Consider the following 121,446-nt stretch of genomic DNA (forward strand, 5'->3'; position numbering starts at 1 on the left):
AGATCCATTCTACTCCAGTTGGAAATGAACGAATCACTTTAAGACTACTCTACTCATTCTTCTGAGTCACATTAAAGACTCGTTCACGAACGACCCATCACGAATTCCCGTTAAACCCAAGAACCATGAAGATGGACCTGGACTGTAATTATTGTAAAGAATCTTCTTCTAAGGTTTAGGACTCAAAACGCCATGAACAGTTTAACACTTCGGTCTCCATCAGTGAACAGATGATAACCTCAGCAATGATATAATGATATAATGAATGGACTTTTGGTGCCACCCAGATAAGGATGGGATCCCTTTTGAGTCTGGTTCCACTCAAGGTTTCTTTCTCAAACCATCTCAGTTATTTCTTTCCACTGTCACAACTTGCTTGCTCATAGGGATAAACTAAGAAAATAACTTATACATTTAATAACATTTATAATTGCAATGTATTTATCTCTGTAAAGCTGCTTTGGGACAATGTCCATTGCATACAAATAAAATTTATTTTAATTTAATTATAATGTGTAATAGATTTGTACGCATTATACATTATTTCATTGTTACATTATACATTATTACATTATTATAATATACGTACATTATAATATGTACATACTAGATGTTTTATGTGTTCTGTTGTAGACCATCTCTCTCAAGGTTGGACCTGTCTGAGATGCTTTTCTGCTCATCATGAGTTTAAACCATGTGTATTTGTGTTAATATATTGTCAGTTTGTGCTATTCTGGCCTCTTAAATTTGGCAAAAAACTTTAAATCTCATTTCACGTAATGATGTGTTTTGCACAAGTCTGTGTAAATATTGCTGTGTGTGAAAATGCTAGATGATCTACAGTTTCTGCAAAACGCAATGTCAAGGCTCAGGATTTTGTACATGCTGTAATGCTTTTCTGCTCTCTGCAGCTGTACAGAATGATTATATATGTTATTAAATTCATCATGTTCATCATATAGAGAAGAGGTGCAACGGTTAACTGCCTGGTGTGGAGCAAACAACCTGTCTCTGAACGTGGACAAAACGAAAGAGATGGTTGTGGACTGATTATCGATGGATCCTCTGTGGAGATCGTCAAGAGCACCAAATTCCTTGGTGTTCATCTGGCAGACAACCTCACCTGGTCACTTAACACCAGCTCCATCACCAAGAAAGCCCAGCAGCATCTCTACTTCCTGAGAAGGCTGAGGAAAGCCCATCTCCCTCCCCCCATCCTGTCCATGTTCTACAGAGGGACCATTGAGAGCATCCTGAGCAGCTGCATCACTGCCTGGTTTGGGAATTGCACCGTCTCGGATCGCAAGACCCTACAGAGGATAGTGAGGACAGCTGAGAAGATCATCGGAGTCTCTCTCCCCTCTATCATGGACATTTACACCACACACAGGCTTTCCACAAGCCATCAGGCTTGTGGAAAGCCTGTGTGTGGTGTAAATGTCCATGAGACTGTGTAACAAGTCTCAATACAAAGAACTGAACAGAACTCACACACACTCACTTACACACACACACACACACACTCACTCTGTGTGTTACTGAACTGTACAACCTGGACTAAACACAATCATCACTCATCTCGATCCACTCCACCACCATTTATCTATTTATTATTATTTATACCCGCACCTTGTATTCAGTATAATGTTTACATGCTGTTTTTGCACCTTTTGTATTCAGTATAATGTTTGCATGCTGTCTTTGCACCTCTCTGCTGCTGTTTTTTTGCACTACATTGCTCTGTTCTGTTTGTACTTTCTCCTGGGTATAGTTTTTACATTTCTCCTCACACAGTACTGTATATTTAAGTATACAGTAGGTTTACTAGTCGGCGCTATACTTGGTTTTTGTCTTTTGTCTTGTCTTGTGTTGTTTGTCTGCACTCTGTCTGTCTGCACGGTTCTTTTGTTTGCACTGTTTGCACCAGGTTGCACTTGATGCACTTTATGTTGTTTTGTTGTTTAGTGTAGCGCCAGGATTCCGGAGGAACGTTTTTTTCCTTTTTACTGTGTACTGTGTACCACTGTGTATAGTAAAAATGACAATAAAAGCCACTTGACTTGACTTGATGTTATTTTTCGGCTATTTTTCACTTTTGCACTGGTTTACCGACAACAAAAGACTCCATCAGTGAACAGCTGATAACATTTAAAGTGATAACATCTGGCAAATTTAAGAATGATTTTCTTGTTAAGAACATAAATTCACAACATCTAGCCAAGTCAAGAACACTTTTAAGAAGGTTGATGTATCAGTGTCAAACTTTCAATCAAAAGACACCTTCATGAATTAAAATGCACAGGATTTACCTAAACCACTAACATTCAGTAACGGAAAGGTGTACAACAATGATGTATAATGACTTACACCATTCTGAAAAATGTTATCTTGGTTACCTTGAGCATTTACACTTACTGAAGACAAAACTAAAGATAAAAAGACCCACAACATAGAGCAACTAATTTTGGCTGCAGTAAAAGCCTCATGAAGGATCTTAAAAAGGAAATTCAGCATTTTGTGATGTATTGAATGATTGTTTTGTTTTTAAATCCATTTTCAATTCAATTTAAGTTTTATGTGTTTAGCACTTTTAACAATTAATATTGTCCCAAAGCAGCTTTACAGAGATAAAGCGTTTATAAACCTGGAATGTATAAGTTTTTTCCCTATAAGTTTATCCCTAATGAGTGTGCCATGGCAACTGTGGATGCAAAAACCACAGGAAGAGTGAGGACATAATGGGGATATGAAGATATGAGGAAGAAAACCAGACTCAAAAGGAATCTTCATGGATCTTTAGGTTGTTCAAGTGGAACCATCCAGAGTTGCACATAGTGGTCTCCAATTGAAGAAAACTCCATCAAGAGGTAGGGCATTGGGATGAATCAGGCATAAAAGAAGAAAAGGACAGGAACACTGATCACACCTTATTTTCATGGTATCTAAGAGAATTGTTAAAAAAAATGCTTATGGACATTCCCTTATAGAAGATAATATATATTTTTGGGCAAAAGACTAAAATTTGGTGAACAACATTAACAGTGTCTGCCATGAACCATGAATAGTTGAGTCTCTTATTCCCCGTTTTTATTATTTTCTTACTAAGTGATTGATTTTTGCGCTGGTTATTTTTCAGTATTTTGGGATTGTGATTAAGTTACTGAATCACACACAGGCCACCACAGGGCTGGGTGTCAATCACACACAGAAGACGGGCGTTGACCCTAACCAGCAGTTTCAGCATAGTGGCTCGTGCAGAACGCGGGAGGTCGCTAGGCAACGGCTTTGGTGGGAACCGTACCGTGAGAATGTTGAGTAGGTGGCAGTACCACGGGCTGTAGTAGGTGGCAGCACCATGGGCTGTAGTAGGTGGCAGTACCACGGGCTGTAGTAGGTGGCAGCACCACGGGCTGTAGTAGGTGCCAGCACCATGGGCTGTAGTAGGTGGCAGCACCACAGGCTGTTTCAGTGTTGGTTGTTTATAATGTACTGTTGTATGTTGTCAATGCTGTACTTTAACAGATATTACCCACTGTTTTTTCTACATGGAGTGTATAAATCATGGAGGGGTCTGAAATTGTCATCGTAGGTGCATGTCCACTGTGAGAGACATAATCTAAAAAAAAAAAACAGAAATCACAATGTATGATTTTTTAACTATTTCTTTGTATGATACAGCTGCAAATAAGTCTTTGAACACCTGAGAAAGTCAATGTTAATATTTGGTACATATTTGCAATTACAGAGGTCAAATGTTTCCTGTAGTTTTTCACCAGGTTTGCGTACACTGCATGAGGGATTTTGGCCCACTTCTCCACACAGATCTTCTCTAGATCAGTCAGGTTTCTGGCCTGTCGCTGAGAAACATGGAGTTTGAGCTCCCTCCAAAGATTCTCTATTGGGTTTAGGTCTGGAGACTGGCTAGGCCACGCCAGAACCTTGATATGCTTCTTACAGAGCCACTCCTTGGTTATCCTGGCTGTGTGCTTTGTGTCATTGTCATGTTGGAAGACCCAGCCTCGACCCATCTTCAATGCTCTAACTGAGGGAAGGAGGTTGTTATACCAATACATGGCCCCGGCCATCCTCTCCTTAATACAGTGCAGTCACCCTGCTTCACAGTAGGGATGGTGTTCTTGGGATGGTACTCATCATTCTTCTTCCTCCAAACACGTTTAGTGGAATTATGACCCAAAAGTTCTATTTTGGTCTCATCTGACCACATGACTTCCTCCCATGACTCCTCTGGATCATCCAAATGGTCATTGGCAAACTTAAGACGTGCCTGGACATGTGCTGGTTTAAGCAGGGAAACCTTCCGTGCCATGCATGATTTCAAACCATGATGTCTTAGTGTATTACCAACAGTAACCTTGGAAACGGTGGTCCCAGCTCTTTTCAGGTCATTGACCAGCTCCTCCCGTGTAGTTCTGGGCTGATTTCTCACCTTCCTTAGGATCATTGAGACCCCACTAGGTGAGATCTTGCATGGAGCCCCAGTCCGAGGGAGATTGACAGTCATGTTTAGCTTCTTCTATTTTCTAATGATTGTCCAACAGTGGACCTTTTTTCACCAAGCTGCTTGGCAATTTCCCCGTAGCCCTTTCCAGCCTTGCGGAGGTGTACAATTTTGTCTCTAGTGTCTTTGGACAGCTCTTTGATCTTGGCCATGTTAGTAGTTGGATTCTTACTGATTGTATGAGGTGGACAGGTGTCTTTATGCAGCTAACGACCTCAAACAGGTGCATCTAATTTAGGATAATAAATGTAGTGGAGGTGGACATTTTAAAGGCAGACTAACAGGTCTTTGAGGGTCAGAATTCTAGCTGATAGACAGGTGTTCAAATACTTATTTGCAGCTGTATCATACGAATATAAATAGTTAAAAAATCATATATTGTGATTTCTGGATATTTTTTTTTAGATTATGTCTCTCACAGTGAACATGCACCTACGATGACAATTTCAGACCCCTCCATGATTTTTAAGTGGGAGAACTTGCAAAATAGTAGGGTGTTCAAATACTTATTTTCCTCACTGTATATATATATATATATATATATATATATATATATATATATATATATATATATATATATATATATATATATATATATATAAATAAATATAATTTTTTTCTTTCTTTTTTTGCATGTATTGCATTTGTAAAATGTGAAAAAATAGCAACTCAATGTTGTACAATGTTGTTTGTTAATAATTATCGATTGTTTTTTAATAATATTTGGGAAGTGGTTGAAAGTGTGAAAGAAGAAAACATACAAGTTTGGAAAGACTCATGCATGTTTCTTTTGTTTAATATGCAACAAACTATGTAATTAAAAAACAAGGGTGGAAAGTAAGGAATTACATTAGCTCGTGTTACTGTAATTGAAATAATATTTTTTTTTGTACTTATACTTTTTATAGCTGATTTTTTTAATCTGTAATTTTACTTTCATACTTAAGTACAAGCATACTTAAGTATGCTTTGTTCGAAGTATTTTACTTCGCTATATTTTAAATCATATCCCATAAAAATGCATAAAATAGTTGCGCCCCGGAAACTACTGCGTGTCTGCAGAAGTTCTGTCTTCACAGACTATTGAGTTTACATCTGAATACTTTCATAAAAGCAAATAACATTATAGACTATTATAGTCCATGTTTACATTAAACAATATTATATATATAATGATATATAATGTATACAGGGAGTGCAGAATTATTAGGCAAATTAGTATTTTGACCACATCATCCTCGTTATGCATGTTGTCTTACTCCAAGCTGTATAGGCTGGAAAGCCTACTACCAATTAAGCATATTAGGTGATGTGCATCTCTGTAATGAGAAGGGGTGTGGTCTAATGACATCAACACCCTATATCAGGTGTGCATAATTATTAGGCAACTTCCTTTCCTTTGGCAAAATGGGTCAAAAGAAGGACTTGACAGGCTCAGAAAAGCCAAAAATAGTGAGATATATTGCAGAGGGATGCAGCAGTCTTAAAATAGCCAAGCTTCTGAAGCGTGATCATCGAACAATCAAGCGTTTCATTCAAAATAGTCGACAGGGTCGCAAGAAGCGTGTGGAAAAACCAAGGCGCAAAATAACTGCCCGTGAACTGAGAAAAGTCAAGCGTGCAGCTGCCAAGATGCCACTTGCCACCAGTTTGGCCATATTTCAGAGCTGCAACATCACTGAGTGCCCAAAAGCACAAGGTGTGCAATACTCAGAGACATGGCCAAGGTAAGAAAGGCAGAAAGTCGACCACCACTGAACAAGACACACAAGCTGAAACGTCAAGACTGGGCCAAGAAATATCTCAAGACTGATTTTCTAAGGTTTTATGGACTGATGAAATGAGAGTGAGTCTTGATGGGCCAGATGGATGGGCCCGTGGCTGGATTGGTAAAGGGCAGAGAGCTCCAGTCCGACTCAGACGCCAGCAAGGTGGAGGTGGAGTACTGGTTTGGGCTGGTATCATCAAAGATGAGCTTGTGGGGCCTTTTCGGGTTGAGGATGGAGTCAAGCTGAACTCCCAGTCCTACTGCCAGTTTCTGGAAGACACCTTCTTCAAGCAGTGGTACAGGAAGAAGTCTGCATCCTTCAAGAAAAACATGATTTTCATGCAGGACAATGCTCCATCACACACGTCCAAGTACTCCACAGCGTGGCTGGCAAGAAAGGGTATAAAAGAAGAAAATCTAATGATATGGCCTCCTTGTTCACCTGATCTGAACCCCATTGAGAACCTGTGGTCCATCATCAAATGTGCGATTTACAAGGAGGAAAACAGTACACCTCTCTGAACAGTGTCTGGGAGGCTGTGGTTGCTGCTGCACGCAATGTTGATGGTGAACAGATCAAAACACTGACAGAATCCATGGATGGCAGGCTTTTGAGTGTCCTTGCAAAGAAAGGTGGCTATATTGGTCACTGATTTGTTTTGTTTGGTTTTGAATGTCAGAAATGTATATTTGTGAATGTTGAGATGTTATATTGGTTTCACTGGTAAAAATAAATAATTGAAATGGGTATGAATTTGTTTTTGTTGTTGCCTAATAATTATGCACAGTAATAGTCACCTGCACACACAGATATCCCCTAAAATAGCTAAAACTAAAAACTACTTCCAAAAATATTCAGCTTTGATATTAATGAGTTTTTTGTGTTCATTGAGAACATGGTTGTTGTTCAAATTAAATCCTCAAATAAAATTAATCCTCAAAAATACAACTTGCCTAATAATTCTGCACTCCCTGTATATGTATATACTTTTTTCTTACATTTACACTTTTTTTTCTCTCGGTCGAGTTAAACATGCTCCTGAGGCTCCAGTGACCACTGTTCCTGCCCCTCTCCCCTCTGTGGATCTTCACACTTCTGTGCAGCTTGGGACGGTCTCTCATCAACACCTTGGGTGGTTCCATATAATTCCGGAGTAGAACGGGTGCTTTTGAGGACGGATTGGACTGTAGTTGGTGTCGGCGGTCTGCTGCACTGACTCGGGAGTGCAGTTAGCTTCTGATCATCATCACTGTACCCCGCAACTTTGTATATATGCTTGAAATGGACATTTGGTGCAACCCAGATGAGGATGGGTTCCCTCTTGAGTCTGGTTCCTCTCAAGGTTTCTTCCTTATGCCATCTTGGGGAGTTTTTCCTTGCCACAGTTGCTCATCAGGGACAAAGAACATATTTACATTTAATCACCACATTTTCTGTGTAAAGCTGCTTTGAGACAATGTTCATTGTTAAAAGCGCTATACAAATAAAAATGAATTGAATTGAATTGAATTGAATTTTGTAATTTTGTCACTGCTGTAATTTTCTAAATGTGTTATTTTGTTTGTTACTTATTTCCTTTATAATTTAGTGAATGGAAAAGTACATACACTTGCACAATTGAATTACAATTGTAACACACATTGCACTGTCATGCCTATGCTAACCCTACTTTGTCAATCACCACTGGTACCCTTAAAACACAAACTTGTATTTACCACTTTTTTCCTTTCTCCCTCTGCTTTGACCAACTCTTTCCTTTAAATCAAGTTTATTTTCTTCCTACTTTCCTCTGAATATACTTTAAAGCTGAAGGCCTGCAATGAGTTACAGGAATTTCATAATCTTTTAATGCCATTATCACCTGTAGGTAAAGTGGAAACTGTTAGTGTCACACTTTGTGTCTCCTGGCAGTTTTTCCAGGTCATCTGCGAGTTGATTTAGTAGTAAATTTTGCTTTTGCTTATCAGTCCATTTGTGTGGCATATTGCTTCTTCTCATGTACTATTGGGATGCTGCTCACTACCAAGTTCTTGTTCTGCTTGTTTATCTTCAGCAATATGAGACATTGTGCAAACTTGTGTATTTCATCCTGGCCTTGGGCTCCACTTTTCTAACCTGCTGCATTGCAAGTTTCCCATGGTCTTTTCTGCTACTTCATAGTTTTCCCTGGTGGATTCATAGCAGTCAAACTGTAGTTACTTTCTCTCTTCTGTGTTTTAGACATTATTCATATGTTTGCCATCGTTTCTTAGTGGTATGTCCATTTGGGCCTATATGTCATCACACCTTTTCTGTCTCCTATTGTTTGTAGTTGTATTGCTTATTTGTACTTAAATGTACAGATGTATGTTGCTACCTGCTGTACCTTTATTAGTGATTTATTAGCTATGGCCATAATCCAAGGGAACACTTTGGCATTTTACTTCCAACTGGTATGTCTTATGGTGGTGAAGCTGTGGAAAGAATGTCAATTGGGCTTTAAGAAAGATTGAACAGTTGGTTGGAAATTGTGATATTATTTCTATGCAGGGCATGCACTGGCTATACGCAAATTGCCTTGGGCCTTGGGCTTGGATAGGGGCCTCTATACTCTAACAAACCTCTACACTAGTTTGCCAATCAAGACAAGCAGCATAAGAAAAGGCTCTCTATCCATTTAAATAACTGTTACTCACCTGAAGTGAAACCAGTTAATATCACCGTTTTAATGTGAGTTCCCACCATGAATGCATTTCGGTGGTGCCATAACAAATGAATGTTTCGTTGGTTGCTAAGCAAGAAGCTAAACAGGCATGCTTGTGAAGCAGCTATGTGAGCTGTCATGAAGTATATTTGATTATAAAGTATTACTTAATTAAACTGAGCCTTATTTTGCACTATTTAAAAATGGATTATTATTTGTTCAAAACAGCATGAGCGCAGAGACGACTTTAAAAATGCTAAAGGAAAAGGAAAAGTTTGTAAATAAAATCAGCATTTACAGATGCTAGAAAAATCTACATTTTACCACATTTTACTGTACAGGGTAGACAAAAATGTTTATTATTTGAAATAGTGTAAAAGTGTGTTAATGTTAATAAATTACTAAACAAATTATTGGATGATTTAATCAGTGTGTCTATGTGAGTTATTTATAATAAAATTATAATCTTAAGTTTTAAATGTTCATACCTTTTTTCTTTTTTAGTGTTGATCTTAGTTAAAATGTAATTAATATACACATTTAAATGAATATATAAAAGTACTGATAACAGGTTTTGTATAAATAAAACCTTTAGAGATTTAATTTCTTTCAAGTGCTTTTCATATATTCTGAAATGTGGAAGCAAGGAGGCCTGGTCCTATTTCTATGTAACAAAAACAAATTAAATAATCCTATAACGCAAGGCTATGATTAAATTCAATCATGGTTTTCACTGACCAGATGTTTTTAATGTCATGTTTAGGACATAATTCCAATTCCCTGTGATTGTTTTGTTTTTGGTGAATGGAATATGCTTATAAAATAACCACAATCAACACAAACACAAATTGGAGAAATAGCTTATCAATATATTTATAGCATTTGGCAGACACACCTATCCAGAGCAACTTCATTTGAGCAATTGAGGTTCAAGGACTTTGCTCAAGGACCCACAAGTGGCAGCTTGACGTTGCTGGGATTTTAACTTGAAACATTTAGAGCTCCAAGATTTTAACGACAGAGCTACCATCTCCCTAAATGCATATAGATGCTTCTCTCTCCAGTACGCTCCTTCCGGAAACTTTGCCATTGTATTAAGGCTGTTAGAGTTGTCTGATGGTGGTCTAACCCCATAATCAAACACTATGTTGCTTTTTTAATGTATGTAACATTTTCACACATGATAAAGAAGTGAGTTCTCAAAACCTATCATAAAGTTTTATAGCTTTTCTAGTTTCTTCCGCAATCAAAACACATAAAACTGTCTTAGCTTTAAATTATGCCCATTATATTCTTGCTACATCCTTATGCAAACACATTTTTCATGTTGTAAGTACATCAGAAAGGAGGAGTTACTGATATGTGTTGTAAGATACCGAAGGGCTATAAACTATAAAAAGGCTCATTCTCTATGCATTACTATTACGGTAATAGTAATCTTGTTTGGCTTTTGTAGCAAACAAGCAAAGCAAGATGCAAATCTTAAAGATATTGGCCCTTTTATATTCTCTTTCAGGGGTGGCTATGGGTGCAGGTATGTCATTTCAATTCAATTCATTTAGATTTCATTTTGTTTTTTTAAATGCATAGAGTGTGTATAGGTATTAACTGTATTTTACTGTGAAGCTTCGAGTTTTTATTGGTGTCTTTATAGGTGATGTGTATGTGATCTATAAGTTGATATGTTAGATCCACCGATTATGAGTTTAAACCCTTATTCAAAGGCATTGTGTACTTTGAAATATGCTATCAAACTTTAATACAGACTCACATAAAGATCACATAAAATGGCATTCATACATTATTTATAAAAATTATCATACTGTAAAAAATTATTTTAATTAAAATTTATATATATATATATATATATATATATATATATATATATATATATATATATATATATATATATATAGCCTGATTTTAAACAGTGTTAAGAGAGGTACAGTGGTGATTCTGGTTAGGGCCACATCTTAGTAAATTTCACAAAAAAGTCAAACTACCCAACTTTGGGGAACTGTCAAACGGTTTTTAACCACTGGCTAACAAACTTGCTGCAGGTTAAGAAATACATTGCAACATGCACCACTAAAGTGTGGTTCATATTCAAATGTGCCAAATGAAGCATTCAGGTTTATCATTTTCATCATTAATATGTAAGTTAGTATTTTTATTTATTAAGCTTCTATCTCCTTTAAATATAAAATGTCCTAATTGATTTGTGAGGTGTTGTATTTGAAATGCACTTTTGATGATTTAGGTTTATTGTCTGAGAACTGATGCATATGGTTATAGAGCATTTCAGCATTAGTCTATTGTGCAAACAGAATATTCAAAGTAGTGTAAATGAATAGGCCCTATTTTAGCCGCAACAATAAGTCTGACATGTCATAAAGTTAAATTGCTCTTTCAGAGTGGTGCTATAAATCCCAGGTCTCTTGTGACAACTCATGCAAAGGTGAGTTCTAATAATTATTTTACAAAACAATTTTTACATTTAAAATTTGGTAAAATAGTTTTCTCAACAAAATAATTGATCATACCCTATTGTTTCTTTGTAGGACCAGATGAATGGAAGGACGTAGCATCAACTTGTGGCGGCAAAAAACAGTCACCTATTAACATTGTAACACGAAAGGTGACTATTAACCACCTGCCCCCCTTCAAATTTGATGGTTACCAACATGCTTTTGAAAGCATTATCACAAATAATGGTCACACAGGTAAGTAATTATTCAGAATAATTATACAGAAAGTATACAAAAGACCCTGTTACATTTCAATTCAATTTCGTTTCTGTAGTGCTTCTAACAATGGACTGTCTCAAATCAGCTTTACATAATGTAAGAATTATAGGAATAAATAAAAAAATTTCAAACTCCCTTAGATGGTATGTGGAAGAAACAAACCAGACTCAAAAGGGGAACCCATCCTCATTTGGGTGAAACCAAGTGTGTGATTATAAATCATTTAAGCATTACATACACCGGAGAGTGAGAAACATCATGAGCCCCAGAGTGTGTGATTATGAGTAAAGTCGCTTCTACTGTCTTATACAGTATGTTTTAGTTGTGTAACCAGGAGCTCCTGAACAATTTGTAAATAGCAACATACTGTATGAAATCATTATTGAGTGAACACTAACTTCTTCATGCCAGAGACATTTAAAAAAATAAAAATAAATGCATATTTAATTAGTGTTTATTGTGCCTGGATGTCCGATGGATTGGAGCTAATCACTGTTTTTCTTATCCAGTTAAGTTAAACTTGTCAGGTGAGGCTGTGATCAGTAATGCCGGGCTCACAGGTGAATACAAAGCAGTGGAAGTTCATTTTCATTGGGGCAAGAATGGTGGACCAGGATCAGAGCACACTATTGATGGAGAGCAGTACCCTATGGAGGTATTTCTTACTCTCTCTCTCTCTCTCTCTCTCTCTCTCTCTCTCTCTCTCTCTCTCTCTCTCTCTCTCATTTTATAGATAGATGTGAATAGAGAAATGACAAGTGTATTTTTTCTCCTCAGATGCATATTGTTCACATAAAAAAAAGTTACAGTTCGGTTTCAGAAGCTACTAAAGACCCACTTGGACTAGCAGTTCTTGGAATGTTGTACCAGGTCTGGGTTTTTTTTGTTTTGTTTTAAATAATACAATAAACAAAATTAAAATATAGTTATACTATAGAAGAAACTGCACATCGTAACTTATCTTAACTACTGTAACATCCATAGCACATATGATCACTTATACAAATGCTTTCATAATGATACATTAAGTCATGCAAAATCTTTATCACATCAGGAAATAACATATAGTCATATATCAATAGCCATTATAATAACTACTAAACTTAAATAATAACAGCTTGTTAGCTTATTATCTTAATCTTTGTAACATACATAGATAGATAGAGATAATCATGTATATTGTCTCAGAATTAACCAAATATATATTAGAACACCATTCCTGTAAAAGTACAAATGCTCTGCAAAAGTACAAATGCTCTGCAAACAAAGATTTTCTCAGTTGCTTTGGAGCATTTCTCGAATCATAATTAATATTTGCAAATCAGCAAATGCATTCTCAACACAATTTGTACAAACAGCACAACACATTGGATTTCTTACAAAAGTCTGTACAAAATTCTTAGTTCATCTCTCAAAAGTAAGTATTTGTTTTCATGAACATATCATTGCCATCAGAATAACACGTCCTTTTTTTCGATGTTCACTTACAAGAGTAGTCAAAATGTCCAGTCATTATGTCAGAATCATTCAGAATCATTCAGAATCAGAAAAGAAATAAAATGGAAATAATGTAAGTTATGTATTTTTTCTGTGTGGCCCAGTATCAATTGACCCACAGACCGGTGCTGGTCCGCGGCCCGTGGGCTGGGGACCACTGTTTAAGAGAACTATTTGATTACTGGTTGATCTGATGCCATTCACTCACCATCATTAGTTATATTGAAAGTTCATCTGCACAAATTATCAATTAAAGTCACATTTACAAAAAAGTTTTTTATAGAAGTTTAAGCTCGACAGATTCTGACAACTGGTTTAACTATTTTGCATTCTATGGCTTATTTAATAAACTGATGCCTAGATGTTTTGGAGGTTAAAACTATTCAGTATAATATGTTTTGATCAACATGACATAAACAACTGATAATGTAGGAAACAGCAGATAATTGTACACAATCAATGAAATGAATGTACTAAAGCATGCGCAATTTGATCAAAACAACAAGAAATGTTTTTATGATGTGCACAAGTGGCTAAATGACGTAGAGGTTGAATTACATTTCTGATCTGAGAAACGCTCCAAAGCAACTAAGAAAAAATGTAAGTACAATATAAAAAGGAAAAGTACTGATCTATGAGAACTATGTGTATATTTTAATAATTCATGCATTCTCAATTTTTTGAGGGATTTTCTTTGTCATTTAAAAACACATACTAAGCTTAGTCCACACAAAAGACATGTTTTTATGAAATGTAATAGGGTTAAAAAAGAAAGGAAGGATTGTATTTGCGGATTAATAGGTAGTAAAGTAAAAGTTCCTGAGAATATTCTGACACATTATGAATATTTAAAATAAACATACTTAAGTACAGTAATGCAATTAATTAATTAATCCTATGACTTGCAGCATTAATAAAGAATTAGTAGGTTTTTGTTCATGACTTGTAGTTTTGTTTCATTCATACATACATGACATGGATGGCTCTTACAGTAAATGGTTTATTTTTCTGTGATGCGCTAATAAAATATTCATCATTATGCAAGCGTTAATTAAACATCAAATATATGCTTATTGAAGACCATTTTGTAAATCTTTTTTGTTGCTTGTAAATGATCAATCCTAAATAACTTTGTAATGGAATATATTTTTATGTCAAAGCATTTGTTGCTCATTCTTATCTTACAGGAATCGCCCAACAGAAACATGAAATATGATTCCATCATAAACGCACTGTCTAGCATCAAATACCCTGGTAAATCTCACAAGTTTTACTGGCTTCATCCATTATCATGTTCCTATTGTTGTTTCTGAGGATTTAATTTATGGCAGAGAGAACTGAATCAAAGTTCAAAGCTATGATTTAAGTGCCAAGTCAGTTAATCATATACGAAGGCTGACTGTTAATTTTTATTGATTGCATTCATTTTCAGGCAACAAAACCACAGTAGGACCTGTGAGTTTGGACAGTCTTCTTCCTCCCCACTGTGAATTGATGAAGTACTTCCGCTATAATGGCTCTCTGACTACACCCAACTGTTCAGAGTCAGTCATTTGGACTGTATTTGAAAACACCACCAAACTTAGCAAGCAGCAAGTAAGTTATGGTCAACATTTTTACTCAGTCTTATACAAAACTAAGAAGTGGTTACAAGTGTGTGTAGCTAACATGTTTACCTCTATCATTCAGACATATTAACTTATAAAATGGTATGCCACTGATCATAATCTTAGCCAATCTCGGGTCATGCAAGTCTTTGGGCTTGTGAAACCTTATTGCCCAACCTGCTTGAAATCATTAGTTGCAAGCAAACAAACAAAAAACAATCATGCTATCCACTGAGAATCTAGTCCACTAGTTTTTAATATGCTCAGGGTTTCATTTTTCCACTATTGCATCTTTGTGACTAGAATTGATTACCACTGATTACTGCTGTGTGCACTCTCTTTTTCCACAGCTCTCTGCATTCTCGGATCTGTGGTTTGATAACAGGACTGCCATGACTGAAAACTTTCGCCCTGTGCAGCCACTCAATGGTCGAAATGTTTTTTATTCTGGAAGCAGTATTGCATCTGTCAGTACAGTACTGGTTGTTAGTATTTCAATCATTACCTTTTTGAATCTTTAGGAAAAAGGTTATAAACCCTATCAGTAATCAGTCAGACTGATAGAAGAATTTGTATGCTAAACGCTTATTTTTGTGCAAGTGTTTATGACAGATTTTGTAGTGTTTTATGATGATAGATAGATAGATAGATAGATAGATAGATAGATAGATAGATAGATAGATAGATAGATAGATAGATAGATAGATAGATAGATAGATAGACAACTAAAAGAATGCATATTCAAAGAGAAACTTCAACTAGAATACATTGGTTCTACAGCTAAATGCTTAAATGTTGGAAAGGGTTTTGCATAACCAATTGCAGACCCTATACATGTGTACTGTACCTTTTTACCTGCATACAATAAATATTATATCAGTAGTCTCTTACTATCTTAAAATATCAGCAAAAAAATATTGATGTGAAAATCACAGATACAGATCACAGATATACTGTAAATTACAAGACAGTGAAATTCTTTCTTTGCATACTGAGCACAGCCTTGGTCATGATATAGCAACCATGAAGCAAAGAGGGTTAAGGGCCTTGCTCAAGGGTCCAAGAGTATCAGCTTGGCAATTCCCTGGATTCCAATCAGTAACCCAGTGGCTTAAACACTTCAAAAATTCATGCACCGTACAGTACATATAAAACTGTGCACATGCTGCATTTTTGCATGGCATCTGGACTATACACTGTATTTATACCTCTGTTCACTTTTAATCTATAAAACAATGTTATTCATTTTTTATATGTATTTTTTTTTTATTATTTATCAGTACATTCTAATACAGAAGTATTAGATAACAGTGGCAGGCCATGTATTTCAAGCCTAGGATTTCAGTGATGTCCTACCTGAATCTCTTAAGACATCTAATGGCTCACACTACAGAAACCATCAATATTATGCAAGAACTAGGTATAACAGAGTGCTGCATCACAGACAGGTATCCCAATACAGTGAGAATGATTTTCTAAATCAAGAAACCCAGTTAACATGCATACATATCTGGATTATTAGTAGCTCACTGGGAAAAACATTCAAACCCTGGGTTTTTATTTCATTAAAGTTTATAATTTTAGGTTTCAGTTTAAATTTTGTCATTTAAAATTAAGGCAAATTGTGTGACTTTGTGCAAATTCCCCAGGTAAGATAATGTAAAAGTATAAATGGTTCATGAAAAAGCTTAAAAACATTTTGCCTGACCTTTCCTAATGTCCATCTTTTATTCTACTCTGTCAGCCATTGTGGAATTAAACAGGAATTAAACAGCTATTAAATCCACATGAATATATTTGAGCTTGTGCACTTTGATACAGATGCAGTGTGTGTGCTCTGACTAGTGCGCTCTCTGACCATCCAATCAAACGACGTGAAAATGGCGACATTATTGGACCCCTTTCACTGTGGATAGCTCTGGCCACAACAAATTCTTTTTCTTTCAGCTGCTTCCATTAGCCACAGCATTTCATCCGTTTCGATCACCCCTGTCCTCTACATCTGCCTCTTTTAAACCAACTACCTGCATGTCTTCCCTCAAAAAATCTATAAACCTACTCCTTGGGCTTCCTCATTTCTTTCTTCATGGCAGCTCCAACCTCAGCATTCTACAAACTATATACCCCATGTCCCTCCTCTGCACATGTCCAAACCATCTCAATCAGGCTTCTCTCACTTAGTCTCCAAAACGCCCTACATTCACAGCCCTTCTAATAGTCATTTTAAACCTCACATATTTCTCTGCCACACCAGACTTCCTCATACAGTACCACAACTGTCTCTTGGCACCCTGTTGTGAGCTTTCTCAAGATTCACAAACACACAATGCAACTTCTTCTCACCTTCTTTATACTTCTCTATCAACATTCTCAAAACAAATATTGTGTCTGTGGTCATCCACTTTCTGCTTCACCATCTCCACACCATCCAACCTTCTCTCTCTTTTATTTTTCTCATTCATCAGCTTCTAAAAGTACTCCCTCCATTTCCTCAACACGCTCTCCTCACTAGTCAACACATTTTCATCTACATCATTTATTGCTCTAATTTGCAGCACATCCTTTCCAGTTCGGTCCTCTGCCTGGCCAATGGGTACAAATCCTTTTCTCCTTCCTTGTGTCTAACTTTTCATACAGATCCTCATATGCTTTTTCCTTGGTTTTCGCCACATCCCTCTTCACCTGCTGCCACATCTCCTTGTACTCCTGCCTACTTTTCTCATCCTTCTGCTGAGCCCAATTCTGTTTCGCCAACCTCTTTCTTCTTATGCTTTCCTGCACTTCCTTATTCCACCACCATGTCTCTTTGTCTTCCTTACTATTTCCAGATATCACACCAAGAACCTTCCTAGCTGTCTCCATTATCACTTCTGCAGTAGTTGCCCAAACATCCAGCACCTCTTCACCACCACAGAGCCCCTGACTGACCTCTTCCCTGAATCTCACACTACAGTCTTCCTCCTTCAGTTTCCACCATCTTATTCTTCTTTCAGTCTTCACTCTCCTTCTTTTCTTTTTCACCTCCAAAGCCATCCTACAGACCACCATCCGATGCTGTCTACATACACTGTCCCCTGCCAACACCTTACTCTACTCCTACTCTACTCAGTTTTTTTGTAGAGCACGTTTAACAATGGATATTGTCCCAAAGCAGCTTTACAGAGATAAAGGAAGGATCCTTGTGAGGAACCAGACTCAAAAGGGAAAACATCCTTATCATTGTGGCACAGAATGTCCATTCGCCATATTCTTCTACTTTGGGCTGCTCCTGTTCAGGGTCTCCACAGCGGATCATCCATCTCCTTACCCCCCGTCCACTACATCTGCCTCTTTCAAATCAACTACCTGCATGTCTTCCCTCACCAAATCTATAAACCTACTCCTTGGGCTTCCTCATTTCTTTCTTAATGGCAGCTCCAACCTCAGCATTCTCCAAACTAAATACCCCATGTCCCTCCTCTGCACATGTCCAAACCATCTCAATCAGGCTTCTCTCACTTAGTCTTCAAACACCCTACATTCACGGCCCTCCTAATAGTCATTTTAAACCTCACATATTTCTCTGCCACACCAGACTTCCTCATACAGTACCACAACTGTCTCTTGGCACCCTGTTGTGAGCTTTCTCAAGATTCACAAACACACAATGCAACTTCTTCTCACCTTCTTTATACTTCTCTATCAACATTCTCAAAGCAAATATTTTGTCTGTGGTCACCTCTTCTTTTAGCCTGGTTTTCACTACTATTTCCCATAACTTCATGGTGTGACTGATCAACTTTATTCCCCTGTAGTTACTGCAGGTCTGCACATCTCCCTTATTCTTAAAGATCGGTACCAACACATTCCTTCTCCATTCCTCAGGCATCCTCTCACCTTTCAAAATTTTGTTAAATAAGCTGGTTAAAAACTCCACTGCCATCTCTCCTTAACATAGCCATGCTTCTACATGTGTGTCATCTGGTCCAACTGACTTTCCTCATAATCTTAATCGCTGCTCTCACTTCTTCGTTACTAATCCTATCCACTTTCTGCTTCACCATCTCCACACCTTCCAACCTTCTCTCTCTTTTATTTTTCTCATTCATCAGCTTCTCAAAGTACTCCCTCCATTTTCTCAACACGCTCTCCTCACTAGTCAACACATTTTCATCTACATCCTTTATTGCTCTAATTTGCAGCACATCCTTTCCAGCTCAGTCAATCTGCCTGGCCAATAGGTACACATCCTTTTCTCCTTCCTTGTGTCCAACTTCTCATACAGCTCCTCATATGCTTTTTCCTTGGCTTTCGCCACATCCCTCTTCACCTGCTGCCGCATTTCCTTGTACTCCTGCCTACTTTTCTGATCCTTTTGCTGAGCCCAATTCTGTTTCGCCAACCTCTTGCTCCCTATGCTTTCCTGCACTTCCTTATTCCACCACCATGTCTCTTTGTCTTCCTTACTATTTCCAGATGTCACACCAAGAACCTTCCTAGCTGTCTCCATTATCACTTCTGCAGTAGTTGCCCAATCATTGAGCACCTCTTCACCACCACAGAGCCCCTGACTGACCTCTTCCCTGAATCTCACACTACAGTCTCCCTCCTTCAGTTTCCACCATCTTATTCTTCTTTCAGTCTTCACACTCCTTCTTTTCTTTTTCACCGTCAAAGCCATCCTACAGACCACCATCCGATGCTGTCTACATACACTGTCCCCTGCCAACACCTTACTCTACTCCTACTCTACTCTACTCTACTCAGTTTTTTTGTAGAGCACGTTTAACAATGGATATTGTCCCAAAGCAGCTTTACAGAGAAAAGGAAGGATCCTTGTGAGGAACCAGACTCAAAAGGGAAAACATCCTTATCATTGTGGCACAGAATGTCCATTCGCCATATTCTTCTTCTTTGGGCTGCTCCTGTTCAGGGTCTCCACAGCGGATCATCCGTCTCCTTACCCCCCGTCCTCTACATCTGCCTCTTTCAAATCAACTACCTGCATGTCTTCCCTCACCAAATCTATAAACCTACACCTTGGGCTTCCTCATTTCTTTCTTAATGGCAGCTCCAACCTCAGCATTCTACAAACTATATACCCCATGTCCCTCCTCTGCACATGTCCAAACCATCTCAATCAGGCTTCTCTCACTTAGTCTCCAAAACGCATTACATTCACGGCCCTCCTAATAGTCATTTTAAACCTCACATATTTCTCTGCCACACCAGACTTCCTCATACAGTACCACAACTGTCTCTTGGCACCCTGTTGTGAGCTTTCTCAAGATTCACAAACACACAATGCAACTTCTTCTCACCTTCTTTATACTTCTCTATCAACATTCTCAAAGCAAATATTGTGTCTGTGGTCACCTCTTCTTTCAGCCTGGCATCCACTACTCTTTCCCATAACTTAATGGTGTGACTGATCAACTTTATTCCACTGTAGTTACTGCAGGTCTACACATCTCCCTTATTCTTAAAAACTGGTACTAGCACATTCCTTCTCCATTCCTCAGGCATCCTCTCACCTTTCAATATCTTGTTGAACAATCTTGTTAAAAACTCCACTGCCATCTCTCCTAAACATCTCCATGCTTCTACATGTATGTCATCCAGTCCAACTGACTTTCCAACTGACTTTTTCATCTTCTTAATCGCTGCTCTGACTTCTTCGTTACTAATCCTATCCACTTTCTGCTTCACCATCTCCACACCTTCCAACCTTCGCACTCTCTTTTATTTTTCTCATTCATCAGCTTTTCAAAGTACTCCCTCCATTTTCTCAACACGCTCTCCTCACTAGTCAACACATTTTCATCTACATCATTTATTGCTCTAATTTGCAGCACATCCTTTCCAGCTCAGTCAATCTGCCTGGCCAATAGGTACACATCCTTTTCTCCTTCCTTGTGTCCAACTTCTCATACAGCTCCTCATATGCTTTTTCCTTGGCTTTCGCCACATCCCTCTTCACCTGCTGCCGCATCTCCTTGTACTCCTGCCTACTTTTCTCATCCTTCTGCTGAGCCCAATTCTGTTTCGCCAACCTCTTTCTCCTTATGCTTTCCTGCACTTCCTTATTCCACCACCATGTCTCTTTGTCTTCCTTTCTATTTCCAGATGTCACACCAAGAACCTTCCTAGCTGTCTCCATTATCACTTCTGCAGTAGTTGCCCAATCATTGAGCACCTCTTCACCACCACAGAGCCCCTGGCTGACCTCTTCCCTGAATCTCACACTACAGTCTTCCTCCTTCAGTTTCCACCATCTTATTCTTCTTTCAGTCTTCACACTCCTTCTTTTCTTTTTCACCTCTAAAGACATCCTACAGACCACCATCTGATGCTGTCTACATACACTGTCCCCTGCCAACACCTTACTCTACTCCTACTATACTCTACTCATTTTTTTTGTAGAGCACGATTAACAATGGATATTGTCTCAAAGCAGCTTATTACAGCCATTATTACAGCCATTATTACAGCCATTATTACAGCAGCTTACGGCCATCAGTAAACAACAGACTGTTCACCCGGAAGCTGCACATTGATAAACCTTTGTCTTGGCCTTCCTCTTTTCCTCCTTCCTCAGCATTTTTTTTACTGATATACCCTGTGTTCCTCCTCTGCACATGACCAAACCATCTTAATCACCTCGTCTCCAAAACGTCCTACCTGAGTCGTCCTGCTAATAAAACATTTAACCATTCGCCATTATATCTATTCATATCTTATTCAACATCTCTAATGACAAAAACAAACACGGTTTGTACATAACACCTGATCACAATATCGCTATTACATAGTCACATTTCACCAGAACACTGTCTGTCTGAAGAATCTGATTTCCTCATTGTTTGAAGTTCCTGGGCTCTGAAGCAGAAGCAGGTCTTTTTTCAGGTACCGTAATTTCCGGACTATAAGCGCACCCATATATAAGACGCACCCACTGAATTTTACAAAGATTTTTATTTTGAACATAAATAAGCTGCACCTGTCTATAAGCCTACATTGAAACTAATGAACTTTACACAGGCTTTAATTAAAGGCAATGTCTGTTACACGGCTTGTATCTAAACAGTAGCCTACCAATAAAGTTCACTGTCTTCCTCCTTCCTTTCACAACAATTTCTCTCTAGAGTTAATCTTTTGGCATCGTTGCACGTTTAAAAATCACAGAAGCTTTTCTCCCGATGCCGTGCAGCTCAGAACACAGGTGAAGTTAGTTTTTTCATGCCCGGTTGTTTTCAGCGTGACGAATGATTCGCTTTTCCTGTAGACAGTGCGAGTGAGCGGCAGGTCAACCTTCAGATGTACATCATCCATATTTAGGATTCACCTGAACCCGTTCGGCAAATTCATTGGTCTAATGTTATGAGGTTCAGTTTTTTGGCTTGAAGTTTGTGAAACCAGGAAAAACCCGGAAAAATTAATAGATTAGCTGCTTCGTTGTTTAAGCCGCGGGATTCAAAGTGTGTGAAAAAAGTAGCGGCTTATAGTCAGGAAAATACGGTATCTTTTTTTTTTTTTATAATAATATGAAGAATCAAACGAGACCAAATCTCGTCTCAGCTGAATGACAAGATTAAGAATTTAAGAATACTTCATTAATCCAACTAGGAAATTATTATATATTTGCATATCCCAGTAATGTTAGGAAGCTGGAGTCAGAGCACAGAGGTTTAAGGGCCTTGCTCAAGGGCACCAATAGTGGCAGCTTGGCAATACTGGGTCTTGAACCCCAACCTGCTGAGCAGTAAACCAGAGCCTTAACTATTGAGTTCCCACCTCCCCCACACTGATCTCTAGGGTGCTTTTAGTGCTTTCTATTCCTAAATTTATCAGGATTTTAAAACTAATTAAAACACTTCAACTTCCAGCTTCACAATCATCATTTAGAAATCAGAAACTCACCTTCACCTCCACTACACTCTTACTGTACTCTTCCTTCAGAATCACCCCTACAACATTTCTCTTTCCATCCACACCTTCATAGTACAGTTTAAACCCACCTCCAATGTTCCTGGCTTTACTCCCTTTCCACTTGGTCTCCTGTACACACAACATATCTACCATTCTCCTCTCCATCATATCAGCTACCTTTCTTCCCCTTTACCAGTCATAGTGCCAACATTTAAAGTGCCAACTCTAACCTCCACTCTCCTCCACTTCTCCTTTTCCTGCTGTCTCTGAAGACGTCTTCCTCCTCTCCTTCTCCTCCTTCAGCCAACAGTAGCCCAATTTCCACCGGTAGCCTGTTGGCTAACAATACCTATGGTGGTCGTTGGTAACTTGGGCCTCAACCGATCCGGTATAAAATTCAGGTTTGTGATTCGCATGTTTGATTTGGCACGTTTTTACGCTGGATGCCCTTCCTAACACAACCCTCCACATTCATCCGAGCTAGGTAAATATTTGAAGGTCTGCTATGACTTTCAGTCATTTTGAGAGAGACAATGATAATGTTGTTGATTTTGTGACAGACTGCCCTGTCCTTATTTAATTGGTTGCACAGACACACCATTAGCACAGATAGAGGTTGCTGCCATTTTAAGTTTTTTTACATTCATATTTTAAGGTTACGTTTTTGTTGTTTTAATTCAGCGGCAAGATGCTAGATAAGGTAGTTAGCACTGGTTGTAGCCGATCTTCTGGGTTGCAGTCTTGGGTCGGCACCAGCATGGCATATGAGCAGAGCAACCAGAAGTCGACATGTCCATTGTTTTCCTGTAAAGGGAAAAATGGAAAATGTGTGTTATTAATATTATGTTATACATTATGTATCGTAAGATTTTGAAACTATATAATGAATGTGATATATAGTTTTATTTATATATATATATATATATATATATATATATATATATATATATATATATATATTATACATAAATTAATGATACCTGCTAATGTGTCTAAGACCATGTGTTTCTTCCCCAAACTGTTGCCACATAGTTGGAAGTACACGATTAAATATATATGTTAAGGGTCCATAATCTAGTGGAAAACCTTTTTAGAAAAGTGGAGGTTTAAAGGCAAACAAATTTGGAATTGAATATGTTCAAAAGTCACATATGAATCGCCAGGTGTTCACCTATTTGGCCAAATAGTGTAGAATGAATGCAATTCAATATCAGTAGAACTGAGAGAGAATCCTTTGTGGTCAAAATGTGTAAAAGGTAATTAAAAAAAATACTTTCAGAAGAAAAAGGCTGTAGAAGAAAAAGTACCAATTACCCACTCATTTATGGCACTCACCTCTTGTAGATTGCATGCAAGATGTGAGTGTTATACATGTCTGGTTAAATGGTTGCTCACTGGAAAAGACATTGGACTTCTGATCGGAAGGCTGTGAGATAAAACTGCTGGGTTCTTGTTTTTTTTTTCATTCGTTTTAACTAATTGCTCAGTTGTATACATGAGAATTATGACATCATATATAAATGAGTATGTAAGCTGCTTCTCAATTAGTATGTATTCTACATTTTATATCTTTTTCTCAGTTGCAGTGATTCCAGTAATGTATGATTGTTCGATTTTATCCACTTATATTTTAGCCATCATGTGTTGCCAGGGTGAGAAATCTGCCATAAGGCCTTCAGAATCAACAGTATGAGCACTTTTGGCTTCAAGTCTATGGCAATAAATCTATTGCTTTAACCAATCAGATTTCAAATTGATGACACCAGGGTCATTTAGCAGAAAAACAGTAACATCTGAATTTACACAACCTTTGATTGGATGGTCAGAGCTCACAAACCACATCTGTTGAAAAATGCACAAGCTGTTATTCATGTGGAATTTGCTAATTCCACAATGGCTGACAGAGAAGAAGAAATGGATTTGGTTGCAGATAGACTTACAGGGCCATTTTCAAGAATTAAAAATAAAGCTGAACATTGTGAGGGAGGGTCATACAAAACTGTTCAAAAGAGTTGTTGAGATTTTTAAAAACCATTTATACTTTTGCATGTTCTTTCTTTAATGTGCACAAAACACACATTTTGCCTTAATTCCAAATCCCCAGGAAAAAATCATTAGGGTTTCCGTGGTCAGAGAACCATAATTTTATGAGGTTAATATTGAAGCTTCTGCTGGAGATGATGTATGTGGGTGGTGTAGCTGTGGCTGCAATGAAACATTTTTAATCGTGTCATTGGGTTTCTTGCTTTAATAATGGCATTCATTCTCACTGTATCATATGCTTGCCTGTGATGCAGTGCTCTGTTATACTGTGTTTCTGTATAATATTGATGGTTTCTATAGCCGTGGAATCATAAGGATGGTATCAAGAGGTGGACTGATTCAAGTAGGACACCACTAGAGCCTAGGTGTGAAAGGCATGGCCTGGTACTGGTTACTACTGATGAGATCTGGATTTGCAAAGATATTTGGTGTAATTAAAAAAATATCTGATTAAAATGAAATTATCAATGCAATTTTTTTATTTCCGTTTTTATTCCATGTTATAATTATTACAAATAAAGGCTTCTTTTCCTTGTTTGCAGTTTTCATTGAAAAGAGAATAAAAAGGCTCCAAAATGCTCCGATGCCATCTGGTGGACACTTTGTACATTAGAACATGGTTTATGAACACATTTTTCACTCCTCTCATCTTTTTGACATGATGATGTAAAGCCTAATGTGTCATCATGCTAATCAAACCATTTCACATCCCCTTAACTTGGGGTAGTTCACAAGGTATATTCAGAAACAGGTCAGTAAAATATATGATTTAAAAGATTAAGGAACTACCAGGTTACTAGAACAAAATCCAGAATAGAACAAATACTTGATTATTATGATAAATGCTAAATAAAGCCTATGGTATTATTTGTTTTTCAGTTATCAAAATATATAAATATTACTGCATATAAATGGAAGAATATAACCCATAGTACTCATGTACTGTAAATTTTACGGTCAACTGAAAACTTTGCTGTAAATAACTACAGCACGAGTGAACATGACCAGTAACAGAACTGGATTTTCACACCAGTGTAGAGTTTACACAGAATAGTAAACATTGAGTGAGCTTACTCTCTAGGGTTTACACAGAATGTAATCACTCATTCCACATTTCTGGTGAAGGTCATAGCTTTGTGGTGGTTAACAAACAGAAACATTGCTCCCAGGCTAATGCTTACAGACAGACATAACTAAACATGGAGCTTAAATATGTATGAAAGATGACTGAGGGATAACAAAACGAGAGCTTCAAAACGTTCCACAAATGTGGTCCATGCTATAATAACTGTTTGTGACCCATCTAAAAAACAATGTCCTTCTAAAAAGAATTCAGTGCATGAAATAGATAGTTTAAAAAGTATGAAAATGACTGAAAATATGCCTTCTAACCATTTTAGAATCACTTATTCCTCAATCACATAAAATAATGCATTAGACCATTATTCAATTTGATGGCACTAAAAGATGTTGTTTTAAATCATGTGTGTGTGTGTGTGTGTGTGTGTGTGTGTGTGTGTGTGTGTGTGTGTGTGTGTGTGTGTGTACGTGTGCATATGTATGTCTGTGTGTGTGTACTATTAATGTGTGAGAGCAAAGGGAGGAAAATGAAATGCTCATTGTTTCAGCTGCATGCCAGATGGAAGCATGGAGGTCAAAAAAGGCCACAAAATCCTACAAAGATCTTGCTTTGTATCTTCCTGATCCACAAGCATGTGAAACTGTATTTGCCTGTTTTTATTCTCTCATTACATTTGTTTATTTTATAGGAGGATGTCATTCTCTCTTGTCAGATAATGTTTAGTCTATGGTTTTCTCTTTCTGTCTTTAAAGCAACATAGTTTTGATAATATGAAAGAGAAGCTCAAGAACATGCTTAATGTACCATCACACCTGCAGGGTCTTTAGATTTCCATTTAGTCCCACCTTTTTCCAACTGAACCAATTTTGTTCTATATAAAAGACAGCATGTTTGTAGTACAAACCATTGCAATATGCTATTATGCTTTTTTTGTTCCATCTGAATAAAGGTGTACATTGTTTCACAGTTCCCATTCTGAAAGCGAAAACTACCAAAGGGCTTTAAGGGAGGAGCCTTTAGTGGGAATGGGTGTAGTTTTCACATCACACCATAATTTGAATAATCATATGACTGGTATTGCCTACTTCTTAACCGTCTGTCTGTGCAAAGGAAAGTGTATTAATATGGATTTAAGAGGATGCATAGCCCTTTTTTGTTCAATCTTGCTTTGGATCTCTTACAAATAAAAATATATCTACATATGGATTTGAATCTTTTTTTGTAACCAACAGTGTGGTCGTAATTTTATGTGTGATTTTCCCCTTAATATGTCTAGTCATATTCAGTGAACATGTGAGGGTCAGCTGATGGGAGACGGGATTTGCTGTGCTGGCTATTCAGATAGTCAGTGGGTTGGAGGGCTGCTAAAACTCAAGATTATCATTTAACAAAGAATGTAACCTTTTCCCACTTAATCCTTTTACTCTCCTGGCAACAAATAACTCGACATTGAGTTTTTCGAACTTTATTTAATGACAGCGTTGAATATAGGCTTTAGCCATCACTGAGTTTTACAAAAGTGTATGCTTTGAATCCTTCTTATTGTACCAACAAATTTGATAATGAAGACACAGGCTAACTAATAAGAAACCATCCCACTGATTTTGTTCCAGGTATTTAAACCAAGGTTTTTGTGCCTTTGTTTTTTCTTCTATTTTTGTCATCCATCTCCTTTGATCTTCTTCTCTTGGATGTTCGGGTTTTGAGAGGTGGCATAGATGGAGTGATAGTCTGTAGTGTAGAAGATAAAAGCTGCACAGTGCTTCTCCCAGCATCCTTTGTCAGACCAGCCAGATCAGTAAAAGCTGAACCCGTTGAGGAATTGGTAACAAGGATTGCTATGGTTTCATGCCTAGCCTTATTGGCATCCTCCAGAATGGATGACATGGGTTTTGGTTGTCTAGCTCTCTTTCTGATCCTAATGCCCTTTAATGTTTTAAGTTGATTTTCACCAGACAAACCTGCTGTAGGTTTTTCTGTAATGTCTTTTGGTTCATTAGTCTGTAGCCTCTGTGATGCCGGTTCTGGGAATAGATCAACAGTCAGCTCCTGAGTTGTGTCATTTGGGAGAACTTTTGGATCTTCTGTTTTTAAGTCTGTGGGGGAGGAAGGGCTATACAGCTTCCGACTTTTCCTCCTCCCCCCTTTTTGCCTCAACCTCAGCTTTTTGGTTCCAACAATGGGTGTATTCTGTGTGGTGGCATTAAACGCAGATCCTTTTTCATGCTGGGACTCAACATTGTGTGGTGCCTCCTCCCCTGGTAGACTGATGTTAGTGTGTGTTGTCAGACCAGCTAAGCTAGTGCTTTTAGTTGTACTTACTTTGGTGTTATCTGCAATCATATTGTGTATTGTGCCTTTTACAGAGAGCAAAGTTGGAGTTGGATGTTTTGCCACTCTTTGTCTTGGTATAGCAGTTGTAGGTTTGCTGGTGATAGTCGATGATTCTGTTGAGAACAGTTGAACAAATTCCATATGTTTGATTTGCTTTTGTGGTTCTAGCATTTTGGCCTCTTGCTTTGCATCTGGTGCAATCATGGTGTCCACTTGTCTTTCAACAGGTGTCCTCTGATGCTCATCTCTCATCATCTTATTGGAGTGCTCAATGTCTCCCACAGAACCGAATTGACTGTTCATTAGGTTGTCATTCTTGTTAGCCGAGTCAAAAATCCCAGTGTCTTCGACAAAATTATTCTTCTTGATCACATCCTCTGCTCTATTAACAGATGGAGCCCCAGTGACACTCCCATTAGCTTTTGATACTATGTCTGTAATCTGTTTCCTCCTTTTCCCCTTCCCCTTTCCTTGTCTCTTTTTTGAGTCTTTTTTCTTTTTGTCTGCATTCTTCTTCTTCTTCTTCTTGTCTGAGACTTGTGTGTCACCTGTGTTTCCACCATCAGTAGATGAGCTCTGTGAAGTAGAAACTGTAGCAAGTATTTTAATAAAGTCCTCCGCTGTTGTGACAACATTTGTAAGTGAAGGCTCTTCTGGGGCAGAGTTTTTGGATCCTGAGGCACTTGACTGTGTGGTGCTTTCTGAGCTGTTTATTTCTTCTTTCTTACCTTTGTCTGTTTCAGATAATTTTATTTTAGAAGGTGCTCTGGTCAGCACATCGATAACTTCAATGCCGCCAAAATCATAGGCGACTGACTCTCTAATTACTGCAACAGGCACTTTGTCATACCTCTTACACCTTAAAAAAAACAGAAAGCAAGAATTACATTATATAGTATCTGTGGACATCTGATTTATGTTTGAAGTGAAACCTACAGGATGTTTTACTTACAATCCATACCAGTGCCGCTCAACACACTGCTCCTCAAGGGAAAATTCAAAACAAGGAACTTCAATCACGTTAAAAAAAGCCTGGCCAACCACCCGTGAGGAAGTGTCATTAACAGTCCTTAGACACTGCTTCATTCTGCAGGAGCACAAGAATATTTTTTTAATATGTCATATTTTCACACTTAATAAACCGATGTGACTTGGTTTGAGTAACAAACAAGGCTAAATGTAATTGTCTGATATTAAGCATGGAAGAATAATAATTGTAAAATGTTGGATGTGAACTTGATATCTATTTCAAAGTTTATCCTTAGGTCTAATGTGGCATATTTATTTTTTTAATGGATTAATTTTTTCCCTACTCTTAAACATAATTTAAATTATCAAATTATCTGATTCCTTCATGCATGTTCAAGCATACACAGCATGAAACATTGAAAGGCAATTTCCTTAGATTATACTTGGTGAACACTGGGTTACTCACGCATTGTCGCAGTCACAATGTGAAATAGAATGCCACTTGAAGTTGGTGAAGCCATATTTCGAAGAAAAGGCATGGATGACATGGGGACATTGGTCATGTGTACGGCAGCATTCGTCTGTCTCAGCAAACTCCCCTGGGGAGGAGGAAAGAACAAGTCAAATGAGGTTAAAAAAATCCAAGTGATGACAGAATAAAACAAACAAATTAAGTTTTTACAAATGTAATAAACAAAATAGGATTTAAGAAATATAACAGGATTTTACTGAATGAATATATTTCATACAGTTAATTTAAGAGCAATTAAATGCTCTTAAATACAATTACATTTAAGAGCTATAACTTGTATAATTTCTATGCAAACTGTATCATGACTCATGTGTAATTGTAGTAGAATAATAGTAGCAGTGGAATAAAGAAGCCTAAATCTAGGATAAGTTCTCAGAATAAAACCTTAACAAAAAAATTATCGTAATGCTCCTTACCTAATTGATCGTAGTTATCGGCGATGTTTCCTGCTCCACACCACAAAGTTCCAGGATAAGTAAAGCCCCGTTTGGATCTCTGCAAAGTGTGAATGTCACTTGCAGGGTGCATTTTGTCCCCAGTCGCTTGTCCTACAGTCTTTGACTTCGCATCGCTGGCTTTCTGAGAACTCAGTCCTACAGGACACGCCGAAGAGCCCGCACATGAGGTCGTATTGAGCAGAAAATATGAAACATTGCTCTCTTTTTCCGAGTCTAAAGCGGAAAGTTCGGCTTTGGCAAAGTTTCCGTCTAAGTAAAACAGGAACAAGAACAAAACCGACCACATGACAGCAGCGCACTTTCAGCACCACGGCTCCTGAGACAGCACCAGCGGCCGCGCATCAGGCGCCTGTGTGAGCTGCTTTTAATAGACTCCTTATCATGGGAGGGGTCTCACACTTAATGAACATCTTCCCATCATCAGACGAAACTCTGTAGCCTGAGCAGGTCCAAACAGAGACAAACATGCAGTATAGTTCATGTTCGTGTCCAAAAACGCAAAATTATTTAATATGCATTATATATACTTTAAAACTATATATATATATATATATATATATATATATATATATATATATATATATATATATATAGAGAGAGAGAGAGAGAGAGAGAGAGAGAGAGAGAGAGAGAGAGAGAAATAACGTTTAAAGAAAGCAAATATTGTCACCTGTTATTGTGAGTTGCATACAATAGCGTATTGTTTTATAAACCAGTGTCATATTTTCATTGAATTATTTATGGATGAATGTGCGTCCTGTTTCTTGGGACTATGGGAGAACACACACGCGGAGAATGAACTGAGAAATAGTACGTTGACCGAGAGTAACCCTTCATTCTTTACAAGCGCGAGATTTACTCCGTTGACGCGTCGAGGGGCGGGGACTGTCAACGTCACCACGGCAACAAGAGATGGGGTGATTCCTAGGACCCAACGAGATTGAGCTTCACACGCCACAAAGCAGGAGAGACCTGATCTGGCCTGGAGCCACACTGCCTTTTTCCTTTACTCTGGGGACTAAACATGGGAACAGACTAATCACAAGAGTCAACTTTAGTATCTATTCACCTACATAACCTACATCACAAAGTTCTGCTTATATCATTAACTACTAACAAATATTTATTTAGTTCTTTGCATTTATAAAGGGCTATTGATTTAAGCATATGTACTGTAAGGCTCCATACCACTGTTTCCTGTCCTGATACACTACTAGGGGTGTTGAAAAACCATACACTACACAACCATATTACACTCATCTTTTGGAAATAGAAAACAAAACTAGCCTAGCTGGCTTGCTATGCTTAAGTGGATTTGATTCATAAGGTCTATGGAAATATGTATATTCAAGCATCACGTGACATAAATGTGATTACTTTTTGAAGTGATGCAGACTGCCACACCCTCTAACAGTTCATGTGATATATAAGAGGCTTCTCTGTTTTATAACCATCAAGGAAATCTTTGGTGTTTGTGTTTCTATCACTTGAACAACTTGTGTTTCTATTACTTTAAACACAATTTTAAACATTAAGATTTGAATTCAATGGGGAATAAGATGAGACGTCAGAAAGGACACTGAAAGAATGAAGGTACATTTGCTTATATGCAAATAGTCTGTAAAGAGCATTTAAATTGTTATGTCTAGGAAGTAGCAAGGGTATGTACTAAAGAAGTTAGTCATGTAGGTTATATTCAGGTCTAGAGACACTCCAGACCCATAATGTGATGTAACAGAAATCCAGAGAAAGCTACATCTATGTTGTGAAATGTGTTATTAAAAGTGATGCCTTATGAGAAACTTTTACTAGGCTAAAGATCTTCCATGAATTTTACTTGGTTGCCCGGCAACTACCAAAGATGGTTTATATGATTAAGATTTAATGAATTCAAAACCTCAAACTTGAATCTAGGTTTTTAATTTATGTTCCTCAAACTGGTCCTGAACAATATTTTGCAGTGTGTAAGGGAGCATTCTACTTCTAAATGTGGCCTCTGCAATTAGGCCATTGCCATGAATGGGTGTACTTGGTCTGCAACAATGTTTTGGGTAGATAGTACCTTAACATGTCAAATCACCATCCATATGAATGACAGGCCATGTTTTTTTATTGCTCCATTGTCCAGTTCTAATGTTCTAATGTAAGATGTTGTGGTTTGTGTATTCTGGTCAACTTTTCCAGCAAATTGTGTTACAGTAGCTCCTTTTCTTTAGCTACAGACAGGTGAGCCTTCTTTTCCCACATCTTTTCCCATATGTATCAGTGAAACTTAGGCAACACCCAAAGAAGTGTTTTACAATATATATTACAAATATATTGATTATCCCCTCCCTTGCAATAAATTCTTATGTTCTTGACTCATAGACCCTTAGATGTCAATTTCCAAGTTGTAACACTGCATAATGTAGAAAAATGGTAAGGGGGTGAGGATTTTTGTTCGACATGGTCTATGACAAGTACTATAAATTAAGTAAACATAGGATTTAATAGTATGACACAATTCAACCCAATTCAAAGTTGTTAGTGTTTAGCAGCATGTCATGGAAACTTTTAAACTTAAATGCAAATGAATCACATATCATTTGTTTGAAAAATAATATTGATTAAAAATGAGGACAAAAGAAAATAAAGGGCTTAGCCTCTGCAGTATAATTCCCTCATGCTAGGCTTTTAACCCCCAACTGCTCAGCCATGCCTGAACTGAATTATGGCTCAGTTGGAATTTTCTTCAAGAAAAAGTACAAAATGAAAAAATGTGATGTTATATTACGCAATATGAAAAGATTAATTTTGTGTGGATGTTTGAAAACTGATTGAAACATATAATGCTTTAGTGCTTCAGAAAACTTCTCTGCCTACAGTATCACAGTTAACAAAAGACAACTATGTTGTGTCATCAGCTAGTATCAGATTATATGGATTAGAATAATTGAGTAGTCTTGTGACATATAAGGTGACATTTAGCAGTCAAGCATGTTAAATTGTGCAGGAATACTGTGTTCCAAAGGAATCTTGCAGCTTCCACAACAAGAATCTATATAACGCTCCAGACCATCACGCAAGATCTCCTGCCCTTCATCTCCACAATCATCAATGGGTCATTAACATCTGGCTATGTACCAACTACCTTCAAGCAAGCAAGGGTCATTCCTATCTTGAAGAAACCGGCTCTGGATCCATCAGACATCAACAACTACAGACCGGTATCACTCCTTTCCTTTCTTTCTAAATCTCTGGAACGCACTGTTTTTAACCAACTGTCTGTCTATCTCTCACAGAACAACCTCCACGATCCGAACCAGTCTGGGTTCAAAGCGGCACATTCCACAGAGACGGCCCTATTGGCTGTTTCTGAGAAACTACATGCTGCTCGGTCAGCCAAGCTGTCATCTGTACTTATCTTTCTGGACCTTTCAGCAGCATTTGACACAGTCAACCACAAGACACTTTTGTCAACCCTCAAGAGCCTTGGTATCTGCGGAACAGCATGGGAATGGTTTGCTTCCTACCTGGAAGGTCGCTCATACCAGGTAACATGGAGGATCCACATCTGCCCCATGCAGACTCACCACTGGTGTCCCACAAGGCTCGGTACTTGGTCCCCTCCTTTTCTCCCTCTATACCCACTCCATTGGTGAAGTCATATCCTCACATGGGTTTTCTTATCACTGCTATGCAGATGACACTCAACTCATCTTTTCTTTCCCTCCATCAGATACCACAGCTTCCGCTCGGATCTCAGCATGCTTGTCAGACATATCTTTATGGATGAGGGCTCACCAACTTAAACTCAACCCCAGCAAAACAGAACTGCTGGTCATCCCAGGTGATTCATCTCCAGGTCAAGATCTACAAATAACACTTCATGACTCTCTGCTCTCCCTTCAGCCACTGCTCGTAACCTTGGGGTAACTATGGACAATGAACTGTCTTTTTCCCACATGTCGCTAATGTTGCTCGTTCTTGTCGATTTCTTCTATAACATCCGAAGGATTCGACCATTTCTGTCCATACAGGCTGCCCAGTTGCTTGTTCAGTCTCTTGTCATTTCAAGACTGGACTACTGCAACTCTCTGCTGGCAGGTCTTCCCCTGAACGCTATTCGTCCACTGCAAATGATCCAAAACGCAGCTGCACGACTTGTGTTCAATCAGCCCAAGTTTTCCCACACCACCCCACTGCTGCGCTCCCTTCACTGGCTTCCAGTAGCTGCACGTATCAGATTCAAAACACTGATGCTTGCCTACAAGGCCAAAAATGGACCAGCACCATCTTACCTCAGTGACCTCATCACATCTCGCACTGCACCACGCTGTCTGAGATCCTCCAGCACTGCTCGACTGGTACCACCTTCTCTCAGAATGAGAGGTAAGTACAATTCAAGGCTCTTCTCTGTTCTGGCACCGAGGTGGTGGAATGAACTTCCCCTAGATGTCCGTACAGCAGAGTCCCTGATTATCTTTAAGCGACGACTGAAGACCTACCTCTTCCTGAAATACCTAAATTAGCACTTTCCAAGTTTGTAGAATTCGAGTTATATTTATATTGAGTTTGTATTCTTGCATACCAGTGTAGATTTATTCACTACTAGAGATTTAAAGCACGTTTGTACGTCGCTCTGGATAAGGGCGTCTGCTAAATGCCGCAAATGTAAATGTAAATGTATTAAAGTGGATAAATATGCTTCGCCATATGTTAGCTGTTATTTGGGTAATGCATGTAGAACATCAAAAAAACCAACACCTAAGAAATTCTAACCATGTTGTGTCTCCCTTCTTAACTCATTATTACATAAAAAAAACTCAGTTTAGTTTTCTAAAACATTTTGAACATATGTATTTTTAACAATGTACCTCTTTATAAAAACTAAAACGTAGTAACATTTAATAATGCATGAAGAGACCATTCAATACTTTATAAATTGTTAATAATATTTTAGACAGTTACTGTTAGATAGAGCCAATAGTGCATGGATTAAATTTAGGTTTTGTTTGGTTATGGCTGGTTTAAGTTTTAGTAAGAAATTACTAAATGCATTCTGGACTAGCTGGCATTTATTTATATATATATATATATATATATATATATATATATATATATATATATATATATATATATATACAGTACAGACCAAAAGTTTGGACACACCTGCTCATTCAAAGAGTTTTCTTTATTTTTATGACTATGAAAATTGTAGAGTCACACTGAAGGCATCAAAACTATGAATTAACACATGTGGAATTATATACATAACAAAAAAGTAAACTGAAAATATGTCATATTGTAGGTTCTTCACAGTAGGCATCAAGAGAATGCCAAGAGTGTGCAAAGCAGTAATCTAAGCAAAAGGTGGCTACTTTGAAGAACCTACAATATGACATTTTCAGTTGTTTCACACTTTTTTGTTATGTATATAATTCCACATGTGTTAATTCATAGTTTTGATGCCTTCAGTGTGACTCTACAATTTTCATAGTCATGAAAATAAAGAAAACTCTTTGAATGAGAAGGTGTGTCCAAACTTTTGGTCTGTACTGTATATATATACTGTATGTAGTCTTGTGACATATAAGGTGACATTTAGCAGTCAAGCATGTTAAATTGTGCAGGAATACTGTGGTCCAATGGAATCTTGCAGCTTCCACAACAAGAATCTTATTAAAGTGGATAAATAAGCCTGTCTGACAGACTCAGTGTTTTGCTCTGCCTTCTAAGTACTTGTGTAATGCGCCTGGTGGGCAACAGGCTTGTTCACAATGGAATTATGAAGGCAGAAATAAATGATGAAATATCAGGCCACACTCTTGGCAAACCCACCAAATTAACATAGGCTTATTTCATGACTGCTATTATATTTATATGAATCTGTTGGACATGCTACCCAAGCAAGTAAACCTAGTTGTGTGCCAATAATAAAGCTTTTTAATTACCTAAGACCACACTGGGCATTGTAAAGCTTAAAATTGCATAACACATTGATAGAAAATTTTGGAAAAACTAAGAACCCTCTTCTTAAGGCAATGCATGTTTGTTTGCTTTTTTTCTTTCTTTTCTTGTTTGTTTATTTTAATATCTCTTTTTTTCTGTATTCCAGTGGTCCATTAATCATAGCCAATGAAAAAAATAGTCATAGTTGTGGAAAACACACACCATTATTATTATTAGTAGTAATAGTTGTATAAGACTAAATGTATTATAATGGTATTATCCTATTTAACTGGTCCAGTAAAGACTATTGCCCACAGTAACCCATATTTATTTAGGATAAGTGTATGTATTAGGGATGGTAAGATTCACTAATTCATATTGGTGCATCAGTTTAAAAAAGGTTGCATACTGGTTCTCATTTGTATCGAGATGCATCAATTTTAACATATTTGCAGCAGTAAAAAACTATTTATTTACATCTATATTTCCAAAAGTATTGGGTCACCTGACATTTCCTGCAATATGTGGTTATTTTTCAAACTGTTACCACAAAGCTGTAGGCACTCAATTGTATGGGACGTCTTTAGATGTGCAATAACAAAATTTTGCATTCACTCGAACTTGGACACAAACTGTTCCAGCATGGCAATGCCCCTGTGCACAAAGTGAGCTCTTCGACAATATGGTTTACATGCTTTGGAGAGGAAGATCTTGAGTGGTCTGCTATAGAGCTCTGATCTCATCCCTACTGAACACTTTTTAAAGAATTGGAATGCTGACTGCACCCCAGACCTCCTCACCTACAGCAGTGCCTGCTTTTCATAATACCCTTAAAGCTGATGAACACAAATATCCATAAGCACACAATAAAATCTAGTGGAACATCTTCCCAGAGAAATGGAGGGAATTATAAGAGCGAATTGGGACTAGATGTGGAATGCAATGCTCAAAAATCACATACCGTACTTAAATTTAAAATAAATACTTAAGACCAGGTGACCCAATACTTTGGGTTTATAATATGTATATTTATAATATATATTTATAATATGTAATAAATGGAAATATAGTGTATATGTAAGGAGTGTAATTCAAGGTTATTACAGATGTTCTACAACATTAAATAAAATCTGGAGGACAGTGCGATTTGTTATCGTGAGAAAGAACACTGTGTGCAGGGGTTGTGATAGCGTAGAAAGAGAGAGAGAGAGAGATGAGATGCACTGTTTAATCCGCTGTGACTAATGTATGAGTTTCGCCAAAGTTCAATAAATCAAAAGTTTTGATTTTTAGAGCTCCTTGTCTCTGTCCTAACTTTAGTGGTGATAAACTGATCAGCAGAACAAAGCCAAGAACCCACAAATGCACGCAGGGTAAGAACAGTGAAGTAAGTAAATAACACCATGTGTGTTACAGTATAGACGCTGTATGGACAAAACTTTGTGGACACTTAAACATATTCGTTTGTGGGTTGTTTTTTTTTTTTTTTATCCCAGAAGAATTAAGGTTTAGAACAGCAAATAGGTGCAATTATGGTTAAATGTCCACAAACTTGTGTCTATATAATGCACCTTAGCTTGGACATAAAGCATGCAGGAAACTGGGTGGGTGATGAGAATACCCCTTGGATGGAAGACCACTCTATCATAGACCACCATTTATATGATCAGGCACACATTTATTTACACTTATAAACAGTCTTTGGACAGATCTGGTGAGAGCTGTGAAAAAGGGGAAATGTGGCTTACGTTATTACCTAGCTTCACCCAGAGACAGAGCATGCGGCACCTAGAATGTATGCATATGACAGATCTGTCCCTGATTGTTGTCGTGGTGGTGATGCTAGTGGACACAAACGTCATTAGCATGCCACTTTTTTCTCCCCACCGATAGCATCTCACAGTACTCAGAACAAAACACCCACACACACAGATTTGCGGCGGGTTTGTATTTGTTTATTTTGTATTTATTCAGTTATATATTTTGGTTTGGTTTAATGTTATTACTTAGCGGCGAGATGCTAGCGAAGCTAGTTAGCGCTGGTTGTCGTCGTTCTTCCGGGTTACGATCTTAGGTCGGTGTTCTGGCTGAAAAGACGCCGGCACTGCACAGCGCATGCGCAAAGCAACCGAAAGTCGGCAATTACATGTTTTCCTGTAGGGGGGGAATGGAATATGTGTGTTATTAATGTTGTTCATACTTTATCTATCGCCAGTTTTGTTTTATTATTATTGTTGTGATTATTATTTATATGGGATTACTGTAAGATATATTTACATTCAAGTGCATATAAACATATAAGAATGTATAAAAAAAACGTATACTTACCTGCTGATGGGAGGGGCTTAGTCTTTAAAAGAGAGCCCCAACTCAGTTGCCATGGCAACAAAGGAGCAAGTGTATCATAAAATATATCGTTTGTGTTAATATGTATATTTGATATATACATATATCTTTGTTGCTCTTATGCAGTTCTCTTTCTTTATCTTTCAGTTTTAGTTTACTTTTATGTATCTTTGGAGCATTTTCTTTCCTTCACACTCTAGCACTGTAAATAAACATTGCTTTACAACCCACCATCTCACAGCAAAGTAACACCAACTTTTGTGTGTGAACCTAGAACTTGCCTTATAGTCAGCCAGGGAGACACACTATATCACATTTGGTGTCATAAGTGCAATGGCTAATCGCAAGTCTGTGACAAGAAGCAGTGTACCCACCAAGATAATGTCCTTGCCCCGGACCAAAGTGGTCATCAAGGATAATGTTGCTCACGACTCTATGGAGGAGAAGAGAGAGGAGGATCTGACATTGACTCGACCTAAGTCTCCATCATCTCATGCTAGACCTGTCTCTTTTGCTACAGCCTCTGGAGAGGAGATTGTTGCTATGTTGCATGAGTTCCTGGACACACAAAAGCAGCAAGAAGAACGTTATCTGTTAGCACTAGAGGGTCTGCGAGATGCTATGCTGGAAGCTGTCCGCCCAGCTAAGGCAGTAACGGACATTGACAGTCCAGCAATGGCGCTTCAAACGCCAACTAAGCACAGAAGAAAGGCTTACCACCCAAACCAAGAGGCTTCCACCTCCATTGGGTCCAAGAGTCAGCCAATGCCACAAATGAAGCCAAAGTTGCCAATTTTTCAGCAGGGGGAAGACATTCAGAAATTCCTGCATCGATTTGAGCATTTTGCCAGAACCTGGAAGTGGCCAGAGAATGAGTGGAGCTGTAGACTTGTACCTCTGTTAACAGGGCAAGCACTGGATGCCTACCTGGCCATGGAGGAGGACAGGGCAGAGGTATACGATGACCTCAAGGAGGCTCTGTTGGAAAAGTTAAATATTACCACAGAGAACTACCGCCAGCAGTTCCGTGCAACCACTACCCCAATTGGAGAGTCCCCAACAGAAACATATAACCGGCTGAGGGATTTATACCAGTGTTGGGTGAGACCTGAGCTGCACACCAAGAAGGAAATCGGTGAGACTCTAGTCCTGGAGCAGTTACTATGTGTGCTTCCTCACAAGATCCAGGTATGGGTGAAGGAACTGGAGCCGAAAACTGGACTAGCTGCTGCCAAACTTGCCCAGCAGTACATGGAACTCCATGGAAGTCAGTTCTCTCAACCAGGTAACTTTATATTGAACTTACTAAATGTTCTTCTAATGACTATGGTTCTGGGAAAGCTCACATTAACATTAACCCGTGGGTGTGAAGAAAGTAACCAGGCAAAAGAAACGTATTTGCTTTTACTCGCAATAGCCAGGGCACAAATAAACTGTGTGCCTGGTAAGAAAATCTAAACTGACTGTTTTTTGTTATGTCCCAAAGAATAGGAAAACTCAGCACATTTAAGTAACTGTAAATGGACACACTGTTATCCCATTCAAAGTTACCTGCTTAATGTGGCTATTGTAGATTACATGATTTCAGGGAGGGATTTTCCAGTTCTTACTGAACTAGTAACGAAAGACTGTATATCTGCAAATGCTAATCCGATGTTTCATGTCCTATAGTCACTGGGCCAGTGTCGGATATTAATCAAGCTGAATTGTGTGGGTATTTTATGTTTTTATTAATTATATATTGTATATGCAAACTCCTGATTCTACCTCTTTGGTGGTTCCTGCAAGTTGTCACCCTTATGTGTTACACTGAGTGTTAACATGAAAACACAGTGTTTCTGGCCCTCCATGCACACTGATGTACAAATATACTGTACCACATGACACACATGTCAAAAACCAGTGCTGTGCAACAATGGGACAGGGCACCTTTACACCAACTACTGTAATTGTTGTCCCCTTTCAACACATCACCATAGACATTGTGGGGAAAAGATGTTCCATCACCCTATGATTCACCCTATGACCCTATCATTTCCCTATGTTCCATCACCACACCTAAGATCCTCAGTACTCTGGTCTAGTGGCCGTCCCCGCTCCAGAATGGGGATAGAAATTATCTGATTAAAATTCTCACAGACCAAGGGATCAGTTTCAAATCAGTCCAATGGCTGATGGGACTGTTACCCCGGACGTTGGGCAATAACATGATTAAGCCCATCCCAGACCACCCACAGACAGATGGACTGGTGGAGCATTTTTAACCAGATGCTCTAAAACATGTTTGCAAATTTGTGTCAGACACTGGAAGGGACTAGGACAGTCGCTACCATTTTTGCTGTTTGCTTACAGTGAGGTGCCACATTCATCAACTGACTTCTCTCCATTTAAACTTTTATATTGATGGCAGTTCCATGAGCCAGTGGATCTCCTGTGAAAAAAAAATGGAATGGCCTGTTGTCAGAGAAGACAACAAGAGTAGAGAAAGGCATCATCCAGTATGTTTTGGAAAGACTGCATAGAGAGTAACAGAAAGATGGCCCAGGAGAACCTCCAGCAAGCACAAAAAGTCCAAAAGACCTGGTGCAGTCAATGTGCAGTCCTGAGAACTTTAACCAAGACAGAAGGTGCTCTTGCTGCTCCTGGCATTCACTAAAAAGCTTCTCATGGAGCAGCAGTTTTCCTACAAGTGGCAGAATGCTCCAAGAGTGAATGGAGCAGCTGATTAGTAATTGTAAAATGATCAAATTATGTGACAAATGATCAAAGGAGATGCTGGTGCAGAGAGATACTCTCATTCCTGAGCAGAAAACTGCTACCAAGTGAAACCCAGTACTCCACAGTGGTACTGTTCCCTGCAGCCATTAAACTTCATGGTAAAGCATCAAACCAGAACCTAATAACTGCCCACCTGGTCAGTTTGCTGCCTGGAAAAGGGTGAGGTGATGTGACAGAATGACTTGTCCCTATTTGCAATCGAGGCACTGGCATACACAGACATACACAGCCAATCTGACCTTTTTCCCTCTGTTTGCCGCTGTGGTAATGTGGGTGCTCATGTATGCCATTAGCACGCAGGATTTTAGACTTGCATACATTTTACTCACATTACTTAGAACAAAACACACAAACAGGTTGCTGCTATTTTAAAGTTTTATTTATTTATTTATTTTTGTTATTTGCGGCAGGAGGCTAGTTAGAGCTGGTTATGGCTGGTCTGGCTAAAAAGCGCTGGTGGTAGCACAAGCGTATTGTTGTGGTCAGGCTAAAAAGGTGCCAGTGCGGCACAGCCCCTATGCAGAGCAACCAGAATTTTCTGTAGGGGGAAAATGGAAAATGTGTTATTAAAATGTTTGTACATTATGTATAGTTAGATTTGTTTTATTCTTATTATTGGCATTATTAATTCTATAAAACAAATGTGATATATTTATATAGAAGTATATAAATATTTATGAATTATATTTACTTGCTGATCGGACAAGAGGAGGGGCGTAGTCTTTTAAACAGCCCCAAACCAGCTGTCAGGAGGACTGTGCATTTGTAGTGCTGTGAGCAGTTTAATCAGAATTGTAGTTTGTGTGTATAAGTGCATTTAAATGCATGTGTGTATTTGCTTTTGTTGTTTTGTGCAGTTTTTTTTTTCCTTTAAGTTTTGGCTTTGGATTCTTGTATATATATTTCAGACCATTTTTTCCTTCACCTTTCCAGCACCATAAATAAACATCATGTTACACCCCACCATCTCAGCAAGTAATGCCATCTTTGGTGTGGTGTGAACCCAAAATTCACCTGATAGCATGCTAGGAAGACCCACTATATCACAATGCATAATAATGAATATATTTAGTATATCTTTGGCTGAAGTTTTAAGGTTTAGTTTTATTCTTTATTTTCTCTACACAACCTAGCCATTAGATGGAGACCTGTCATTGTGAACATTGTGATTAATGTTCATATACTATATAAGCTTATCGACTGCCTTTATTTAAAAAAAAAACAAATTATCTCCCTGTCTCTGTTTTACATTAGGCCATTTTGAGCTCAGTTAATAATACAGTAAAACCCTGTTGTACGAGCAACTTATAGTACGAGCAAACGGCGATACGAGCAATCTTGCTCGCAAACTTTTACCCTGTTTCACAAGCAAATTTCGAAGGCACGAGCAAACCCACGCTGCCGGTTCCCATTTTTCGGCGGAGGGTCGCATCAGTCGCTTAGTTGATGGTGTATCACTCGGTCGCTCTCGTTGTTCAGTGCAGCAAAAACATAACTTTTTTTAGTTTTATATTTTTATTTCACTAGAAATCTTGAAGAATTTCTCCCAATAAAATCAGTGATGATGCTGTGAAAACGAAAGTAAGTAGAATTACCGTGGAAACCGAGGAGGTTATGAGCGTGGTGCGTCTCACATTCGCAATCAACCACTACCACATGAGTAAGTGTTACATTATGTTTACATTACGGTAATTTGCGGTGTTTTTGTTTGTTAAAACAGGCTACAAGTACTTTATAAGTGCAGAAATAAGCGATTGAATGAGATCTCGGAACGGATTAAATCACTTTTTCATTCATTCTAATGGGGAAAATCAGTTCGAACGTACGAGCAAATGGACACACAAGCAATTTTCAAGAATGAATTATGCTCGTACAACGGGATTCCACTATACTGCCTTTTGGGTTTTTTTCCGTAAACAGTAACAAGTGTTGCCAGATTTGTAGTTATCATTCATTAACTGTTGGATGTAAGATTTGAGTAATCTTAGGCAAATGTTCAAAACCCGCCCTCGCTTTTTATTAATTAAAATGTATTTATTTGTTATTAATAGTTTTATGACCCAACTAGTCAAAACACTGAGCAACAATCTTGTTAAAATAGAAATGAACCTTTGACTGTGTTGTTATATACATTCCTGGGAGAAATAGAAAAAAGAACAAGTCCAATATATCCAAATATAATGCTTTAAAGCATCTTAACAATAAATAATTAGTCAGAAAATGAGTAAGAGGTTTTCTGTGCCACAGTTTGCTAGCTTCCCTTGGTGCAGGGTGTTTTAAGGAAAGCATTCTTGCACACACATGAGAAATCACAATAATAATGATTAAATTGCTAAATGTAAAATCCACACATGCCTGGGTTTTTCTACCAAAGAACCTACCAGCATGTTTTTTTAATCGTTTAACTTACTATTGACCTGATAACAAGCTTACAAATAAAACCAGGATTGAGGGAAAGATCTACAGCATTTGTTTTATTTTGGCAATTTTTCTGACCAGTGATCATTTGTTTGTTAAACCATTAAAAGCGCTTTGAGGCTTGGCCTTGTTTTTTCCAGGAGTGTTTAGTATTTGAGATTTTTTTACACCATTAAAATGACCTGGCAACCCTGTAGTCCTACACTGCCCTCTTGTGACAGTGGATAAAGGGGAGGTCGAACAATTAAGTCTCATGGTGCAAACTTTCTGCTGTTCTGAAGTTTCCGAGATTACAGAAGAAGAGCTGCTTTGTGTCAGTATGAATGACTTGGCTGTTCCTCAGAAGAGAGATGAAGGCTGGTATCTGTCCTTAATGGCACCTAACACAAAGGGCCCAGAGTATGCATGGCTTGATCCTTCTAGACTTTACTGCAACTCCCAGGTATGACATATACTAATGTTTATCTTAGAGTATATCATGTGCTTGATTGCAAGATTTCCTTATTATAATTTTACCTCAGCACCTGTTAATTCTTTTTAATCTGTTCCCAAACCAGGCCTTATCAGACTGTGTGAAAGATCTTCTCAAACCATTCCAAAATGACATAATTGACCTGGTGGTTGGAATAGACGCAATGGGCTTTATCCTCGGTACACACTGCATTTTGTCATGTTGCTCCCAGTCTCCTGTTTAATTTTTTAGCTTATTCAACAAGTTGGCAGGGCTGTAAATATAAACTAGGCTACACACCAAGAACACAACTGCATGTATAGGGTCTTGTGTGTAGCCTGTATGCTTCTTTGAATTTAAATTAGTTATTTCTATTATTGAGTTGCAAGTACAAGCTTCTGCAAAATATTACACCTTCTTTCAAAGTAATATTTTGCAGTAATTTAATTTTCATATAGATAGCTATCAAAATACTATTTCTAGATACAGAAATGGATTTGCATAATACAGGGTGTTCAGAAGTCTATACATTGGGGGAAATGCAATTTCAGCAAAATGTAATTTTTAAGATCCTATACAGCATATATTATACTTCTACATATATTGTAGTTGTGTTCCTTTAGCTGTCCTAAGTTTAAAAAAAAAAAGATCTCAAAAATCATATAGCTGCTCTTGAAAAGGGGACAAATATGCAGAAGAAAAAAAACCAGTAATGTGCATTAATTAATTTTTCTGATGAAAATAGGTTTAACTGTTCAGGACAAACTGGGCACCCACAAATAACTGTCACAAAACACATCATATCCCCGTATTTAAAAAAAAAAAAAGTTTGTGTCATGTCTGTGTAAGTCTGTTATAGATAAATAAATACAAATAATAGTACTTGAATACTGTATTTTCAGGTTCAGCAGTGGCCATCGTTCTAGGAAAAGGCTTTCTGGCCTTCCGAAAAGCAGGACATCTGTGTGTAGAAACTCAAACACAGGATTATTGTGACTACACTGGCAAAGAAAAGCTAATGGAAGTTCGAGTTGATGTGTTAAAACCAGGTATTGAAATCCAGCTCACAAATGATCGTTAAACCAACAGGTTTTAAACAAGTATATCACCAACAAAAATGCTAGGGATATCTAAAACCTTGTATTTAACTTTGTGTGGCTTGATAGAGACCCTCAGCTTAACCTCCGAACCTCTCTTGGCAAATTACCAATAATAAACCCTGTCTGTGTTTTGCATTAGAACATCTTGTTTTCCTAAACTGTAAAGTTTAACAGGAAGCAGATGCACTGATATAATTACTCAAGTATGAAAGTATAAAAAATGGCAGGTTTTTGTTAAGCTTAATAAATAAAACTACAGTACATACAACCAAAAACTACCATATTGGTGTAACATTGACATTAAATTAAATTGAATTGGAATTAGTATGAAAAAGTTGCATGTATTATTGGATACATTAGTGGATTAAGTGGACATTTTTTGTCTGTAATTTAAATACATTGATCTATTATTTTTTTATGTTTGTCATTACTGATTGCTGCTAAGAAGTTCCTCCCTCATTCACCTCATTTCTGCTTAAATAATCTCGTTAATACCTTTCCAAAGTCTTGCAAGGGTTTTTTTCCCATTACCTCTCCCTAGATTGGATCACTTGCTAATTCCCACCTGTTAGCCAGATACCCCAATTTTGTGAGAGCTTTCAACTGGTTAGAACGAAGGCTAACAGGTGCTTTCAAACAGCCAAATCATTCTTGCTGTGAATTTTGTAGAGTAACACACATTCAAAAGAAAAAAGTTTTTGTTCCTGGCCATACACACTCACAGATGCCCATGACTGGCTAGTGTCACTGTGACACTAAGGGAGGGAGTGTATACCTTCCCTCTTTCCCTCCAATCCAGACTGCATGGTGATTTTTGTTAATGGCTTCCATGTCTCCCAATCATCTAGGGCTGTAGCATCTGTGGATCTCCTGACAATTGGGCAAACAATCTTCGGTTATATGTTTTAAGATTAACCCCGTAAAGTAGTTTGTCTACACTCTCCTTGATTAGCTTCACTGTAAATAAAAAATAATTCATAGTTATATAATATGCTACAAGCTGACAATCTGAATAATAGACTGTAACTTTAAGAGGTCAATGTCATATCCGCATGTTTTCTATGATAGGGGTTGGATTTGTGTATCAAGGTGATGATGTTTTCTATGATAGGGATTAGATTTGTGTATCAAGGTGATAATGTTTTCTATGATAGGGATTAGATTTGTGTATCAAGGTGATAATGTTTTCTATGATCGGGATTAGATTTGTGTAAAGATCAGTGTTGCTGCCTCACAGGGTTCAATCTTTAGCTCAGGCAATAATGGGGGTAAACTATGGGTCCACTGGTTTCCTCCAACCACCCCAGAACTTGCCAATAAGTTTAATAATATATGTAAATGTGCATGCATGTGTACAGTGGAATATTGTCTCGGCTGCTGTGCCGAGTGTTTCCCAGGATAAGATTTAGAGATGTTGTGATCATGACCAGGTCACTTACTAGCGATAATGGATCGGTTAATTTTTGTAGATCAATGTATTCTTTTCTGCATTCATCCAAGATGATGTTAACAATAATACAGATACAGTATCTCACAAAAGTGAGTACACCACTCACACTTCAGCAACTATTTCATTATATCTTCTCAAGTGACAATACTATAGAAATTAAACTCGGATATATTTTAAAGTAGTCAATGTGCAGCTTGTAAAGCAGTATAGATTTACTGTCCTCTAAAAATAACTCAGCATACATCAATTATTTTCTAAATAGCTGGCAACATAAGTGAGTAAACCCTAAGTGATAACAGTTGTATGTGATTCAACCATGCAAAGCCACAAGTCCTATTTATCATGTTCATGTTTTTGTCTGCTTGTCAGGACCATACAAATTTGTGTATCTTGTATTAGAGTAGTTACAGTTTGGTGCTTTGAGTAAAATTCTCTCATTTGGCACCTCATGCCAAAGAACTCTCTGAGGATTTGAGAATTAGAATTGTTATTCTCCACAAAGATGCCCAGGGTCCATCAAAGAACCGGAAGGTGGAAAAGTGCCATGTACAGTGAGGAAAATAAGTATTTGAACACCCTGCTATTTTGCAAGTTCTCCCACTTATAAATCATAGAGGGGTCTGAAATTGTCATCATAGGTGCATGTCCACTGTGAGAGACATAATCTAAAAAAAAAAAAAAAAATCCAGAAATCACAATATATGATTTTTAAACTATTTATTTGTATGATACAGCTGCAAATAAGTATTTGAACACCTGTCTATCAGCTAGAATTCTGACCCTCAAAGACCTGTTAGTCTGCCTTTAAAATATCCACCTCCACTACATTTATTATCCTAAATTAGATGCACCTGTTTGAGGTCGTTAGCTGCATAAAGACACCTGTCCACCCCATACAATCAGTAAGAATCCAACTACTAGCATGGCCAAGACCAAAGAGCTGTCCAAAGACACTAGAGACAAAATTGTACACCTCCACAAGGCTGGAAAGGGCTACGGGGAAATTGCCAAGCAGCTTGGTGAAAAAAGGTCCACTGTTGGAGCAATCATTAGAAAATGGAAGAAGCTAAACATGACTGTCAATCTCCTCGGACTGGGGCTCCATGCAAGATCTCACCGTGGGGTCTCAATGATCCTAAGGAAGGTGAGAAATCAGCCCAGAACTACACGGGAGGAGCTGGTCTATGACCTGAAAAGAGCTTAGACCACAGTTTCCAAGGTTACTGTTGGTAATACACTAAGACATCATAGTTTGAAATCATGCATGGCACGGAAGGTTCCCCTGCTTAAACCAGCACATGTCCAGGCACGTCTTAAGTTTGCCAATGACCATTTGGATGATCCAGAGGAGTTATGGGAGAAAATCATGTGGTCAGATGAGACCAAAATAGAACTTTTGGGTCATAATTCCACTAAACGTGTTTGAGGAAGAAGAAGGATGAGTACCATCCCAAGAACACCATCCCTACTGTGAAGCATGGGGTGGTAGCATCATGCTTTGGGGTGTTTTTCTGCACATGGGACAGGGCGACTGCACTGTATTAAGGAGAGGATGACCGGGGCCATGTATTGCGAGATTTTGGGGAACAACCTCCTTCCCTCAGTTAGAGCATTGAAAATGGGTCGAGCCTGGGTCTTCCAACATAAAAAATGACCCGAAGCACACAGCCAGGATAACCAAGGTGTGGCTCTGTAAGAAGCATATCAAGGTTCTGGCATGGCCTAGCCAGTCTCCAGACCTAAACCCAATAGAGAATCTTTGGAGGGAGCTCAAACTCCGTGTTTCTCAGCGACAGGCCAGAAACCTGACTGATCTAGAGAAGATCTGTGGAGGAGGGCCAAAATCCTCCTGCAGTGTGTGCAAACCTGGTGAAAAACTACAGGAAACGTTTGACCTCTGTAATTGCAAACAAAGGCTACTGTACCAAATATTAACATTGACTTTCTCAGGTGTTCAAATACTTATTTGCAGCTGTCTTATACAAATAAATAGTTAAAAAATCATACATTGTGATTTCTGTTTTTTCAGATTATGTCTCTCACAGTGGACATGCACCTACGATGACAATTTTAGACACCTCCATGATTTCTAAGTATAAGAACTTGCAAAATAGCAGGGCGTTCAAAGACTTATTTTACTCACTGTATCTTACATCCAGCAGCTTCTTGAGGTCATTATAATGGAGTGGAAGAGGATCCCAGCAGCAACCTGTGCAGCTCTGATAAATTCCATGCCCAGGAGGATTAAGGCAGTTTTGGATAACAGTGGTGTTCACACTAAATATATTACACTTTGCACAAAGTTTTGACATGCTCACTTAGGGTGTACTCACTTTCGTTGCCAGTTTTTATGACTAATAGGTGTATGTTGAGCTATTTTTAGAGGACAGTAAATCTGTACTACTATACAAGCTGCACATTGACTACTCTAAAATATACCCAAGTTTAATTTCTATAGTAATGTCCCTTGAGAAGATAATACAGTGGTTGCTGAAAGGTGAGGGGTGTACTCACTTTTGTGTTATAGGTGGGAAAATATTTGTCCATCCAGTATGGTGTTTTAAATTATGGTGTTTCTTTCAGGCCTACGTGTTCTTATAGTGGACCAATGGATTGAGACTGGAGGCACAATGAAAGCTGCCATCAAGCTGGTAGAAAGACAGGGAGCATCTGTTGTAGGTAAGTAATAAACGAAAAACATCAATGTGCTGAAATACTGTTGTACATGTAAGTCTATAGACGATGGCCAGAGAGGTCAAATTCTCAGGACCATCAGATTTTTTTAGGCTGTTATCCTGTTTTGACCATTTTCATTACATCGTCATTATAAATCAATAAAGGTTATTTAAATTGATCACATTTACCCCATAATGACACAGTTCGATCCACCATTCACAGAACATAAGAGTCACCAGATGGTTTAAAAAATATTCTAAATGTTCTAAATCATATATTATGGGCTTCACCATCATAGCTTAGTTACACTAGCTTACTAAAACACTTTCGGTTCTCCTATAAATTGCTTGACATTTCGCCCTTTGCAGGTGTTGCTGCCGTGGCCATTGAGAACAGCAAGGGTGGAAAGTGGATAAAGGAAAACTACAAGTACTCGCATTGCATCCCTAAAAAACTTCAGCCTCAAATAGATAACCATTATCTGGAATCTTTCAAGAACTTCAACAGTTAAACACTTCACAGGGTCACTATAAGGATATTAATAATAGAAGAAAACAGATCTGTGCATTGATCTGACATATCACATGTATGCTCTGTTTTGGGGTTTTCTAGTATACCTTAACATGAGTGCACCCTTAATAGACTGAAAGAGAAAATAATGTCAAATAAAATGAATTTAAAATAATTCTTCTTACTCAAAAGTTTACTTGCAACAAAGTTTTTTCTTCAACTAAGAACATGGAAAATTTTATATTATAGGAATATTAAAATAGTATAATGTAGTAGTGTAATAGTAATAGTAGTGCTCTATAGCTTAAAAAAATCTTCAACAGTCCAGAGAAAAAGTTACAGGACATTTTAATTGAACTGATTTAAGAACATTGTACACTAAATTGTAATCTAAATTTCCCCTTTGGGATTAATGAAGTATATTAAATATACAATATTTAAACACAAACCTGTAAAATATAATGTTGCACAAAAAAGCAAACTATAGATTGTTTGCACATTACTGTGTAAAACACTTATAAAACTCCTGTTTAAATGTGTAGAAATGTGTATTAATTTTCTTAGTGTAATTACTTTTTTTTTTATTCCAAATGCTTTCATTTTAAAATACGACTATTACTTTATTGTACAATTCAGTATGATGTTAATACACTGTTTAATGTAAACTTAATAAATAAATTGACACTGTTTTATTTTCGTCCTTGTACCAAGATTATGCATAAACATCTCACACAGAAAGGAAGGCAGAACAATTTTTGTGCATAGATTTGTAAAATGTCTAAAAAGAGGAAAAAATACTTACAAGGAATGTATAATTCACTGTCTGTTAATTTGTTAAATAAAAGTTCATTCTGAGTACACATTAAACAGTGGCTTCTTTACTTTTTCACTTAAGTAATGATTACCTATTAATAAGACATGTTTTCCCTTCAGCCAGGTCTCCCACCACAATAACCTTGGAGATTTTAAGAGAGAGAGGATACAGCATTCTGTTAAAACAAAAATGTACTCGTCATTTAGTAGTATGTAATTATGTGATTGTGATTGATGTAAATAAATACAATATTGCAGATGATGCTGCATAGAAAAACAAACTGGATTGCAAACTGGCAATTCAAAAGAAAGGAAAGGAAAAGGAAGAAAATGTGTGTAAAGTGACAGTGAATAATGGGATTTTATATATATAAGTTACAATTATCATCTTTTACATAGAGGTAAGTCATTGTACAGTGCAATTGCCAATGGTAGGAATGATTTCCTGAACCGTTCTTTGTCAGAATCAGTCTGTTGAAGAATGAACTCCGCTGCCTCATGTAGTGGGTGAGATGAATTTTCCATGATAGACAGGAGTTTGTTCAGTGACCTGTTGTCCCTCACTGTCTTCAATCTGTCCAGACTCACCCCACAGTGCCAGTTCTCTGCTCCTGGCAGGCTGTCTTCACTTTGGCATGAAATCCATCTTGGTGTAAAGCAGCCCCTTAACTGAAGCACTAGAGAGGATGAAATATAGATACTTGGAATATTATTCAATTCAATTCAATTCATTTTTATTTGTATAGCGCTTTTAACAATGAACATTGTCTCAAAGCAGCTTTACACAGAAAATGTGGTAAATAAAAGTGAATATGTTCTTTATAAGTAAGTTTGTCCCTGATGAGCGAGCCGGTGGCGACTGTGGCAAGGAAAAACTCCCCGAGATGGCATAAGGAAGAAACCTTGAGAGGAACCAGACTCAAGATGGAACCCATCCTCATCTGGATATTATATGATATTATATGAGAGCATTTACAGCAATAACAATTACACTAAAATAACACAATCACTACCAGGGTGTTTTACAGAGCCTCCATTAAATGCAAACGGAAACTTCTTAAAAGTTTACCGAACCGTAACAGTTTAAAATTGTACACAGATGATGCAACTTATTCACTTTGTTGGCACGGCTGAAGTACCTCTGTAAGAAAATTGCCTGCTTTTCCAGAAATAAGTAATTCTTTGCTATTTTTATAAGCTATTTATATTTCTTGAGATTTTCTATGTAGATTTGGATATGCACTGAAACCTTACAAACTAAAATAAACCACCACTAAAGATCAGTACTCTGTTTTTATAATTAGTGTGTGTGCGGCATGTTGTTTTCTGCGAAAAACTTACGTGTGAGGAGAGCTTGGTGAAAGGGTGCATAGCTCCACATGTACACAGGTCGATGTCTTAAGGCACACTGATTTACCTTCAGCTTCCTCAGCAAGGCAGCTGTCATCTTGGCTGTGTGTTTGGCGTCGTTATTTTGCTGGAAAAAAACTGGCTCAGTTTAAATTTTCTTTAAGAATAAGAAAGCAATATAAATAAGAATATTGTTGTGTGGATGTTTAAAGACTGATAGAAATATATAATGCTTTATTTGCTAAGTGCTTTAGAAAACTTCTCTTACACACTTGTTTCTCTGTTAACAGGGCAAGCACTGGTGGCCTACCTGACCATGATGAAGGACAGGGCAGAGGTATATTATAACCTCAAAGAGGCTCTGCTGGAAAAGTTTGATATTTCCCCAGAGACCTACCGCCAGCTGTTCCGTGCAACCACTACCCCAATCAGAGAATTTCCAACAGAAACATATAAACATTGATGAGCACGAAGAGCACCTTTAAAAGTGATCAATAGGCTGAGAGATGAGGATCTCCTCCTGAATGCTTACAACATTTTATTCTCATTCAGGGATAGGCATTAAGCTGGTTTAAATCCTACCTGTCCGATCGTTACCATTTTGTAGACTTAAATGGGGAGCTATCCAGGTTAATGCTAGTAAATTATGGCATGCCTCAAGGTTCAGTTCCAGGACCCCTGCTTTTCACAATATACATGCTTCCCTTAGAAAATATTATTAGAAAGTATAGGATTAACTTCCACTGTTATGCTGATGATACCCAGCTATATATCTCATCAAAACCAGACAATACAGCTCAATTAGCTCGGATAACTGAGTGTATTAATGAATTAAAAGACTGGATGACTCCATGGGCGTAAATTTCATTTAAGAGTAGGGGGGACAATACATATACAATTTCTCATGAGCAATTTTTGAAGGGGGACACAAATAATACAGTCAAATTGTACTTACAGTATAAAGACGCAGTGTCCCCACAGTGAAAAACGTTGTTTCTATCATTATTATTGTAGCACAGAGACTGCGTCAATTACAATGGTAATTCAAAGTGCTTTACGTAAAGTAAAACTATCATAAAAAAATAATCACAACAATAAAAACAAGGAATTAAAAAAAAGGTTTAACATTTTTTTTACAAATTAATTAAGACACTTAAGAACAGAATAGAAATTGATTATACAAAAAAATACAGTGGGGTCAGTTCAGATGTAGCACAGTGCTCATTTAGTAAATGCACAGATAAACAATATGCTAATTGTGTGTTAATGTTAAGTTAACATTATACCAAGTCGTCCCAAATAAAACACTGCATGGGAAACGGCTTTGGTGTGTTAGTGTCAGTGCACTATGCTACAAGCTATTGTAAACAAGCTAACGGTCACTAGATAAGTCATATTTTAATCACTAATAGAGCAGATTTATGGAAAATTACATCGGTAATCAGCATTTTTGACGCAACTAATTTATGAATGAGTCTGCATCAACTACATTAAAGAGAATCGCTTTATTTAAAGTGAATAAAATACCCTAGTTAATGGAGTTGAACATTAATTGAGGCGCAGTCACACACCTGACTCGTGTGTGTAGAGTAGGTGAGATGAACTGAGAAAACAGGCAGTGGGTCAAACCACTGTGAGGAAGGGGAGGGGGGACTCAACTGTTTCTAAATGCAGTTTTTGCATTTGTTTTTTTTTCTACTTACAGAAATATTTTAGGTATACATACATATATTTTTCATATAATAGAGAATACATATAATGGAGAGTGCGAATTTTGTAAATAATTTTTTTTTTTTTCGGGGGGGGGGGGGGGGACCCTCGGATTTACGCCCATGGATGACTCATAACTTTCTACAATTAAATTCTGATAAGATGGAGATTTTGCTCATTGGCCCAAAAACCAGTAGACAGAAGCTCCAGCATTTCAACCTGCATTTAGACCAGTTCAACGGTAAAAGACCTGGGAGTTATTTTAGAGCAACTTGTCTTTCAAAATCATATCAATCAAGTTACAAAAACAACCTTCTTTCACCTTAGAAATACTTCTAAGCTAAAAAACGTTATCTATACCTGATGCAGAGAAGCTCGTCCATGCATTCATGACCTCCAGAATAGACTATTGTAATGCATTACTAGGTGGATGTCCTGCATCAATAATAAACAAGCTTCAGTTAGTTCAGAATGCGCCAGCCAGAGTTCTCACAAGGTCAAGGAAATATGATCATATAACCCCAATCTTATCATCTCTACACTGGCTACCTGTTAAGTTTCAAATCGACTACAAACTACTGCTTCTTACTTATAAAACACTAAATGGTTTAGCTCCCATGTATCTCTCCAGTCTTTTAACACGCTACAATCTGTCATGCTCCCTGAGATTTGAAAACTCTGGACTTCTAGTAGTTCCTAGAATAGCAAAGTCCACTAAAGGCAGGAATCATTCTCACATTTAGCTCCTATACTTTGGAATAGTCTTCCTGACAGTGTTCGGGGCTCAGACACACTCTTCCAGTTTAAGTGTAAATTAAAAACTTATCTTTTTAGCAAAGGCTACACATAACACACGTCACATATCATAAACTTGTGCTCCAGAACATCTGATCACATGCACATTATCAACTTGTGCTGTTAATATCATGAACAGCAGCTACGCTAATTTCTCTCCACTGCTTCTCTTTCTCTCCCTATCCCGAGGAATCCTGTGGTTTGGCAAGCTCCAGTCACGTCCCACCTCATGAAGATTATGGACCCTTAAAAAAAATAGATGTGCAACTCGCAAATTTCCCGTATCTCCCAGAGACGTACCAGTGCCAGCTGAATCCCACTTAATGTGTGGAGTTTTGACATTGGACCTCCTTGAGTGTTTAAAGGCTCTGGCATGGAGAAGCTGGTGTTGGATTTGTGATGATCACAATGTTGAGCTATTTTATGAGTTGCTCAGTAGCTCCTTATTTTTTATAACCACAAATAACTGTATAATACTGTAGAAAGAACAGTACTTATAATCCTCATGTTAGTTCTCACTCTCCAGTGTTCTGTATTGTTGAAAGATTTATGATCACACTCTTGATGTCACCCAAATGAGGATGGGTTCCCCTTTTGAGTCTGGTTCCTCTCAAGGTTTCTTCCTTATGACATATTTTTCCTTGCCACATTAGCCACGGCTGCTTATCAGGGATAAATGCACACCATTCACCTTGACTGTTGATTTCTGTAAAGCTGCTTTGAGACAATGTCTGTTGTGAAAAGCACTATAGAAATAAACTTTACTTCACTTCACTTGATCTGACCTGAAGATCTTCCTTGACAAGTGTCAGTTTGGTGGGACTTCGGTGAACTACGTAGGGCACATTGTGTTACACAATGGAATATCCACTGAACCTTCTAAAATCGATGCTGTTGTATCCTGGCCTCAGCCCCAGACTGTGACAGAGCTCACATCTTTTCTAGCGTACTGTGGGTATTATAAGCATTTCGTGAAGGATTTCTTGAAGTTGTGTCGAATTGTTCCTCTGCAGGTACTGCAAATAATATAAACAAAAATCCACCTGCCAAGGGGCGTAAGGGCTCTTTGTCAGACTTTGTCTGCAAAAAGGAGAATGGGGAATGTCTCTTACCCTTGTGTGATACAACAGGCCAGGGCACATACGTATGTCGGCTGTTCCTAAAGCGTACTCTCATGCTAATGAAGTAGCTGCAAATCACTTATCTGTGCTTAGTCGAAGTGAACTTCAAACGGCCCAGAGGAATAATGGAGTGTGGAAGGCTATTTGTGATAAGAAACCTTAGAGTAACATCCAGAAGAAACACATGAAGTGTGATGTAGATGTAAGATATGCGAACGCTGCATCAAGAGGAAGACTTTGCCCCAAAGAGCTGCTCTATTGTCTCACATGCATAGTTCAGGACCTATGGACCTGGTATGTATTGATTTTCTCTCCATCGAAGCCGATTCTCAGAATGTGTGTAATGTATTGATGGTTACTGACCATTACACACGTTACGCGCAAGCTTTTCCCCCGAGAAACCAGAAAGCTTCTACAGTGGCAAAGACTTTGTGGGAATAGTATTTAATAAATTAATTAATCTGACATGCTGACTATGCTAGGCGGGATGAAATCTAGAACCTCACCTTATTACCCACAAGGTGATTCCAGCCTGAACGATTTAACAGGACCTTGTTGAACATGCTGGGTACCCTTAAGCCTAGTCAGAAAATAAAATGGAGTCAGCACATAGCGCATCTGGTACATGCGTATAACTGTACTTCGAACAAAGCTACTGGTTACTCTCTTTATTTTTTGATGTTCAGCAGAGAGGCTAGATTACTTGTTGATATTTGTTTTGGTATCTCTGCTGATAATACATCACCTGTGTCGTACTTGAAGTATGTGTCCAAGATGAAGCAGGAATTACAGACAGCTCATCAGCTAGCTCAGGCTGAGAAGCTAAATCAGATTAATAAAGCAAGGTATGATCAGAAAATTCACTACCATAGTTTGAATGTGGGTTAACGGCTTACTGTGAGGCTGTAATTCTTCAGATTCAGAGTGTGTGTAGGGGCTAAATCTTTACTTGAAGCCCGCAGTGATTGCTAGACTGGGCACTTTATTGACGCGCATTTGTTGTCCATACATACGAAGAGAAGTTCGGATTTATTCACGATTGATTCTTTATTCTCACCATATTGTTGCAATAATCCATAAAGATACACATATATCCACAAATAAGGTACAAAACACACAATAGGTGCCAAGGTTACCCAATGTAACACACATTCAGTGATCTCTTCAAAGCGGTCAAAAATCTATGTGTGCTCCCCCTCCGTCAAGCAACACCTGATGCCCACATAAGCGTTCCTACACTGTAAACCCTAGTTCTGTCATTACTTAAATAATCAAGTAATCTTGAGTTGACACTACTTGAAATTTTGTATTTTCTAACCCTAACTCAAAAATATAAGTTAGATTAACTTACTTAGCTCCAAAATACTTCAACTTAAAATTTTGACTGTTATGAACTCAAAATCCTGATTCATAAAAATAGCCACTCTGGTCTCCTTTCATGGTGATTGGTTATTTAAGGACTTCTGCCTGGCAACAAGAGAACTAATGCAGTGATTGGTAGAATAATCCTATAGGCGGTCCTTAATGCCTGTTGCTGAGGCCGGAAAATTCTGGAATTGTTCTTCTCGTCTTTCGCCATTTTAAACTCGGTAAGTAAAGTTATTATGCAGAAATTAACTTGAATATATTATTTTAATTGTCAAATATGTTTAAAACTTAATTTTACATTTTACAAAGAACCGCCCAGTCATCCTTACAAATCTTTCAGACACGTTGTGTTTCCCATTTGCTAACTTTGCTAACATCGCTATCAATTTTGTGAACATTATTTTAGAAATCATATTGAGAAACTGAATTTGACTTGAAAGATGTAAATTCTTTATACATTAGTTAATCGTGTGTTTTTAGGAAGAAAAAAGTGTCCTTTAGCAGTCCATCTTCACATTTATCATCAATAATTAATTGTCTAGCTAACCTATCCGTTTTTGCTGGTTTAGGCTGGTTTAAATGAAACAGTAATTTTGAATATTACTAATTATAATAAAATATAATTTTCTTTATGATGTTTTGTACAGCAACTTGAGGTAAGTGATTATTAGTCTCATTTACTATAAGACAACTTGAAAGCCTTTCATGTTTTCAACATTCATTTCAAATTAATTGTGAATGGTTGTGGCATTAATGGAATTGTATGTTTTCTTGTAAAGTCAGCCCAGCCAACTGAGGTCCGAACCCTTGTGCTGCGAGGACTGCCTGTCCTGCTCGGGGATGATGAGTCTGCTTTTTTTAAGTCATGTTTGGTAAGTTCATCTGATTATAACCTGTTTACATTTTAAGAGCTACCTGTGCTCACAGCAGTCTCAGTATTTCAGGATCATGTTGATTTTAAAGCAATAGTTCACCCTAAATGAAAATTTGCTTAAGATGTACTCATCTTACAACACTCTCAGGAAACAAAGGAACAGAATTGTCAATGCCCTGACAAAGGCATTGTCAGTGCCTTTTCAAAAGAAAAGAGTAAATAAGGTACAAGAGTAAATAAGGTACAAAAATTGGCTGCCCTGGTCACATGTATGTATGTATGTATATATACATTATTACACATGTATATTTGTTGCAAAACATTTATGAATAATAAAAATACATTTATATATGTAAACAATTTGCTTTGTGCTTACTTGTGTGTGGCTAATGTGGTAGTATGTGGCTGATAACAATGTCAATATAAGTGATGTGCATATATTTAGTGTGAAATCTGCTAAATATGCATTGATGTTCTACAATAAATGCATGACCACAATATAGATTTATTCTTGTCTTCACTAGGTGTCTGATCATCGCAATTCTATCCTTGATGTGCCAGTGGGGATCTTATTTGAGCACACCGATCTTCAGCCCCCCAACTCCTTGCATTTCAATTCCTCGATTAGCATAATTCTTGAAGGTCAAATGGTGATGGACAAGATGCTGGACCTCACACAAGCAATGTGTGTCCTCTTTGGGCTAATTTATGCGTTAGACCTGAATTACCCCAAATCCCTTGCAAACACTTTTGATTTTATAGCCCAAAGTACAGTCTTTGGCAAACCAGCTTTACTGTTAAAAATGTTTAGTTGTTTATGTGCACAAAGTTGCAGCAGTGATGTTGTGCAGAAGTTAAGGTGATGTTAATTCTGATGGTTTTTTTTATTTACACTGAAATTTAATTCATTTATCTGTACATTTTTGTAGAGTGTGGCTGTGACCAGTTGTGTTTTATTTATTGAAATTTAAATGTTTTAACGTATAAACAATACATGTTCAATGTTCAATATGATGTTCAATGTGTTTTTTGGACTGAATAAAGATTTAACAGTCAAAAGAACAATAATATTAGTCAATTCAATTTATAATCATTTGCAATTTCAGTTTAATTGTTAAGTTGACTTGAATATGTAAGTAAGTGAACTTAATAGTTTAAGAGCAAATTATAAAACACCAAGTTAGATGAACTTAACAATTTAAGTACAGTCTACATGAGCACCAAGTTAAGTGAACTTAACAATTTAAGTACAGTCTACATGAGCACCAAGTTAAGTGAACTTAAATAAACAAGTTAAAGAAAATCCATTACTCAATTCAATTGAGTAAACGAGTTTACTCAATAGGTTGAGTTCATTGAACTTATTAGGGTTTTCAGTGTACCTATATTACGTGAACCCAGGTAGGTTAGCGTGACACCTATTGTCCCAATTAAAAACAAACAATAAAAAACATGAAACCAGATGGCTCCCACAGTGTGAGTTTGGGTTTCATGCTGATGATGTTGCAAACATTTCTTCTCAAGTGAATGAGGAGATACAGAACAAAACCCCTGTAGAATGCTGTAGAGTCTGGTGATGCTCGCAGTGTTTTAGAAATACCAGTAATTCCATGTCAGAGTGAAGTTCTCGATGTTCAGCTAGAAGCTGAAGATAGAAATACTGAGGTAGATGTTACTCTGTATGTGCCGACAGCTAGAGGCATTTACATTAGCAAAAAGTGACTGCATTGATGAAGTTCATCGTGGACTCATGGTGCTGAGTTTGTTCTTGACTGGACACATCTGGTTTCATCGTTGGACTTTGATCGATGAGTTTACGACGTGTGCCAGGGACTGATCGAGACCGAAAGCTGTGCATTTATGCCATGAGTGTTTTCAATGTTGGCTCGTTATCATCGGATGGCTGTAAGTTAATACATTTTCATGACTCGTCAGCTGTGAATGTGCACCAACGAACTGGGCCCCAACGAGTTACATTGCAAACATTTGCATAAAGGACTGGCAGAGACATTATAAAGTGTGGATCACGGGTTTCTTTCTAAAAATTCATGTCAGGCTTTTGATATTTCCTTCTGGTTTCTAAAGTGTGTTTCTAAACTATGGCAAGGTTGTGAATTCTCAGCTCATTTGTTGAAATATAAATAGGATCTGTTTCACATAACTCAGTTTTATAGTGATTGTTAAGTGATATATTTGTATAAGGGAAAAAGAAAGTAATTTACAACTGTTTGAAATTTAAAACACCGCAAATTCACCATTTAACTGCCGGGAACCTAGGTTTTTTGCTTTAGACAGCATTTAAATAAACCCCTAAGAAGTGGGTTATATATTGATTGCAGTTCCAAGAGCCAGTGGATCACCTGTGAAAAAATTTTATGTCAGAGAAGACAACAAGAGCAGAGATAGGCATCATCCAGTATGTTTTGGAAATGAGAGACTGCATAGAGAGAAACAGAAAGATGGCCCAGAAGAACCTCCAGCAGGCACAAAAAAGTCTAAAAGACCTGGTGCAGTCAATAGACCAGTCCTGAGAACTTTAACCAAGACAGAAGGTACTCTTGCTGCTCCTGGCATCCACTAACAATCTTCTCATTTCCCTTCTTCTCGTAACCCTTTATCACACTTGAGAAAAGCATCCAGACCATATACAGCATTTCGGATCTGGCTGTGACTTTTCCAGTTCATGGTCCTACCGTTTGGCCTACATAGGGTGCTTGCAGTCATTCAAAGGCTAATGGACCAAGTCTTTAGAGCAGGGGTGGTCAGAGACAGAGAGACACATTTTTTTACTGTGTTACCGCAAAGAGCCACATCATACACATGGGCACACATGAACATCACCCATCCCTTCCTCTTACACACACACACACACACACACACACACACACACACACACACACACCTCTGTTCAGCCAGATTTATAGTAAATGTCACACACCAACATAATGACAGAAATTGACTCCTACAGTTTTAAGACCACAGGCCAGTCATTTTCAACAATGAACATTGTGTGCACTGTCTCACACACACACACTTAGTTTAAACAAGTCCACGAACAGAAATATAATAATTTACAATAGCGTTTTTCTTTTACTATGCATGTTACTTAGTGGGACTTTTTCAGTTCCGCTGGCCAACCTACTAAGCAAAACCACAAGCAACCTGATACAGTGGACTGAGGAATGTGAAGTGGCTGTCAAACATTAATGAAGAAGATGTATTCTAGCCCTATTTCAAAGAGTCCAGATTTTAGGAGAAGATTCATTGTCCAAGTGGATGCTTTTGCAGTAGAAATTGGCCAAGGAGATGCTGTCCTGGCCCAAGGAGATGCTGGTGCAGAGAGACAATCTCATTCCTGAGCTACCAAGTGAAACCCAGTACTCCACAGAGGTACTGTTCCCTGCAGCCATCAGATTTTGTGGTAAAGCACAACCAGAATCTAAAAGCCGTCTACCTGGTCAGTTCCCTGCCTGGAAAAGGGGGAGGTGATGTGACAGAATGACTTGTCTAATTAGTGTGCTTGTGGTAGCATTAGCGTAATATTGTGGTCAGGCTAAAAAGGTGCCAGTGTTGCACAGCCCCTGTGCAGAGCAACCAGAATCCAACGACTCCATTGTTTTCCTGTAGGGGGAAAATGGAAAATGTGTTATTAAATTATGATTAAGGTGGTCACATGACCCTTAAAAAATGGCAGCTTAAGAGTTTTGCTACGCTTTAGAACTCTGTATTTTTTTTTTTAGCCCCATTTTCTGTATAATTTGTGCTATTTCAATAGTGTGAAGGGAGCTGGAAAGTGGTGGGGATAAGGATTTTCCTATTTTTTCGTCAACAAGATTACAGAAAAGTAAAGAGAAAAAGAAAAACCCAGTGACGTTGAAGGGGAAGAGGCTAGTGCTAGCCTACAATCGGACACTTAACTTATTTTGAGTGATATAAGGGCTGTGGGTACCTGGCTGGACGGTATTGAGGGACAGTTAGGAAAAATTTAGCTTTTCTGTTGCAGTCCTCGAGAATGCATTCGCTGCTCTCACTGTACGAGTCACTGAATTCGAGTATGAGTCACTCAATTAACACTGAACGCACAGCCAAGGAGTGTTATTGTGCGGTTCCTCCGCTTCCCAGTAAGAGAGGCGGTTTTGGGAGCTGCCAGGAAAACACCGGTAAACCATAGTGGTGCCACGTTACGCTTTTTCACAGACTTCCCAGAACGGTGAGCGTTTGGAGGCGTATGTAAAAGAATGGTGGATCGAGGGGTATACTGTTGCTTTTGCTTATCCAGCTAGACTCTGCTGTTAAACAATGGAAAGATAATTTTATTTGACACTGTGGAGGCAGCTACTACGTTTCTGGACGCAGCCGAGTGATCTCTTGCTTTTCCGTAGACAATAAGATTATTCCCTTTTTTTCCCATTCCTTTAATCACTTCGAGTAATCACTTACTAACCTTGAACACAGTTATATGGCTTTCTCAAGGTGTTGCAGGACCACTCGTTGGAATTTTGTTTGTTGGGACGAACTTCGGTTCTCTATTTAGGACTGTTATGCCGGTTCTGCACTAAAGTTTTTTATTTTTTATTTTTAAAAAGCCATTTAAATACATGTCCACATTTTTTTTTCTTCTCTTTCTTTATAGGTTGTATTGAATTAATATTTTTTTTTATTATGGTTATTAGGGTGGACTTTATTTGTTTATTTCTAGGAGTTTTTAGGGGGTTCTTCTGTCTGTCGTGTTTCTGGGTGGTCAATGGAGGTGTTGGTGGATGGTGTGTGTGACGAGTTGATATGTGAGCCCTATCATTTGGGGATAGGGCGGGGGGTTGGCAGGGATTATTGTTTATGTTTAGGAGAGCCGGTTATGTTGTCTTAGTCTTACTTCTGTCAGTCCACAGCATTCGAATACATTACACAGCACTGATGTCAGGTTTATTTCTATATTGCTTTTCACAACAGACATTGTCTCAAAGCAGCTTTACAGAAATTAATAGTCAAGGTGAATGGTGTGCATTTATCCATGATGAACAAGCCGTGGTGACTGTGGCAAGGGAAAACTCCCTTAGATGTCATTAAGAAGAAACCTTGAGAGAAACCAGACTCAAAAGGGGAACACATCCTCATTTGGGTGACATCAAGAGTGTGATCATAAATCTTTAAACAATACAGAACACTGGAGAGTGAGAACTAACATGAGCACTGGAATGTAAGATTATAAGTAATGTTCTTTCTACAGTCTTATACAGTCATTGTGGTTATAAAACTAGGAGCTACTGAGCAACTTATAAAATAGCTCAACATTTTCAATCATCACAAATCCAACACCAGCTTCTACATGCCAGAGCCTTTAAATACTCCAGGAGGTCCAATGTCAAAACTCCACACATGTAGTGGGATCCAATTGGCACTGGTACGTCTCTGGGTGGTACGTGTAGTTTGCGAGTTCCGCATCTATTTATTTAAAGGTCCATAATCTTCATGAGGTGGGACGTGACTGGAGCTGGCTAAACCTCAGGATGCCTCGGGATGGGGAGAGAAAGAGAAGCAGTGGAGATAAATTAGCGTAGCTGCTGTTCATTATATTAACAGCACAAGTTGATAGTGTGCATGTGATCAGATGTTCTGGAGCACAAGTTTATGATATGTGACATATGTTAAGTGTAGGCTTTGCTAAAAAGATAAGTTTTTAATCTGCACTTAAACTGGGTGAGTGTGTCTGAGCCACGAACGCTGTCAGGAAGACTATTCCAAAGTATAGGAGCTAAATGTGAGAATGATCTACCACCTTCAGTGGACTTTGCTATTCTAGGAACTACTAGAAATCCAGAGTTTTGAGATTTCAGGGAGCGTGACGGATTGTAGCGTGTTAAAAGACTGGAGAGATACATGGGAGCTAAACCATTTAGTGTTTCATAAGAAAGAAGCAGTAGTTTGTAGTCGATTCGAAACTTAACAGGTAGCCAGTGTAGGGACGATAAGATTGGGGTTATTATTTCCTTAAGAACTCTGGCTGCCACATTCTAAACTAACTAAAGCTTGTTTATTAATAATACAGGACAACTACCTAGTAATGCATTACAATATTCTATTCTGGAGGTCATGAACGCATGGACGAGCTTCTCTGCATCAGATATAGATAACATGTTTCTTAGCTTAGAAATATTTCTAAGGTGAAAGAAGCCTGTTTTTGTAACTAAAATAACTCCCAGGTCTTTTACCGTTGAACTAGTAGTTACTAGAAGTAGAGAACAGGAAAACATTAGAGAAAGAGGTTAAAAGTTTGGAATTGATTCATAAACTTTCACCCCTGCAAAACAAGTGGAATCTTCTATTTGCAGCCAGATCTAAACTAAACTTAAACTATTCAAAACATGTAAATAGTAAGTGATGTTCAGCAGGCAAAGGTTTTATCAGTATGGGATTGAAGCTAGTCATCTCTTGGCATTTCGACTCAAATATGAACAGGCTGAAGGTTCATTATGGCCATTGAAACCGCTGAGGGAGTACTTTCACATGATCCAGCTGAAATAAACTCTAGTTTTAAAGATTTTTATGAGAATCTGTACACTTCCTCTTGTGCACCCCAAGACCCTGCCACTTTTATTGGATAGGATACCCCTACCCTCAATCTCGGACGAGGACCAGGCCTTTCTCAATACCCCTCTGACAAAAGGTTAAATCTTTGCCGCTCTTCAGTCTATGCCTAGTGGGAGGGCTCCAGGGTTGGATGGCTTCCCTCTGGAATTTTACAAATGGCATGTGCTGTCCCCTATTTTCATGCCAGTAGTTGATAACCTGATAGTCTGGCAAGACTGCTTCAATTAGCTTGATCCTCAAAAAAGGAAAGAACCCATTAGACTGTGCCACATATCACCCAATCAGTTTACTTAATGTAGACTTCAAAATTGTGGCAAAGCCTTAGCTCGTCACCTGAAGAAGATTTTACCTAAGATCATTAAACCAAACAAAACTGGATTTATTAAATCCTGTTATGGTTCAGACAACGTTCGTCGTCTGTTGAACATAATACAGCATCTGACTGTAGATGGTGACCTGGCTGCTATAATATCTCTGGATGCAGAGAAAGCATTCAACAGGGTTGAGTGGAGGTTTTTATTTCAAGTGTTGGACAAATTCAATTTGGGCTCTAACTTCATCAAACTAGTGAGACTTCTTTACTCTAGCCCGTCAGCTGTGGTTAATACTAACGGTTTACTATCAAGTAGTCTTTCGATCCAAAGAGGCTGCCATCAGGGCTGTCCCCTGTCGCCACTCTTGTTTGCCTTATATATTAAACCTTTGGCAGAAAGTATTAAATTAAACACTCTTTTGGCTTGGGACGATTGTATACAAATCCCTCATGATTTCTTTAGCTGCAACTGTCCCAGAGCTAAGACACACAATGCCATCTTGGTGTGTGTCAAATGGATTCAGCATGCAATCTAGGGTGGAAATTATTCTGGTCACAGCCTTTTCATCAGCATGAATTTGTGTGCTGTCAATGTCTTTACGTTTCCTTATATTGGGAGTTTTACCATTTGCCATTGCCTCACATTGTCTTGCTATGGCAGCCCTTTCATGTTGAGACAATATCCAGCGTCAACATTTTCATCAAATTTTTCATTTGCGCACAGAACATCCATGGTTCTGTCCTGGAATGCACATTTGATCTCATGAATGACATCCATACACTTATTTCTCTCCTCTGGTGGCAAAGAGTCTAAGAAGGTGAGAAATCCAATGTGTTGCAGACTCTCATATAGAAGTTTGTGTGCCCTCATGCTGCGACTGCAGTGATGACCACTGATCACTCCACTGATAGATCCTGGGGCAACAACTTCAGACTCAATGAGTATGTCTTGCAGTCCTGCATCTCCAAACCGTTTTCCTAGAATGCTCAGGTAGGACATGCATGTGTGAAATTCACCTAGTCTAATCACTATACGCTGAGTAAAGTCATTGTCTTTCCAGCGGATCTGCTGAGCTTTGGCATATATAGCTTGGTCAAAAACTAACACTATATGGTCCAATTCTAGCTGATCAGCAATTTGGACACTTCATCAATTGTGTTTACTGTTGACATCTCTGTTGGTAAAGCCTCAATGACTGGAAGACAATATAGTGCTGACTTTTGCAGAGTGCCATCACCTTGAAGCAATGTATGGAAACCTGTCCAGCTTGGGATTGTGCATCTTTCAGCATCTATGGACCTTAAAAAAAAACATATGCCAGTTCAGTTTGTGCAGCAGACATTGTGTTCAACTTGTATGTGTCTACCTGTAATGGAACACTTTCATGATGAAAATTTCTTTGGTCCTTGCTTTGTAGACTGGTGATACTGTTTGATAGGGAGGCAAGGGGGTGCTTTGAATGAGGAAACTCCCTTTTTGCAAGATACACAATGTCTTGACAAATAGATATCACTTTTAGGCTCAAATCATCTGTAATATCAACCTAATGGGCCAGTGTTGGTTCCTCAGTTGCACCAATAATCCAGGAAATTAGATTGTACAGTTCGAGTGGCACAACAGATTTTGCTTCACTCGCATTTAAATCATCTGATGTGGGTGGCAATGGACATGTCATACTGGAAGAGTCACATAGGAGCATCTTTAATATTAATGCTGCACTATATTGTGTCCTTGTGTCCTCTGTAGTATTGATAGAGCCCACTGAAGTTTGTCTTTGAGGACCGGCTGTTTTACTTGACGTGTTTTCACCGTCACTTTGGCTAGTTACCTCAGTTGACTCTTGTTTCTGTACCTGATGGATGAGGGAGCCTGTTGATCAGCTTATCTGCAGACAGTGTCTCAACAAAAACCAGCTCACTGATGTTGCGCTTGTACAGAAGATCTTGTAGCCGACATCGAAGGTTGGCTCATTTCTAAAAAGAAAACACACAAAAGATTATATAAGATATTACTTTGTTTCATAACTTTTTCACACTGGCTTCCATTTTAAATATACAATATTATAATTGGTAATAAAACATTACTTGTTCATTCACCCCCTCACAAACCACTACACATTTGATCATATTGAATAACTGAGTTGTGCAGTCAAAACTGTGTTTACAGACAAATATACAGACTATGCAGATAGATGTTAATTAATTTTTAATTATTATTTGATAATGCAATATATTAACTCACTGTTCTTCTGAGGTCCCAGTTACTGTTCCAGTAGACTTCGTCAAGAACCTGGTGTACTGTCTGCAACAGGACTTGTGGTATCGCACCTCCAGAGAAACGCAGTCTTTGTGTTGAATATGCACAGGAATGCTAGTGTCTTCCTTCATTTCAGCAGCTTTCAGCTACTGGCCTGTAAATAAATATCATATCATACATTACAAAACGAGATTGTAAATAAAAAACATTATATAAAAACGAGTAACCGTTAAACAATATTGAGTATTTTGGTTGTAGCTGTATGCAAAACAATAAATAATTTGTAAACATTACATAAATTATGTAATTGTAATTAAAATGTAGCCATAATATCCAGCATATAGCATAAAACTTTAAAGTTAAAACTTGTGTGTGTGTGTGTGTGGGTGCCCACCTGCACACCACGTTTCTGCCTGTGAAAGATGGTCCTTCTTTCGTTTTCCTGCCACAGTAATGTACTTGTCCGTTTTCTTATAAATGATGCACAAGGCAGAAAGCACAGGACCTGCACAAGCTACTGGCCCGTCATGGACCTACGTTTCTTTTTAGGACATTCAGTTGTTGAGGTACTACTACTCGATGACAGACTGGTCTTTGTGAGCATCTTGAATTTCAGGATGCTGTATGACTCGTTTCTCTGCCGCATCCAGGCGCTTTTTGTCAATGAAACCCCTGTAGCAAGTGGAATGAAATCCAGCGTCTTCGGGAACATTTCCCGAACAAATTCAATTTCTAGACAATGTTTGTATGTTTCGGCTATTCTCTGATTCTCACCATGCAAACCAAGCCACCGTTTGACGCTATTTCTGTATGCATCCCATCGTGTGTGTGTAAAATCCTTCGTCTCTTCTTTCTTTATGGACGCGAGATGCATGTAGCATTGTTTATAATCCTTTTTACGGAGTTTAGAATGAGGTCTGACAGTAATTTCCTCTTCTTCGCTACTCGATGTTGACATCAAGGGCGCAGACATCTTGGATTCGTCGTTCCAAAAAGCGGCCACCTTATTGGTTGTGCTTCCCACACGTGACGCGAAGCCGAATCACTCATAAACAAAACATGATTACGCGATGAAGGAACTATTGGCGACTTTAAACACTAATAAAAAATAAACTGCAGGATTATACATGGAGAACTTTTATTTTCTGGCTCAAAACCAATAGCTCTTTTTATTGGAATGAAAAGAATTTAGTGCCCCATATATGTGAACGGGATGAAACGAAAAACGGCTTCACCTATCGGCCCTTTAGTGGCAGTGGATGAAGGGGAGGTCCAACACTTAAGTCTAACTGTGCAAACTTTCTGCTGTTCTGAAGTTTCCGAGATTACAGAAGAAGAGCTGCTTTGTGTCAGTATGAATGACTTGGCTGTTCCTCAGAATAGAGATGAAGGCTGGTATCTGTCCCTAATGGCATCTAACACAAAGGGCCCAGAGTATGCATGGCTTGATCCTTCTAGACTTTACTGCAACTCCCAGGTATGACATATACTAATGTTTATCTTAGAGTATATCATGTGCTTAATTGCAAGATTTCCTTATTATAATTTTTTCTCAGCACCTGTTAATTCTTTTTAATCTGTTCCCAAACCAGGCCTTATCAGACTGTGTGAAAGATCTTCTCAAACCATTCCAAAATGACATAATTGACCTGGTGGCTGGAATAGATGCAATGGGCTTTATCCTCGGTACACACTGCATTTTGTCATGTTGCTCCAGGCAGTGTGCCTAAAAGACAGAAATGACTCCCGTTTTATTTTTAGCTTATTCCCAATTTTGGCAGGGCTGTAAAATAAACTAGGCTACACACCAAGTACACAACTGCATGTATAGGGTCTTGTATGTAGCCTGTATGCTCCTTTGAATTTAAATTAGTTATTTCTATTATTGAGTTGCAAGTACAAGCTTCTGCAAAATATTACACCTTCTTCCAAAGTAATATTTTGCAGTAATTTAATTTTCATATAGATAGCTATCAAAATACTATTTCTAGATACAGAAATGGATTTGCAAAATACAGGGTGTTCCAGAAGTCTCTATACATAGAGGGAAATTAACACTTTTCAGCTAAATGTAATTTTTAAGATCCTATACAGCATATATTATACTTCTACATATATTGTAGTTGTGTTCCTTTAGCTTTCCTAAGTATGAAAAAAAATCTCAAAAATCATATAGCTGCTCTTGGAAAGGGAGCAAATACGCAGAGAAAAATAGAAAAACCGGTAATGTGCAATTCCTGAATAATTTTCCTTTTGAAAATAGGTTTAACTGGGCACCCATGAACAACTGTCTCAAAACACACCATATCCCAGTATTTAAAAAGTCTGTGTAAGTCTGTTATAGATAAATAAATAAAAATAATAGTACTTGAATACTGTATTTTCAGGTTCAGCAGTGGCCAACATTCTAGGAAAAGGCTTTCTTGCCTTCCAAAAAGCAGGACGTCTGTGTGTAGAAACTCAAACACAGGAATATTGTGACTACTCTGGCAAAGAAAAGCTAATGGAAGTTCGAGTTGATGTGTTAAAACCAGGTATTGAAATCCAGCTCACAACTGAGCGTAAAACCAACACGTTTTAAACAAGTAGATCACCAACAAAAATGTACTGATTTACTGTCCTCTGAAAAATAACTCAACATACAGCCATTATTGTCTCAATAGCTGGTAACAAATGTGAGTACATCCTAAGTAATAACAGTTTTATGTCATTCAACCATGCAAAGTCATAAGTCCTATTTATCATGTTCATGTGTTTGTCTGCTTGTCAGGACCATACAAATTTGTCCATCTTGTATTAGAGCAGTTAAAATGTGCTTTTTTTGTACAATTCTCTCATACTGACCACTGGATGTTCAACATGCACCTCATAGCAAAGACTCTCTGAGGATTTGAGAATGAGAATTGTTGCTCTCCACAAAGATGCCCAGGATATAAGATCAGTAACACCCTCAAACTGAGTTACAGTACATTGACCAGGTCATACTGAGGTTTTCCATAACAGGTTTCACTCGGAACAGATCTCACAATGGTCCATCAAAGATGTTGAGTCCTCGTGCTGTGCGCAGGTGCAGAAACTGCTTCAAAAAGCAGACGGATGAGTGCTGCAGCATTGCTTTAGAGGTTGGAGAAGCAGAAGGTCCGCTTATCACTGCTTAGATCATATGCTGCACATTGCAACAAGTTGGTTTGCATGGCCGCTATCCCAGAAGGAGCCTCTTCTGAAGCTGGCTCACAAGAAAGTCCGCAAACAGTCTGCTGAAAATGACCTGTCCAAGAGCATGAATTACTGAAACCATGTCTTGTGGTCTGATGAGACTAAGATAAACTTGTTTGGCTCAGATTTTGTACAGCATGTGTGGAGACTCCCTGGTTAAGAGTATCAATGAAATTTTGTCTTGCCTAGAGTCAAGCATGGTGGTGAAAGCATCATGGTCTGAGGCTTCATGAGTGCTGGTTCCATGAGGGAAACAAATTTCAACACGTATTGTAATTCTGAAGCAGAACTTGATGCCCTTTTTTCAGAAACTGCAGTTTTTCAAAATAATAACAACCTAACACTCAACGCCAAGATGACAACTGCCTTGGTGAGGAAGCTGAAGGTGTGTGCCAAGTGGCCAAGTATGTCTCTATACCTGAACGCTATTTAGCACCTGTAGGGCATAATCAAGCAGAAGGTGGAGAAGCGCCATGTGTCTAATATCCAGCAGTTCCGTGAGGTTATTATAAAGGAGTGGAAGAGGATCCCAGCAGCAACCTGTGCAGCTCTGGTGAATTCCATACCCAGGAGGATTAAGGCAATGCTGAATAAGAGTGGTGTTCACACTAAATATATTACACTTTGCACACAGTTTTGACATGCTCACTTAGAGTGTACTCACTTTCGTTGCCAGTTATTATGACTAATGGCTGTATGTTGAGTTATTTTTAATAGGACAGTAAATCTGTACTGATATATATACACATACACACACACATACGTAATTAGGCTGGAGATGGCGCCGGTGAGGTCGGCTGCCGTCACGACTGCTCCGGCTATGGTTTTTCTTTTTTTGTTTATTTTATACTTTTATTTAACTAGTTTTATTTCCATCTACACAAGATGGACATCATTAGATATGACAGAGACACTCTTATATCTATTGGTGTACAATGCACTCACCTTTCACCGCTTTTAAACCCGGACCCATGCTGGCCGAGAGAGCTCCTGAGGGAGAACAAAGGACGCGACCCGTACCGGCGTCCACGAGGGAAAAGAGCCGGCGTCAGGAACAGGCTGAGGGCACACGCACACCGCGCTCCCTTACCTAGTATCCTGTTAGCCAACGTCCAGTCACTGGAGAACAAGCTCGACGACCTCAGGGCAAGGGTCAAGTTCCAGAGAGACATTCGGGACTGCAACCTTCTCTGCTTCACCGAGACATGGCTGAACCCAGCGGTACCGGACCACGCTATCAAGCCGGCCGAGTTTTTCTCGGTTTACCGCATGGACAGAACACTGGAGTCGGGGAAGTCAAGAGGAGGTGGAGTGTGTCTGATGGTGAACAACCACTGGTGCGACAGCGCAAGCATTGTTCCTCTTTCACGCTCCTGCACACCAAACCTGGAACTACTGATCATCAAATGTCGGCCCTTCTATCTACCTCGAATTCAGCTCGGTCATAGTCAGTGCCGTTTATATTCCACCTCAAGCGGACACGGACACTGCAGTATGGGACTTACATGAGTCACTAACGCAACACCAAACACAGCATCAGGACGCTGCGCTCATTGTGGTCGGAGATTTCAACAGTGCCAACCTCAAGCGCGCACTCCCGAACTTTCATCAGCACATCACCTGCCCCACCAGGGGCGAAAGAACACTGGACCACTGCTACACAACATTTAAGAACAGCTACAAGGCACAATCACGTCCACCGTTTGGGAAATCGGACCATGCTGCCATCTTCCTCATGCCTGTTTACAAACAAAGGCTGAAACAGGAAGCTCTGGTTCAGAGGGAGGTCGCGCGCTGGACTGACCAATCGGTGGCCGCTCTGCAGGATGCTTTGGATGACGCAGAATGGGACATGTTTCGGCGCAGCTCTGATGACGTCAACATGTTTACGGAAGCGGTTGTGGGATTCATCGGGAAACTAACGGATGATACGGTGCAAAAAACCACTATCAAAACGTTTCCCAACGAGAAGCCGTGGGTGGATAAAACCATCCGCGACGCTCTGAGATCCCGCTCCGCTGCCTACAACACGGGCTCGCCACGGGGACATGGATGAATACAAGGCTGCATCTTACAGTGTTCGCAGAGCGGTGAAGGATGCAAAGCGGCGCTACGGGAGGAAACTAGAGTCACAGTTCCAACAAGGTGGCTCCAGGAGCCTGTGGCAGGGACTAAGGACAGTAACGGACTATAAAACACCATCTTCCAGAATGGTGAATGCGGACGCTTCTCTGGCGGACGAGCTAAACACCTTTACGCTCGTTTGAGGCTGCAGCTAACCACGCTAGCGGCGCTAGTTGCACAACCAGCATGCACGCTGAGAGAGCCAGAGAGGTGAACACATTCACCATCTCGGAGCATGACGTGAGGAGGGCATTCAAGAGAGTGAATACCAGGAAGGCAGCAGGACCAGATGGAATCACAGGTCGGGTTCTGAAAGCCTGCGCTGACCAGCTAGCACCGGTGTTCACTGAGATATTCAACCTCTCTGGAACAGTCTGTTGTCCCCTCATGCTTCAAACAGTCCACCATTGTCCCTGTCCCGAAGAAACCCCAGCCCGCCTGCCTCAATGACTACCGCCCTGTAGCTCTGACCTCAGTAGTGATAAAGTGCTTTGAGAGACTGGTCAGAGACTTCATCACTGCCTCACTACCGGACACACTGGACCCACTACAGTTTGCGTACCGTCAGAACCGTTCTACTGAGGACGCAATTGCACATCTTCTCCACACTACAATCAGCCACCTGGACCAAAGAAACGGGAATTACACAAAGATGTTGTTCGTGGACTACAGTTCAGCGTTTAACACCATAATTCCCTCCACACTCACCTCTAAGTTGGAGGTCCTGGGACTCAGCCTGCCGCTGTGTCAATGAATCTCTAACTTCCTGACGGACAGACCACAAGCTGTACGGGTGGGAAAACACACCTCATCCACCCTCACCCTCAGCACTGGAGCTCCCCAGGGTTGTGTTCTGAGCCCCCTGCTGTACTCACTGTACACATATGACTGTGTGGCCACTTCCAACTCCACAACCATCATCAAGTTTACTGACGACACCGTTGTGGTGGGCCGGATCTCCAACAACGATGAGACAGCCTACCTACAGGAGGTTAAAAACCTGGAGAGATGGTGCCAGGAGAACAACCTTCTCCTGAACGTCAGCAAGACTAAGGAGTTGATAGTGGACTTCAGCACGAAGCAGGAGCAGTCATACCAACCGCTAAACATCTGCGGGACTCCAGTGGAGAGAGTGGACAGTTTCCGGTACTTGGGTGTTCACATCACACAGGACCTGTCTTGGTCCTGTCACACTAACACCCTGGTGAAGAAGGCCCGGCAGCGTCTGTACCATCTGAGACGCTTAAGGGACTTTAAACTACCCTCTCAGGTGCTTAAGACTTTTTACACTTGCACCATTGAGAGTGTGCTGACGGGTAGCATCACTTTCTGGTTTGGGAACAGCACCATGCAGGACAGGCGAGCCCTCCAGAGGGTGGTGCGTTCAGCTGAACGTACCATCCACACCGAGCTCCCTGACCTGCAGGACATCTACGCACGCGGTGCAGGACCAGAGCCAGGAAGATTGTGAAGGACGTCAGCCATCCCAACAATGGACTCTTTTCTCTGTTGCGTTCGGGGAAACGATTCCGCAGAGAGAATGAGGAGGAGCTTCTTCCCGCAGGCCATTCGGTGTCTAAACCAGGAAACACCCAGGATCTAAAAACTGGCCCACTCTCTCCATCATCACCCTTTTTCCCCTGCACAAATCACACTTTTCGTGCTACGGCACATTATACACTGGACTTGCACAGCACAGTGCACTTTACATTTCATATTTTCTTTTATGTGCACAGCACAGTGCACTTTACATTTCATATTTTCTTTTTCATATTTATTTCATATTTTTAAATTCTTATTTTTATACCACACCATTCCGCACAAGGACACTTTACACCACACCTTACTGCACAATCAAAAATCATGCCTAACTTGTTTACTGTTGTTTACTGTTTAACTGCACACTGCCATAAACATTTTTTGTGTATGTGTATATATATGTATATATGTATATGTATGTATATATACATATATATTTATATATCTTTATATCTTTATTTATCTGCCTTCTTTTTCTTATTATATTTTTCTTTTAAATTTTGTTATTATATTTATAATTTTTATTCTCCTTTTTACCCCATTTTATTCCCTCATGCCGGACCGTCGTTAAAAGCATTTCACTGCATGTCCTACCCTGTATGTATGTGTATGTGACAAATAAAATTTGATTTGATTTGACATACATACACACACACACACACAAACACACACAGTGGGGCAAAAAAGTATTTAGTCAGCCACCAATTGTGCAAGTTCCCCCACTTAAAAAGATCAGAGAGGCCTGTAATTTTCATCATAGGTACACTTCAACTACTCAACTTGAGTTTTTTTACCAAAAAGTTCTGTTTTGGTTTCATCTGACCATATGACATTCTCCCAGTCCTCTTCTGGATCATCCAAATACTCTCTAGCAAACTTCAGATGGGCCTGGACGTGTACTGGCTTAAGCAGGGGGACACGTCTAGCACTGGAGGATTTGAGTCCCTGGCAGCGTAGTGTGTTACTGATGGTAGCCTTTGTTACTTTGGTCCCAGCTCTCTGCAGGTCATTCACTAGGTCCCCCGTGTGGTTCTGGAATTTTTGCTCACCGTTCTTGTGATCATTTTGACTCCACAGGGTAAGGTATTGCGTGTAGCCCCAGATTGAGGGAGATTATCAGTGGTCTTGTATGTCTTCCATTTTCTAATAATTGCTCCCACAGTTGAATTCTTCACACCAAGCTGCTTATCTATTGCAGATTCAGTCTTCCCAGCCTGGTGCAGGTCTAAAATTTTGTTTCTGGTGTTCTTTGACAGCTCTTTGGTCTTGGCCATAGTAGAGTTTGGAGTCTGACTGTTTGAGGTTGTGGACAGGTGTCTTCTATACTAATAACGAGTTCAAACAGGTGCCATTATTACAGGTAACAAGTGGAGTACAGAGGAGCCCCTTAAAGAAGTTACAGGTCTGTGAGAGCCAGAAATCTTGCTTTATTTGTAGGTGACCAAATACTTATTTTCCACCATAATTTACAAATAAATTATTTAAAAATCAGACAATGTGACTTTCTGGATTTTTTTTCATTTTGTCTCTCATAGTTGAAGTGTACCTATGATGAAAATTACAGGCCTCTCTCATCTTTTTAAGTGGGAAAACTTACACAATTGGTGGCTGACTAAATAATTTTTGCCCCACTCATATTCATATTCATATATATATATATATATATATATATATATATATATATATATATATATATATATATAATATACACATACATACACACGCACAGTAAGGCAAAAAAGTATTTAGTCAGCCACCAATTGTGCATAAATTGTGTGTGTATATTTTATATATATATATATATATATATATATATATATATATATATATATATATATATATATATATATATATAATATATGCTGTACACATTGATTAAAATATACCCAAGTTTAATTTCTATAGTATTGTCCCTTGAGAAGATAATACAGTGGTTGCTGAAAAGTGAGGGGTGTACTCACCTTTGTGAGATCATTTAAATATAGGTGGGAAAATATCTGTCCATCCAGTATGGTGTTTTAAATTATGGTGTTTCTTTCAGGCCTACGTGTTCTTATAGTGGACCAATGGATTGAGACTGGAGGCACAATGAAGGCTGCCATCAAGCTGGCAGAAAGACAAGGAGCATCTGTTGTAGGTGAGCATACATATGTCTTTAAATAAATGAAACACTTGTAAAATTGAAATGTAAGTAATAAACGAAAAACATTAATGTGCTGAAATACCGTTGTACATGTAAGTCTATAGACGATGGCCAGAGAGGTCAAATTCTCAGAACCATTAGATTTTTTTTAGGCTGTTCCCTGTTTGACCATTTTCTGACATCGTCATTATAAATCAATAAAGGTTATTTAAATTGATCACATTTACCCCATAATGACACAGTTCGATCCACCATTCACAGAACATAAGAGTCACCAGATGGTTTAAAAAATATAAATATGCTCTAAATCATATATTATGGGCTTCACCATTATAGCTTAGCTACACTAGCTTACTAAAACACTTTCGGTTCTCCTATAAATTGCTTGACATTTCACCTTTGCAGGTGTTGCTGCCGTGGCCATTGAGAACAGCAAGGGTGGAAAGTGGATAAAGGAAAACTACAAGTACTCGCATTGCATCCCTGAAAGACTTCAGCCTCAAATAGATAACCATTATCTGGAATCTTTCAAGAACTTCAACAGTTAAACACTTCACAGGGTCACTATAAGGATATTAATTATAGAAGAAAACAGATCTGTGCATTGATCTGACATATCACATGTATGCTCTGTTTTGGGGTTTTCTAGTATATCTTAACATGAGTGCACCCTTAATAGACTGAAAGAGAAAATAATTTTTAATAAAATTAAATTAAAATATTTAAGTTTTTTCTTAAGAACATGGAAAAGTTTATATTATAGGATTAATGAAATAGTATGTGCCCTATAGCATGCTTAAAAAAAATCTTCAACAGTCCAGAGAAAAAGTTACAGGACATTTTAATTGAACCGATTTAAGAACATTGTACACTAAATTGTAATCTAAATTTCCCCTTTTGGATCAATTAAGTATATTAAATATACAATATTTAAACACAAACCTGTAAAATATAATGTTGCACAAAAAAAAAAAAAAAAAATTGTTTGCACATTACTGTGTAAAACACTTATAAAACTCTTGTTTAATTGTGTAGAAATGTGTATAAATTTTCTTAGTGTAATTACTATTTTTTTTATTGCAAATACATTTCATTTTAAAAAACGACTATTACTTTATTGTACAATTCAGTATGATGTTAATACACTGTTTAATGTAAACTTAAGAATTTATAAATAAATTGACACTGTTTTATTTTCGTCCTTGCACCAAGATTATTCCTAAACATCTCACACAGAAAGGAAGGCAGAACAATTTTTGTGCATAGTTTTGTAAAATGTCTAAAAAGAGGAAAAAATACTTACAAGGAATGTATAATTCACCCTCTCCTAACAAAAAATCCGTAATAAACATTTGTAACACTTGATTGTCTCCCTTGTACCTATAGTTTCTGCTTTGGTACTATCTTTTATTTTAGTGCAAAATTCTCAGGTTTTAACTCCCATTTACTGACAGCAGTTCGGCTGTTTCTTTTTAGAAGTTGCATACAGGTTACTTGTGGTGTTGCTGATTTCTGTAAGGAAAAGAAAGCAGAATAATTAGATGTTTTGTCTTTTGCAAAAGTACAACACATACACACACTTGTCACACTCATCCCAGACAAAACAAAACACTAATATTTTGCTTGATCACATTTTTAGTGTCCTTTTTATAATCTCATGCAATGTCACAACATTTATTTCTACTTAGAGAAGTTCAAGCAGATCCCAAAGATTCTCAATGCGGTCGAGTTCTGAATTCTGTGTTGTGGGAAAATAATATTGTATGTTCCCTAAACCCCTCTTTTATATTTTGAGTACAGTGGAACCCGGTTATGTCGATGTTGTAGGGGGTCGCCAAAAAGCATCGAGGTAACCGATGATCGAGATAAACGAAAACAAAATGGCGGCAAAACATTAACGTGCTTGAAATTTCTTTATGTACATGATGTGCGTTAATAAATGAGAATGTGCATGCACGTGTTTTTGGAGGGTTTTTTTACACAACAGCGTTGCCGCGATTTGTTTGATGAAGGCATGCTATTAAAATGTACATACGTTTGTTAACAACAAAAGGCATAAGTGCACCTACTAACAGCAGAGATTTACCAGTATACAATACAAACCACCGTCCATTCTCCATACAAACCTTTATTATATTCTCCAACATTATAAACACACAGATCGCTCAAAAAAAAAAAAAACAGCGGCTGCACAGTGCCGTCTCACATTTAGTCCACATGTGGAAAAAAATAAAAATAAACAGTAACTAAGTTTCTGAAAACTTATGACCATCAGGCTGAAGTAATCCGCACAAACACACAAAGCAAAGTGTCCGAAAAAACTTACGTCCGCGATGCCGAGGGGGAGATAAGCCGAGAGAGAGAGAGAGAGAGAGAGAGAGAGAGAGAGAGAGAGAGAGAGAGAGAGAGAGAGGGAGTTTGTAAATGGAAAAATAGGGAAATTAAAAAATACCGCGACCGGCGGCACGGCGCGAAGCCGATAAAAAAAACCGGAAGATCCAAAACCAAACCCGAAACCAAAAACGACAGAAAAGTCTCAAACATGAACGGCCGAAGGGGGCGTAGCTGGTGCTTTCTCGGCCGCTTTCTCTGAAGCTCACGGTTTCAACTCCTTACCGAGAGAGCCGTGCTCCTTACTCGGTAAGGAGCACGGCTCTCGGTGGAGCGCGCCGGTAAGGAGTTGAAGCCGGGAGCGCCGCGCTCCCGTTCATCGCATAACATTTAACAAAAAAATGCATATGTGCACTTACTAACAGCAGAGATTCACCAGTATACAATACAAACACCTGTAGTATCTGTAAGGTTTGATTTTTCCGCCACTTTCGCGAGTTCTTCTGCGGCTGCACAGCGCCGATCGACATAACTGACGTTAAAATTTCTAATTTTTCCCCCCTTGTGCTCGAGATATTAGGGTTCCGCGACATAAAAAAAGTCGACATAACCGATAAAAAATGCGTAGAAAAAGCGAGAATTTGGCGGTTCCACTTCAAAAACGTCGACTTAATAGGGTTGTCGAGTTAACCGAGGGCGAGATAACCTGGTTCCACTGTATAATGAATCCTAGATGATCTTGGGATATGCCTCTGCCATCAGGGATGAAAAAAAAATCTATTGAGGAAAAAACCTGGTCATTTAGTATATTTAGGTAATCAGTGACCTCATTTTTTGGGCACATAACATTGTTGAACCTAGACCTGGCTAACTGAAGCATCCCAAGATCATTAGATTTCCCCCACAGACTTGCACAGTAGACACTAGACATGATGGTGCATCACTTTATCCACCACTGTTCTTACACTGATCTGTCAATCACTCTGGAACAGGGTAAATCTGGATAAATCAATCCACATGACCTTTTTCCACTGCTCAGATTGGACAGATTCAGCAATCCCCTTGTTGTTTTCTTTTCTTAATACAGACTAATAATTTAATCCTTCTAAAACAAAGTAACATCTTTTCCACAACCACACAATATGTCTTCTGGCTTGGCCGTTTAAAAAATGAGAAGCTACACACTGCCTCAGTTATGGTTATATAGCTTGTTGCTAGCTGAAATATATTAATCACTGCAGTAATGTAAATGTATTTCCTATTAGCTATTAAATATTTGCTTAGTCAAATCCAGATGGTGATTTTTGTGTTTATATACAATATATTTTGGCAGTGGTGCTCAGAACTGTCATCAAGAAATGGCAGGGTACTCTGTTTAAAATGTATGAAGAAAGTTATTATGCCACTGACGTTGCAGGACACTACACACCGACACTTCAACTGTATAGGTGTTTTGTTTTAAAACAAAGCAATCATATATGTAGAAGTTATATATATATACAGTCATTCATTCTGTACTTACTAACAACATCCCCAATGCGCCTGGAGTTGCTCTTTTCCAGCTCTGCCAACACATTGGCCTCGAATGTTAGTGATGCCACGCGGAAGAAAAACTCCTTCACGTTTTCTCCTGTAAGCAGCACAATAACTGATTAATACGGTATAAATCACTGTTTAGAAAACACTCAAAACAGAAACAGTCTTCAGGGTGATTCTGAACAGTGGGATTATGGGAAGTATGCAATTTGGACAGTATGGAATAAATATGTATTTTTGTTTACTATACATATAAATAGTGGTATACAAATATATACAAAGATAAATCAGGTCTCCCCCTAAAATGATTAGTGATAATTCAAGCAAAAAAAAGTGACGATCATATAACTGTCCTCAATAAAGTGATTCTCATGAAATCTATGTAAAGCGCAACTGATTTTGTATTTCATGGTCCACAAAGAGCTTATAATGCACAAATCTCCTTATCGAAAGTTATGAAATCAGGAGCAGGATACAAAACCATTTCAAAAACATTACAATGAAACAATGTGAAGGCCATCTACAAGAAGTGAAGAAAATGGGGCACTACAGTGACATTACTAAGAATCCTACAAAATGGATAAAGGAAAAGAAAACCTGGGAGGCTGCAAAGAGACCTACAGGAGCTGGAGGATTATGGTCATTTTCTGAATGACACCAATCTCATATTTTTTACATGTATGGAAACTATACTTTCTTAAAATAAACAATCACCAAAGTCCACCAAAGATGCCATGATTTCCCAAACAAGGAAGTTGTAATTGAGCAGTTGTGAATGGCTCCTTTTCTGTCATACTTATCCTTGTTCTGATCCTCATTTGGCATGTTGTCAAAGAAGAGGTTGTAAAACTAAATTCTAATCTTTTGAGTAATCAGATTATTATTAAAATCTGCACCATTAAAGAGAGTAAAATGAGGTACCCAATAAGTGAATGCAATTTTATTGTTGATTATTACTCATTTCTAATGACAAAACATGTCTGATTGTGCTATAAGTCCATAGAATTATACTTTTTTGTGATCTGTTGAACTTTCCAACCATCTGTGTCGTTAGTGATTATTGCAGTGTAACTCGGAGGCATGAAAATACTTTTGTCTATGCATCACCTTCTTCTGGTACTGCGCAGCTGCAGCGTGAAATGAACCCTAAAGCAGATACAGAACACACTGCATATCTTGCTGTGGTGCAGCTATACAAATAAAAGTGGACAGGAGAATCTGCTGAGCAGTCCCAAGGAAAAGAAGAGCTGGCATTTACTGTGAGTAATGAGCTGACAGAGGGCATGATCCAAATGTGAGTGAAGTTTAGAGCTCAAAGATCCACTACAGGAAAGAGTTCAGGTTGCTCAAGACATTGCAGAAGAGTGGTAACAAACAAGTATACGCAGCAGCAGCACAGACTCTGATATAGGCTGATGTCATAGCAGTCTCTGTAAAAATTATCACTGGATCCACTAACACCAAAAGCATTTAAGACCAATTCCCCCAGTAGACTCGTTTACCTCATTAGTAATATGGATATATTTTTAATACATTAAGCAATCTATTTATTTATTTCATGCATATCACAGGATAAAACAAGGAATAATTGAACAAAACTTAACCTCATAATTTTAACTGGTTATGTTTTAACCAATCTGAATATTATGTTTTCAATAATGTAGGATGTGCATGTATATGAGGTTTTTAATGTATGCAGATCTTTTCTAAACCACTGTATACAAAATTAGCAAGGTCTTACCAGACAAAGAAGACACAGCCCAATACTCCGCTTTCATTTCTTGGGCCACATTAATGGCGTCCTGTACATTAGCAGAATACTGTGCTGGGGACTACAGGAACACACAACAGTGGGGTGACCAATGTGTTTAGCAGTTTAAAGACATTAAATTAAATTGTACACTTTATAGTACATAAACTCACAATCAGATCTTTCTTTGTGCCCACTAAGAACAGTAGCACATTGGTGGGATCGTTCTCTTTCATAGCATCTTCCAGCCATTGCCTTTGAGAGAAGACACTTCTAAGCACTTTTCCTCTACTTTATGCAGCCAAAAGAATGAGGACACCCGAAAAATCACGCTCATATTTCCCAAGATTTATACTATTGATCTTCACGCTTCTGGAAAGACTTTCCTAGATTTTGGGGAATGGCTGTGGGAATGTGTTTCTTCAGCCACAAGAGCATGAGTGAGTTTAGGTACCGGTGTTCTGGTAAGGAGGAATTTCTGCAATTGATTTAGCTTGCTTTGTGCAGAGGGGCATTGCTGTGCTAGAACAGGTTTTAGACCTCTCAGCTGCAGTAAAGTATAAGTGTAATGTTACAAAGACATCATAGAGAATTCTGCATTTCCAGCATTGCAGCAAACATTTGGGGAAAACAACGAGAGGTGATAATCAGATGTCCACAATCTTTTGGCCAGATTGTATTTTGTGTATTTTTTTACTTCTGTAAAAGTAAGCTTTGTTTAGAATGTTAGAAGTGATATATGTTACCTGGTATGGTGTAGCGAGGCCACGTCAGTCAAATCAAAAACAATTATTATGGCTGAAAGGGATTAGGTGAATTAATCATCAATATGCATGACAGAAGTAGAATAGACTTTAACTCACATATATCATCATATATGTTGGTATGTTTGCATCAGTAAATTCAACAATAATACAGCAGATAGGCCTTCATTAAACACCACATATGCTATGAAGTGTAATAAACATTTAGATCTAATCAATCCAATCTATTAATCCCACTACTAAGTTTCACTGTCAGGATGGTGTTGTTTTGTTAATGGGCTATGTTAGTATTCATGCCAAAATGTTCTACTTTGGCTTCATCTGACCACAAACCATTCTGAACTTTGAATTAATCATGGCTATCTTTAATGAAATAACTTTTTTTGCCACTCTAGGCCAAAGACAATTACTTGGCATGTGTCAGATCAACATCCATATGAATGCTCAGATTTGTAGTTTTCCTGCAGAACACTGACAATGAGCATAAAATGGTGTACACATACACAGTAATGTAAAAGAAATGGGATTTAATCAGACAAGGTGGCCTTCTTCCATTATTCACATGCACTGTCTATGTAGTCCCAGACACAGCAGAGTACTATGCATTAGATTTTGTGACACTTTTCTCTATATCCATTTATCAGATGGGGTAGCCTATGCTGTCATTGTGCATCAAGCTTTGGGTACCAAACTGCATATAGACAAATGTTCGTGGACACCTGAACATATTGTATGCATCTTTTGAAGTTATAAAAACCTCCAGTCTTCTGGAAAGATCACATACTAGATTTTGTAGTGGGGTTGTGGAGATTTGTTCTTATTCAGCTAAAAGGGCATTAGTAAAGTCAAGTACTGATGTAGGTTTAGGAGGCCGGGTGTGCAGTCTGCATTCATCTCAAAATTGTTCAAGAGGGTTGAGGTCAGAGGTCTATAGCAGGCCACTCACAGATCTTCCAATTCAAACCAAGTAAATCCTATCTCATGGAGCTCGCTTTGTGCACAGGGGCACTACCATGCTGCAACAGGGTTGGCTCTTAAAGTGAAGGGAAACTTTAATGCTACCACATCCTTTAATTATGTGTCTCCAACTTTGTGGTAAAAGTTTGGTATCCAAAAGCTTTTGTCTATATAGAGTATATACAAATGTACTAACCCTGAGCTCCTCTGTAGTATGTAGAAGCAATGCACTTGAACCTTTCCTGACCTGCAGTGTCCCACCTTCAGGAAAGAACAGAGTGGTAACTATTGAGTGGTTTGTAAGACTGAGGGACATGTGAGAAACTATATTCAACACTTACAGCTGAAGGCTGAATGGAACTCCAAGCACCTCAAACCGCTCCATCTCAAAGTCCACGCCAATAGTAGCTTTGTAATTTTTGTCAAAGACATCTTTGCAAAATCTATAAAGACGATGCAGAAAAGATAAAACCATAGATTTACAAGTTAACGCCGTCTGTTAATTTGTTAAATAAAAGTTAATTTGAGTACACTTTAAACAGTGGCTTCTTTACTTTTTCACTTAAGTAATGATTACCTATTAATAAGACATGTTTTCCCTACAGCCAGGTCTCCCACCACAATAACCTTGGAGATTTTAAATCTGTGGAACAGAGAGAGAGAGAGAGAGAGAGAGAGAGAGAGAGAGAGAGAGAGAGAGAGAGAGAGAGAGAGAGAGAGAGAGAGAGAGAGAGAGAGAGATTGATGTAAATAAATACAATATTTCAGATGATGCTACATAGAAATAAAAGAGTACAAACTGGCAATTCAAAAGAAAGAAAAGGAAAAGAAAGAAAATGCGAATTGTCAGTGTATTTGTGTGTGCGTAAAGTGACAGTAAATAATGGGATTTTGTTTATATAAGTTACAATTATCATCTTTTACATAGAGGTAAGTCATTGTACAGTGCAATTGCAAATGTTAGGAATGATTTCCTGAACCGTTCTTGGTCAGAATCAGTCTGTTGGAGAATGAACTTTGCTGCGTTATGTAGGGAGAGATGAATTTTCCATAATAGACAGGAGTTTGTTCAGTGACCCGTTGTCCCACACTGTCTACAATCTGTCCAGACTCACCCCACAGTGCCAGTTCTCTGCTCCTGGCAGGCTGTCTTCACTTTGGCATGAAATCCATCTTCAGTGTGTAAAGCAGCCCCTTTACTGAAGCACTAGAGAGGATTAAATATAGATACTTGGGATGTTGTGAGAGCATTTACAGCAATAACAATTACACTAAAATAACACAATCACTACCAGGGTGTTTTACAGAGCCACACTTCCATTAAAAGCAAACAGAAACTTTACTGTTTACTGAACCGTAACAGCTTAAAACTGTGCACAGATGATGCAACTTCACTTTGTTGGCACGGCTGATGAAGTACCTCTGTAAAAAAAATGGCCTTTTCCAGAAATAAGAAATTCCCTGCTATTTTTTAATAGATATTGAGAGCATGTTGTTTACTGCAAAAAACTCATGCGTGAGAAGAGCTCTGTGAAAGGGTGCATAGCTCCCCATATACACAATTCAATTACATTTTTACACACATACACACACACACACACACACACACACACTAATTCCTTATGCCATCTCGGGGAGTTTTTCCTTGCCACAGTCGCCACCGGCTCACTAATCAGGGACAAACTTACACTTATGAAGAACATCTTATTCATTTTTTATCACAACATTATCTGTGTAAAGCTGCTTTGAGATAATGTTCATTGTTAAAAGCGCTAAACAAATAAAAATTATTTCAATATGAATTTAATTAATAATATAGATTTTAAATAAATGAATCTCCTTCACAACACTTAAATAAATCCCCAGGAGATCTTTGCCCAATCCCTTACTTTCAAAACTAAAGCTGTAATTACTGAGCCATAATATGAAGTGAATAAACAGATGAATGATTCAGACATGTGAAATCAGGGTTAGGGTTAGGAGTCGGTTACGATGAGTGATGTATTACCTTTGGCAGCTGGCTGATGATGCGGTCCTTGCGAACAGGAGGCAGGACACTCATGATGAAAGCACTGGTTGGAGAAACAGCAGAGTATGAATCACACTTCACAATGTGAAAACAAGAAACACACCTCAGATCAACCAGATTACTGGTGCTGTTACTGTTGCTTCAATACAAATCTCTCTGTTTCTGGTCTGTTTAGTGCATATTGTAGAATCAGATTAAAGCTTGGTTAAAAATGAGAAAAATCTGCTTGCTTCTAGGAATTTATCCAAATTCCTAACAAATCATGTGTACATATAATACTTTATATAGTATATACACCTTTTATTTATCATGGACTGTATTGTGACAGCTAGCTTTTAGCATTCAGATTGTCCACATGGTCAGTTATATCATGCAAGCTAACATGTGAGATTAGCAATGAAGCTATTGTTAACCCTTGTGTTTCTGTGCACAAACTGTTGGGCATGAACAATAAGAATACATGCATAGAGATCTTTATATATATATATATATATATATATATATATATATATATATATATATATATATATATATATATATATATATATATATATATATATATATACACACACACACACACACACACACACACACACACACACACACACACACACATATATTTCTCCTGAACAGCTTCTGCACATTCTCACTGCCTGTACCATGTATATTTATTTGCTGAACATATATTTATCTGCACTTGTCAGTTCGCACATTGCTACTACTTACACTTCTGGAGATGCAGTGACAAGTTCCATCCACCCATCCATCGCGAAGATAGCTATCTAAGCTAGCTAGCGAGTGAGTACACCCCTCACATTTCAGCACTGCATTATATCTTCTCAAGGGACAATACTTTACAAATTATACTTGGATAGGTTTTAGAGTAGTCCATGTGCAGCTTGTACAGCAGCACAAACATATAGCCATTACTGTCAGAAAAGCTGGCAACAAAAGTAAGTACACCCTAAGTGATTACAGTTGTACGTAATTTATGCAAAGCCATAAAAAACCATGCAAAGCCTTATGTTCAGCATGTTTATGTTTGCTTGTCAGGACCATACAAATCTGTGTATCTTGTATTAGAGCAGTTCAAATTTGGTGCTTTGAGTACACTTCTCTCATACTGACCACTGGATGATCATCATGGCACTTCACGGCAAAGAACGAAGAAAATTGTTGCTTTCCACAAAGATGGACCAAAGCTATAAGAAGATGAAACCCTCAAACTGAGTTACAGTGCAGTGGCCAGGGTCATACAGAGGTTTTCCAAGACGGATTACACTCGGAACAGTCCATCAAAAAAGTCGAGTCCTCATGCTGCATGTCAGGTGCAAAAGCTGCTTCATTCTAAAATACAGATGCATGAGTCCTGCCAGCATTGCTTTAGAGGTTGCAGAAGGTCTATTTGTCAGTGCTCAGACCATACGCTGCACACTGCAACAAGTCAGTTTGCATGGCCCTCGTTCCAGAAGGAGGCCTCTTCTGAAGCTGGCTCACAAACAGTTTGCTGAAGACAACCTGTCCAAGAGCATGAATTACTGGAACCATGTCCTGTGGTCTGATGAGACTAAGATAAACCTGTTTTTCAGCATATGTGGTGACGCCCTGGTGAGGAGAATTGTGTCTTGCCTACATGGTGGTGGCATCATGGTCGGGGGCTGCGTGAGTACTGCTGGTACTGGGGAGCTGCGGTTCATTGAGGATAACATGGACTTCAACATGTATTATGACAGAACACGATGCCCTCTCTTCAGAAACTGGGCTGAACAGCAGTTTTCCAACATACAACCCAAAACGATGGGTTACTTAACAATGTCTTTGAGTTCTTTGATAACAGAGTGAGGTGTTTTACTATGGGAATCGCTACGGAAGCTCCTATAACACCATGTCTGTCTTCACAGACAACATCAGTGTACAACATCATTGTAGCGAAATTTCTTCCCGTTCCTGTGCAAGAAGGGAAGTGTTGGTGAGATACCTCACTCTGTTATCAAAGAACCTGGGATTCATCATTTTTTTTTGCTTGGTGTTTCACTCTGGGAGATATAGATCACTCCCAGATTGCACATGATCCGGCTATACCTAAATTACATGGGCTCTGACCTTCTGGCTCCTAGAACTGTATGTGCAAAGGATTACCTAGGACACATTCAGTCTATAAAATCGTAGGGTCCATAATGTCGCCATTCCCCTAGTATAGTGGGCTTTTAGACCTTCAGGCACCTGAGAACCTCGGCATTCATATGCTAGAGATATAGCCTCAACAATCCAGTGGGACAGCCTCTGTCTTGACAACGGCTTCCTCTTGTGAGGAGCAGCCCAAGACACAAACTGCTGGTCACTCTTCCTGAAGCCTGTTGTTCTCTTGATATATGTATGGAGAGCCCGCACTGGACATAAGGAATTCAACCTCTCCTCCTCCCAAGAAAAAAATAGAGGAGGGTGGAAAGCCGAAAGCTCTGCAATGGGACATCTATAAGAAGAATCCACTACTGTAGGTACAAACGCCAGGTTAGGGCTAAAGGAAACGTTTGTAAACCCTGGGACAATCTGTAAACAGGATGGACTGACAGACAGGGCTTGCAGCTCGCTCACACGCTTTCAACACTGTCAACAGAGCTACAAGCAGGGCTGTCTTAAGAGAGACATTTCAACCCTATGCCATTTAATATTGTACCACAGTAGAACCACAGTGGAACCATCTGCCTGGACACCGGCATCTTACGGCACGCTCCTTTGAGAAAACGACTTACTAAAGGGTGCCGAACTGCAGGCTCGTTACCAAACCCGACATGACATGCAGAAATAGCTGCTAGAAGCTTTCTGTTTATCCAGCAAATCCTGGAGAAAACACAGGTCTCCCACTGAACACTGGAAACTTCCTTGGAATTCTCGCAAACTATCGCCCTTAGCTGTCTGCCTGGATGCGAAAGTGCCACATTTATTGTTTTTTGAGCTTGTGGTGCATGTCGCCCTCAGGCCGTAGCTTGGATGCGATCCTGCAGTTTTTATTGAACAGACATCCAAATCTGAGATGCGTCTGAACACTCAAAAACCTTACGGAACTCATACCCGGGCTGTTTTCCCTCTTCCTTCTCTTTGCAGGCAGAGAGAGGAGGACAGGGGAACATACGTGTGTCAGGCTGCACGCTTTTAGCCGCCATGGCCACAAATTTAAGCCTCCCCCATGGTCCCGAGCCAGCCGATCTTGCCAGCTTGCTGCCCACTAAGAGCAGGTCTCGCACAGCCGCGGCTACAGCAAAGGCCTGTCACACTGGCTGAGAGGGTGGTCTCTGTGTCTGCTTGCGTGGCAAATGAAGGTTAAAAGCTTCAAGAACTGGTTTCTCTTATCTTCTTGAGAGCTAGACCAAACAGACCTTTAGCGGGGTCGTAAGCACCATCCATCACCTCCGCTTTCTGCGTGTAGCCTAAGCCTGACAGGTTTAGCCATAACATGCTCATCTGACACAGCCAAGCCAATCACGTGGCCACAGCCTTAAACTGCGCCTCGTGAAAAACACAGAATTAAATAATTTACCACACATATCTCATACCAAAGTGCCGGATTAGGCACTCCTGTGTCGAGCTGTCGCCCCATCTCCTCCAAAATCTGACTGATATGCAGACAGTAAAGTCACAGCGTTCAACCCTGTGTTTTCTGTGATTATTGTTGTATGTAGCACCAGGGTTCAGAAGGAATGTTGTTTCATTTTACTGTGTAGTGCGTCAGCTGTATATGGGTGAAATGACAATAAAAGCTTCTTAACTTGATTTGACCACTCTCAGCCTTCTTTCTAAAATGTTCACCCACATTGACGCACAGTGAACGCATGCTCGTGGGTCCGCGAGTGACGTTTATTCATGCTTTGAGCCCAATGCACGCGATGCACATCGGGAAAGGGTCCCTGCCCGAGATTGTTGCTCCACATGATGATGGACACAGGTGGGATGCAACCTCCCTGCTATTTGACTCATTCCCCTCTGGCGGGGGGGATGACAGTCAAAATGGCTGAGTGCAGAGTAATCAAGGCTCGTCACAACACGTTAGTTGAAGAAAAAATACAAATAAAAAATTTTTGTAGGGTAGTTAGCCCTTCGAAGGCTCGCCTTGTAAAGCCCTTAGATGGCTTGATGCCACCAGTTCCCTACCATAGTAATTTAATACACTATAGGTCAAGAAGGAATAGTGTGCCTTGACGCAGACACTATGCCGAATTTCGCGATGTCACTCAGCATGATCCAGTATGACTGGTTTCACGTTCGGTTGCGAATCCAATGATGGCCCGCTTGTTGAACAGTTTAGAGAAAACCAGCAAGAAACTGGATGTAGCCCCTCACAGGAAGAAAGCGTGAATGACGTTGTAAGGGGTGGAGCCTGGTCTCAGGTCAACCTGTCTGTCAAGACAGACGTGGTGTCATAGGAGCTTCCGTAGTTGGTCACGCCCAAAGTGATTCCCATAGTGAAACATAGTGAAGCTAGACATAGAACACACTGTCAAGATGACAACTGCCTTGCTGAGGAAGCTGAAGGTGATAGAGTGGCAAAGTATGCCTCCAGACCTGAACCCTATTGAGCGCCAGTGGTGCAGAAGGGGGAGAAACGCCATGTGTCTAATATCCAGAAGCTCCGTGAGGTCATTATAAAGGAGTGGAAGAGGATGTTTTTACACAAACATTTTTATCCTGCTTAATTGTTAAAAGAAAATGAACAGAAATATGTGCATCATTAACCTGATACTGAAGTAGGAATGCTTATTTTAGAAAAGCACCTAAATATATTTCTTAATTAATGCAAACTAATGAATAAATAAAGCTTTCTGTTCTAGATTTACTGATTAAACAAATCACAGAAAATATGTATGTAATACTAAATGTAATAGCAAAATTGCATTTATTTTTAATACATCATGAACTGAAATCAGTGTGTGATCTGAGAAGCAATTTAAAATACCCCGTTATTAATTTATTATAATTGTGATAGTTTCCACTTTAACTTTAGTCTAGAATTAAAGCTGCTTCAACCACAACGTTTATTTTACATTCCACACAAACACACTCTCTCACACACACACACTCTCACTGTCTCTCACACACAAACACACACTCACTCTCTCTCTCTGTCTGTCTCTCTCACACACTCACTTTCTCTCACACAAACACACTCACTCTCTCCCTCTGTCTGTCTCTCTCACACACTCACTTTCTCTCACACAAACACACTCACTCTCTCCCTCTGTCTGTCTCTTACACACACACTGTCTCACACACACAAACACACTCACTCTCTGTCTCTCACACACACACACACACACACACACACACACACTCACTGTCTCTCACACACAAATACACACAATCTGAGCATTGTGTTTTCTATTTTTCTACGTAGTGTTTAGTGACTGTTCCGTAGTGATTTTAATTTTAATTGACTCAGGGCACGATTTGACAACATAGTTCAGTTTTGAGCACAGATTGAACTGTTTTGAGGTGAAAGTTTGGTTTTGCAAGAAGAGTCTGAGGTTTTGTGAATGTAGCTTGAGAATTGGGTTTTGTGTTCACAGTTTAGAGAAAAGAAGAGCAGCTTTCAAGAAATGTGTCTTAGCAATCGAGAAAAACTGTAATCCTACAAGGGTGTAGACATAAGTGAAGGCTGAGGTTCCTCCAAACTGCCTCCATCTGTTTCCTACTGAAAGCCCACCATAACACTGCATGCTAATCGCAACACACCAGTAGGGTTTTGTTAGTAAAAATAAAAAAAATGAGGCTTGGCACAACGTAAAAGTCTAAACGTGGATTTTCAAGCAAGGCCTAACTTTCCATCTCGGTCATAAAGAGTAAAATAAAACTATTTTCCAAGAAATCAGAGCCTCGCCTCCACCATCCAAACCGTTCAGCTGGAACATTCCAACCCACACACTCGTGCACTAGAGAGAGAGAGAGAGAGAGAGAGAGAGAGAGAGAGAGAGAGGTACACTACTTAGTGCGCTAGTAGGCTCTTGCGGTTGGGTCGCAGTCTTCTGCTCTTACCTCGGCTCAGATGAGATTCCGCTTGCTTTCTTTTAAATAGTCAGTATCACAAACCAGTTGTGTTTTAAGCTCACTTTAGTCCCTATATTTGGTTGCAGCATTAACGGGAAAACTTCTTGTAAGCTCCAAGCTGCGGAAGTGCCCGATCCCAGCATGCAAGGTTCATTCCAAGCGTCTTTCCCCGAACATCCTCCTGTCCTCCCCCCAAACACAAAGCAGCAGCAGCGGCGGCATAGGGGTGATGCTCTCTGCTGCCCTCTGGTGCTCGATGTTCTAGAACAAAAACCTTCATTTTTCCAGATACATTTCTCTTAACAGGATAAATGAACAGAAATAAGTGTATAATTATCCCAGTGGCGTGCATTTCACACCTGAACCTTCAGTGGTGTTCTACCTGACTCAATCCACCTCTTATTACAATCTTTCTCATGCCACTGCTTTAGAAACCATCTATATTTCTTTTTTCCAGAAACGCACTATAACACGATATTAAATATAATAATACACGTTAATAAATACACGATAATAAATATAATAATAATAATAATAATAATAATAATAATAATAATAATAATCTTCTTCTTCTTCTTCTTCTTTCAGCTGCTCCCATTAGTGGTCGGCCCAGCGGATCATCCGTCTCCATACCACCCTGTCCTCTACATCTGCCTCTTTTACACCAACTACCTGCATGTCTTCCCTCACCACATCCATGAACCTCCTTCTTGGCCTTCCTCTTTTCCTCCTACCTGGTGGCTCCATCCTCAGCATTCTTCTACCAATATAATTCATGTCCCTCCTCTGCACATGTCCAAACCATCTCAATCTCGCCTCCCTCACCTTGTCACCAAAACATCCTACATGCGCTGTCCCTCTAATAAACTCATTTCTAATCTTATCCATCCTCGTCACTCCCAACGAAAACCTCAACATCTTCAGCTCTGCTACCTCCAGCTCCACCTCCTGTCTTTTACTCAATGCCACTGTCTCTAATCCATACAACATCGCAGGTCTCACCACAGTCCTATAAACTTTCCCTTTCATTTTGCAGATACCCTACTATCACAAATCACTCCTGTCACTCTTCTCCACCCACTCCACCCTGCCTGCACTCTTTTCTTCACTTCTAACACACTCTCCATTACTTTGCACTGTTGACCCCAGGTACCTGAATTCCTCCACCTTCTGAAGCTCTTCTCCTGCAACCGCACCACTCCACTGCCCTCCCTCTCATTCACACACATGTATTCTGTCTTACTCCTACTGAGTTTCATTCCCCTTCTCTCCAGCGCATATCTCCACCTCTCCAGGCTCTTCTCAACCTGCTCCCTACTCTCACAACAAATCACAATATCATCCGCAAACATCATAGTCCAGGGAGACTCCTGTCTGACCTCGTCCGTCAACCTGTCCATCACCACTGCAAACAGAAAGGGCTCAGGGCCGATCCTTGATGCAGTCCAACCTTCACCCTAAACCAGTCTGTCGTACCTACTGCACACTTCACTGCTGTCACACTGTCCTCATACATGTCCTGCACCACCCTCACATACTTCTCTGACACACCTGACTTCCTCATACAATACCACAACTCCTCTCTTGGCACTCTGTCGACGCTTTCTCTAAATCCACAAATACACAATGCAATTCCTTCTGTCCTTCTCTATACTTCTCCATCAACATTCTCAAAGCAAATAAGGCATCTGTGGTGCTCTTCCTCGGCATGAAACCATACTGTTGCTCACAGATGGTCACCTCTTCTCTCAGCCTGGCTTCCACTACTCTTTCCCATAACTTCATGGTGTGACTGATCAACTTAATTCCCCTGTAGTTACTGCAGGTCTGCACATCTCCTTTATGCTTAAAGATCGGTACCAGCACACTCCTTCTCCATTCCTCAGGCATCTTCTCACCTTCCAAAATCCTGTTAAACAATCTGGTCAAAACCCACTGCCATCTCTCCTAAACATCTCCACGCTTCTACCGGTATGTCATCTGGTCCAACCGACTTTCCACTCTTCATCCTCTTAATCGCTGCTCTCACTTCCTCCTTACTAATCCTATCTACATCCTGCTTCACCAACTCCACATCATCCAACCTTCTCTCTCTGATTTTCCTCATTCATCAGCTGCTCAAAATACTCCTCCACCTTCTCAACACACTCTCCTCACTAGTCAACACATTTCCTCTCCATCCTTTACTGCTCTAACTTGCAGTACATCCTTTCCAGCTCGGTCCCTCTGCCTGGCCAATCGGTATAAATCCTTTTCTCCTTCCTTAGTGTCCAACCTCTCATACAGCTCCTCATATGCCTTTTCCTTGGCTTTCGCCACATCCTCTTAACCTGCTGCCGCATCTCCTTGTACTCCTGCCTACTTTTCTCATCACTCTGTCTATCCCACTTCTGTTTTGCCAACCTCTTTCTCCTTATGCTCTCCTGCACTTCCTCATTCCACCACCACGTCTCCTTGTCTTCCTTTCTATTTCCAGATGTCACACCAAGTACTTTTCTAGCTGCCTCCCTCATCACTCCTGCAGTAGTTGCCCAATCATCCAACACCTCCTTAACACCACTGAGCCTCTCTCTGACCTCTTCCCTGAACCTCACACTACACTCTTCCTCCTTCAGTTTCCACCATCTTATTCTTCTTTCAGTCCTCACTCTCCTCCTCTTCTTCTTCACCTCCAAAACCATCCTACAGACCACCATCCGATGCTGTCTAGCTACACTGTCCCCTGCCAACACCTTACAGTCTCCAATCTCCTTCAGGTTGCATCTCCTGCATAGCACATAGTCCACCTGTGTGCACCTTCCTCCACTTTTATACGCCACCCTATGATCCTCCTTCTTCTTAAAATAAGTGTTCACCACTGCCATTTCCATCCTTTTAGCAAAATCTACCACCATCTGCCCTTCCACATTCCTCTCCTTAAAACCATACCTACCCATCACCTCCTCATCACCTCTGTTCCCTTCACCTACATGCCCATTAAAATCTGCCCCAATCACCAACCGTTCTTTCCTAGGTACACCATCTACCACTTCATCTAATTCACTCCAGAATCTTTCCTTCTCCTCCATCTCACAGCCAACTTGTGGAGCATAGGCACTGATGACATTTATCATCATCCCTTCAACTTCCACCTTCACGATCATCACCCTATCAGAAACTCTCTTCACCTCCACTACACTCTTACTGTACTCTTCCTTCAGAATCACCCCTACACCATTTCTCTTTCCATCCACACCATGATAAAACAGTTTAAATCCACCTCCAATGTTCCTGGCCTTACTCCCTTTCCACTTGGTCTCCTGAACACACAGCATATCTACCTTTCTCCTCTCCATCATATCAGCTATCTCTCTCCCTTTCCCCGTCATAGTACCGACATTTAAAGTACCAATTTAAAGTAACAACTTCCTCCTCTCCTTCTCCTCCTTCGGCCAACAGTAGCCCAATTTCCACCGGTACCCTGTCGGCTAACGATACCTGTGGCGGTCGTTGTTAACCCGGGCCTCAACCGATCCGGTATGAAATTCTCATTTGTGATCCGCATATTTGATTTGGCACATGTTTTACGCTGGATGCCCTTCCTAACGCAACCCTCCCCATTTACCCGGGCTTGGGACGGGCACTAAGAATGCACTGGCTTGTGCCTTCCTAATGGCTGGGTTAATAATAATAATAATAATAATAATAATAATAATCACTTTAGTCCCTATATTTGGTTGCAGCATTAACGGGAAAACTTCTTGTAAGCTCCAAGCTGCGGAAGTGCCCGATCCCAGCATGCAAGGTTCATTCCAAGCGTCTTTCCCCGAACATCCTCCTGTCCTCCCCCCAAACACAAAGCAGCAGCAGCGGCGGCATAGGGGTGATGCTCTCTGCTGCCCTCTGGTGCTCGATGTTCTAGAACAAAAACCTTCATTTTTCCAGATACATTTCTCTTAACAGGATAAATGAACAGAAATAAGTGTATAATTATCCCAGTGGCGTGCATTTCACACCTGAACCTTCAGTGGTGTTCTACCTGACTCAATCCACCTCTTATTACAATCTTTCTCATGCCACTGCTTTAGAAACCATCTATATTTCTTTTTTCCAGAAACGCACTATAACACGATATTAAATATAATAATACACGATAATACACGTTAATAAATACACGATAATAAATATAATAATAATAATAATAATAATAATAATAATAATAATAATCTTCTTCTTCTTCTTCTTCTTTCAGCTGCTCCCATTAGTGGTCGGCCCAGCGGATCATCCGTCTCCATACCACCCTGTCCTCTACATCTGCCTCTTTTACACCAACTACCTGCATGTCTTCCTCACCACATCCATGAACCTCCTTCTTGGCCTTCCTCTTTCCTCCTACCTGGTGGCTCCATCCTCAGCATTCTTCTACCAATATAATTCATGTCCCTCCTCTGCACATGTCCAAACCATCTCAATCTCGCCTCCCTCACCTTGTCACCAAAACATCCTACATGCGCTGTCCCTCTAATAAACTCATTTCTAATCTTATCCATCCTCGTCACTCCCAACGAAAACCTCAACATCTTCAGCTCTGCTACCTCCAGCTCCACCTCCTGTCTTTTACTCAATGCCACTGTCTCTAATCCATACAACATCGCAGGTCTCACCACAGTCCTATAAACTTTCCTTTCATTTTGCAGATACCCTACTATCACAAATCACTCCTGTCACTCTTCTCCACCCACTCCACCCTGCCTGCACTCTTTTCTTCACTTCTAACACACTCTCCATTACTTTGCACTGTTGACCCCAGGTACCTGAATTCCTCCACCTTCTGAAGCTCTTCTCCTGCAACCGCACCACTCCACTGCCCTCCCTCTCATTCACACACATGTACTCTGTCTTACTCCTACTGAGTTTCATTCCCCTTCTCTCCAGCGCATATCTCCACCTCTCCAGGCTCTTCTCAACCTGCTCCCTACTCTCACAACAAATCACAATATCATCCGCAAACATCATAGTCCAGGGAGACTCCTGTCTGACCTCGTCCGTCAACCTGTCCATCACCACTGCAAACAGGAAAGGGCTCAGGGCCGATCCTTGATGCAGTCCAACCTTCACCCTAAACCAGTCTGTCGTACCTACTGCACACTTCACTGCTGTCACACTGTCCTCATACATGTCCTGCACCACCCTCACATACTTCTCTGACACACCTGACTTCCTCATACAATACCACAACTCCTCTCTTGGCACTCTGTCGACGCTTTCTCTAAATCCACAAATACACAATGCAATTCCTTCTGTCCTTCTCTATACTTCTCCATCAACATTCTCAAAGCAAATAAGGCATCTGTGGTGCTCTTCCTCGGCATGAAACCATACTGTTGCTCACAGATGGTCACCTCTTCTCTCAGCCTGGCTTCCACTACTCTTTCCCATAACTTCATGGTGTGACTGATCAACTTAATTCCCCTGTAGTTACTGCAGGTCTGCACATCTCCTTTATGCTTAAAGATCGGTACCAGCACACTCTTCTCCATTCCTCAGGCATCTTCTCACCTTCCAAAATCCTGTTAAACAATCTGGTCAAAAACTCCACTGCCATCTCTCCTAAACATCTCCACGCTTCTACCGGTATGTCATCTGGTCCAACCGACTTTCCACTCTTCATCCTCTTAATCGCTGCTCTCACTTCCTCCTTACTAATCCTATCTACATCCTGCTTCACCAACTCCACATCATCCAACCTTCTCTCTCTGATTTTCCTCATTCATCAGCTGCTCAAAATACTCCTCCACCTTCTCAACACACTCTCCTCACTAGTCAACACATTTCCTCTCCATCCTTTACTGCTCTAACTTGCAGTACATCCTTTCCAGCTCGGTCCCTCTGCCTGGCCAATCGGTATAAATCCTTTTCTCCTTCCTTAGTGTCCAACCTCTCATACAGCTCCTCATATGCCTTTTCCTTGGCTTTCGCCACATCCTCTTAACCTGCTGCCGCATCTCCTTGTACTCCTGCCTACTTTTCTCATCACTCTGTCTATCCCACTTCTGTTTTGCCAACCTCTTTCTCCTTATGCTCTCCTGCACTTCCTCATTCCACCACCACGTCTCCTTGTCTTCCTTTCTATTTCCAGATGTCACACCAAGTACTTTTCTAGCTGCCTCCTCATCACTCCTGCAGTAGTTGCCCAATCATCCAACACCTCCTTAACACCACTGAGCCTCTCTCTGACCTCTTCCCTGAACCTCACACTACACTCTTCCTCCTTCAGTTTCCACCATCTTATTCTTCTTTCAGTCCTCACTCTCCTCCTCTTCTTCTTCACCTCCAAAACCATCCTACAGACCACCATCCGATGCTGTCTAGCTACACTGTCCCCTGCCAACACCTTACAGTCTCCAATCTCCTTCAGGTTGCATCTCCTGCATAGCACATAGTCCACCTGTGTGCACCTTCCTCCACTTTTATACGTCACCCTATGATCCTCCTTCTTCTTAAAATAAGTGTTCACCACTGCCATTTCCATCCTTTTAGCAAAATCTACCACCATCTGCCCTTCCACATTCCTCTCCTTAAAACCATACCTACCCATCACTTCCTCGTCACCTCTGTTCCCTTCACCTACATGCCCATTAAAATCTGCCCCAATCACCAACCGTTCTTTCCTAGGTACACCATCTACCACTTCATCTAATTCACTCCAGAATCTTTCCTTCTCCTCCATCTCACAGCCAACTTGTGGAGCATAGGCACTGATGACATTTATCATCATCCCTTCAACTTCCACCTTCACGATCATCACCCTATCAGAAACTCTCTTCACCTCCACTACACTCTTACTGTACTCTTCCTTCAGAATCACCCCTACACCATTTCTCTTTCCATCCACACCATGATAAAACAGTTTAAATCCACCTCCAATGTTCCTAGCCTTACTCCCTTTCCACTTGGTCTCCTGAACACACAGCATATCTACCTTTCTCCTCTCCATCATATCAGCTATCTCTCCCTTTCCCGTCATAGTACCGACATTTAAAGTACCAATTTAAAGTAACAACTTCCTCCTCTCCTTCTCCTCCTTCGGCCAACAGTAGCCCAATTTCCACCGGTACCCTGTTGGCTAACGATACCTGTGGCGGTCGTTGTTAACCCGGGCCTCAACCGATCCGGTATGAAATTCTCATTTGTGATCCGCATATTTGATTTGGCACATGTTTTACGCTGGATGCCCTTCCTAACGCAACCCTCCCCATTTACCCGGCTTGGGACCGCACTAAGAATGCACTGGCTTGTGCCTTCCTAATGGCTGGGTTAATAATAATAATAATAATAATAATAATAATAATAATAATAATAATAATACATTTTATTTAAAGGCACCTTTCTAAACACTCAAGGACAACCTTCAATTGAGTGATAATCATAAAGTCAAGAAGAACAACAAACAACTCAATTCAACAACTCAACTCATTTTCAATTCATTTTTATTTGTATAGCGCTTTTAACAATAAACATTGTCTCAAAGCAGATTTACACAGATAATGTGGTGATAAAGAATGAATAATATGTTCTTTCTTTCTAAGTTTGTCCCTGATGAGTGAGCCGGTGGCGAATGTGGCAAGAAAAAACTCCCTGATGGCATAATTAAGAAACCTTGAGAGGAACCAGACTCAAGAGGGAACCCATCCTCATCTGGGTTGCACCGAATGTCCATTTGTTGCAGATACAACAGCTGTTAAAATTGATCAGAAAAAGCTAATCTGAACAGATAAGTATTAAGGCATGATTTAAAAGTGGTCAGAGAGTCACTTTATTAAGGAAGAGAATTTCAAAGATGAGGAGCAGCCCAGCTAAATGCCCTAGATCCCATAGTGACTAAACAAACAGAAGGTACAACAGATGAAGAAGATCTAAGAACACGCTTTGGAATTTAAGTATGAAGCCAGTCAGAGAGATATGAGGGTGCAAGATTATGAAGAGCTTTAAAAGTGAAAAGCATACAGTAATCATACTTGTATCCTATTCGATATTTGACAGGAAGTCAGTGTAGATGATAGAGAACAGGAGATATATGCACGATGGAGAACGTTCCAATAATTATATGGACAGCTAAATTCTGGACCGATTGAAGATTATGAAGAAGTTTGTGATGTATTTGGCTTTTTATGCCAACCAGAAGAATCTCTGTTTTGTCAATTTCCAGTTTGAGAAAATTGCACGAAAACCAAGATTTAGTCTTTTTTAAACAATTCAAAAAAGAGGAGGAAAGAAGAGTACAATTTAGCTTGGAGGACAAATAGAGCTGGGTGTCGTCTATGTAGCAATGAAAATTAATGCCATATTTCCTAAAAATATAACCAAGATTTAATAAATAAATTATAAATAAAAGTGGGCTCAATACAGAGCCTTAAGGAACACCAGTGGTAACAGATGAAAAATATTATGTGAATTTTTTTAATTGGACAATTTGAGTGCGCCTAGAGAGATAGGATTTAAACCAGCTAAGAGGGAACACAGCAATAACTATAGAGAGTAATCGATCTAATCGAACATTAAAAACTTTTACCATGGCAGTCTGTGTAGAGTGCAATGCACGGAAACTGGATTGGAATTTTTCAAACAGGCTTTTTTTAAGGTGGGAATGAAACTAAGAAGCAACAACCTTTTTTAAAATCTGTTTTTTTTTTTTTTTTTTTAAAGAGCTAAGAAAACATTACAGTGTGTAGGATAAGGTTGGAAATCTGTGGCGCAGGGTATGGGGTTAAAAACGTGTACTTTCATATTTTCCAATATTATTTAGCCCATTTCAAGTTTTATGTGCATGTAAAAAATGATAAGACATTTAATTTAGCACGTTTATTCACAATAATTTTATGCAAATACAATAAATAATGTCGGGTTCAATCTCTGTGTTCCAAAGGCCTGTTCAAAGTTTTCACTCATCATAAGGCATATTTTACACTGACCCTTCATGTTTAGGTCACAGTTCCAACCTGCAGTATGTAAGAAAAAAAAAGAACAATGGCTCAATGCAAATCTAAATAGACCTCCATAGCCTTGAAGAAATACGCTGCAATAAATAATATTAGGAATGAGTCGGGTATATGTACAGTACAGGAGTTGATTTATGGTATATTCTTGCAGAATCATCTTTTTGTGCTTTTTTTTACATGCAACAAAAAAGCACCACTGCACCATTCCTCGGGTGTGTAATAGCCCTCCTGGCTATGCAGCTTATGTGCTTTTAATACTTAAAAATAAGCAAAACACTGTTTGGATGGGCCTTTGTTTACTGAGAATGTTCGGAAAGCTATTAAAAAATGGTAGCATTCACAAAAGGCTCATGAACATCTAGTGATGTTAGTTGTTTTGTCCAGTTGCTATCTGGTCAATTACATCAATAAAACCACAGCTTCCTGCTGGCATAAAAAAATTCCTCCACCACTTTTTTACACTACCCACACTACCTTTATAAATGATTTTGCTTTATGAGATTGTGTCTGATGATCAAAATCTTTCAGACCATAATTTGTCAAAAACCTAGAACAAAACAAATCACCTTTTCTATGTGAAGTGCATTTTAAAAGCACAACCAATGTAATCAGTTGACTTGTATTATAGACATTTTGATTTGTATTGTTATCACTGTTACAGTTGTTTTGACTGTGAATATGAATTACAATTTTCCATCTGAAAAACAGGAACATTATCTATTGTATAAGAAGTTTCGGTAAGTGTTTGCCATTTAGTGCTACATTATTGCTTGATTTGTTTACAACCATGACATTGATCCACAAGGCCTGACAGTGTTGCCATACTGTTTACCCACATCCTATTAGACATTAATTACAATTGCACAAACACAGGAGGCAGTGAGATACTCGAGGACCTCTAGAGAGAAGGCAGAGAGAGGCAGTTATAGATTTACAGGGTAAAAACATATCCCAGTGAACTGGGCTACACAAACCCATTACATTGAAACTTTTATTACATTTGGTTGTTTCGATAATCTTAAATCAAAAGATTATATCTAGATAGCGGTTTTCCCACATAAAATTCCATGTGTAATTGCAGCTATTTGAAATAGATATAAATAGAATGCCCTAAACCCCTTCAGAAGGATGTATGAAACACAACTTAGCTGGTTGTTACTGTATATAAGTGTAAATAAATCCATCTCCCCCAAAGACAACCCCTCGTTTGCATTAAAAAAAAGAAAATAAAGAATCCCACAAGAAGTAGAATTTAATGAGGCGATTAATTCACAGTATATTAATGTATAATACTGAAATCAGACATTGACACAAGTTTACTACAAGTATAAATTAATGTGTTTCTTATCAAGATAAAACCCAGGCACAAGACACTGAATTGACCAGGTGAAAACACAGTTTTCTACTCAGGGTTGATGAAGCAGACAGTCAAGTTTTTATTCCTCCTCCAAGGTCTGATCAGTCATCGAAAAGCTGTGAGGAGCTACTGCGGAGAGCACCATTCTGTGTGACATGGCCCTTCCCTCTCGGGCAAAAGTCAGCCCTGAGTAATCTGAAGAAGTAGATGAGAATCATGGTGTCCATGACTAGCACAGTTATCAGGAAGTAGCTACCATGTTGCAGCAAAGAGAAATTGATGACAATGTAATAGGTGATGTAAAACTGGGCCCCCAAGCGGAAGGTGACGTAGGTGAAGAGGTTGAAGAATTTGTTGACATAGTAGAGACGTGAACCCTGTGCTCCTGCCAGTTTCAGCAGCAGCCGTGCATGGAGGGTCATGCTGTTGACCTCCACCAGGAGGGCAACCGCTGCTCCAGCCACATAGCGCTGGTTGTACAGATTGTACAGGAAACACCACAACACCTGTGGGTTAAAGATCCAGAGATTAAAACATGAATGTCATGACAGGGGTAATGATATTGCATTTTTTTGGGGGGGGGTGTAGCTAAAGGAGTTTTTAAAATGGTTTTGATTTTGTGTTCATATTTTTTTAGTTCATTCTGTTGGTGTTTTCAGTTATTTACTGGGTTTTGTGTATTTGTGAGTGCGAGTGCTTGTACATGTGTTGGACTTTTTTCTCAATTTCTGCCAACTCAGCAGTCTTTATTAAGGCTACTTTAAGTGCAGGTTCCCATTGATTAATAAAGAGCTCCAGTTCCATTAGTGCACCGTTGTCTAGTCATCACAATGTTAACTTTAAGCTATGGGTTATTTATCAGTTATACATTTTTAATCATATTATTTAAGTATTGAAGTTTGGCAGTGAAAGCAATAGATAGATAGATAGATAGATAGATAGATAGATAGATAGATAGATAGATAGATAGATAGATAGATAGATAGATAGACAGACAGACAGACAGACAGACAGACAGACAGACAGACAGACAGACAGATAGATTGATAGCAGAGGAATGTTTAAATGTCCACAGTAATTCATAGCTCTTTGTTCTTACTTGTTTATTTAATATAAACTAGATCAACAAAATATATGTAAAAATGCAATCTTGTCTGATTGTGATTGTTACTTCCTGTTTGACGCTTTGCACATTTGCATCATACAACTCTTTTTTTTTTTTTATAATTTATCCACAAATATAACCATACATCACTCACAATAATAAGTAACTGTAGGTTTATAGAACTCAACAGTGTTTCCTCCTCAGGCAGAGGTACACCATTAGCATATCTATAACATAATATAATACTAAATTTACTACTGCTTTACTTACAGTGTTTACATAAACACCTAAATGTGTCTATAGATTATACACTGCACCCAAAATGGGATCTTTTACGCTAGTCAATGGAAACAGAACAGGGGAAATTGGCATTATTGTCATTTTTTTGTTTTTCATTGTTCTGTGTTGCGCTAATGCAACTCACCAAGAAGTGATGGAGAAGAAACTCCCATGATCCAATGGCATGTCCTGAAAATATGATGTCACCAGCATCTTGCACAAAATAACCTGCAACAGCAAAGACATTAGATTAGTTTGGATTCATCATTAACCTTTCATCCTCAATTTGTACAAAATACCTACATTCGTTCCTCAGTATTTGCTCAAATAGTTAGTTCTTGTATGTATAATTATACGGGAGAAATGCACTTTTAATGAAAACAAAGATTGTTAGGAGCATATGATTGTCTTATCAACCAAGCTGAACAGGATATGGGGTTTTTACTGACCTGCTGAAACACTCACTAGCAGGTAGCAGACTGGGGTGGAGAAAGAATGCATGTTGCCGAGCATCTCTGGCCATAAGCACACACTGCACAGGAATAAAATAACCACAGATCAATTTCTTTGAAGTGAACACTTTAATTGATTTCTTCCCTTAAACTACACATAACTGAAGTTTACAAAAAAAGCAAATGACAATATTTCTATTAACTTCAATATTGATACTACAGTGCAAATGAATTATTGCATATAATCTGGTCATAGATGTGGAATAATCTTCTTTTGCAGCAGCTATAAAGCAAATAACTGATTTATAGTAATGCACTCTTCTTATGTTATTATTTTTATAGTGACTGCTTGTAGAGTTTTGTATAACAAAAACTCCACATAAACACTTGAGACATTTATTTAACATTTAACATTTATTTAACATTTATGGATTTATGGATTTTCCAGTGTCAGCACTTTGTAACAGTCCATTAAGTTTTACTTTACTCTTTAGGACTTTAGGAAAAATTTGCATCACACTAAAACAGCATTCATTATTTTCCATGTCTCATGGTCATTATGTTAATACGTTATGGAAAATTAGATCCTGAACTCATGTTAATGTTTCTATGGAGTTTTAAATGTTTTCCCCATGTCCTCCTGGGTTTCCAGTAATTTTCCTATTTTTACCAAGACACACGCCTGTAGGCAAGTATGTATCTCTGATGTGCTCGCATCGTACCATTTGTTCTACTGACCTATGTCAACACTGAATTTTGCGCACCAAGTACATCTTTTAACATCGTTTTTATTTACTATTTAATTCCTACAACGGTTTCAGGAATATCAGTGTAGATGCTCTTTAAATCATGTACCCAACCATATGGCATTTGGCAGAGATGCCAATCTAGAAGCCTTATCTAGAGCAACTTAGGCAGCTTGGTAGCGCTTGATTTGAACTCACAACCTTCCAATCAGATGTCCAACATCTTAAAACCTGAGCTAGCAATTTCCAAAAAATACCACTTGAACTAAACCAGGAACCCATTCTCCCCAAAAAATATGTACGCTGCTCTTGAATTTAGATCAAGAAATAAACTGTGCAACTTCAATCAGCACTTGCTCTTTCTCTGACCCAGATTTATTAACCAGTCTCACATGTCACTGACTATGGTACATCCAGGCATTCACAAAGCCAATGCCTTTATAACAAACAAATACATGATCGACATTCAACCGTTCAAGACCAAGAGCATTGGGTCAGATTACTCCTATGGGCTGAGTATGCTCAAATTTCCTTGAAGCATTCACTTTCTACTGCATCCTAATTTGCCAACCTCCCCTAATTTCATGGAATGTCAACCCCATGGACACTGCAGCAGTCCACAAATGATTCAAGCAGAGTGAGCAAATATTGAAGGCAACATATCAGAACAAGTAATACCAAATAAATTAGTGGAAGTAAAACACGCATCGATACCGCCTGAACCCCTTAAAATGGAGAATCTGCAAATTCTAGAGAACCGTAATCAAAACCATATTCGACCAACACTGCAGAGAACCCAGTTTATAATTAACAGGGAGGACTATGGTTCAAGGTAAATGTTCTGGATCCCAGCTCACAAAATCCTCAACTTCTCCTTGTTCATGACTTTCATGCAGGGCATGCAGAAAAAATCATCCCAACCAATCTGACTCATTTCCCATGTTGCACCTCCAATCACAAACATGCTCAAGTTCACCCAATGACTGATAAAACACCTACACACCGCTATACATAAGCTTACTCACAACACAGACATTTTGTAAAGTATTCATTCTGTTTTTGTGTTTCCCTGCAATGTTCTTCTGCTTCTGTGTATTCAGTTCTCAAAGAGTTTCTTTCAAACATCTTAAAATCTAGGTCACATAAAGATCTGATGTAGGACAGAGTATTTCTTTATAATAAAAGGTTTCAAGTTAGAACCCATTTATGAGTATAAGCACCTTACATTTCAAACTAACTCTTCTAAGTGAGCATACATGCAAATGGCTCTCTGTAGCTTTTTAACACCATCATTCAAATAAAGCATCACTGTATGCTGTAAGGTATCACTGTCACTTACCAGGTGATGGCCCATGGGCCGGTAAGCATTGAATGGACCAGAGACACACTGAGGTTTCTCCACTTCCAGGATCGAAGCTTATCATGTTCTACTACTTTAGGCAGGGGCAGCTTTCGCAGGAAGTGATGGACCACCCTGAACACAAGAGAGAACAACAACACAGAGAAAACAGGGTACTGGTCCACCATCAACAATATGCTATCCATCTTCTCCCGCCTTCCTTTGTAACGTCCCCAGTGGTGTGCTCTGGGCTTCCTAGCCTATCCCTTCAATATTTGGTCTTTCTTGCCCCTTTTTGTATTCCTTATTAGCCGTCACACATTGTCTCGCATTTCTTTGCTCCCTGAGGCTTGAGAGGGAGTCTGAATTCTGTGCATTATTCCCCTCCCTTGTGCCGAAAAGACTTCTGCTGCTGCAGCTCCTACAGGCTGAATGCTATGAGAGGGGTGATGGAAAAAGAGGGGGAGTGTAGAAGAGAGAAGAGAAGACAAGAGTGGAGAAAAGGGAGGGGTGTGAGTCCAAAAAAAAATGGCCAGGAACCAAGGAGGAGCTATGTTGAATTATTTCATGAAATCATAACAGGGATGTCTGAGCCAGAAGCCATCACATTTTTCAAAGGGCTGAAACAGCAAGACAAAATGGCTGATTGTTTTCACCCAACAATGTGTGTGTTTGTTGTGGACAAATTGCAGGCATTGTCACGAGACATACAGTTCACCATTTATTTGCTGTTGTCAGTAGTGAATTCCAATGAAGTGCTGTAGAAATGACCTTAAACATGCACTGTATGCAGTCTGTCATTGACATTAAACACCCAGTTATTAAAGAGAGATGCAAGACAGCAAGTGGGTCTAGTGTGTTTTTATATGAGTGTGGGATGTGTGTGAAAGAGAAGCCTGTATTTCCCCCCAGTCCCCACTCCCTGTCAGTGGGGGAAGGGTGGTGAGGATAGTCATACGTCATGCATGATGAACGAGCAGTATCTAAACACTGATCACTGGTCATAATTATCATAATGAATATTAACATGAAAATATAATAAAAGAAAAATAACCTTCTGTAGAGCACTTTGCATATGTTAATCATCTGGATCTATCAAGCAGTTCTCAAATCCAGACAATCCCATTTGGGTAATGGCACAGGCTCACCACAGGAGACCACAACCACTTGACTAGTGTGCTCTCTCTCAGTATTTTAATTAGATTAGATTTTAAAAATGTCTTAACATGTCTCAGAAAAAGCATATGCCAGCCAATAATCTCTGGATTTTTCCTGCTTCTTTAATTATATTACGAGCATAAACCAGAATAAAGCAGAGAAGGCTAAAAACAGGAAGTTATTTTAGTTTCTAGTACAAATTTGAATTGAAATTGTCACAAGAGGGCAGTAAAAACACATATGCGCATACATGGCTCTCTTAGTAATCAGGTTATTAATGATTAATTGGTATCTATACAAAGTGTGTTGGATCTATAACACATATCATAAACTTGTGCTCCAGCACATCTGATCAAATGCACATTATCATCTTGTGCTTGTTACAAAAGCAGCTACGATAGTTTCCTTTCCGCTGTTTCTCTTTTTCTATTCATCTTGAGGCATCTAGAGATTGGGCCAGCTCCAGTTGTATGACACCTCTTGAATATTTCTGACCTTTAAATAGAATATGCAGACCCAGCAAGTATTCCAAGCCATCTAGAGATGTACCAGCTCTAGTTGAATCCCACTTCATGAAGGATGAACATCATTTTAATCAATACTTAAAATATCATTCTATATTTACTGTATCTCCATCATTGAACTTTTAAAGGCATGGAGAAGTTGGTGTTGAATCTATAATGATCTCAGATGTTAAGGTAATTTATGAGTTGCTCACTAGCAGTGGTCGATAGTCTGCTATATATCTGCTATCAATGGACATTCGGTGCAATGAGGATGGGTTCCCTCTTGAGTCTGGTTCCTCTCAAGGTTTCTTCCTTGTGCCATCTCGGGGAGTTTTTCCTTACCACATTCGCCATCGGCTCACTCATCAGGGTCAAACTTACTTATAAAGAACATCTTATTCATTCTTTATCACCACATTATCTGTGTAAAGCTGCTTTGAGACAATGTTCATTGTTAAAAGCACTATACAAATAAAAATGAATTGATTTGATAGTAATAAACTAAATGTAATTCATTACTGTACATAAGTAGCTTTTTTTGCATTTCCATTTGCGGAGTCATCACCTACTTCTCCTACTATAGTGCAGATATTTTGTGATATCAGATATTCCTGTGATGGATTCGATCTTGTTAAACCTAACAAATCTGGGTCTGTCAAATCTACTGTGTGTAGGCTGTGGTGTGGGAAAGCACAAATCAATGTTTTCAGACCAGACTCCTTGCAATAACCTACAGTTTACTTTATAATTAAAACCCAATAAAATCTGTGATAAATACAAGAATTCCCTCTTTTAATTTTGCTTGTTTAAAGCATTGTAATTAACTATTACACCCTGGACTGTCTGGTTACATATTTCCACTGTGTGTTGACTGTATGGCTCAGTCACTGGCAAGGAATGCACAGAGCTGTTGTTGTTAGTGAAACTAAGAACTCCAGGACACTAAAGCATGCAGCAGAGCAGTATCACTGAAAGCATGTATAAAAGACATTCTGCCTGAATCGTCATCTGTTTCATTCCTTACTGTTTACGTGTTTAAAGTGTTTTCTAAGTAATGCCACATGCTTTGACTGCAGTGAACAACTTGTAAGGTTATTCCCTGGATTGATGCTGAACACTGGTTAGTCTTCTCAAAGAGCTAAAATGGCTACAGTAAACTGCACTAGGTATGAATGAATGCATGTTGCTGATTTCAGACTTTTTATGTCTAGTCTTTCCAGAAAGGTTCTGGATCTAAATAAAACTAATCAGCATATTTTAGGATAATTACTTATTGAAAGTAAATGACTAATGCATTTGGGATAAATTACTAGTTTAGTAGAAGATAGATGATTAGACCAGCTAGACTTTTTAATAGAGATGGTATTGGATGCCCAAAATTTGAATGCTTGTATGAAGAAGGTGTTGGGTTTTTAATCACACACAAATATTACACTTGATAATACACTTTGGATTTTGCATTTCTCAAAAAACACCAGATTTGAAAATTAATCCCAAATAAGAGAAAAAGACACTGTGGGTCTCTGGATGGGATTCTCTCCAATTGGAAACCACTCTGTGCATCTGGGGATGGTTCCACACAAACTGTCTAAAGATCCATGAAGTTACTAAGAGACTCAATGAATATCATATCAATAACATATCAATTAACTGCACACCTCAACATTGATGGAACTGTACTGAATGGACATTCGGTGTAACCCGGATGAGGATGGGTTCCCATTTGTGTCTGGTTACTCTCAAGGTTTCTTCCTCATGTAATCTCAGGTTTTTCCATGTTGCCAAAGTTGCCACTGGCTTTTTTAGGCATAAACTTCAAATTATAAGGAGCAAACTTATAGGCACCAAACTTATACATTCATTTATACAACTTTATAACCTCTTTATCTCTGTAAATCTCTGAATCTTTAAGTGCAGATTAAAAACATATATTTTTAGCAAAGCCTACACATAACATACGTCTCATATCATAACCTTGTGCTCCAGAACATCTGATCACATGCACATTATCAACTTGTGCTGTTAATATCATGAACAGCAGCTACGCTAATTCTCTCCACTGCTTCTCTTTCTCTCCCATCCTGAGGCATCCTGAGGTTTGGAAAGCTCCAGTTACGTCCCACCTCATGAAGATTATGGACCTTTGAAGAAGTAGATACCGAACTCGCAAACATTCTGTACCATCTAGAGACGTACCAGTGCCAATTGGATCCCGCTACATGTGTGGAGTTTTGACATTGGACCTCCTGGAGTGTTTAAAGGCTCTGGCATGGAGAAGCTGATTCTGGATCTGTGATGATCACAAATGTTGAGCTATTTTATTAGTTGCTCAGTAGCTCCTAGTTTTATAACCATAATGACTGTATAAGACTGTAAAAGAACATTACTTATAATCTTATACTCCAGTGTTCATGTTCTCACTCTCCAGTGAGATTTATGACACTCTTGACGTCACCCAAATGAGGTTCCCCTTTTGAGTCTGGTTCCTCTCAAGGTTTCTTCCTCATAACATCTAAGGGAGTTTTTCCTTGCCACAGTCGCCACGGCTGCTCATCAGGGATAAATGCACACCATTCACCTTAACTGTTGATTTCTGTAAAGCTGCTTTGAGACAATGTCTGTTGTGAAAAGCGCTATAGAAATAAACTTGACTTGACTTGAATAGAATCATTAGGATATGTAATCACTTTTATTGATTAAAATGGGAATGGTTCTTGTTTTTGATGGACTCTTCAATGGTCCTCATGGGTCTCTACTGGTAATTTATTGCTGTCTGATCACTTTTTGGTATATACTGGACACCAATAGGGACCATAAGGACTTCATTAAGCATTCCGTTTCCAAAATGTTTTTATGATCCCTTAATGATGTACAAACACACAATTTTTTTTTCTCCTAAGTCCTAAGAGGCCATGCATTATAATATTATTTGTTTGTTTGTTTTCTTGTGCTTTCTGCTCAATTTTCTTGTGATCTCGACATAACAAGTTGTTTCCTTGTCATGACAACATCATTTTTGTTAAATAACAAAAGTTACTTTCTCATGATCTCAACATATTAAAAGTTGTTTTCTCATTATCACGACATTTCTCGTGATCTCAACGTAATAGTTTTCCCCTGACGTGATTGTATTGCAAGAAAATATCGTGCCTTCTGAATGACAGCTTCATTCTCAATTGTCTGACATTTATATATAAGTTGTCACTTGCTGACAGGCCGAGTTTTTTTAGTTTGAGTCCCTGAACGAAGTCAAAGCGAATGTGATCATCCATGTTGCTGCAATGATGCTGCCTCTAGAACATGCTCTCTTGCAAAATACGCTGAAAAATTAAGTACTGATCATGAGGAAACAATGCTTGTTATGTCGAGATCACGAGAAAATGAAGTCGTAATAATGTAAACAAGAACGAAAAAAATATATATAATGCATGGTCTTTTAGGACTTCCATAGAATGACATTAAATTCAAAACTTTTACAAGGATGTGTTGCCTTTTTATTTAGCATGACTATGCTATGATTTTATGATTTCTTTGTCAATCCATTTGTGCCATTTTCCTCCCACGCGGTGGATTTTCCATGTACGCCGTTAAATTGTCCTTTCCGGCGTTCCGTGCGGATACAGGAAGCGTTGCTTAGAGACGGGAGACGTTGCAGACTTTGGCAGAATCCATCCAAGATGGAGAAGTACGAGAAAATTAAAGTGGTCGGCAGAGGAGCGTTTGGGTACTGCAGAGATCATCGCGTTAAAACTCGCTTTTAAAAATGTTGCATTTTCTAAATTAGTCGGATCGATTGCATGCAAATGTTTTTTTTTATTAAATCTGAATTGATTCATTTGAAACAGAAAGTTTTGCTGTACTTTTTGTGCGCGTGCCCGTGTCTTATGTAGTTTACTGATCTGCGGAAAAGCAACAGACACTGAAAATAGAATAGTAACTTTTTAGATAATCATATTTATTTATTTAATCATAATATTACAGTATAATACAGTGTGTTTATCACATGCATGCTTGAGAATTTTTTTGACATCACTTCTTTAGGGGGAAGTAAAAAGCGTTATGACCTGATTGCAGTGAGAAAACAGACCGGACTCAAAGTCTTCATCTTGAACACCAGCTTTTCTTTTTATGGGACAGGATTGTGCATCTTTGCCGTCGCCGATCTGATGGTGCTTTGGTGATTCTGAAGGAAATCCCAGTGGAGCAGATGACCAGGGATGAGCGTCTTGCCGCACAGAATGAGTGCCAGGTTCTGAAGTTACTCAACCACCCGAACATCATCGAGTATTATGAAAATTTCCTGGAGGATAAGGCGCTCATGATCGCGATGGAATATGCACCAGGTAACACATTACCTAGTGTTTATTATGACACCTTACCATATTACAATTCATTCAAATGAAAGGAAACTTAGACTTTTGGAGCAAATGACTAGTCAGTGAGTCGAATAAATGATGTTCCTCCAGATCAGATCAGTTCATCAGTCTGAATAAAAAGCATTCTGAATCTTAGGGCATCAAACCAAAACGTACATGTGGTTCATTTATTAAAATGTCAGTAATATTTTAAACTTTACTGACAAACAATACCTGTAAATGCATTTATTCTTTGCTGTTGAAAGTAAAAATAAAGTTTTGTGATCTAATCTTTATATCTTGATATTCTAGGAGGAACTCTTGCTGATTACATCCAGAAGCGATGCAATTCCCTGCTGGATGAAGACACCATACTGCATTTCTTTGTGCAGATCTTACTGGCCCTTTACCACGTGCACAACAAACTTATCCTTCATCGAGATCTTAAAACTCAGAACATTCTTCTCGACAAGCACCAGATGATAGTCAAGATAGGAGACTTTGGGATCTCCAAGATTCTAGTTAGCAAGAGCAAAGCTTACACTGTAAGTGCCGTGATTCTATCACAGTTTTACTTGTAACCATTGAGCATATTAGTGCTGTAATTATATACTTGTGCTTGTAATGGCAGGTGGTTGGTACACCTTGTTACATCTCGCCTGAACTGTGCGAAGGAAAACCGTACAACCAGAAGAGTGATATTTGGGCTTTAGGCTGTGTGCTCTATGAACTCGCAAGCCTCAAAAGGGCCTTTGAGGCAGCTGTAAGAAACATTTTCAATTGATTTGTCTCAAAGTAAACCTCCTGAACTTCCTGAACCTTCCTGAACTTCCTGAAAGTGTATGGTGATAATCTAAAACGAGTTGTTTTCTGTTTTTTAGAACCTCCCAGCATTAGTCCTAAAAATCATGAGTGGTACTTTCGCCCCGATTTCAGACCGCTACAGCCCCGAGCTGCGACAGCTCATCCTCAACATGCTTAACCTGGACCCGTCCAAAAGACCCCAGCTCAATGAGATCATGGCCAATCCTATCTGCATCCGGCCTCTGCTTAACCTCTACACTGACATCGGCAATGTCCGAATGCGCAGGTTGGACAGTTTAACATCATCTGTACAACAATGACTCACAATAACACACTCAAATCTGACTTCTGATAAATACGTTTACTCAGTAACCTGTTTCCAATAGAATTGAAAAGCCACTGCCCAGCATGCAGACAGGTGCTCATGGCAGACCAGGAAGCCATGTGACTGGAACCAGAACAAGGGGTTAGATTTCCTCTCTCAACACCATGTATTGTTTTGGAGTCATTGCATAATTTTATATGGGATATATTTATGAAATAGCCCAATTATATCTATAATTATAATATATAATAAAATTATAATATAATAAATAGTTCCTTTTTACAGACATATCAGCATTACATGTTTATCCAGTGTTAGGGGTGTAACGGTACACATATTCGTACCGATATTTTCCGTTACAGGGCTTTCGCAATCCTTTGTGGTAAAATCTGAGTTCCCTCAGGAACATATTAAGTGGCGCCCTCACACTTTGAATGCATTTTTTTATTAATATTATTAAACTTGAAAACATACACAACAATGGCAGGTATAAAAGAAACTAGAGTTAGCACAGTGGCTGCTCACTCCGTACCGGAAATAAGATTTGTTATGCACATGCATGAAAACGCTAAAGAATCCATAGCGCTAGCTTTAGCTGCTAACCAGGAAATGGCTAACGCTAGTTATTTTATATATTATTTATATATATATATATATATATATATATATATATATATATATATATATATATAAAATAACTAATGTTATAAATATAATATATAACGCTAGAATTTTGTGTTCTGTTACACCCCTATTAAGTGTATTAATTGATTCAACCGGTATTAAGCAATTTTTGTTTTTATTAATATTAATGTTACTGCTTATATTAGTACTATTACTACTTTTTCTACTGTCAACAATAATAAGGATGATATACTCAAAGTGTATTTTTTTTTTTCAGGTGGGTTGTCAAGCTTAATTTCAACCAAAATGATGCACTCTCTGCCCTTATCATCTGTGTATACATGGGGGAGTGGAATCTCCACGCCTCTCCGCTTGCCCATGCTCAACACTGAGGTTCTGCAGGTTTCCCTGGGACGCACACAAAAGATGGGGGTCACCAAATCAGGACGCCTCATTACCTGGGAGGTTAGTTGGTTGAAACAGAATAGATAGACCTCTAGAGTTATTATGATCTAGATTATTAGAATTCAGGTTAAAAGTGCTAACGTTTCTTACTTCTATTTCACAACGTTTTCTTTGTGTGTTCTAAGTGTGTTGTCTGTATTGTCTGTGTGTGTTGTGTTTTCATTAAGCCTCTTTAACACCCACATGCTCACTAACCATATACAATGTATAGACAAAAGTATCGGGACATCTGACTTTTCCAGCCATATGTAGTTTTGAACAATTACTAACAGTTCCAAAACTGTTGGAGTTAAAGGCACATAACTGTATAGGATGCTTCAGCATAACATGGGCTCTAACCTGAACCCTATTGAACACCTTTGGGATGAATTGGAACACTGACTGCACCCCAGGGCTCCTATGAGCACAAATATCCATAAGTACACTTCAAAATCTAGTGGAGCATTATTATGGAGATTATTATAACAGCAAATGGGGACTGAATATGGAATGGGATTCTCAGAAATCACTACGAATCTTATGGTCAGGTGACAAACTTTTGTCTATACAGGGTCCCCAAGAGACCGGGAAAATCAGGCAAACAAATTAGTTATGTGGCAAATACAATTCCTCGATAAACCGGGGCTCAGATTCGAACCGCAGTAAAATTACTGCAATTCCCCAAAAATTATACGGAATTTTACAGAACAAAACGAACTCTTTTGAAGATGAAAGCTTTGAAACTTCTTTTGTTGAAATATTTTATTTCACTGAATGAGCTATTTATCTTTGATCTGTTGTGCCAGGCTCCCACTGTGGGCTGTGGCGAGGCTTCTCTACCTGGTGCTCTGGAGCAGATGCAGCCCCAGTTCATCTCCCGGTTCCTAGAGGGGCAGTCTGGCGTCACCATCAAATCTGTCTCCTGTGGAGACCTTTTTACAACCTGTTTGACGGGTACACATAAACATAGCAAAATGCAAGTTTTGTGTAAAAATGCTAAAGGAAATGTCCTCTCTTTGCATGTCCTATTTAGGTTTTAAATACTAGAACACAAGTCCAGTCACATTGACCTACTATTCCTAGAAGATGCACTGTTTTCTCTCTATAAAACATTGTTGCTAAACCTTTAAAGAGTAATTCAAAGAGTGAAACACCATTAAACCATTAATCCAGTAGCTCAACACAGCTTTTACATTATCTGCTTTTACCGTGCTATTGCTTTTCCCTTTACAGTTTATTACAGATGGCAGATTAATATATAATGCTTCTTTTAGGATTATACTGTTTTTGGTTAATCCTAATTCCAGTTCACTCTTTGTTCTGAGCTGTTAATTCTCCAGTCTTCTCTCTTTGCTTACAGACAGAGGCATAATTATGACTTTCGGAAGTGGAAGCAATGGGTGTCTTGGACATGGAAATTGCAACGACATAACACAAGTAAATGTTTCCTATAGCTTCTTGATATTCAGTGCTAAATGGTGGGGAGGTTCAGCATTAGCATTTAAGAAGAGTGAGAGTTTTAATCTTAGTGCTTTACCCTGGGGCAAGACCACTGGCCCTCAAATGCTGAAATTTATGTTGAATTATTGTATTTTTTTATCTGCTTTGGATTAAAGTGTGTCTCTAAAGAATTTGAGAAAATCTGATATTGGTAGTCGAATCAGGCCCCTCCTATCGGGGTCACCCCTATCTACACTTCCACCATCTTTTTTATTTTGTTTACAAATTTGGGATGAGTGTTGTGTGTTTGTGCATGTTTCTTTTTAAATTCCATTGCAACCTTGTGACAGCTTCCTGATTCAGTCATGAGAATGATATCAATAAGGTCTTCTTTTCCGTAATGCATTCCGTAATAAAAATCCGTAATACATAATACAAACTATGTAAGAAAAGTATTAAAAATACATTTTGCTAAAGAAAATTCCCTAATATATAGAGACTTTTCATACAGACAGTGGTTAATATTAGTTGGATAAGGCAACACTTTTTTTTCTATCTGCAAAAAACATAAGTAGATATTAAGGTAAATAGAATGTACTTTTTTTTCCATACATGTATAAAACAGATCAAAACTTGCTGCTTTTTCTTCTTTTGTTTTTGTGTCTGTGTAGCCAAAATAGTGGAGGCTCTCCTGGGCTATGAGCTGGTTCAGGTGTCCTGTGGTGCCTCCCATGTGCTGGCTGTGACCAGTGAGAGGGAGGTTTTCTCCTGGGGTCGAGGAGACAATGGTGCAATAATGCGATCAGTGACTTTGTCAAATAAATTTTTGTGTCTAGTGATTCTGCCTTTGTGCTTTCATCTCCTATTTTAACACACGAAACACACCTCTCCCCTTTTTGTCTCTTTGGCAGGACGTCTTGGACTGGACACCCAGGATACCCACAATGCCCCACAGCAGGTGAATATCCCCGTAGATTTTGAGGCGCAGCGAGTTTTGTGTGGGGTTGACTGCTCCATGATCATAAGCACTCAACACCAGATCCTGGCATGTGGAAGCAACAGGTAACTTCAACAGCATCAAACACCTTCATTAATATGGTTAGTGATTAGTGTGTGTCACATTGGGCAAATCACTGGCAATTAGTATTTTATTAATAGAGGTCGGTGTATGATAAAAAAACAAAACAAAACAAAAAAAACAACAAATAGAAGCACAGACATTTGAACACTTCAGACACTAAATAGGATGCTGGATTATACAGGATACTGTGTGTAGTGGAAGGTGTGACCACCAGAGGGTGCTATAATTTATATTTTGCTGGAAAGCTTTGCTTAGTTTTTAATAACAGACATTGGCAGAAAACAGCTTTACTGAAATCAGATTTGATCTCTAATGAACAAGCCAGAGTGCTAAGTCTGTGTGTCTGGTGTGGTACCATTCACAGTAAACCCACGTGCAGGGCCCCCTTCGGAAGTGATTTTCAGGTGAGCAAGTTTCCAAGCGTAAGTGGGCCCATCAGGATGGACCAGGAAGGTCTAGGGGGCAGAAGGAGTCATGATCAGTGAAATCACAGGAGTAACTTGATAGAGGGAAGGATGAAGTATATAAAACAGATAATGCTTTTGTACTGTAATGGTTTAAAAAGATGATAAATGTATGCAGAGTACGTGTGTTCATATGTCGCTATGACATTATGACTGAAAGATTACACAGACAGGAAGATGCCATGGAACATAAAGCAGTCAGCCATTTTATTAAAATACCTTTATACTGCAAGTGACCCTCCTGTAGAAGGCGGTTTTAGTGCTATTCAGTGACATTTGCTACTCCACAGTAGCGAGTAACCAATTGATCGATTTACGATGCGATTGCTAATCATAACTTAGGTAATAACATTTTAATTATACAGTATGTGTTGGTTAGAATAGCATTTAATACACATGTTTTAGATTAGACTTTATTTCCATTTGGAAACTTCAGCTTAATTGTACTAACAAAGTATCTTGGTCATCCTGACCATTCACACATTGGCAACATCATACAACAAAAAACCCTTTGGCAATTCATTTAAAATGCGCTTAAACACCTGATGCGTCGACGTGCTTAAACAACTGAGGGAGGACACACTATCAATTCCTGCAGTATTTCCCTGACCAACTAGTTCTGTTTGTTGATTCCTGCAATGTCACTGAAAAGCATTGAAAGAAGCCTTTGCTTAGGAAATGACACCTGCCCTACACGGCCACATTTAGCCACTGACTAACACATGAAGGATAACGAATATAAAGAAGTAAGGATGGCTGTTCATGTGTTTATTTGACATAAACACATGAATAGCCATCCTTACTTCTAACTAGTATGAGCAGAACAAGTAAATTCAAAAGAGATTTTATTCCACACAGGTTTAACAAGCTGGGCCTGGATACAATCAGTGGGACAGAGGAACCCCCCTTATGTTGTCAGGTAGAAGAGGTCCATACGTTCCAGCCTGTTTGCTCGTCCCCAATGAACCTTGATAAAATTCTGCATATTGACATTGGAACGGCCCACTCTGCCTCAGTCACAGGTGAGACAAGGATCCTCCTGCTTTTTTTTATCTGTTTAACTTATTGCTATGAGAGGTTTTAACCAGCTTTCTTTTGAAAATATGCCCTAAAACCCAGAGAAAGGTCAGTGTTTCACATTTGGTAGTAACCAGCATGGGCAGCTTGGCTGCAGCTCTCGCCGCCACAGCAGAGTGCCCTTCCAGGTGCCAGGGCTGCACGGCATCACCACGGTAGCGTGTGGAGACGCGTTCACTCTGGCTATAGGTGCAGGTACGAAAAGCAAACTATCATAATCTCTTAGCTGTTGTTTCAGGCTTTAAGTATCTGAAAAACATAATTTTGTCTTTTGGGTCTCATAAATCATTACAAAGCATCATTTCAGAGTGATTATATTACATATGTCGCTGTCGCCTAGTTGTATTAAATATTTTGGAGCATTTACGAATTCTAGTTTTAGCATTAGAACCATTTTCTGAATGCTTAATGATGTAGTCAGGTCCATTAAGAAGCTTAGCGTCTTCTTAAAGGCAGAAGAAAATAATGCTTTACACAGTATAAGTCTCCAACCTGCTGCTTGAAACTACAGTTTCAGATATTAGTTATTAATTTGTTATTACTATATGATGTGTTACTGGTGTGTGTGTGTTTTTTTTTTTGTCTGTTAGAAGGTGAGGTGTATACCTGGGGGAAAGGAGCCCGTGGGCGCCTCGGAAGAAAAGAAGAGGATTCTGGGATACCAAAGGCAGTGCAGCTTGATGAGAGTCACCCATTCACAGTTACATCAGTGGCTTGTTGCCATGGCAACACACTCTTGGCTGTGAAACGTAATGTAGCATAATATGTCTTTTGACATTCCATTAGAAAACTCTGGAATCATTCAGGCCTTTGATTAACTCCAGCCAGACATTACAGTTACCACAATGTAGGACTGTTTACTTATATTCAACAGATTAAAATAACAAAAATTTATTTTTAATATATAATTAATATATATATATATATATATATATATATATATATATATATATATATATATATATATATATATATATATATATATATACACACAGACTCTGCAGTAACCTAGTAGTAATGCACTGGCAGTTTCTCTAAGATTTGATGGATCTGGCTGTTTGTATCAGGGCTTTGGGCTGTTAATGATCACTGATCCTGGGATAAAAGGCTTTTTTGCCTGTTGTACTCAGTTGACAATAGTAGCAGTGTAACACAAGTTGCACTTTGTTTCAGTCCTTTTAGGCTTCAATAGCCAAAGGCTTATTACTAATGCACTGAATTGACTTCATATGTGCTTTGTTCCTGGGAATACAATGAAAACAGGCCTGTCGTGTTTAGATGACCAGCCTGTTAGATTCAGGGACTTATAATGTTGTAAACAGGTGGAACAGCTTATTACTTTTAAGTTTTATATATATATATATATATATATATATATATATATATATATATATATATATATATATATATACATTTTTTTTTATGGAACTCATTTTATTTGTATTAAGTGTATATTGTAATGTGAACTAGATATAATTTTTAATGAAATATACACATGCACCGATATACTTACTGATATGTACACTCTCTTTTACAGCTTTTTTTGAAGATCCTGTCCCAAAGTGACTGTTAAATCTCAGCTGCATCTGCAAGAGAACAGACAGACCACTTCTTCTGAAAAACTTTCATAAACATTTGGAGCAGTTAATGACTAGTATTTTTGAAGGCTTGGCAGGAAGTGGACTGCCAAAGAATGTCAAGGCATTCCGATCCTTAATGGAAAGTGCAATAATGTCTTAGGTATTATTCACATGGATTATGAAGGATTATGGATTTATATATTCCATTGAAATTATTTATAGTGCGTTTTACACTCGAGGGCAATATCGTTGATGAATGCTGCTTTCGCTCTAAGTTTGTCATTTTGCTGCTATACAATTCCATTATAATTATGTAACACACACACACACACACACACACACACACACACAGGAAGTCAAACAGGTTCTGTAGGATTATCCTAACACAATGACAGATTTGACACACAACGCCGCTGGCTGCCAAAGAGAATCAGAGCAGTGTTACAGAGTTACAATGCTATGATATATAATTTTTCAAATATTTTTTGTATGTTGAAAGATTGACGAGGTTAAAAATAAATGTTTTCACATACGTGGACCGAAATGTTTTCACATACGTGTCTTTATTTGAAAATGAGTTTTTATTATTATAAAGGGTTAGAGAGTCAGAGTGTGTATGAATGTGTATACATTATTCTGTGATTCATATTTAATAGTGTTAAAATTTTTGTGTATAGCGCTTTTAACAATGACCATTGTCTCAAAGCAGCTTTACACAGATAAGTTGGTGATAAAATGAATGAGATGTTCTTTATAAGTAGAAATTTGTCCCTGACTAATAACTGATACTATATTTTCTTTTATATTTGGTGTATTTTTTAATATGCTGATCCTCCAATAGAGGGAGATCTTTCCTTAACAAACTTTTTATTATTATTCTTATTATAACGCTACTAAACTGTAGTGTAGGATTTGTGAGCAATTAACCAATTAATCAATATATATATATTTTTGTAAAACAACAACATAAAAAATAACATAATATACATTATATAATAACATATAACAAAATATTCTCGTTGTTTATTTACACTTATGGTGATATTCTGAGTGATCTTCAGCGTATTCTGGATTTTTGTATTCCTGCAGATTATATAAGATTCTATGAGGTTATGTACAGATACAGAAATAAAATCAGACACGCGTAGTGATTTGAGACGGGCGATGACGTATTCAGGCCCCGCCCACGCGGGGAAGGCTGGGTGTGGCTTATTCAACCTAAACAGATGGGAGCAGGAGGGTTTTTGTCCACACACCGCTGTCAGTGCTCGTGGAAAACGGAGATCGGACGCGTCTCGTGTGTCCGCTCGCGAGCTCATTGTTCCCAGCGAGAAGACAAAACAACAGTGGCAGGTTTTCACTGGAGCTGACACGCGCCCCAGACGGACTGTTTGCCTGTTTCCAGGCGCGACCTTGTTGCTCGAGAGGCAGGACGATCTTGGCGAGAGGACAATAGAGATCATTTCTGTGCAGACTGGAGGATCGCCTTCAGAGCACTTTCTTTACTAAAACGCACGCTCGCGAAGTGCGTGTCAAGGAGCAGGATCTGCTTTTTGCCGTTGATCCGCGTTGGCTGCTGAAGTCGCCATGCCCGGCTACGACTATAAGTTCTTGGAGAAGCCCAAAAGGCGCTTTCAGTGTCCCCTGTGCAGCAAAGCCATGAGGGAACCCGTGCAGGTTTCAACCTGCGGCCACAGGTTCTGCGACACCTGCCTCCAGGAGTTCCTCAGGTACGAGGCCTTCTTATGGACACCAATGTATAGATGTAGAGTTTGCAAAGAAATGAGGATGTGAAGGTGGAGGAGAGGTCATGCACAGTGGTTTCACATGACTGACAATGCGCAGACAGTGTGTTTCTGTAGCTTTTATCCACATCCACATACACCTTCTGGTAGCTTGAGCCACTGT

The 121,446-nt window shown here is 38.9% G+C and overlaps 8 protein-coding genes and 3 long non-coding RNA genes across 14 annotated transcripts in view; 6 read left to right on the forward strand and 5 right to left on the reverse strand.

The window, feature by feature from the left end:
• The first annotated feature begins 10,365 nt into the window (after nt 1–10,365).
• On the forward strand, nt 10,366–16,074 carry ca4b (carbonic anhydrase IV b). Its single transcript, XM_046862233.1, has 8 exons — nt 10,366–10,505; nt 11,385–11,429; nt 11,533–11,694; nt 12,228–12,373; nt 12,496–12,588; nt 14,403–14,469; nt 14,648–14,811; nt 15,173–16,074. The coding sequence occupies exons 1-8, from the start codon at nt 10,445–10,447 to the stop codon at nt 15,341–15,343; spliced, it is 909 nt and encodes a 302-aa protein (XP_046718189.1). The 5' UTR covers nt 10,366–10,444; the 3' UTR covers nt 15,344–16,074.
• An 11,229-nt stretch (nt 16,075–27,303) lies between these two features.
• Nucleotides 27,304–30,481, reverse strand: proca1 (protein interacting with cyclin A1). The gene is made up of 4 exons (XM_046862283.1): nt 30,106–30,481; nt 29,624–29,756; nt 29,141–29,275; nt 27,304–29,047 (listed from the first exon to the last, which is right to left on the reverse strand). Exons 1-4 carry the CDS (start codon nt 30,431–30,433, stop codon nt 27,472–27,474), a joined length of 2,172 nt encoding a protein of 723 aa, XP_046718239.1. The 5' UTR covers nt 30,434–30,481; the 3' UTR covers nt 27,304–27,471.
• Nucleotides 30,482–38,575: 8,094 nt separating this feature from the next.
• LOC124394275 lies at nt 38,576–50,674 on the forward strand. Of its 2 annotated transcripts, XM_046862425.1 has the most exons (7): nt 38,578–39,525; nt 39,607–39,709; nt 43,902–44,062; nt 44,178–44,271; nt 44,974–45,120; nt 49,205–49,300; nt 49,666–50,674. In XM_046862425.1, the coding sequence occupies exons 1-7, from the start codon at nt 38,758–38,760 to the stop codon at nt 49,806–49,808; spliced, it is 1,512 nt and encodes a 503-aa protein (XP_046718381.1). In that variant the 5' UTR covers nt 38,578–38,757; the 3' UTR covers nt 49,809–50,674. The 2 variants fall into 2 exon arrangements, with proteins under 2 accessions (XP_046718380.1, XP_046718381.1); XM_046862424.1 differs by having other exon boundaries at nt 38,576–39,709.
• Nucleotides 50,482–52,947, reverse strand: LOC124394280. Its single transcript, XR_006927473.1, has 2 exons — nt 51,962–52,947; nt 50,482–51,297 (listed from the first exon to the last, which is right to left on the reverse strand). It is a non-coding gene; the product is annotated as an uncharacterized LOC124394280 (long non-coding RNA).
• Nucleotides 52,948–55,219: 2,272 nt separating this feature from the next.
• On the forward strand, nt 55,220–60,694 carry LOC124394279. Its single transcript, XR_006927472.1, has 3 exons — nt 55,220–57,185; nt 57,744–57,836; nt 58,363–60,694. It is a non-coding gene; the product is annotated as an uncharacterized LOC124394279 (long non-coding RNA).
• A 171-nt stretch (nt 60,695–60,865) lies between these two features.
• Nucleotides 60,866–67,990, reverse strand: LOC124394278. Of its 3 annotated transcripts, XR_006927471.1 has the most exons (5): nt 67,391–67,980; nt 66,982–67,150; nt 66,593–66,713; nt 65,978–66,039; nt 60,866–61,459 (listed from the first exon to the last, which is right to left on the reverse strand). It is a non-coding gene; the product is annotated as an uncharacterized LOC124394278 (long non-coding RNA). The 3 variants fall into 3 exon arrangements; XR_006927470.1 differs by having other exon boundaries at nt 65,978–66,713; nt 67,391–67,990; XR_006927469.1 differs by lacking the exon at nt 60,866–61,459 and having other exon boundaries at nt 64,929–66,039; nt 67,391–67,976.
• A 96-nt stretch (nt 67,991–68,086) lies between these two features.
• Nucleotides 68,087–77,381, forward strand: zgc:174895 (uncharacterized protein LOC100126024 homolog). The gene is made up of 5 exons (XM_046862427.1): nt 68,087–68,473; nt 68,589–68,682; nt 69,384–69,530; nt 75,917–76,012; nt 76,424–77,381. Exons 1-5 carry the CDS (start codon nt 68,210–68,212, stop codon nt 76,564–76,566), a joined length of 744 nt encoding a protein of 247 aa, XP_046718383.1. The 5' UTR covers nt 68,087–68,209; the 3' UTR covers nt 76,567–77,381.
• Nucleotides 77,149–91,625, reverse strand: rab34a (RAB34, member RAS oncogene family a). Its single transcript, XM_046862426.1, has 11 exons — nt 91,413–91,625; nt 85,365–85,428; nt 84,472–84,563; nt 83,934–83,999; nt 83,698–83,799; nt 83,553–83,617; nt 82,382–82,433; nt 81,809–81,890; nt 81,627–81,717; nt 79,872–79,979; nt 77,149–77,530 (listed from the first exon to the last, which is right to left on the reverse strand). Exons 2-11 carry the CDS (start codon nt 85,416–85,418, stop codon nt 77,463–77,465), a joined length of 780 nt encoding a protein of 259 aa, XP_046718382.1. The 5' UTR covers nt 85,419–85,428; nt 91,413–91,625; the 3' UTR covers nt 77,149–77,462.
• An 8,625-nt stretch (nt 91,626–100,250) lies between these two features.
• On the reverse strand, nt 100,251–106,250 carry LOC124394108 (TLC domain-containing protein 1-like). The gene is made up of 4 exons (XM_046862182.1): nt 105,681–106,250; nt 103,593–103,675; nt 103,289–103,371; nt 100,251–102,265 (listed from the first exon to the last, which is right to left on the reverse strand). The coding sequence occupies exons 1-4, from the start codon at nt 105,884–105,886 to the stop codon at nt 101,861–101,863; spliced, it is 777 nt and encodes a 258-aa protein (XP_046718138.1). The 5' UTR covers nt 105,887–106,250; the 3' UTR covers nt 100,251–101,860.
• Nucleotides 106,251–110,995: 4,745 nt separating this feature from the next.
• Nucleotides 110,996–120,076, forward strand: nek8 (NIMA-related kinase 8). Its single transcript, XM_046863320.1, has 15 exons — nt 110,996–111,068; nt 111,482–111,687; nt 112,012–112,244; nt 112,331–112,462; nt 112,581–112,789; nt 112,890–112,969; nt 113,730–113,917; nt 114,703–114,850; nt 115,257–115,406; nt 116,008–116,124; nt 116,248–116,398; nt 117,740–117,903; nt 118,001–118,153; nt 118,549–118,707; nt 119,496–120,076. The coding sequence occupies exons 1-15, from the start codon at nt 111,022–111,024 to the stop codon at nt 119,522–119,524; spliced, it is 2,166 nt and encodes a 721-aa protein (XP_046719276.1). The 5' UTR covers nt 110,996–111,021; the 3' UTR covers nt 119,525–120,076.
• Nucleotides 120,077–120,788: 712 nt separating this feature from the next.
• Nucleotides 120,789–121,446, forward strand: part of traf4a (tnf receptor-associated factor 4a) — a 30,628-nt gene continuing 29,970 nt past the window's right edge. The window contains exon 1 of the mRNA XM_046863469.1: nt 120,789–121,268. Within this exon, the coding sequence (XP_046719425.1) occupies nt 121,126–121,268 (143 nt within the window). The 5' untranslated portion in view covers nt 120,789–121,125. The remainder of the gene's footprint in view (nt 121,269–121,446) is intronic.

The sequence above is a fragment of the Silurus meridionalis genome, chromosome 12, assembly GCF_014805685.1.
Source record: "Silurus meridionalis isolate SWU-2019-XX chromosome 12, ASM1480568v1, whole genome shotgun sequence".
Taxonomy (NCBI): Eukaryota; Metazoa; Chordata; class Actinopteri; order Siluriformes; family Siluridae; genus Silurus; species Silurus meridionalis.

Excerpts from the sequence above, each read along its gene's own strand:
- ca4b (XM_046862233.1), top strand. The coding sequence starts at position 10,445 with ATGCAAATCTTAAAGATATTGGCCCTTTTATATTCTCTTTCAGGGGTG. Across the intron at positions 12,589-14,402 it reads TTCTTGGAATGTTGTACCAG|GAATCGCCCAACAGAAACAT; the intron begins GTCTGGGTTTTT and ends CTTATCTTACAG. Across the intron at positions 14,812-15,172 it reads CCAAACTTAGCAAGCAGCAA|CTCTCTGCATTCTCGGATCT; the intron begins GTAAGTTATGGT and ends CTTTTTCCACAG.
- proca1 (XM_046862283.1), bottom strand. The coding sequence starts at position 30,433 with ATGTGGTCGGTTTTGTTCTTGTTCCTGTTTTACTTAGACGGAAACTTT. Across the intron at positions 29,757-30,105 it reads CGATAACTACGATCAATTAG|GGGAGTTTGCTGAGACAGAC; the intron begins GTAAGGAGCATT and ends CCTCCTCCCCAG. Across the intron at positions 29,048-29,140 it reads GAGCGGCACTGGTATGGATT|GTGTAAGAGGTATGACAAAG; the intron begins GTAAGTAAAACA and ends GTTTTTTTTAAG.
- LOC124394275 (XM_046862424.1), top strand. The coding sequence starts at position 38,758 with ATGGCTAATCGCAAGTCTGTGACAAGAAGCAGTGTACCCACCAAGATA. Across the intron at positions 39,710-43,901 it reads AAGTCAGTTCTCTCAACCAG|TTTCCGAGATTACAGAAGAA; the intron begins GTAACTTTATAT and ends GCTGTTCTGAAG. Across the intron at positions 45,121-49,204 it reads AGTTGATGTGTTAAAACCAG|GCCTACGTGTTCTTATAGTG; the intron begins GTATTGAAATCC and ends TGTTTCTTTCAG.
- zgc:174895 (XM_046862427.1), top strand. The coding sequence starts at position 68,210 with ATGAAACGAAAAACGGCTTCACCTATCGGCCCTTTAGTGGCAGTGGAT. Across the intron at positions 68,683-69,383 it reads TGCAATGGGCTTTATCCTCG|GTTCAGCAGTGGCCAACATT; the intron begins GTACACACTGCA and ends CTGTATTTTCAG. Across the intron at positions 69,531-75,916 it reads AGTTGATGTGTTAAAACCAG|GCCTACGTGTTCTTATAGTG; the intron begins GTATTGAAATCC and ends TGTTTCTTTCAG.
- rab34a (XM_046862426.1), bottom strand. The coding sequence starts at position 85,418 with ATGAGTGTCCTGCCTCCTGTTCGCAAGGACCGCATCATCAGCCAGCTG. Across the intron at positions 83,618-83,697 it reads GTTCCATTCAGCCTTCAGCT|GTGGGACACTGCAGGTCAGG; the intron begins GTAAGTGTTGAA and ends TCTTTCCTGAAG. Across the intron at positions 77,531-79,871 it reads GCGCATTGGGGATGTTGTTA|AAATCAGCAACACCACAAGT; the intron begins GTAAGTACAGAA and ends TTTTCCTTACAG.
- LOC124394108 (XM_046862182.1), bottom strand. The coding sequence starts at position 105,886 with ATGGATAGCATATTGTTGATGGTGGACCAGTACCCTGTTTTCTCTGTG. Across the intron at positions 103,676-105,680 it reads GGCCCATGGGCCATCACCTG|TGTGTGCTTATGGCCAGAGA; the intron begins GTAAGTGACAGT and ends ATTCCTGTGCAG. Across the intron at positions 102,266-103,288 it reads TTCTTCTCCATCACTTCTTG|GTGTTGTGGTGTTTCCTGTA; the intron begins GTGAGTTGCATT and ends TTTAACCCACAG.
- nek8 (XM_046863320.1), top strand. The coding sequence starts at position 111,022 with ATGGAGAAGTACGAGAAAATTAAAGTGGTCGGCAGAGGAGCGTTTGG. Across the intron at positions 112,463-112,580 it reads AAAGGGCCTTTGAGGCAGCT|AACCTCCCAGCATTAGTCCT; the intron begins GTAAGAAACATT and ends TCTGTTTTTTAG. Across the intron at positions 117,904-118,000 it reads CCACTCTGCCTCAGTCACAG|AGAAAGGTCAGTGTTTCACA; the intron begins GTGAGACAAGGA and ends CCTAAAACCCAG.